This window comes from Podarcis filfolensis, assembly GCF_964270895.1.
Source record: "Podarcis filfolensis genome assembly, chromosome: 4".
Taxonomy (NCBI): domain Eukaryota; kingdom Metazoa; phylum Chordata; class Lepidosauria; order Squamata; family Lacertidae; genus Podarcis; species Podarcis filfolensis.
In genome coordinates this window covers 48395057-48539235 of record NC_139607.1, presented here as the reverse complement: position 1 = coordinate 48539235, position 144179 = coordinate 48395057, and the positions used below count along the sequence as shown (strand labels likewise).

General features: G+C 40.7%; 4 long non-coding RNA genes across 5 annotated transcripts; 2 read left to right on the top strand and 2 right to left on the bottom strand.

The window, feature by feature from the left end:
• Positions 1 to 44164: 44164 nt before the first annotated feature.
• Positions 44165 to 111264, top strand: LOC310762097. 2 transcript variants are annotated; one of them, XR_014547855.1, is made up of 4 exons: positions 44165 to 45068; positions 46625 to 46734; positions 91931 to 92107; positions 110142 to 111264. It is a non-coding gene; the product is annotated as an uncharacterized lncRNA (long non-coding RNA). The 2 variants fall into 2 exon arrangements; XR_014547856.1 differs by lacking the exons at positions 91931 to 92107; positions 110142 to 111264 and adding an exon at positions 58618 to 62300.
• Positions 48053 to 53937, top strand: LOC310762109. Its single transcript, XR_014547869.1, has 2 exons — positions 48053 to 52269; positions 53119 to 53937. It is a non-coding gene; the product is annotated as an uncharacterized lncRNA (long non-coding RNA).
• LOC310762103 lies at positions 53225 to 76276 on the bottom strand. Its single transcript, XR_014547863.1, has 3 exons — positions 76145 to 76276; positions 57338 to 57372; positions 53225 to 56005 (listed from the first exon to the last, which is right to left on the bottom strand). It is a non-coding gene; the product is annotated as an uncharacterized lncRNA (long non-coding RNA).
• On the bottom strand, positions 92119 to 99359 carry LOC310762107. The gene is made up of 3 exons (XR_014547867.1): positions 98968 to 99359; positions 95355 to 95600; positions 92119 to 94401 (listed from the first exon to the last, which is right to left on the bottom strand). It is a non-coding gene; the product is annotated as an uncharacterized lncRNA (long non-coding RNA).
• Positions 111265 to 144179: the final 32915 nt, after the last annotated feature.

Below are 144179 nucleotides of genomic sequence, written 5' to 3'. Positions count from 1 at the left end.
AAGTAAAGGATCTTTCAATTTGTGTTTATTAAGGTTTGAATCTCTCCCCTGCCACCCAGCTACAAGGAATACTACCACCAATAAGAGGACTGTTGACTTTTGGATTTAAGGGGCAGATGTTCAAAAATGCAAAGAAAGACTGGTGGATATTGACAATCACTTAAATGCTGCTCTCTGGAAAAGGGAGAAGCGTTTATTTTTGGACATTTACAAGCTGTCTCTGAGGCATAGCTGTCAACGTTTCCCTTTTTTAAAGGGAAATTCCCTTATTCCAAATAGGATTCCTCTCAAGAAAAGGGAAAAGTTGACAGCTATGATCTGAGGTGGTCTAAAAAAAATGGAAAATGAATGTTGATTCATTCCTTTCAGGAATTCTTAACATCGCTGGAGGGGAACTTCTGGTCCCTGGGCCTTTTTAGGCCCACCAGGCATCAGAGCAGCATTTTGGGCAAACCATACCTGCCCATCTCATATGGGCAAATTCAGAAAGTGTCTAATTCAAGCCAGGGCTGCAAATTAAGAATCTTTCTTTGCGTCTACATTTAGAATATAAACCATCTGACCTCATGTGATACAATTCCTCACCCCTTCTCTACATGCATATCAAAATTTTTGTTTTGTTTTGCAGCACAACTATTAATCTGAGTTTGTCCAAAGTCTTGACAAATTACAGGTGCAGATATTATTATTTGTTCAGTTGTGTCTTATTCCATCAATTTGCAGTGGAATCCTGCCTAAGGAAAGCAGCTGTGGAGAAGAATTGCAGGGGAAACCTGGCAAGAAATAAGACTTGCTCTAGCTGGAATAACAGGCATATAAGTAATATTTCACAAGCTGTGGGGGATCCATAGTAAAGGCAATAGTGTGTCAGGAATCATGTGTCAGAATTTATTTTATCCTTAATGTTTGAAAATAAAAGGGTTGTTTTTTTTAAGTTTAAGATGGCAAGCAACCTAGTGGCTGAAAAGGATAAACAAGGCTGGACAAAACAGTATACTGTATTTTGATTATTTATAATATATTATAATGCTGCTGCTTCATCTTTTTGCTCTGTAAGAGCTTCTGTTACAAGGCACTACAGTGGTACCTCAGGTTACAGATGCTTCAGGTTACAGACACTTCAGGTTACAGACTCCGCTAACCCAGAAATAGTTCCTCGGGTTAAGAACTTTGCTTCAGGATGAGAACAGAAATTGCACGGCGGTGGCACGGTGGCAGCGGGAGGCCCCATTAGTTAAAGTGTTAAGAACAGGTTAAGAACAGATCAGGTTAAGAACAGTTTCAGGTTAAGAACAGACCTCCAGAACAAATTAAGTTCTTAACCTGAGGTACCACTGTATATACATGTAGTAAATTTTTTTTAAAAGGTGCTTCTGAAAGAGCATACGATCCCAGTTAATTACACTGGTGTGACTTCAAGTGTAACCACATTCATTCTGTTTCAGCTGGACCACAGAATTGTCCAGCTTGGAAAGAAGTTATTGAGGCAGCATTCACAGGTGGGGTTTGTTGCATTAGTTTCTGCCCCATTTTCTAATGTTCCTTTCATACTGCACATGCTTGTTTCACCACATCTTAACCGATATACTGCCATGTTCTGGAAAATGTTCCGGAAATCCACCCACCATGTATGCGTATGTGCACTGTTGTTCCCTTTCTGGAATCAAATAACACGGAACTAATCACCAATCGTGTGCTATATTGCATTTGCTTTCTGGAAATGGCTTTTATTTCATGTGAAAGCTCTAATATAATGCACAAAATTAACAGTTAGAGAAACAGAATAAAACGCTGTGTGACTGCAGCCTGAGTTGGTCACAGCAGCAGCTTTGAACAGGCTTAGGCTAACTTCACAATATCTGAGTGTGAAGCTGAGGCTCCAATACTTTGGCCACCTCACAAGAAGAGAAGACCCCCTGGAAAAGACCCTAATGTTGGGAAGGATGGAGGGCACAAGAAGAAGGGGACGACAGAGGACGAGATGGTTGGACAGTGTTCTTGAAACAACCAGCATGAGTTTGACCAAACTGTGGGAGGCAGTGGAAGACAGGAGTGCCTGGCGTGCTCTGGTCCATGGGGTCATGAAGAGTCGGACACGACTAAACGACTAAACAAGAACAACAACAAGCTTCATAGAATTCAGTAGTGTTTACTTCTGAGCAAATAACGTTAGGATTGTGCTGTTTGGGAAATTCAGTCAGTGTTAGCTTTGATAGTGGGTTGCATGTGATGTTAGAAATCATCAGAGCAGACCCCCCAAAATGAATGGATATGACTAACTAAAGTCTACTCTGAGTAGACCGAGTTGGATACCACCTATTATCTCTGTGTGCAGAAGCAGAGCCGCTGTCTATCTTATTCTGGAGACAAACTACATGGAATGTATATCTCCAACATGGAGCTTGCCACAGAAACTAGGTTGGCACCAGTGAAGGTTCTGTGTTGGGCTAGATGGATCTGGAGTCTGACTAAGAGTGGCAATTCTTACATTTTAGAACGGCATCTGATACTTTCTCTTTTGTGAAGACTCATAGAAAACAAAATACATTTTTTGTGGGTTACTGTAACTTTTGGGTGAAAGGAAGTAAAAAATTGAATTCCCTCTGTGCTTTTCACACAGTGCGATTTTTTTGAGTGCAAGCTATTCCATAATTGAAAGAAAGTTTCTAAAGTTGCAATATTTTAAATAATAAAACCTTGATCTGAAGTGCAACTAAGCATACTCAAATTATAGCATGCGAGATCTGGCAAATTGCCAATCTTTTTTACCTCTTTCAGAAAGGTACGCTATGAGACTTCTAACTAACTGGCAATAATTGCTGCTTAACATCTTTGACAATGTGAAAAATGTCTTTCGGTTTTTGCCTTGGGGAAGCTTCTGCTTTCCTGTTTCATCAATTACATGTTTTCACAAAAACACAACACTATTGTAACTGCAAATACAAAATAAATGGGAACACCAAAGGGTTGTTGGAACAAGTTCAGATTGATCTCTATTATTTTCAGTTAGGAAGCTTTGGGATATATATGAGGAAGCAGATGAGACAACAGAGGGGAATTTCCACCTCATTTTCTGTGGAGATTATGTACAGAACAGAGTTTAGACAAGACAAAAAGAGCACATAAGTTATGGCAATGTGGCTGTCTTACTCGCAGTACCACCACATCATCTACTCAGAGCAGCTAAATACATTGTTGCACAATACCCCAATCTCTGAGCAGTGCAACAGGGGTTCCAGATGCTTACCCAGGTCCATGTTTCCTTTTGGAAACAAGGAACAGCATAAACTGCTGTGTATTTATTTACACATATATCCCATCTGAGCTTATGATGAAGGGGGTCACAGCATGAGCACCTCTGAAGTGTCCTGTTTCTCCCATAGCCACAACCTTGGATTCAAATAGACATCAAACATCGTGTTCTGCCTCTCTGGCTTACCAGTATACTGCTTTACTCCTCTAGCATTTAGCTCACACAACTCCTAATTCCTCTAACCTCTCTACTCTAAACTCTGGTTTATCTGTTGCAGAAGTCCTTTGTTCCTTTATTCTGTTAGTGGCTCATCACTCCAGGCGATCACCTCAGCACAGGAAGCTAGCCTAGCTTCATTAGCTTTTAACACTTGCCCGATCTAGGGATTAGAAGTGTCTGGCCCTTCTTGATTAAGCCTCGATTAAATTATAAAACTTATGGATCTATGAAGTTAGAGAGATCTAGCACTCCCAAACTCATAACAATATGTTTGAGGCTGTATTTTAAATTGCTGAGAGAATTAACTTATGTGTGTGATTGTATCAGGGAAATATAATCCATATTCACAAGTAATTAGTGCCTGGTGGAGTTACAGGTTCACGCTCCTCTTCTGAGTTTGATTGTGGGGAAGTAAATTTGTAGAAGCGTTCTGTCCAAATGTTGAAGAGAGATTGTGGAAAGCACAATTTCCAGTCAGGGCTGGCCTTACCAATAGGCAGAGATGACTGTCTGCCTCAAATTTTACTTTGTAGCATGGGAGCATTGTGGTATGTCTCATCCCATGCTGCTTCAGTAATGCTAGTAAAGAAGCACTATCTGGCTGGGTGGGGTGATATACTTTCTTCCCACACCACCATGGCCATTAGTCCCTGGGACAGGCAGAAGTGTTGCAGACACTAGACAGTAACCATCTTTACAGCTGTTACAGGAACCAGGTCACCACACCACAGCTCCCATGGTACAAAAGTAACCTTTGAATCATTCTTTAATTGTTCCTTTACCTTCAATTCCTACTGCTGCTCTATTACTGAAATCAAATCAGCTTTAATGGACTTCACTTTGGCTGGGTTCTGCTCACCTTTGCCTTTTAAGCAGATGTGGCATAAAGGTGTGGAGGTATTCCTTTACTGATCAGTTTCTTCTGTTTTATACCAGTGGAGGTGTCTCTTATGAATGTGTGAATAGGCATCCTGCCGCTGTTGGTTTGTTGGGTTAATGAGAGTGCTCCCTAACTTTGCTTATGGCTTTGTAACCCAATTGTGCTATAAGGAACAGACAAAGCTTTCATTTAAACTGGCCATTAAGCATTAGGTTGCCATAGGAGTGCAGAAGAAATAGTTCATTATCATTCAAAGCAGCGTGAGTAATGCAATGAATAATCCTATTGTCTTCAGAGCATTGCTTCAGGTCTTCATTAGAAAAACTATATAATGTATCTGCATGATTCTGAGTAACAGCCCTTGTTTTTCTTAACTTATGATTAATACTTTTAAATTAATTAATAAATGAAGGAGCAAAGTTAAATGTGGACTCCACACATACAGTAAATGTGCCATTTCCCCCCAGCTGATAGCCCTTAGATTCCTAGAAATGAGTGAAACAGGCAGCCTAATCAAGAGCAGATCAAATTTGTCCAATGTGTTCGGCTCGCGGCACAAACACCTTCAAGGAACTAAAAAAAAAAAAACCAGAAAGTGATCGGTTCTACCGTATTGCTCTTGGGGGCTAAATACTCTCCATGAGTAATGCTTTACAAATTGCACGCACATCAGATGTGTGGTTTTCAGATAATTGCCTCTTCAGTGAAGGGTTTTGGTTTCATTTACAAAAACTGTCTGGGGAAGTTTGCGCCATCAACCTTGAATACTGTTCTGTTGGCACAACATTCTTGATTTGTAGAATAGCAGATCAACTGGGTCCACTTACACCATAACCCTCTTTACCAGCTCAGCGAAGGGAGGGGTGGGATTGCATTCACTCTCAGTGCCACCCACTCTCACCCAACGTACAGCGAAGTGTGCAGCTGTCTGCATGACTAGGGAAACTAGCAAAAGGCATGGTCCTTGGTAACATGGAAAGAGCCTCTCTACATTCATGGCTTCATGTCCACCCATCTGCACATGTGGAATCTGGGGCCTCTCCAGCACAGCTCATATGGATACAGTGCATGTTATGAGCACAGCTCATATGGATACAGTGGAAAGGTCAATGATGGGCCTACAAGTGCTTAACTTGTGCTGGAACTGGCTGTGAGTGACATTGTTTAAAGGATTAGCCGTCGTTGCAGCAAAAATGGTTTCTCCTTTGGCTGCTGTGTATATTTGCCCTATAGGCTATGCTCTACTGCAGCTCTTACAGATAGTGGCAAAAGGTCTGGTGAATCCAGTTCCACCCAGAGGATGAATCATTCTCTTGCTTGCTGTGACAAGTTTGACGTGTTCCTTGATGCTTAGGTTTGTTTGAGGACTCAGTTTGAGGACTGGCATCTTAAATACTGCTTTATTTGGATCAGTTTCTGGTAATAACATTTTGTGTGTCATCTTTGAGAGAGGTGGGTGACCGTGTTTGAACTGAACCCCTGAGTATGCTCCTAGCTGAGGAAGGTAAGCTAGAAGAAATGGGATCCTCTGCTGAAGGTGTGGGAGACCTTTGGCCCTCCAGATGTTGTTCAGTTGCAAGACCCAGCATCTCTGGCTATTGGCCATGCTGTCTGGGGCTGATTGATGCCACAGTAACATCTGGAGACTAAAGGTTCAGCACACCTGCTCTACTGGCTGGGGTATCAATATATCCTCTAATGAAGGCAAAATGCCAGGCAACCTGAACCTCATGGCCATTGAACACCTGCTCAGATGATTACATTTGGAAACAGCTTCAGCACACCTGGATTCTATCGCTTCTGGATCCTGACCAGGATGGTTTTTTTCTGGGTCAGACATGAAAACTGCATTTTGAACTCTGGTAGATGATCTTCACATAGAGATTTATGAGACAATTGCATCTTATTGAACCTATTAGATTTTTCTGTGGCTTTGTATACCATTGACTAGACATCATAGACAGTAGCCATTGATAGCCTTATTCTCCATGAATTTGTCTAAACACCTTTTAAAGCCATTCATGTTGACAGCCATTACCGTAATCGTGTATGAACATTTTACTAGCCATTTGTACACATAGATATGTGGAGGGTAAATGCTTGGTGTGCCCAGGCACACCCTAATGTTTCAAAAACAACAACAAAAAATAGGGCTCAAAGGAAGGAGAGAGAGAGAGAGAGAGAGAGAGAGAGAGAGAGATGCAGGCAGAATGAAAAGGCTAGAATGGAGCTGCTGCTTCTGCCTGTGCCTGTTTTTGGAAGCTGCAAATGCTGCAGATCCATTCCAGCCTTTTTCTGCTGCCTGCACCTGTCTTTGTCTCATGGCTCTGTCTCTATCCAAACTCCTCTGCCACCTTCTGTGGAGAGAGATCTGTGGAGTGAGGAGCTCCTTTTGTGGTGCACAAGTAAGGAGGAGGAGCAGCCATCCCACCCTTGATCCTCCTGCCTCTTGTCTGCTTGGCACAGGTCTTTTTCTCTGCAGGGGCAAAAATTCCCCCTGTTTCTGCTTCTTGACCACTCTTGTTGTGGTTGTTTTGTAAGCTTTTTGCCTATTTACCTATTTCTTGTCCTTATTTGTTTGTCTTGACATTTGCCTCCTCCTTCCTTTCCTGAAATCAACTAACCAACCATCCATCTATCCAACCAACCAACCAACCAACCAACCCCTGGGTGCACACCATAATGGAATGTGCTGGAAAAACATTGCAGTGGCCATGTAGCAAGGATTGCTGGAACTCTGGCACTGATGTGAAGAGCTTCTTCCCAATCAAGCTAGCCCTAATCTAGCAAGTAATTTTGTTCTGATGCTTTCTGCTTTGGTATTTATGCAAAACCCTGCTCTCTTTCTCTGTTTGCATGCATGCATGCACGCACACACGCACGTGCACACACACACACAGAACAAGAGAGAGAGAGAGAGAGAGAGAGAGAGAGAGAGCTTTTTTCTTTTTACACTGCACTTAAGGACAAAACTCACATTAGAGATCATGAAAAGCTGGCAGCTTCTGCAACACACTGCTTCATTTCAGAATGTACAACTACAGCTCTCTCTTTCTCCCACCTCCATAGTTTTTGCTTATTTTCTGTTTCAGTAACATTAACAGAAGAGACATGATTTAGTATTTTCTTCTAAATGCTCTTCAGGCCTCTTGCACCTTCCTTTAAAAGAAATAATCACACTTGATTTTAAAGCAGCATATGTTTTCCAGCACTTGCATTTTCCTGGGATAATAGCTAACACCACTATGTAGTCCATCTTCACTGAAATGTTTTGCTACAGGACATGTGGAGTACATTTTCCAAATGTTCAATACAATCTCTTATTTCTACAGTCTAAAATTTGTTGCCTTTCCTGGGGATAGTACAGTTCACAATTTCTCCAAGAGGCCAACAGCCAAAAGAGAAGGCGGGAGAACTGTCTGCTATTGACTGGTTCTTGCATGCTTTCGTTTTTACACTGTACATTTAATAAGATTCCCTTAATAAGCATATAGCTTACACAGGTCCCATCTGCACTATACATTTAAAGCAGGAGCATACCACTTTAAACAGTCACGGCTTCCCTCCCTCAAAGAATCCTGGGAACTGTAGTTTGTTAAGGGTTCATAGGAGACCCCTATTCCTCTCTCAGAACTACAGTTCCCTGGGCAGATAAGTAGATTGTTAAACCACTCTGGGGATTATAACTGTGAGGGGAATAGGGGTCTCCTAACAATTCTTAGCACCCGTAACAAACAAATGTAAACATGATTTTTTCATACAGGTGCCATCTAGAACTGCTCCCCTCACTCAGTGATTCACTTTAGTTCCTGCTATCTGCCATTATTCCCACACTGCTTATCTAGAAAACAAAATTCCACAGTACTAGTGCACTCTACAGTGGAAGGGTTGGGGAAGCAAAAAAGAACCGTTCTGTGAAGAATTTGAAATATGCTGAAACAGTCATTTGGTTATCACTTGTCCAGCTGGTAACTTAACTCACACTGACTCCATATGTCACAGCTACACAAGCCCACTCTAGCTGATTTCTGGTGGCATGGTAACTGTGGCCTGAGTAATGCGTCATGTGGCTGATGAAACAATCACACATAATTGATTCACCGCATATTGAACTCTGTCGACACCTGTCCAACCCCATTTTCAACATATTATCTGTGGCTACATATCAGCTGGGGCATGTGTGATGGCTTGAAATTGGTGTAATCTTGAAGTGGTAAATTGTTTGAGATAGTTTCACTATATCTGTGGCATAAACAAAAACTTGATTCACAGGGAACAGTGTAGTTAATTATGCACAACTCCTTCTATCAGAATCAACAGAAGCTTTTTTTTTTTTAATTGACTTCAGTCTGTTGCGACAAAAGCCTTATGTTTAGACAAATGTAATTTAGGTATATGTCAGCTTTTACTGTAATTCACAGGGGAAAGAATTGGTAAGTCCCACTGTTTATATGCACCACAAAACGTATTCAGTTTATAGTAAAACACATCCAGACCTGTGGCTTTTGGAACAACTTACTGCAGAAGAATGTGCCACAATCTGTGCTGCATTCTGCGACATATCACTGCAGAATATTCTAATATCTGGGTTTTCTTGCAAGAAAGTGTGTGGTGAATTTAAAATGTAGTCTTCTTCCGCAAATTGGTGAAGTCAGAAGAGTAATATACCATATTTTTTGCACCATAGGGCGCACCGGACCATAGGGCGCACCTAGTTTTGGGAGGCGGAAAACAAGAAAAAATTATTCTGAACCCCAGAAGCCAGAACAGCAAGAGGGATCTGGCTTCTGGGATACCGTGTGGCTGTTCTGGCTTCTGGGGTAACCGCGCCAAGCCTCTTCAGGGCAGCGGGATGAAGGATCCCCCTGCCCAAAGAGGCTGCGCAGGGCTAAAGCAGAAGCCAGGACAGACGCGTCGCTGAAGGGGCACTGCGCCTTCTCTCTCTCTGCGCAGCGCCCCTCCTTCACAGGAGAGGTGCTGCGCAGAGAGGGAGAAGGGGCAGCGCCCTTCAGTGAAGCTGGAGAAGGAACAGAAGAAGACCCTTCTGTTCCTCCTCGGGCTTCGCTGGACAGGCACGTCGCTGCGAAGTGGGAGGAGGAACAGGAGACCCTTCTGTTCCTCCTCCGGCTTTGCTTGATAGGCGCGTTGCTCAAGGGACGCTGCGCCTTCTCTCTCTCTCTGCGCAGCGCCTCTCCTTCACAGGAGAGGCGCTGCGCAGAGAGGGAGAAGGTGCAGCGCCCTTCAGCGAAGCTGGAGAAGGAACAGAAGGAGACCCTTCTGTTCCTCCTCCGGCTTCGCTGGACAGGCGCGTCGCTGTGAAGCGGGAGGAGGAACAGGAGACCCTTCTGTTCCTCCTCCAGCTTCCAGGACAGGCGCATCGCGGCGAAGCCAAGGAGCCTGCATTCGCTCCATAGGATGCACACACATTTCCCCTTCATTTTTGGAGGGGAAAAAGTACGTCCTATAGAGCGAAAAATACGGTAGCTCCACTCTTCTGCCACTGTTTTGCTCATATTCCCTTATAAAGCAAAGGCTCTTTGAAAAGTAATGGTGGATTTTTGCCACTTGGATCCACAGAAGAATAAAATCTGTACTTTGTACAGCAGGGGAAGAAAGGCTTTTTAAATAGTATAACTGTGGATGAAATCAGTGCGACACAGTAACATATCTGAAAGTATGTTCAGTTGTCACTGCATTATATTGTTTACTGCTTCCCACTGCCTGAGATACAGAAAGTTCTGAAGCAGTCATTTGCAGTTTTTAAAGTACTGGGTATGATATGTTTGGGTGGATGGTGATGGTGGAGTAAAACTTATTGCAAGTAGACAAGTGCATACATGGAAGACAAATAAATGTGCAGGCAGATTAGTTCCCAATCAACATCTTTTCAGCTCCTTGATATCCTAGATGTTACCTCTGCCAGCTAGAAACTTCTTGGCAACCTTCTCAGACAGCTGTAAACTGTAAATCCTCTCTACCCAATCTTCTGCTCACATCATGCTTTCAGTTCCCACCTGGGCAGCGCTTCCATTTTTATTTTGTTGTGAATGGAAGGGATTGACCTATAATTAGCTATGTAAGCAGTATTCAGATTTTTATAATCAGATTGTTCTTTTTTCCTGTTCTTAGAATGTAATCAAAACCCTTTCAATATTCTATAGATATCTATGCATCAATAATTATTATAATATTAAAAGTATGTTCCTAATCTTGAGTTTTCTTTCCATATAAAATAATCAGAAAGCTTGTTCACATGACAATAATATGCAACAAGAGCAGCCAATGAATATTCAGATTTATTTATGGAGACTACTTACATCCCAATTTATAGTTCTGAGAGGCTCTCACACCACATTAAGAGAAATACGTATTTATCCACTTTCAGAAAATGTCTCTGTACATGTAAAACTCAGCACCCAATACAGAACCCCTTGGATATGTCTATGTGAGCACCACTTAATTCCTTTAGTAGGTGTGAACTTCTCTCTTTTTAAGCATCTCTTGTTGCCTCCTAATGTTTCTAGCCCCTAAGTGTGTGAGATGTAGGGTTGGTGAGAGCATGCTTTAGCTTTGGAATGCCTTCTTTCATTCCTGTTCCTCTACGCTGTGCTTTTACTGCCTTACATTGTTTGATTGAGAATATATTATATTTTATTGTATACTGGCAGCTTTGAATGCCACATTGCTCAGGCATTCCAATAAAGGGGAAAAAACTGCACAATCTTGAAATCAGTGCAGTTTTGAAAGGGTCATTCTGCCATCTTGATTCAAAATGGGATCCAATTGTATCCAAACATAAACAAAAACTCGCCCTTTTTGGAATAGGTCACTCTATAGCATTCCTGCTAAAAGGGTGGTGTCAGACTTTTGCACAGTCCTTGGGCAGAGTGTAGCCTCCAGAAAAGAGTTGTTTAATTATGGTATGGGGGTAATCAAAGTACTGGCACCTGTTCATATTCATGGATCTCTAAGGGTCACCATTTCCAGGATAGGGTAGCAACAAATGCAAGAAAGAGGCTGCAGCTTTTGGATGCCTGACTTGCCAGAATATTGTGTCATGCTGGCATGACTTGAAGGGTGTTGTGGGAGGCTGTAGCCAGGTGTAGCCAGGTGTGGTTGCTTCATGCCTCCTGTGGAACTCCCGCTGCAGTGTGAACTTGGTACACTGCCCAGTTTCAAGGCTTAGCTTAGTGTTCTGATTTTGCAATGACATACCTGGAATTACAGAAGCCATCACAGTTTCTGATTTGACCCCTATGTCCCACTTGTCCTTTTAGGACATTCCACTTTTCACTGGAGAAATGTTGGAGGGTACGTATGCTGTTGCCCTGTATTTGTGACTGTTGATTAAGAAGACAGATGTGTGAGAGGCTGCTACTGAGTCTTCAAGGCAGATATAGTTTATAGCTTATCAGAGCCCTGAATGGGGCAGCTCTTTTTGGGAAATGCTGGGACAGTAATGGAACCAGTAATGGAATAAACAACCTTGTTATGATTTGATTTGATCTCTCTCCCTCATGTGAATACATGTCAATGGAAAACTTAGGGACAGGGGACATTCCCTGGAGATGCCAGGGATTATACCTGGGACCTTTGGCATTACAAGCATGCACTCTACCACTGAGTCACAGCCTTTTCCTATGTTGTAGTCCAGAACAGCTGGATGTCATCAGGTTGGGGAAGGCTGGTCTATGGACTGTGTTCATTGCCCTGCCTCTGGGCGCTCCGCCCCAGGCACCTAAGTGGCTTCCTCCGCTGCTGGCTTCACCACAACTGTTCTGATCAAATTAGCAGCACCTTCCGGCTACATTTTGTCTTTAAACAAAACACTGAGAGATCTAATCATGGGTTTCCTGTGTATCATATAGTTTGGTCCTCTATGAAGGATGCAGTTAGAGACTCTGAAACGGTGGGTTATCTCATTTCCCATCTTAGGTAGGCAATTTGAAGTTCATTTTGCTTGGCTGATGTACAGCAGATGGCAACCTGGCCTCCTCTGCCTTGTGAACAAAACCTGTAACATCAGGGCAAGAAACCTATAAGTGAAAAAAATAAAGCATAACAGCACTTGGATCTTAGACATTCAGACTATAGGGTAATTGGCTCTTAAATTTTAACTACATTGTTCTGATTCTAGTTTCCCAGGGCAACAGTTTCACTTCAGCTTTAGCAAGTATTTGTTTTAAATTGCCATGTATTTTTGAAAATAATAATCAGATATTCATACTATCTTTTGTCTTGATTCCTAATGGACTGAAGTGCTGGTTCCTAAAGTTAATAGCAATTACGAGATAGCCACCCTAATTCAAGCACGGGAGCCATGTTGGTAGGTGTCTAGGCTAACCTATGTTGGTGTGAGCAGGTGATGTGGGGCAGTGGGCTTATAAGACCCAAAAATGTGTGTTTCGTTATATGGAATATACAGATTTGTTATTGCCCTCCACCCCCATGATGTATAAGCATTTTCTAAGCTTCCTGTCTAGGACACATGGGGCAAATGTAGTCACACACCACAATTCTTATCCCACAATTGGCTTGGGCTCCCAAGGGATCAGTATATGATCAACAAAGTCGTCTTGTAAAGTTGACAGAGCACCAAAGTCACACACTTTTGCTGGTATGGAGCAATCTTACTGCTTCTGCCTTTTCTCTCTCACCCTATCCATGTCCTTGGGAGAGGGCAAATGGACCACCTCAAACCAAATATAAGACATTGTTGGCTTGAACCACTAGACCAGATACCAGTTCCCTGTTTCTTGTGCCAGTCTGCTGATTGGAGGAGGGAACAATAGGCCTGGCAATATATACTGCTAGCCACTAACAGTGCACAGCCCAAGGTTTCCTTTCTTCTTGGCTCCTCTTTTCCCTGTAAAAACTTGCCAAAGCCTTTAGGATGCAGTTAAGTTTTCAGATGCATATTTTAAAGGTTTCTCAGCGTTTGCAAACTCAGAATTTTAATTTTCATAAATCATTTCAGGTTTAGTATTTAATTGTAGGCCCCTAAATGTTGACAGCGCTTCCATTTTTATTTTGTTGTGAATGGAAGGGATTGACCTATAATTAGCTATGTAAGCAGTATTCAGATTTTTATAATCAGATTGTTCTTTTTTCCTGTTCTTAGAATGTAATCAAAACCCTTTCAATATTCTATAGATATCTATGCATCAATAATTATTATAATATTAAAAGTATGTTCCTAATCTTGAGTTTTCTTTCCATATAAAATAATCAGAAAGCTTGTTCACATGACAATAATATGCAACAAGAGCAGCCAATGAATATTCAGATTTATTTATGGAGACTACTTACATCCCAATTTATAGTTCTGAGAGGCTCTCACACCACATTAAGAGAAATACGTATTTATCCACTTTCAGAAAATGTCTCTGTACATGTAAAACTCAGCACCCAATACAGAACCCCTTGGATATGTCTATGTGAGCACCACTTAATTCCTTTAGTAGGTGTGAACTTCTCTCTTTTTAAGCATCTCTTGTTGCCTCCTAATGTTTCTAGCCCCTAAGTGTGTGAGATGTAGGGTTGGTGAGAGCATGCTTTAGCTTTGGAATGCCTTCTTTCATTCCTGTTCCTCTACGCTGTGCTTTTACTGCCTTACATTGTTTGATTGAGAATATATTATATTTTATTGTATACTGGCAGCTTTGAATGCCACATTGCTCAGGCATTCCAATAAAGGGGAAAAAACTGCACAATCTTGAAATCAGTGCAGTTTTGAAAGGGTCATTCTGCCATCTTGATTCAAAATGGGATCCAATTGTATCCAAACATAAACAAAAACTCGCCCTTTTTGGAATAGGTCACTCTATAGCATTCCTGCTAAAAGGGTGGTGTCAGACTTTTGCACAGTCCTTGGGCAGAGTGTAGCCTCCAGAAAAGAGTTGTTTAATTATGGTATGGGGGTAATCAAAGTACTGGCACCTGTTCATATTCATGGATCTCTAAGGGTCACCATTTCCAGGATAGGGTAGCAACAAATGCAAGAAAGAGGCTGCAGCTTTTGGATGCCTGACTTGCCAGAATATTGTGTCATGCTGGCATGACTTGAAGGGTGTTGTGGGAGGCTGTAGCCAGGTGTAGCCAGGTGTGGTTGCTTCATGCCTCCTGTGGAACTCCCGCTGCAGTGTGAACTTGGTACACTGCCCAGTTTCAAGGCTTAGCTTAGTGTTCTGATTTTGCAATGACATACCTGGAATTACAGAAGCCATCACAGTTTCTGATTTGACCCCTATGTCCCACTTGTCCTTTTAGGACATTCCACTTTTCACTGGAGAAATGTTGGAGGGTACGTATGCTGTTGCCCTGTATTTGTGACTGTTGATTAAGAAGACAGATGTGTGAGAGGCTGCTACTGAGTCTTCAAGGCAGATATAGTTTATAGCTTATCAGAGCCCTGAATGGGGCAGCTCTTTTTGGGAAATGCTGGGACAGTAATGGAACCAGTAATGGAATAAACAACCTTGTTATGATTTGATTTGATCTCTCTCCCTCATGTGAATACATGTCAATGGAAAACTTAGGGACAGGGGACATTCCCTGGAGATGCCAGGGATTATACCTGGGACCTTTGGCATTACAAGCATGCACTCTACCACTGAGTCACAGCCTTTTCCTATGTTGTAGTCCAGAACAGCTGGATGTCATCAGGTTGGGGAAGGCTGGTCTATGGACTGTGTTCATTGCCCTGCCTCTGGGCGCTCCGCCCCAGGCACCTAAGTGGCTTCCTCCGCTGCTGGCTTCACCACAACTGTTCTGATCAAATTAGCAGCACCTTCCGGCTACATTTTGTCTTTAAACAAAACACTGAGAGATCTAATCATGGGTTTCCTGTGTATCATATAGTTTGGTCCTCTATGAAGGATGCAGTTAGAGACTCTGAAACGGTGGGTTATCTCATTTCCCATCTTAGGTAGGCAATTTGAAGTTCATTTTGCTTGGCTGATGTACAGCAGATGGCAACCTGGCCTCCTCTGCCTTGTGAACAAAACCTGTAACATCAGGGCAAGAAACCTATAAGTGAAAAAAATAAAGCATAACAGCACTTGGATCTTAGACATTCAGACTATAGGGTAATTGGCTCTTAAATTTTAACTACATTGTTCTGATTCTAGTTTCCCAGGGCAACAGTTTCACTTCAGCTTTAGCAAGTATTTGTTTTAAATTGCCATGTATTTTTGAAAATAATAATCAGATATTCATACTATCTTTTGTCTTGATTCCTAATGGACTGAAGTGCTGGTTCCTAAAGTTAATAGCAATTACGAGATAGCCACCCTAATTCAAGCACGGGAGCCATGTTGGTAGGTGTCTAGGCTAACCTATGTTGGTGTGAGCAGGTGATGTGGGGCAGTGGGCTTATAAGACCCAAAAATGTGTGTTTCGTTATATGGAATATACAGATTTGTTATTGCCCTCCACCCCCATGATGTATAAGCATTTTCTAAGCTTCCTGTCTAGGACACATGGGGCAAATGTAGTCACACACCACAATTCTTATCCCACAATTGGCTTGGGCTCCCAAGGGATCAGTATATGATCAACAAAGTCGTCTTGTAAAGTTGACAGAGCACCAAAGTCACACACTTTTGCTGGTATGGAGCAATCTTACTGCTTCTGCCTTTTCTCTCTCACCCTATCCATGTCCTTGGGAGAGGGCAAATGGACCACCTCAAACCAAATATAAGACATTGTTGGCTTGAACCACTAGACCAGATACCAGTTCCCTGTTTCTTGTGCCAGTCTGCTGATTGGAGGAGGGAACAATAGGCCTGGCAATATATACTGCTAGCCACTAACAGTGCACAGCCCAAGGTTTCCTTTCTTCTTGGCTCCTCTTTTTTTCAACCCCTTATCACCATCTGTGTCGCATTTTCTTTGGCCTCCTGGCTGTTGATCAGCTTACCCAACATTCACATAGCAAGCAAGTCCCCCTGGGTTTAAGTCCTTTGAGATTTCTTCAGGGCCATAATTCTGACCATCCTCTTCTGACTTTAGTTCCCTGATTCCACTGTCCTTCCCATTAAGCCTGATTTTCCACCTATCCCTCCTTGTTCCTCTTTCTCATACCATTGCTTGCTCTATATCGTTCTTTCACTGTCCTTGCCTTTGGGCTCTCTGCAGTTCTTATTCTTCCCCCATGTGATTTTTTAATAGTGGTCAAATGAACACAGAAGCTGGAGTGTAAACCACTGAGGTTCCTGAGCAGCTGAACATTTCATGTCAACACGCCAACCAATCAGTATCATAGGCGTCATCGTGTTGGGCACAATACAATATAGATAATCTAGGCTCACGATTCATGGGATGCACTTGCTTTTTTATTATGTGTAATCACTCTGATGCTAATAGAAATACAACCATGTTCATGTTCAGAATCCCCCCCCCCCAGAGATAGGTTCTGACTTCACAGTTATCCAATTTAAGTTGGATAAATTTTTGTGAGGGGAGATGATTATATGTTCACACTCCCCTGCCAACAAAATTGACAGAGCTGCACCAGATTTTCTCCTCTCCCTCACAGTCACTTTACAAGCCAAAATAATAGATAGCATATTGCTCCCTCACACAAACCATTTGTGATTACCACACCTGCAATAATGGCCAATTCAATTTGGATGCAGAATTTCACCAGAAGGAAATCTTGTCACCCAAAATAAATCACTGATGGTGCAGTCCTTCACACACTTACCAGTGAATTCTATGGGGCATATTTCTGAGTAGATGTGTACAGGATTGTGCCAAAGAAGAGTTATAACCTTTGATTAGGCAAGAAACCTGCAGTCAAACTGTTGGTGTTCTATTGGTTTATATAAAAACGTTTTGACCCCGGGTCATTTCCCCCTGTCATTTTGTTATACAAATTCATGGTGGCACTTCATTATTCAGATTTCTTTTCAGGGTGTTATCAGCAGTGATTCCAAGATGCTGTTTTTGCAGGCCAGCACATACTTTATAAGATAATAAGTACATCAAGACGTGGCACTATTTAGTTCACCTTTCATGTGATAACTCACTAGACTTCCAGTTAACCATTCTGGTAGTTCAAAGATTTGTTTCTTTGAAAAGGGCACTTGTATGTGACCAAATACACCTCCAGACAACCTTTTTATTGAACATTCAACCTGATTTGCCTGCACAAAGCTTACACAGAGGTTAGGCTAAATCTGGCATTTATTGAGCATTTCTCCTGATTTGTTTACAGGGGGGTTATATGGCAATGCACATTCATCCACATTTGCATATTCAGTGTTCACACATTTACTGTTAATCATTAGTTCGTGCCCCACTTTTCAGTAGATTACCCCCCCCATCTCTCACCTGACCACAAAAAGTCTCTAGTTGCATACACACCATACATTTAAAGCACTTCTAAAGCAGATTTAAAGTACATGGCTTCCCCCTCAAAATCCTGGGAATGGTAGTTTGTCCCTCACATAGCTACAATTCAGCACCCTACAGTTCCCAGGATTCTTTTGGGGGAAGTCATGTGGTTTAAATGTGTTCTAAATGGATAGTGTGTCCATAACCTGTGACAGAGAGCTTTAATTCATGTTAACTGTGGAAAATTTGATGTTCCAGTATGCACCTGAAACCCTCTTGCAAAATATTGACAGTCTGCAGGGGGCCCAAGACACTGAGTCAAAACAATGCCTTGTAAGTACTCTAGTTTTACTTAAATGTTATGGCATCCAAAGCAGGGCCATTCACCAAGACTTCTTTCTTGCTTGGACCTGTCTGTGTTTCCTAGAGCTTTCCATGCAGAGCTGACTGTTACCATGGCTGCAGCAAGTGCCCTGAACTTTTTGCACAGCAGAGTTTGAGGTAGGCAATATAATCATGCAATCATTCGAAGTTTCGCTTTAGACAGTGCTAATTTTACTCTTTCATCAGCTGCCTTGATTCTTACTTTCCTGCTGAAAGGCCATTAAGATGTTGAAAACAACTTCTGGAAACTTGTTAACAAAAAACAACAACAACCAGCCTCATGAAGTTCCCAAACATCTACCTCAGAGCTTGGGTTTGGAATTTGGAAAGTGCTGAACTGTTCCAGGCATGATTAAGCAGTGACAGAAATAAACAAGACCCACCACATGCGCTATCAGGCCACAAATCATGCTTGGCTGATCTTGGTGATAGCCAGAGGAATGCCTTCCCACAGGCCATTTCAGACTGGTGATCTATCAGTGCTAGGGTTTCATCCAGTGCTCCTACTGCATCAGTTAAATAGATTTCCATTTGTGCAATGGGATCTCCACTTCTTCTCTTTCCCCCTGCATCCCTGCCCCCTCGCACAGCTTCAAAATTTGATCCAGAGATTCAGGGGCAACAGGAAATTTGTTCTCTTCATGGAAAAGCAGCCTGGGACACGGCTCTGTATGGAGTGTGAGGCTGTGTGTGTACCTCTACCTACATGCTGCACAGGACTGCTGTGGCTTGATCAACAGGACCCAGAAGGAGTCAAGTCCCATGTGCCTCTTCATGTTTTAATACAAGGCTCCTGGAGGGGGGCCTGCCAGATGACCAGAGAGCAAGGGAATTTTTAAAAGAAAAACTAAAACTTGTGAGCATTCTCCAAATATTATTTACTCAGGATGTCTTTTGTTCCCTCTGGGGCCATCCCTACCATTAGGCAGAGTGAAGCAGCCACCTAGACAGCAGGTCTGATGGGTGGGCAGACAGAGTTGTGTGTGCACCATGTACCTTGCCATGCATTCTCTATGCTAGCCTGCTGCCTTCAGGTGATGTGGAGGATGCTGTCCCATTGCCAGTCTTGCAGTAACATGCAGCTGCCAATTCTGGTCAGCTTCTGCTTATGGAATTGGGACAGGGGGCTGCCATATTGTTCTCAGACAACAAGATGTCTTGAACCAGTCCTGGATGACACTTCCTTTTCCCTTCTAGGGACATCCATCTTCCTCTGCCTGACACAACTTTGTCTTCCCACATCCCCCCGATGTGGCTTCTGGAGATCTTCCCCTGCAGCGGCCCTGCCTTTCCCTGTTTACTCTAGAGCAGTGTTGGCCAAACTTAGGTCTCCAGCTGTTTTTTGACTACAATTCCCACCATCCCTGGCTAACAGGACCAGTGGTCAGGGATGATGGCGATTGTAGTCCCAAAACAACTGGAGACCCAAGTTTGGCCAACACTGCTCTAGAGGGACAGGTTCTGCCTATCAAGGTGCATTGATGGGTTCTAAATCACAGTGGGTGCCTACATGACTAAGTAGGTTGAGTGGGGATTTGAATTCAGATCTCCCCAGTCCTAGGCTGGGGATGGTTGGTTCCAGAGGTTGGATGGCCATCTGTCATGGGTGCTTTAGTTGAGATTCCTGCATCACAGAGGTTTGGACTAGATGACCCTTGTGGTCCCTTCCAACTCTATGATTCTATACTTCTAGTCTGTCACTATAACTACTACCCTGTATTGTATCCCATGAATAGCAAATGTGGTATCCTGATGTAGTTGGACTACAACTCCCACCAGCCCTAGCTAGTACAGCCAATGGTCAGGGGTGATGGGAGCTGTAGTTGTACTCCACCCCATTGGCTACTCTTCTTGTGTCCTATATTAGGGAGGACATGATATAATTCAGTACCCATCCAGCCAAAAAGTGAGACTTTGCACTCCTAATAAAAAGTGCCCATGGTAATATTTGCTGCAGTTAGCAACAGACCTATGGAGGAAAGCTGTTGGAGCAGTGAAAAGCGTGTTTCTAACCACAGCAAGCACAGTACTGCCTTGAATCTAATGGGTGGAATGAAGATTATACAATTCTTCAGCTAAGCGTGGGAGGGAAAACTGTCTTTGTTCTATACAAGCTTTGCATTAGTGCTTCCACATTCATGTGAATAGCTCTCAGGAAGGTGTAGAGACCTTAAAAGGAAGGTGAAATAAAACTTGTAGATAAACTTTAAGAAAGCAGTGCAAGCTGAAAAAGAAGGTTTATCCCTCCCTCACAACAGTTTGTGGAATATTCTAATCATATGTTAGTTAGCAGCTCTGCTGTAATTAGGTTAAAACATAATAAATTAAGGATGCAAATTCAGCTTTGATTTCCTCCTTCTGTTTGGTGGTTTGTTTTCCTTGTCACGAGCGTTTAAATGAGTACAAATCTTTAAAGTGTCCTCTTTAAATGCATTTGTTTAAGCTTATGAAAATATGTTTAAATAAACATATAAGGCTGTTAAAGTGTAGGTGGATGCCCCCACCCAAGGAAAGCACTGCTCTAAAGCAGGGGTTTTTCACCAAGAGCTGCAGTGAAGCTTATTCCAAGTCTAGGGCCACAGGTCATTTGCACATATGCATGCACACAAGCATATACACACAACAACACACAATATGCACACACTACCAGCACGCACAAGCGTACACCCCTGTGGGGTGCCACAGGGTTCTGTCTTGGGCCCGGTCTTATCCAACATCTTTATCAACGACTTGGATGATGGACTCAAGGGCATCCTGATCGAATTTGCAGATGACACCAAACTGGGAGGGGTGGCTAACACCCCAGAGGACAGGATCAAAACGACCTTGACAGATTTGAGAACTGGGCAAAAACAAACAAGATGAATTTTAACAGGGAGAAATGTAAAGTATTGCACTTGGGCAAAAAAAATGAGAGGCACAAATACAAGATGGGTGACACCTGGCTTGAGAGCAGTACATGTGAAAAGGATCTAGGAGTCTTGGTTGACCACAAACTTGACATGAGCCAACAGTGTGACGCGGCAGCTAAAAAAGCCAATGCAATTCTGGGCTGCATCAATAGGAGTATAGCATCTAGATCAAGGGAAGTAATAGTGCCACTGTATTCTGCTCTGGTCAGACCTCACCTGGAGTACTGTGTCCAGTTCTGGGCACCACAGTTCAAGAAGGACACTGACAAACTGGAACGTGTCCAGAGGAGGGCAACCAAAATGGTCAAAGGCCTGGAAACGATGCCTTATGAGGAACGGCTAAGGGAGCTGGGCATGTTTAGCCTGGAGAAGAGGAGGTTAAGGGGTGATATGATAGCCATGTTCAAATATATAAAAGGATGTCACATAGAGGAGGGAGAAAGGTTGTTTTCTGCTGCTCCAGAGAAGCAGACACGGAGCAATGGATCCAAACTACAAGAAAGAAGATTCCACCTAAACATTAGGAAGAACTTCCTGACAGTAAGAGCTGTTCGACAGTGGAATTTGCTGCCAAGGAGTGTGGTGGAGTCTCCTTCTTTGGAGGTCTTTAAGCAGAGGCTTGACAACCATATGTCAGGAGTGCTCTGATGGTGTTTCCTGCTTGGCAGGGGGTTGGACTCGATGGCCCTTGTGGTCTCTTCCAACTCTATGATTCTATGATTCTATTCTATGATTCTATGATTCTACATGCAGACACCCACTGACCAACAAACAAACACACAGCCCCTGCTTGTTCGTTTTCTGAATCGGGGTCCGTTGTTGGGTCAGTTCCGTCACAGTACATACACCATGAGGCAACTCCAAAGGAGTGTTCTCAAAGCAACAGAATTTGTGTCTAAGACCTTTGAGTACACATTGCAAGTGGCTGTGCTTCTTCTGGGTCCCAAAGGCCACATTCCTTGACTAGGTGGTCACTTTGCAATGTCGCCACAGCGAACCTCCAGAAAATTTGTATTTCTTCTTTGTCAAGCAATAATTTCTGTACTTCTGGCACCTGTATATATATAGCAGCCTTGTCTCTCCCCCAGCATTGAATTGGTTACATTCAAGGGGCTCGCTGAATCCTTCCTGACAGTAATAGAAAGGTGGCGGAGGGAGGGATGAAACATAAGGCACAATACCTAAACAAATGAATATTGAGGTCTTGCTTGTTAGGTTTCACCCCCCTCCCCTTCTATCATTGCCAGACAGGATTCAGCCAACCCCTAGTACTATGTATTTGGAGGGAGCACTGAGGCAGAGCAGTGTAAGATGGTGGGGGAATGTTATGGGGAAGGAAATGGGAGGGCAGATGGGGCTACACAGGAATAATCATGTCAATGTTTTGTGTTTTGTTGGTATATGACTGAACATTTTAATGAACTGTGAATGCAAGACTTAATTCAATGAAGATGCTCTCCATAGGATATCCTAACTAGTGTGGAGTACCTTCTTTGAGGCAAATGATGAATTGCATCTACCAAATATTAAATAAGTATATGTTTGTTTCCAGGAATGCTTTTTTGTGCATATATATCTATAAATATGAATAAGGAATCAATGATGTATGTTCCTTGGAGATAAAAACCCCTAGTAAGGGATTTTCCCCATCATAAAATGATATATTATACACAAACAAGGATTCACTAAGATTGTAAAGAGTAAAATAACTCCCCAGTTGTATAGCAATTATATCAAATTACTTTCTGGGTTCCCATTCAATGAAAGTCGTTATCTCCCCATTTGCCTTTATTCCAAAAGTATTCCATGTGCACTGCTCTGAATTTTGTTGGAAATATCTCATAAGGACTATAGGAAATAAGTGATTAGCAAAATCAACCTGTAGCTCTCAGCAGGGGGCTTAGAGTGGGATGCTGCTCAATTGCATTATTAGTAATCAGTTATTTTCAGTCAAATAAGTTATGTAAATAAATGCGAGTTTAAGAGGGTTTTTCATTGAGCTGTTACTACTGTATAACTTACAACTCTGCCTAAGATCAGCATGAGTCTTGACAGGTCTCAAATACACCCTGGACAAATGACTTTTCATTTCCATTCTATGGTCATAGCTGAAGGGGTGGAGCACAGCACCCCTACATAAAGGGCAACAAGAGGCTGTTTGCACAGAATAATTAGGAAGCATGACTCTGCATGCATGAGATTTAAATGATGCCTTAGTGAAAACAGAGACGTGGCTATAAAAGTGCAGCTGGGGTCTTTGGGCACTTCTAGACTACAGCATTTTTGTGCAACTGAATCATCATGCTTTGGAGCAAAAGGTGGGATTGCAACAAGGTTGCTACATTGCACCTCATATAGCTATCATAGATCCAATATTGCAATACTCGGTTTCAAAGTAAGCAAAATGATACATATTACTATCTAAATCCACCCCCTCCAATAAGACCATTAAATCCAGAGTCTAAAATTACCTAACTGCACCACTGAACATATTACAAGCAATTTGCTCCCATATATACACAAGACACAATATCTGATCCAAATGCTATGTTAGATATAGACAATTGTTTTGTACATCTGGAGTTTCTGAGGTATGGGAGATTGGGGTTGCTCTGGGCCTGGTCCAGCTTTCATATCTTCTATTGCAGGCATAGGCAAACTTGGTCCTTCAGATGTTTTGAGACTACAATTCCCATCATCCCTGAGCACTGGTCCTGTTAGCTAGGGATGATGGGAGTTGTAGTCCCAAAACATCTGGAGGGCTGAGTTTGTCTATGCCTGTTCTATTGTTTACAAACTGGATTATGCCATGCTTAATCTTGGGCATATCACAATGGTAAATCAATGTATTCTGTCAGGCATTACAAAGAATGAAGCAATTGGTGTTCAAGGGAATAAAATAGTAAGACTGGCTAAAAAATGATAGACACTTTAGAAAGAAAACTAGAAAACCCCCGGAGTAATTCCATTTGTTTCTACAATCAATTGTTGTTGGAAAAATAAATTAATTGAAAAGCTGCCTTTCATTAAGAAAGTACTGTACCTATGACACAACTACGGTATGTTTTTTCTTCACTTGAATGAAAAAGGAAAGTAACAGTGCTTTGCAGTCCTATGTTCAATGGGGCTTAGTCCCCTAGTGTGTTTAGAATTGTGGTCTTAACATGTTACCAGATCTTTCAATAGTGAAATAGTTCACACATAATTCAAAGACAAACCATGGTTTAGCAGCACGAACACATGAGCATGCAGACTCCCAGAAAAGATAGCAGTGTCGCGGTCTTCTTTTCTTAGTTTACAGCTCCTAGTTAGCCTGTCTGGAAGACACAAACCATGAGCCCAGATTTGGATGACATTCTAAGGCAAACCACGGTTTAGATTACAGCAGCACAGCAGCAGCAGGACTAGGGGAGGAGCCAAGCAACCACAGTTTCCTGTCTGGGAGCCTGCACACTTGCATATTCATGCTAAACCATCAGCCCCTTGTCAACATGTGCTGGCTACGGCTCATGGGAGTTGTAGGCCCAAATGTCTGGAAGGCACCTGGATGGTGAAGGCTGTTGTAATCACATTTCTTTGATGTCATGGTCACCTATGGCCAAACAAGATTTTCAGGTTTTTGAAACAACAGAAAACCTGAAATACTATTGTCTGCCTCAGTTTATGTACTGCTTTCTCAGATTCCATAAAACATTGAACTTTGCCATGAAATATTGACCATTCACATAAACCTATTCAGGAGTGTTTCTGTAAAACATTTTTTAAAAAAGGAATCCATGTGGCAAGTACTACTGGGAACGAGGAATCTTGTTTTCCTGGAACAATTAAGCTTAATAATTAAGGAATGTGTAGTCTTGCTTTCCTCCTTGGCTAAGATTCTGATAAGGATGATTCACTTAATTGGGGAGGGGGAAATGTTGATAACTAGGGACTTATCCATACTTGTCCTGTGTAATGGAAAAGTTTGTTTTTCTGCCTAGACCAGGTTAATCTGAACTGATCTCTAAAACAGCATAGGCATGATACATTAAAAAAATAGACTTGTGGTCATCATCATTATTAAAAAAATCTTGCAAAAAGTGTTGAATGAAGTAAGAGTTAAGTAAACTGAGCAATAACTTTCTTTCTTCTTTCCATCATACACTTTTCCACAGGAAAGGAAATCAGTAATATTCCTGATAAAAAGCCGTTTCTTTAGAAACAATGAATGGTAGGTGGAGAATATTTCCTGATGTTTTGTGGTTTGTCTAAGCTCACCACAAAGACCAAATGAAAATGTTGCATAGTGTGTAATTCTAGATTCATAAGCCCATGGGGTATTAGATTCCCTTTAAGCTGCCATTTGAACATTCCTGGAAAGGAATTACACAGAAGCCGTCATTTGCGTAGAACCATGATAAGTGACACTGTGGGGAGATGTTTTAAAAACGTGTTCTTTAATGTGCTACTTCAACAGAAGAAGGTAGTATGAGAACAGTACATCTGAGGTTAAAGCTAATAAAAATATAGTAAGTCCTAGTCCAAGAAGACCCATCGAAATTAGTGGGGATGACTGATTTAGGTCTAATAATTTCAGTGGATCTACTCCAAGCAGAATTTCTTTGAATATAACCCATAGTATTTAAGGAGTTTGCAGATGAGAATGACTACTTTTGTTCTGAAGCAATGCACATGATGCATCAGTGGCAAGTTAATGTTTAAACATAGTTGTTTTTTTTCTCTCTCTCTCAAACAAACAGACAAACAAACATTAGCAGACCACTCATGCCTATTTTCTCCAAAGTAAAATCTACCTTATTCTAAGTCTCAAGCAGAGGTCCTCTTGGGTGTGTTCACCTCCTAGGCATGTGAGATGGCCAACCACAAGAGAGAGGGTTTTTTCTGTGGTGCCTCCACACTTTTGGAACTCCCTCCCAGTACAGCTGTGGTGGATGGCTTTTCAGAAGGCCTTGCATGCTGTTACATTCCACCCACAATCTCCAAGCACAGCACCATCATTGCTCTGTGCCCTGCAGCTTGCCTTGCTTTGCAGGTCACATTCCAGTTTATGCCCCTTGCTAACCTAAGCGTTGGCCTCTTTTAACACAGGCAGGCGCCCCACACTATTTGACCCTCTTGTTGTGAAATGACCCCTCACCCCAGGCTAACACCTCCAAGGGAAAATAGTCTGACGCAATTGCTTTCTAACACATGTTAATTTCAAGGGATTAGCAAAGTGTCTAATACACAGTTTAGGAACTTAATTAGTCTTTCAAACATGCTAATTAAAGGATTAGAAACATCTAGTATACAGCTCAAATGCACACATTGATCTATCCTAAATGCACATGAATCTAGCTATTTCCTGGTTTTAAAATTCCAAGCCTTAATTAAATTCTAGAACCCACAAACCTATAACAATACTTACTTGTTTGTGTTGGCCTTTCCTGTAAAAATTTATTGCTCATATTCACTAGATAGAGGCTGGAATATTATTATGTTGGTGGCGGTCTGGATATGTTTTATCATTGTCAATCTGTATTTTTTCTGTTTTTAGTAATATTTTTTCCCATTATTGTTGTTGTTGTTGTTGTAAGAGGCTTTGGAAAGACTTTGCCCAGAAAAATAGCATAGCAATATTTTAAAATAATGAAAGCAAAATAATAATATTAAGTGGTGTGCTGGAAATGCCCATCCATGACCTCCAAAGGTGGAAGAACTCCAAGGAGAGCATCAGAAGAAGACCTCAGGTGTAGGGCCAGCATGCCCTGTTTTGCCTGCTCTGCCACCTCCACCGCATTGTGCTGCGAGGCATGCTGGTGCCATGCATTCATGCCACGGGGAATGCACACACGACGTGGTGATGTTGCACAGTCCTGGGGCCCCTCAGTCGTGGGGGCAAGGCAGCCACCCTGTGGGTGGGCCAGGCCTACTCAGGAGATGGGCAGGTTCATGTGGGAGAAGGCAGTCCTTTTGATACCATGGGTCCAAGCTGTTTATACCTTTATAGGTAAAAGCAAAACAAAGCAGCACTTTGAATTGCGCCCAGAAACAAATCAGTACTCACTGACAACTCAAGTATGCAAATGAAGGGTGTAACATTGCAGCAGACTCTCTTTCTCTCTCACACACAACTTCTGCCAACCCTTTTATTTTCCTTATGAGAGAAACTTTCAAAATGGTTAGCAGCAGGTGGAAATTGTTTTGTATGCTGAATCACCTACAGACCACCAGTTTTTAGCCATGATTCACAGCTCCATAGCATGCTTTGAGATCAGCTTGATGGGAATAAGCTCCCTATGTGAATTTTTTGAAAGGGGCAATAGTGCAATAATGAAGCGGGGGGGAGGTGGGGGAGGGGAGGGTCCATCAACATAGCTCAAGCTCGGCTGCCTTTGCAGAGTGGTTGCCTAGCACCATCTATTTCAGCTGCAATGCAAGAGAACGACAGTGGAGGTTCGTAGGGCTGGGCTACATGGTGGTATAAAAAGGTAAAGGGACCCCTGACCATTAGGTCCAGTCGTGACCAACTCTGGGGTTGCGGTGCTCATCTCGCTTTATTGGCTGAGGGAGCTGGCATACAGCTTCCGGGTCATGTGGCCAGCATGACTAAGCCGCTTCTGGCAAACCAGAGCAGTGCACGGAAACGCTGTTTACCTTCCTGCAGGAGCAGTACCTATTTATCTACTTGCACTTAGACGTGCTTTTGAACTGCCAGGTTGGCAGGAGCTGGGACTCAGCAATGGGAGCTCACCCCTTCACGGGGATTCAAACCGCCGACCTTCTGATCGGCAATTCCTAGGCTCTGTGGTTTAACCCACAGTGCCACCCGCCATCCCCAAATACCATCTTCTGCTCTTGGTTTCCTTGCCCCCAGGAATTACTAAACTAACTTTGGCTGGTAAGCCTGTATTGAAAGCTCTATGAAATTAATGAGATGACCTCCAGCCAATCACTGTCTCTCAGCTTAACCTACCTCATCAATTGTTGTGGGTGCAGTACGGAGAGGGCAGTTGTCGATTCACAGAGACATGTGTGTGTTTCAATTTATGTGCTTTCTTTTCATTGATTTGAAGAATGCAACATACATATGCACTGCAGATACAACACACAGCACTGCACTACCAAATAACAGTCTTCCTGCCTGAATAGGGCTCCCTCAGCTTAATACTTAATTACAGAGCCGGTAAACCTGGGAAGACTGAAGGCGGGTGGAACATAAGCCTCAGAACATCAGGGGCTGGTAGGCCTCTGTTGAGAGCATTGTGCTGAGGTGTGCAATGTGGGTGGGTTCCTGTGGGAAGCTGACAGTTTGTGGGAAATACAAGTGGGAGGAACTGGGTTAGTAAGACCAGACTTTATAAGCATACATATGTATAATACTCGTTTTGAACTCGCATTTCCCTCTCCATTTTCAAAAAGCAGTTAGTTTAAGGAAAGTATTAAAGGCAAGTCATATTTAGTTTTGCAAGATTACATATTAACTTTGAACAATTATTTTTGAAAGAATGTCATGGGCAAGAGGGGCTTAGCTCTGAAGGTATGTTGAAGTGTCCAAACACTACAAAGAGAATATTCCTCTTATTTATTGTACCGAAGAATGGTTTTTGCAACATTTTAGTGCAGAAAGTACTTCAGATTTCTCCAGGAAGACTCAGCAAAGTACAATAGACCATAGCTGAGTGAAGTGAGCTGGCCAAGGCCGCTCTTTAAAGTTTTCTCTGTTATAAGAAACATGCTTGTTATGTTAAGAAAATAAGTTCTCACAGGAAATGGAGACTAGAAAAGGAACATGGAGTTGCATATTTGCACACAATCAACAGACACATGGGGCTAGTGCTACTGTTAGGTAAAGTGAGGCAGCTACCTTGGGTGACAGATAACTGGGTGTCCAGTTTCATGGGCCCTTCAGGCTTGCAAGCAAAGCAGGCAGTGCCAAGTTGCAAATTCAAGTTGAGCAGAGTGTACAGAACCTTGGACAGCTCCAAGGTGCCCTGTGAAGGCAATAAGAAGAGAAGTTGTCTCTGCAGGGAGCGAGAGCCAACTGACCAAACTTGAAGTGTGGTGCACACACCAGCTGCTTCCATTCTCCTGAGTTGCATACACCAGTTGCCTTTGCCCAATAGATCACAGATAATGCCAATGGGAAATACTTCTTTCAGAGAGAGGTTGTAGAATAGCACTCAGCCCAAGGCATGTACTTTAGCAGACATAGCGTGTGTACATGTGTTTCTCAGCATCTACAGCCTCCACCGCTATAGGTAGAACAAAGTCATTGTGGCTACTAACCTTGATACCCTTATCTTTCAGGATCCTATTTTGAAGCTATCCAAGTTGGTGGCCGTCACTACCCCTTGTGGGGTGAATTCCATAGTTTAACTATGTAGTGTGTGAAAAATAACCTTCTTTTAGCTGTCCCGAATCTTCCAAAATTTAGTTCAATTGGATGTCTCTGAGTTCTAGTGTTATGAGAGAGGGAGAATGTTTTCTCTCTACCCAATTTCTCCACTCCATGCACGATCTTATATACTGTAGCTCTATCACGTCTCCTCTTGTGCACCTTTTCCTCTAAACTAAAAAGCTCCAAACGTTGCAGCCTTTTCTCACTGGGGATTTCCTCCGCCCCCTTGATTATTTTGGGTGCCCCTTTCCAAACCTTTCCCCAGCTGTCTTATATCCTTTTTGCTTCACCCCAGTCAAGTTGTACAGTACCCAAGACCGGCTATGTTATTAGGGCACCTGAGGCATTGTCTCCCTGGGACGAAAACACCATATGAATAAATTAAATTGCTTAACAATTTACTGCCTTTTCACAAAATCCCAAATGAGCTACCTGAGGCAACTGCCTCATTCTGCCTAATAGCAGAGCTATCCCTGCCTAAGGTCATCCTATGACCTTGAAATTTTTAACCCAGTTTTCCAGCCAAAGTCCAACATTCAGCCAGCTGCATTGCACACCCTACAATGTCATATTTTGTGCTCGGAATATACTTTCCTTTAACGTCTTTAAGTTCCTATTGTTGCAGATTTTTAAAAAGCCACCACAATCTCTTCTTTTGTTTTACCCCTCTCTGCTGGTTGCTTGCTGTTTCTTTTGGGTGCTTAATATCAGTATAGACCACTGGTCCATCTAGCCCAGTATTGTTCGTTTCCTTGGCAGCAAGCAACTCTCCAAGGTCTGAGGTAGAGGTCATTTCCAGCCAGTGCTGCCCAAGATCCCCTTAACTGGAGATATCAGTGACTGAACCTGGGATATTCAGCATGCAAAGCATGTGCTCTACCTTATGCTGATGCTACTTCTATTTTTAACATTCTTATTACCAACTCCAAGCCAGTTGCAGATTAGAAATCTAAATAAAAAAGTAGGACCTGCAACAAAATGTTGACAAGCATCCTCCCTCTAGCCAGCCACTCCTTCTGAGCATCTTATTCCACACACTCCATTCACTTTCTCTTTCCTAATTTCTGAAGCTACTGCTCGGTTCTTACTGGGTTAAAAAAAAACTACAAACCTAGATTTTCTCCTAAGCATGCGGGAACCTATCTCTTGTTTCCCTGTGGTCTCATCTTGGCTACGATTCTGGCAGCCCTCACCACCTGAGTTTGGTGTTAGGAGGAGTGGGGCATCCTTCAATATTACACTTTTTAAAACAACAACAACAGGTATGTGATATTCCCATGTACAGTTTGACATTTGAGCAGCATACACAGAATGCCCTCTGCGGTTGCATTAAATTTTTATTAACACATATTCGGAAAGCCCTGCCTAACAGGCCATGCATAGCTTCATCTAATAAAAACTGCATATAGAGCAACTATCTTTGTCCTAATTGCTTGGAAGACATTCAGACTGATTAGCAAAATGGAAATATAGAAAAACAGAAGGATTGTTGTGCTGAAGTTCAAAAGTGGCTTAGTGGGTGGAGTGGAGCTGCTTGCCATGGAGAAAGAGGTGAAGGAACAAGGTGGCATGGAGGTCTGCGCTGTGCAAACACACCAGTTTGGCTCTGCTAATGCGTTTGCACTGTGCCAACTCTCCCTCCACCTCTCCCCATCTCTTCTGTCTCCTGGTAAATGTGTAGTTAGCTCCATTCCACTCAGGAAGCCATTTCTACCTTCTGTTGCCTCAGGCAGCAGATGATGGAGTAGCTGCAATAGCAGCCCCACAGCTATTTCTCCAAGGACCCCCTACCACCATTCCCCTCCATTGGAGGACACAGCTCTGCCCACTACACTGTGTGTCCTGGACCCCCTAATCTGGCCTGGTGCCTCAGGTGCATTCGAGGATGCTATGCCATTGTCAGTGTCAAAATAAGATTCCACTGCTGGTCCAGTCGGCTTTTGTACATGGAATGTACAAAATGGGAGGGAGCAGCATATTGTCCTTTACCTCGAGCAGCAAAATGTCTTGGGCTAGCCCTAGTGTTAATGACAGGGCACTGAAGAAAACAGGTGGGAGGAGTTGTGGAGGAACTCTTGACACCTCTCCTCACCACCACCTCTAATGTCAAAGGTATATTTATACAGCAACATCCAGGGTGGTAGTCAAAGCAAATTTTAGTCAGAGTAGACCCATCAAAATGAATGAACATGGCTGAGTTAGAGCCATTAATTTCAATAGGTCTATTTTCAGTAATTGACTACCACCCAGAGTGGGATGGGGTAGGGAGTAAATTCTACCCATATATCTGAGACGAAATGCTCCTAGAGTACAGGCTTTCATGTTAGCTATTAGAAAAATTGCAAATGCGTGGATACAGTGAATTGCTGGCTGTTCCTTCAGTATTTGATTTTAATACATATGTGCTTATTGGTTCTTACACAATATTTCCCACCATCTGGGCAGCATCTGGAAAATCCCCAAAGAGGTAACAAATATTTATTTATCCTCATTTGGAAGTTATTTGCTTGGATTGCTACTCATTTAACCTGGGCTGTTTCAAAGATTCTGTAAATTATTTGTGATTTCTAATTAGCAGATTGCTGTAAAAAGACAGCCCTTGAGCCATATAAATAAAATATCAAACATGAACCACTCTAGTGTAAATGAAAGCTGAATTCTGAACTGAACTTCAAGATATTTGCTACTCATTGTGTTTTATATGCTTAGCAAGAGGGCGTCCTTTGGTTTGTTGTATTACTGAAGAGCCATAGCTTCCATGGTAATGGCAAGTCTTTGCTCCAGGAGCTGCTTAGATCCTTCCCTGATCTACAAAGCTATCTAATTTTAGATATCTTTTAAAATCTATCTAATTTTAGATGGATGTCCAGTGCTTAATTTGTAAAGTGAAAAGTGTCATGGTCCAGATAATGTTTTGGCAAACTAGCTATGTTTATAGACTAATTTTGGCGCTGAAGTTCAACTAGCTTCCACCACCCTTGTTCCATAATGAAGTAGAGAGGGTCCCCCCCCCCTTATAAAATGCCAGGATGACATTTAGGGCTCCCTTTGGGGAAAGGGTGGTATATAAAATGAAATAAACACAACTGTTCTGTGGCCAAAAAATGCAAAACGTCTGTTGGGGTGTGTGGCAGGTTTGGAATGGAGGCATGGCTGTCTGACTGTCTGGAACACCAAACAGAAACATTCCATGCTACAACATTTAACAGATCTCACTTGTACTGGTAAAATTTGGTGACAACACCAGTTCCCTGGCTTTCCCACACATCTAAAGTGGAGGCTGGGAATGTGCATTAGACCATAGCCTGGACTTAATTAACAGCCAAGAGTAGAATTTTTTAAATTCCTTGGATTTCAAGATAAAGACGGAAGGTGCTCCTAGCAGTGCCAGAACACAGTGCCAAATAAATCACGAGAACTTTTATTTTTCCCATTTGTTAGGATGTAGAGAGAGGTCAAAGGCATCTTTTGGAATTGGAAGTAGGGAGTGATCAATTTCAGAAGCAGAGGTTTAAACACAGCAAATGATAAATCTGTTCCTTTTCGATGAAGCTCATCTTTCTCAGTGTCAGTCTAAAAGGATGACTGAGTAGATAGGACTTCCGGGGCAGCGGAGTCTTTCTGACCTGGGAATTAAATTATTGCATTTTAAAACAGCCAGCTATTCTCTTGCTTATGACTGGGAAAAGTTCCCTTGTTCAGTGCTGTGAGAGTGGCTAGACTGCTCCTTGCCATCTTCCAGCCCAATGCATTTGCTGCCACAACAGGTACTGGATGTGAAGCCGTGCTGCTTCTGCTGGTGAACAAAAAGAGTCGGTGGCACAGTCTAATCACAGGGCTCTTCCAGGTTGCCTGTTTATTGAGCATTCATCTTGATTTAATTGCAGAGAAGATATACATCTTGCTGTCAAACGATAGTGCTTTTTTGAAACAACAACACATCACACAGAAACACAAAATTTTGCTTTTCGTGTGATCTCAGTGACTCCCACCTGAATGTGGGAACAGCCACCATTGAAAAGCATTGTGTAGGTATAGTGAAAAGGTATGTGAATGATATAAAATCTCTTGCCCATTCTGTGTCATATGCAATAGCCGCTTGAAACATGCAAGACATCATTTGATGTTGCTTTCCTCGAGTAACAAACGTGTACGAATTTCTCTAGAGCCCTAGAAGAAACCTTGGCACCTTGAAGGAATGGTACTTAACTTATTCAATTTTTTTACTGCCCTTCATCCAAGGATCGCAGGGCGGTTTCATAGGGCCACCTATGAAAATTCTGTGATTCTTTCTTCCTTATTACCACCTTCAGTAGGCCTAGATAATGACATCTGAAAAGCTTTTTACTTCATAGGACCAAACGGGAAATCTGTCAATATAATAAAGAATGAAATGTTCTGAATTGAGAGGCCAACCACCTGACTGTTCTTCTTACAAATCAAAGGATAATGTGAGAGAGTGGCAAAATTATGAATACTCCAGATGGCCTTTTTAAAACCCAGATAAGGAGGTTTGCCTGGAACTTCTCCATGCTCAGAGAAGTCAATGGGTGAATGTGTGTGAGTGTGTACACATGCACACATTCCTCATAAATTGTTTTTTACAACATGACATGAATTTATTTTTAAATAACACATAGTCATATCAATCAGTCAATGCAAAGGGCAAAAAGAAGAAGGAATCTACTTGGTCCTTTAAAGAGGCAGGATCTTATGGATCATTCCTGCCCTGGAATTATGGCTGCAGGGAGGAATACACTCCCTCAAGTCTGCTCATGTCAGGAGAGTTTTGGCACTCTAGCAAAGGAGAGGAAGGTTGGTTCTTGGAAACCAAATGTCCTCCAGCCTTTCTTCAGGTGTGATAACAAAGGAAATGGTCAGGCTACCTTGGAGCAGAGATTGAGAACCAGGTGCACTAGGTATATAACCAAGAGATGCAGGCAGCTGTTCAACCCTGACTGCTAATTAAGATTGGCAACAAACTATGTTTTGCAAGGCCTCTGAGGGTTACTAGCATATTCTGTACTGTATTTATATTTTATATTTGTTGTCAAGCCACTTTTTGGAGAAAGTTCTCCAAACACAGAATATAAATCCCAAAAGTAAATATGAAAAAAATGATGCTGTATTATTAATTTAAAAAATCACAACCAGCATTGTTAATATTTGGGAAAATAAAATATTCTGTGGAAAGCTAGATTCCCCCTTATCACATTTCAGCAAGTGGCTGAAAACATGGCTCCAAATTAGCTGTTGCTGAATAAGTCTCTAGCCTCCATGTCCTTCCTTGGTTGTTAGCACTATTAGGATCACCACCACCCCAACCCACTGTGGGTTAAATCACAGAGCCTAGGACTTGCCGATCAGAAGGTTGGCAGTTCAAATCCCTGTGACGGGATGAGCTCCTGTTGCTCGGTCCCTGTTCCTGCCAACCTAGCAGTTCGAAAGCACGTCAAAGTGCAAGTAGATAAATAGGTACCGCTCCGGCGGGAAGGTAAACGGCGTTTCCGTGCGCTGCTCTGGTTCGCCAGAAGCAGCTTAGTCATGCTGGCCACCTGACCCGGAAGCTGTACGCCGGTTCCCTTGGCCAATAAAGCGAGATGAGTGCCGCAACCCCAGAGTCGGCCATGACTGGACCTAATGGTCAGGGGTCCCTTTTCCTTTACCTAAAATCCAGCATTTATTGTCATGAAATCTTTAGGAGTTTTTGCCTCTTATATTCTGGTTCTTCCCTCACCCCCCTGAAGCAACTGTGTACATTTGAAAACGAAGAAAAGACCTACTTCTGAGAATAATTGGTACACATCTACCTTCCCCTCAGAACTTTCTGACGAATTTCCAGAGAGCTGGACAAATCTGCGCCTTTCCCTGCCATGAAAAGTTAATCACACTTGTTCAAATTGTTAGGGAAGTTCCTGCTCTTGGGATCATGGTGGTCTGGCTTGCATAGCTCAACTAGGGGTGTGGAATAAGGGATGGAGGCTCCTGCCTTTTGCCTCTTGAATCCCAAACTTTTTTTTGTTTGGAGTTACAGAAGGACTACTGATGCCCTTAGATGTAGAAACCCAGCCCAGTGACAGCCAAATAAACGTATCTCTTTGAAATCCATGGGCTTTAGGCATTAACTGAGTACATCGTTTCTGTTGATTTCAGTAAGATTTAATGACAGCTAATTTCAACTGGGTTGTACCCTGGATGTTTTAGCATTTTCTTTGATTGTGTTGGACTTACATTGCAGTTCTACACATGTATGTTCAGAAGTAAGTCCCGTTGGGTTCACATATACTTCTAAGTAAACGTTTATATGACTGCAAGATTAGTTTCTAAAATTTTAAAGGATCAGACAAGAAGTCTCACTTGATGAGTGGTTAAAATGTAAATTATTTTAATGCTTTGAATCATTTTGAAAGGAACTTAATTATTCCAGGCAAATTATTCCAAGTTTTAAACTTAATTTGGGGCACTGTTCTAGTTCATGTAGAACAAAAACCCAATATCTAAGTCTAACAAATGAATAGCATCAGCTGACAAAATATTTTCTGTGCCCACAGTTACCAAATTTCATATCATTTTCAAAATGCTTTCATAGATCAAGCAAAAGGAAGGATGCAGCAGAATATCTCACAGAGTGTTAATTAGGTTCTTATTAGTGAAAAACCCATCCTGCTCTTAAACCACAATTACTCTGAAGTAACCTACATCCACGTACATATGTTGAGGATTGCATAGCTAGTAAAACCATTTCCCCAATTAGCAAGATTTGTATCTTGAGTGTGGATACTCATGGCAGCCAAATGTAGCAGAATGAGTAAAATTGTAATTGGCAGGTAGCAACATAGTTGCCAGGGACTCTGTGGGAGCTGCTAGCATTGTTGCTATGTTGGCTCTTTTTCTGCTGCTATTATTTGTGCTTTTGATTTCTGACGCCGAGGAGCACAGAATCCTAACTACATTTCACCAGCATTAGCCCTGGCATAGGGGCGGCTATCTTAGCTGCACCATAGGAACAACCTGACTTTATCCCGAGGCATGAAAAGATAGTGGCAAGTTACATCGTTGTAGAACACTGCATATAATTGCATCACAATAGAGCAAATGTATTATATGGATCCTATTCCCCTGGAATTTGTCATTCCAGAATGTAATCAGCAATGTTCCTCATTCTTAGAATCTATTTCTTTCTTCATTAGCTGCTCTTCCGCAGTGCATTAGGTTAGTCACTGTTAACATATCCCATATTTCTTCAAACCGTCTGAGACTAGGAGTGCTGCCTTCCCCACGCCCATACTTTAGCTATGTTTGCTTTTGCAGTGGAAAGGATCAATCGTCTTTTTTCATGGCTTCTTGTCCCAGTTCAAAATTCTGCCCTGATCTAATTTTAATTTTAAACCAGCATTTCTGGAAAAGCACCTACGGGAACTTTCAGGATCTTCTTGAGCAGTACCAGGAAACCAAATCAGGCAAACTTTCTCTATTCTATTCCAACAGCCAGAAAAAAAGATGAGTTTTGACTGGAGGGAAAGTGGTGGTCTTTACGGAAATCTCTGTGTGTAGGGAGTTGTGTGATTAGCCATAGATCTGTGTTTCAGTAGACTTTCAGTGAATGAAAGAAGGTTCAGATGCAGCATGAGAAAATGTCACAGCTAGTCCAAAGATCTGTGCTGAGTGAGGCTGTAGGGAAATAAAGGATGCCAGCAGAGCATGCTGGTCACAGGAGGATGACATTCCTCCATACTTTGAGGTCCTAGACAAGCAGCCAAGTCTTTGAAGAATCTGAAGCATTCCTACCACCAGGAAGAATGACAAGAAAATATACACCACTTGGCCCAAGTCAACGTGGACACACTGGCTCCACCTGCCACTTCCACACTTAACTTAAGCTGTGAAAGAAAGGCTAAAGAAGGAAAGGAAAATCTGTACACTACAAACATGAAACATAAGTGACACCGGACAAACTTAAGATGTTGTTGTTGTTGTTGTATAGTCGTTTAGTCGTGTCCGACTCTTCGTGACCCCATTGACCAGAGCACGCCAGGCACTCCTGTTTTCCACTGCCTCCCGCAGTTTAGTAAAACTCTTGCTGGTTGCTTCGAGAACACTATCCAACCATCTCGTCTTCTGTCATCCCCTTCTCCTTGTGCCCTCCATCTTTCCCAACATCAGGGTCTTTTCCAGGGAGTCTTCTCTTCTCATGAGGTGGCCAAAGTATTGGAGCCTCAGCTTCAGGATCTGTCCTTCCAGTGAGCACTCAGGGCTGATTTCCTTAAGAATGGATAGGTTTGATCTTCTTGCAGTCTATGGGACTCTCAAGAGTCTCCTCCAGCACCATAATTCAAAAGCATCAATTCTATTAGTTGTATTTAATTTTGGGTTGTTTACTTCCTCTGATCACTAGTCATGAGGTTCCCACATCTCCTGACTTCTACAAAAAGAAAAAGAAAAAAAGAGTAATGTCTGTACTCAACACAAGGAAACTAACATCAAATCAACTGGGGGCTTTTTTGCATGCTGTTTATAGTCTGTTTTGTTTAGTTTTCTATGAGCACTTATTTATCCATATATTAATGAGTGTTTGTCTTTAAAGATGATGCTGTAATTGAAGTGCGCCATAAAGCTATGCAGCAGAACTTCATTATGTCTAGTGTGATCTATTATTAAGCAGTAAAATAAAACTAATCAGTAAATGGGTGTTTACACAACTCCTCACTTAAACTCACAATGGAAAATAATGTAAATAAAAATGCTTCTGACAGTAAATAGGTGCCTTGGGGACAAATACTGGTTATGTTTGTTAATGTTTTTAGTGCCTAAGACTGTGAACTATATATTCTAGTGGACTGAAGTAAGTGTGACTATTCTGGAGACAAAGGGATGAAGATTACTGTTTAATTATAATGTACAATATTTTAGTGATAGCAATGAAGATACAAACTTCTAGAACATTTCCTGGGAATTAATTAATGACCTAAGAGATGTTAATGGCTGAAAGTAAAACTGAGGGGCATTAACTTCAACTAGGCCATTAAGTCCCCAGAAAATACTTTGTGCAATTTGGAATTTCTTGTCACAGTCTTGCTATTAATGGTATACATCACAATTAAAGTAGTGAGAGCAATTTCCATGGGCTTTCTGAGAAGCAAGATTGTACTCTGAGATGTTAACTGTTTCCCACCTATGTTAGTATTTCTGGAAATATTGCAGCTTGCAAGTGTCTTGGAGGCCACAATGCATCAGGGTGTTGGTAATAAAAAGAGAAGTAGATAATAAATCTGAACCTCATCTAAGGGGATCAATAATTGAGAAATTATCTGAGAAACTGACATATTAGCTCAGTTTTCACAATCTACAAAGCTAGGACCTACCTTTAATCAAAAGCTTTTTATATGCTAGTTTTTTCTGTTTTCTCTTTAGGGTGACCCAAATTAGGGTGAAAAGGAAGCCACTGGGTTGGGGTTTTGTTTATATAGTTGCGGGGGAGAAAAACCACACTTATCAATGGTGTATCTGCGGTACCTTCAGCATCATTCTTAAAGGTAAAGGAATTCTGTCCTCATTTCCCTATGATCACTCTTTGATCTGTCTCTGATTCTCTTCTTTTCTTTGAGCCCCTCCAGATTGGCATTGTATTGTGAGAGTATTCTGCAACATTTTTTGTCACAAAAATAGTGTGTTACTGGTGAATTGGTTCTGCTTTGCTTTGTTCAGCTATGCTTCCCTAATGATACCACATTATTGCTGGGCTTATAGTGCAACAAATTCAAAAGAAAACAAATCACAACATTAATGTTATGAAAAGTTATGGGCTTTCAGCAGGAAGTTACAGGATATGCACTGAATGGAAATAAAGCAGTATAATCACCCCACATGTTCTGGAGGTGCAAGTAGTATTGAAAGCATCATGAGCACAAATTAGCATGAATGTGAAATAACACAACTGGGAGAGCCCATTAAGAACAAGCCCAAACATTCAAACAAAAAGTAATGGCAATGCTGGTGCAATCCACATTAGGCCAGTGCAAGTCCAACTGCCAAGTAGGTGTCAGCCTACCAGCTAAAGACCAATGGCCCTACTAATGAGAGGGCTGTGCAGCCAAGACGGAAAAACGTATGAGGAAGAGATGTTCATTTCTATATGGGCTGGATCTTTAAACAAAATTAAGACATTAAGTTCTACACCAGTTTGAGGAAGGTGGAACACTTCTAGGAGTATGAACTATGAAGCCAGTCTAAATAAATATTAGGAAAGAGAGTCCAGCTACATAAGTCTGGTCTTGGACAGTGTGTGGGAAAGGGTTATTCATCAAGATGAGTAAACAGCGCTCCTTGTACCAGACTGATCTCCTTCCTAGATTTCTTGGAAAATCACACATTATGTGTTGTCCACACTGCAGCTTGCCAGAGCTGATCTGTTTAATGTTAACTTGTAGAGCTTCCCCCAATTTGGCATCAGATGTTCACTTTGGTCAAATGAGAAGTGAACCCCATTTTTGCACAGCTGTAGATTTATCACCTGCCTAAATGGCTGACATTACTTCCTCCATGCTCTTTACAGTGCCTTTGCTGCTCATACAGCTTTCTCGGATTTAAGAAAATGTAGGATAATTTTTAATGTCATAGAGGACCGAACTGTCACAAATGCACAGAGGTTTTGTTGCAGGTAATATGCACAATTGTGCCAAGAACATGCACTAAGCAAGGTAACTTCAGAGCTAAACAAGTTAAATGGATACCCGATCAACCATTGTGTCAAGTGGAATGGACAAAGCCAAGCAGGAAGCAAAAACAGCCTGGGCTGTACAATGGCAACCACAGTAGCTGGATGACAATCTGCCTTCATCCCCACATAATCTTGTATCACATCACATTTTAGTGCAGGGGTGGATAGGGCTGCTTTCCCTTATGGGGCTGCAGGTGTAGTCAGAGGCAAAGTTGTGTGGAGTAATGGGTGTCAGTGTTTTCTTCGTCCAGTACGCTACATACCAGCTTACACAAAACCCAAAGGTTTACACATGCACATCTCTCCTTCAAGGCAAGCAAGAAGCATTTCCTCAGCTCAAGGAAACATTTGCGCCAGGCAGAAGCACTCAAGGATGGCACAGACTGGGGCCAGTGAGGGGAATGGCCTGGAGAAGTGTACTAAGGGCTGGATATGGACTCTCAGGTGTTTTTCAGTTCAGCTGCTGCACATCAGCTGTGGCATGAATAAACTCCCAAAGTACCTGTTCCCATGGTGAATCTATAGCATAGATAGTTCTGAAAAAGAGCTGTTGTTGTTTTTCCAAAAAGCTGAATTATGTGGAAGACCAAACAAGCACTTGAAGAGTCCGCCAATTCATTATCTGGAAATATGAAAATTCTCAATGGCAGAGAAACTGAACAGTATCAATACAAGTTCTGATGACACAGATAGAGGCACCAGACATACACAAAGTGTTTGTCTCCTTTTGAGCGTTTCTTACCCACTTTCCCCTAGACTTAATGGGGTTTGGGGACATCTTTCTGAAACTTTGTTATGAATCGCGAACAGGCTTCATTTGTTTAAATAGGGTAAAAAGAAATGGCTCATTGTGTGTTCAGAGGTAATTTCTCCCCAGACATATACAACAGCTTTTGTATTCTGATATTCTTTTATTTTGACAGCCACAATTAAAATGAAACAAACTGAAATTGCTTGGAAAGAAGGTGTAATCTTTGGCACTGGACACAGTTCCTCCAAACACAACAATATCTATCTATCATCTATCTATCTATCGATCTATCTATCATCTATCTATCATCTATCTATCATCTATCTATCATCATCTATCTGCACATACATCTTTGGTAATATTTGCAAAAACCAAGGTTGCTTCAGACTTCTTGAAAAAAAGGAAGGGTAGCATTTCTAGAACATTAGTAATATTTTCATACTTCGAGTTTTATTTAAAAAAAAAGGTTAAAGAAAAATATATATTTAGGAATGTCAGTAAATTGTCTATATTAATTCATGTATGAAATATTCTAACAGGAGCTACTAGTTTTTAATAATTTGCAGCTAAAGTCCCCCTCAAATAAGTAACATTTTAATATTGGAATCTAAAGCATGTTTACACAATTATTGTCATTTATGTTGGTGATGTATGTTATATGTACAAGAATATGGGGGAAATGTACCCAGTGGGCTGCTAGTGAATTGTGTAGCTTATTTTCTAGTGTAGACTTTGAAGCCTTGACTGCAAGACTTTCTGGCTACACAAAGTGATGTGATAAAATTAGCTGAAGGATAACCATAATGCTCACAAGAAACTGAGTTTGAACAGCAGAGTTGGGAGTTATTCAGATATGCTGAAAGCAAAGATGCAATGAAAATGATGTTACAGGATGCCATTGTATGCTATTATTTTACATGTTTTACACAGATGAAATTTAACCTGGAGAAACAAAGACCAGTCCCTTTTATTTCCTATGTTCAGGTTGTGAGGCTGTGTACTTATGGTACATTTAAAGTGCCCCCACCCAAGAATCCTGGGAAATGTAATTTTTAAAGTGTGTTGGGAACTGTAGTTCTGTGAAGGGTAAACTACAGTTCTCAGGAGTTTTTCAGGGAAATCATGTACTTGATTGTGCTTTAAATGTATGGCATGTATGCAGCCAAGGGATGTGGGTGGTGCTGTGGGTTAAACCAAAGAGCCTAGGACTCGCCCATCAGAAGGTCGGCGGTTTGAATCCCCACGATGGGGTGAGCTCCCGTTGCTCGGTCCCTGCTCCTGCCAACCTAGCAGTTCAAAAGCATGTAAAAGTGCAAGTAGATAAATAGGTACTGCTCCGGCAGGAAGGTAAACGGCGTTTCTGTGCGCTGCTCTGGTTCGCCAGAAGTGGCTTAGTCATGCTGGCTACATGACCCGGAAGCTGTATGCCGGCTCCTTCGGCCAATAAAGCGAGATGAGAGCTGCAACCCCAGAGTTGGTCACGACTGGACCTAATGGTCAGGGGTCCCCTTTACTTGCTTTTATGTATGCAGACACAGAGTTCCTGCTTAATGTAGCATGAATGATGTCATCTACACAAAGGAGGGATGTATCAGCAAGCATAAGGAAACTGCAAGGTGCAGAAGTACAGAAACTAGGGGAAATTCTCCAAAGTATGTGTGCAGAGGGGGACTGTCAAAGCAAACCAAGGAGGACTGAGCATGTTCGGTGACCAAAAAATACTCACTGAACATTGGGGGCAAGACAGAAAAAAGAGTGAAGGAAAATGGAATGGAGTGGCTGAAATTCTCAACAGCAGCAGGTCTTGCTTCGTAAAGAGACATTCTATTGAGGGCCCATTTGTTTGTTTCTTTAAAAAAGGTTATAAACAGAATTTCTTTTTGTCAATTGAAATTTACTTTACCAGATATGGATTGCACACTTTAGTGCAAAATACTAGAGGAAAACACCAGAGTCCCAACAATACAGTATTTTTTCTCTATATGTGTGTGTTTATAGTTTTTACCTAGTCAAGGCAAGCAGGAATACCTTGCCTATTTTTATGCTGTGAGAAGCTTCATACTTTGAGGTTTTTAAAAAATCACAAGTTAGCTAGATCTGATTTCCTCTCCTCCTCCACTGTGTAAAAGCTACTGTCCCCAAACTGTGTAGCCTCAGTGATGTGCTGTAGAATAGTTTGTAGCCTCAACAGAAAACTTTGGTTTCACCAAAATTAATAGCCCAAATGACCAGTTGTTGTTGTTTTTATGCCAGCCTGGATTTAATTCATTTGATGTTCCTAAAATTCAAATATGCATTCTCAGATCAAGCATCCTCTATAAGCACAATTAATTTCACTGTGGACTAAGTTTTGTGTATCTCCAAGACTGGAAAGATTAGATGAACAATTAGCGGAACTTGCTTAAAAGAGCCCTTTTGCCTGCTGCACCAGTAACCAGGATGTATAGTTACAGATAGGTAGCCGTGTTGGTCTGCCATAGTCAAAACAAAAAATTTTTTTCCCTTCCAGTAGCACCTTAAAGACCAACTAAGTTAGTTCTTGGTATGAGCTTTCGTGTGCATGCACACTTCTTCAGATACACATTGAGATGTGTATTCTTCAGATACACATTCAGATACACTTCTTTAGTCCTATACATTCTTCAGGATGTATAGGACTTCAATGGAGAAGCTAGGTACTTCTTTTTAGAGTTAGCCCTATTCAAGGCTATATTTCTAACCACACTTGTTAGGACTCAAGGCAGCAATTCTGTGCACACTTACTGGGGATGGGGGTGGGGAGGGGCGGAGAAGACCCCACTGCGCACAGCGCAGACATTACTTCTCTCAGTAGATGTGCATCAGATTGTGCTGCAAATCCACTGAAATCACTGGAATTCACTTCGGTGTACCCATGCTCTGAGCAGAACGCCGGCGCCAGTTCCTTCAGCGGACTAAAACACAACCCTTCTGTCGTGGGCGGCCAGGTGTTGAGATTTACTACCACCAGGTGGGGGGAGTGATGGTCATTTTATCCGCACCCTGATCCTGTGCTACGTGAGACAAAAGGGACACCTTTCAAGGTAAGCAAGTTTCGATTCTGACGTAGGCAGACAAAACTATTTAAAATCCAAGCACTTCCGCTCACTGCACTCCTCCATGTAGACCTAGATGCGCCTGGCTCGGCTGTGCAACGGATTTGTGACCGCAGCAAAGGAGAGCGTGCGCTCTTATCTCCTAGCGCGCGGCTCGACTTCCCGTCGCCTCCTCTCTCCTTTCTTCCACGGTGGGGGCAAGCTTGAAGTTTACCCGCCGGCGGCCCTTTCGGGGGCGGCGGGAAAGTGTGCAGGCGCGTGTGCGCGTCCGCAGTGCGCGCGCGCCGTGGAAGGCGAGGGGGCTCCGCGTGGCCTCTCTCTCTCTCTGTGTGTGTGTGTGTCTTTCTCCCCCTCACCCCGGCCCGCCCGCCTCCCCCGCTTCCTCTCTCCGAGAGGCCGCGTGGGTGGGTGGTTAGCTGGCAGGGAGAGCTGGGTGGGTGGCTGCGCGGCTGCTTGGGAGGGGGCGCAGACAGGTGGGCTGGCCCAGTGTTTCAGGCGGTCGTGGTCGGCGACGGGAGGAAAAGGAAGGGGGCGGCCGGGAGAGCAGCGGAGTCAGGTGACTTGACTGACGGACTGACTCTCTCCGCGTGTGTGTGTGTGCGCGCGCTGTGCGCCTCAGTCAGGTTGTGGTGCAGGCGGGCGGAGGGGGCGGCCTGGCTGTGTGTAGGCAGCAGGCAGGCTGGCGAGAGAGCTGCGCGCACCGAGCGGCGCCAGAGGCGCCTGGAGACTCGGGCATGTGATAAAAAGCAAAGAGGGAGGAGGAGGAGGGCGAGGAAAGAGGGGAGGGCGCCGGCTATAGATGCGCCGGGACTTCGCAAGCGAGGGCAGCCGGCGGGAGAAACGTGCCTGGGAGAGAGCACGCGCTCGCGCGCTCCTCCTTCCCTCACGCGCTCCCTCCCGGGGAGGGAGTAGCGGCTCGTGGACCTACGAGGCGAGGCGGGGAGCTCGCTCTCTCCCTCCCTCCCTAGGAATCCCAAGCGGCGAAGGAGCGGCACCCGCAGTGCGAGGCTCCCCCTGGCTGTTTGGAGCGGGCTGAGCGAGCAGGGGCGGGCGAAGGGGGAAGCCCAGGGAGCTGCAAGGAGCCGCCGTCGCCGCCGCCACTTCATCCTGCGGCACCAGGAGGCAGCGAGCGCGAGAGGAGAAGCAGCCCATGTGCGCAGGTGGGCAACACCCGTTTCCACCGCATTGTCAGCCCCGGGTGGCTGCAGCCATGCGGGCGGCGGCGAAGAAGGGGGGCGAGTAGGGCACGAGCCAATCGGGAGACCGGCTGCTGCCTCGGTGGGGTCTGTTTGTGTGTCTGAGGGAGAGATGTAGCGCACAACTTGCTGCCTTGCTTTTGCTGGATGGAGGTGCAGGGCTGCAAGAGTGAGTGGTTATTCGCGGTGGTGGTGGGGGGTGGCAATCGGTTGTTTTGCTCCTCACCCCCCCTTCCATTGGCTGTCTAAAAATACATATGCATGTAACTGCACCTATAGCTCTGTGTGCGTGTTGTGTGGCTAATGGCAACGGAGAGGGTCCCCCCCCCCTTTTAGCGTGGCTTGCTTATGTTTTGTTTTTTTACTTGGGGTTTTGGACCGAAGAAGTACCGAAGCGAGGGGCAAGAGAGTAAGAGCAGCGTGTGTGCCTCTTGACAAGTGGCTCGGCGTCGTCGAGCGGGCAGGGAGCCTGGCATGTGCAGAACACAGCAGTTCTAGAGTAGTAATTTCCAGGGAGAGGGAGACGAGTCCGCTGCTGTATGTGCTGTGCAAGATATACAGTGAAGCAGTACAGTCTGGTGTTAGATAAAATTGCTGCTGTCCATGCGTGTTCAGATTTTGGGTTAAACGCATCTAACACAACAATTCTGATGACTGGCAGGAAAGTCGTGCATGTGGGGAAAACAAAACCTCTTATAGGAGACAGCTTGTCTCGCTTTTCTGACTAGCAGAGTATGAGAATAATATTACCATGGCAGGGGAATCAGGGCTGAGGGTATTTGTTGGAGAGCAATGTGTTAAATTGGTTGCATGAAACACTCTTGATTCTAACACAGAAGTACTCTTTAGAAAATGGACAATGCGGCAACATGTACGTTGCAACTTAAATAGAATGGAGAAAACTTCTATCACAGAAGTACGCTAGGCTTCCGCTGCAATCTTGTATGCCCTTGGAATTAACGTGGCTTACTTTTGAGTAGGCACCGATAGGGTTGCGGTGGAAACCTCTGTTTACATTTTTAGCATACGTGGTTTGTGTACTAGCTTCTGATATGTATATGGGTTGTCTTTATAGAATAACCATAACGTTTAAATAGTTGCTTATTGCACATTTGTGTGTGTGTGTGTATTTCATACAAAGCTAATCAGGGATGTTTTAATGTTGCTATATATGTTATTGTAACCCCCCCTGAAAGCTGTAAAGTATTAAATATTAAGACAATGAATGCATCTTATTTTTCCTAACCTTTACATGGTCTTGAGTTAATATAGAAGAAATACTTCAAGGATGCAATCCTGTACTTAAATTGCCTGGGATTAAGCCCTACTGAATGCACTGGGACTTTCTTTTGAGTAGACGTGCATAGAATTGTGCTGCAAAAGAAACTGTAGCTATCTTTATGCCTATATTATTAGTGGGAATGATTGAGTCTCTTTAACACAATCTAGGCTAGAGTTTGGATGTGACATGAGACTACCAAGAGATTTAATAGATGTCTAATTTCTTCTGTTGACTATAGATGGCAGTGTGGAAGCCAAATACAAACATTGGCAGAAGTTATTTTCTCTCTACCTGAGAAAATGAAGAGAGTGTACACATGACTAGGCTTGGGAACTTGAGAAACCACAGGTATGTAAATTGATTAATCTAACTGCCTATAGTGCTCCTAGTATTTACCAAATTTTGACAGTTTCAAAAGCCAAAAGGTACAGAAAAAACATAGCAGCTTGAAAGTAGAATACTAGTTTGAAAGAATCAAGGAGGGCTGGTATGCATGGACGAGATCCCTTGAAAGCTATGCTCTAAGGTTTTTCTTCAATATCATGCTCAGTAAGTCCAATGTCGTCTTCTGCTACTACTGCTAAAATCATACGTTTCAGTTCCGCAAAACAATGATTTCTGGCACAAATAAGCTAATTAAGGCTGGCATTTCCCTTTTAAAGCTGCCTAATTTACTTATTTCCTGAGCCTCAGTGCATTCAAAAGCAAGTTAAATTAAAATCAATGTGATTTTAATTTATATAAAAGTGTTTAGAAGAGGGGTGCCAGCCAATGGCGGTTTCAGAATTACTGTGGAATCCTATCTCTGTAGAGATAAGGAAAGTCAAGATGTTTTACTGAAAATATGTGGACAAGAAATATATTTTCTGGGGATCCGCAATGCACTGAACAGTGATGAGCATGTCTTTTAGACAAGCAAGAAACAGGTGGTGTCTCTGATCTCCGGTTTTTGGAGATCGGAGTCATAGGCTTTTGGAAAAACGAGTGCTTATAAAAGCCATAATGACATCAGGAATGAGCTGCCACCCTTCTGCTGGCTCAGAAGAAAAGAGGATCCTCTGAATCTCAGCATGAGGTATGGTGGAGCCCAAACCCTTATTTGAGGCTGTTGCTGCTTTGAAATGCCTCTGAAGCTCAGCATGACATCAGAGGGAAGGTCTCAACCTACTCTAAGCTCAGGCGAAGGGTGAGCACACACACACTGATGTTTCGGTGGGATTTGGAAGCAGCACGTTTGAATGCTTCCAATGTTCAGTTTGATGCAATGGCTGAGAACTCACTACTCTCCTGATCCAGGACAGGGGCAGGGTTGGTAGTTCCCATAAATTTTGGCTGGCTGCCAAGGCTAGCAAAAGTTTTCAGCTGCTGATTGTAGTCTGCAGATTACACTGTCGTAGGAGAGAGGCTGTGTTTGGTTAAATCTCACATTTGATATTCTTATGTCTGCTGATCATAAACTGATTTGCTTGTTGTATCGTACCAGTGTGTTTAACCATGGCAACTGCATGCACTGAAATGGATTTTTACAGTGTGAATGTACTGATTATTCTATATAAAACTCTGGTAATTTACAGTCTTTTTAAATAAATATATAAACAGCAAACACTGTTTAATGTGTTTATATATATATATATATACACACATATACATACAGTATGAGAGAATAATGAACATGTGGATGCAGAATTAAAGTAATTAACAATGTATTTTCATTAGCTGATAAAATTTCAATTAGCTATATAGAGATGTCTTTAAAAATGAATATAGACATTTCCAAGAGCTTTCAAAGAATATAATTCAGAGGCATTTACAGCAAATAAGTTGCAAAAACCAGGACTTTGAATGTTACTTCAATATAAGTGCCTTTACAGTATTGGCTAATGCCAATATATATCTATTTTGCTTTATTCCTTTTCCATGTGTCAAAAGGAGTTTTTAAACCAATCTCTCCTTAGAGAGAGAACTGAACTAAGTAAAGTAAAAATAAACATTTTTGCCCTGTTTCTTTAAATACCTTGCAGTATTCAAACACATGCATACTTGTACCTCTATCCTTAAAGTACTCATTGGGAGATCTGAGATCGATAGGATTTATAACATGTGGCATAATTGATATATAAAGGTAAACAGAACTTGCCTGCTATGCAGCATTTGGGCTTATGAACATATGAATTTGAAAGCTTATTGGATTAATTGTATTACTGGCAGGTGTACATCAGAATGAAAGCATAAATTCATAGCCATACATATAAAAATGTGGTAGTATGTCGTCGTATTACAGTAAGCAGTCATAAAATATTAACAGTAATGTCTAATGTAAGTGAAGCAGTAGGCAGAGTGCTCTACTGAGGGTTCTTATTACAGAGACTTCACTAGTCTACAAGTACCATTACTGTACATTGTGATGAATTGCCATAAATAATTGAAATAAACTGTCATCGCATTCAGAGTGCCTGATCTGTTTTTTTGGCGTGTTCACAAAGTAATTGGGAGAAAAACTCTTCCATTCAGAGAGATTCCACAGCTGCTTTCTGTAAGTTGATGAGGGTATACTATACGAGCGTCAAATTGCGTGTATTCATTATCAAAAATCTCGGGGGAAAGTTTCTGTTGCAGACAGGTTTCTTCTTTTCCCCGGTTCTCTTTGGGGCTCCACTTTCCGCAGTTCAGCCATCTCGGCAGCTTGCATTCCTGCTGTTTTGAGTGCTACACAACATGGATCCTTGCATTCTTTTTTGTGTGAGTCAAACCACGCAGATAATGATCAAACACTGGATTCCAGCCAAAAGGCAGATGCTGATGGTTCTTCTTCCAGACAAACTCCAAGGATGGAGAGCCTGTGAGCACAGATAGCATCCTGAAGCACTTACCTGCGTTGGAAGAATTCATTGTAACAGCAAATCCTTTCAAGCTCCAGCTGATCTCCCGAGGACAGTATTAACAGAGCATGGGAAGCCTCTGTAGCCCAAAGCTAGAGCAGCTGCTTTGCAGAAGGTCCCAGGTTCAGTCCCTGGGCCATTTCCAAGTAGAAATGGAAAAAGGTTTCCTGCTTGAAACCTTGGAGAGCCACTGCCAGTCAGTGGAGGCAGTACTGAACTGGGTGGCCAATGGACTGACTCAATATAAGGCAGCTTCCCATGTTTCTAGGAAAGTGGAAAGCATAGGACAGAGTTTACTCCCCATTTGTAAACCAGAAAAAGTCCTGTTATGAGAGGAAAGGCAATGGATATTTTTGCCTAAATGGATTTGCTACGGTGGGGCTCAAGTCCTGGAACCTTTATGCAGGTGCAAAGAGTTGAGGAATTGTGTGTTTATAGCAGGGTACTAGTTTCAATGCAAAGGTCAGTAAATAATATGGAGGAAAGCTGAAATATAAATAACACCCCTGATTTACCTGAAATCCTTGTGTCCATTGTAAGAATAGTCGTAGCTTACTAGTATGGGGATGGAGTAACCTTTGTTTCCTTTGCTGTGCAACACACATAAATCTTCCTAAAGGCTTAATCAGGTGGTAGAAACTTTGGTGTCTTTTTCATTCTATGCTAGTTCCAGATCCAAGCTATATTTTATTACTGGGGGGAGCAGGGCAAATAGTTGTTCTTCGAAGCAACCATGTGGGGAATCTGAGGTTTGCAGATGGGGCTCTCCTATCCTTGCATAGCTGTCAACTTTTCCTTTTTCTTGCAAGGAATCCCATTTGGAATAAGGGAATTTCCCTTAAAAAAAGGGAAACGTTGACAGCTATGTATCATTGCAGCACAGCTTGTAAGGAAGGAGGTGGTTACAGGCTTGAAGGACAGCTTTGACCTTGTAAAAAGCATGAGTGCAGGGCAAGAAGTTTGGGATGTGGATTGAGAATGTGAGATCTCACAGGAGCTGAGTGGTGAGAAGAATCCTATATATGACATTTCTTATGTCTTATGTCTTGGGGTATAGGCACATAGTGCAGGGATGACAATAGCAACATTCATGATTGCTCATGGTGGGAACAAGCCCCCAAAGTCTTGCACATGGTTTAACAAACCATAGTTATGTTTTACGACAGTAAAGGGTTTGGGTTTTCTTTAATAAAAATTATTATTATTGAATTGCTTCCTATGAAACATCTCAAAGTGATTTTACAATATCAGAAATACATACATATAAAGCAATTCCAAATATAAACACAGTGCTACTTAATGCTACGCTATGGCTAATCTACAGTGAAAGCTTCCCATCTCTTTGCAGCAGTACTAGAGAAGGAGAGTGATAAGGGAGCATGTGATCTTAGGGGGAAGCAGTCACTGAGGCCTGGTGCATCAGTATCACCAGGCATGTGTTTCCAGGAGACCATTGTGCTTGGGTAGAAATTCTGCCCAGTGGCCATAGAAGAAGCATGGAGGAAAGTTGTTCTGGAGCTTGGTAAGGTTTTCGGTCTGCAGAGGGGAATAGTTGTATATCAGCTAGGCACCTATCAGGTGATGATATGTATATGGAAGATTCCATGTACCTTTCAAATTCTTTTCTTGGCAATTTGAGGAATGGTATTGGAGTGTTTGTGAATAAGCTTGTGGGGCAGTGAAGGGTGTGGACACAGGTGGCTGCTTCTCATGGCAGCAGACCATGGAGAAAGGGTCCCCTAGTCTGAAGAGCATTGGAGCAGGTGAATGCAAAGTTTTATCCCTACAAAGCAGCTGAGCAGGTCATTTACAGGGTTGAAGGAACTTGCTAGCTGGTGAAGTAGGCAGCTCTCAGCAGCACCTTGCCGCTGATGGCTGTTAAATGATTTTTGTTAAGGAGCTTACAAGGATTCCCTTGTGTTCGTTTTTGTATCTGTTGGGAACTTGGTTGTGCCAGGAGATTGGGTGAGTGGACTTTGCATCATACAGTTTTTTTTCTTCTGGGATGGTCTTGAGTTAAACGTTTCCTGTGTTTAAGAACTCTGGTAAATGTGTGGCCTTGTTAAATCCCAAACTGGTGTCTCCTTAAACAGGTGATCCCTGCTTGCTTTGATCTAAAATCAGTCCCATTTGATTCCAGTATCTTTTTCTTTGGTTTCCTGCATTAGATCAGGCATGTACATGCCTATGAAAGTTTTCTACTTGGCATCATTCCAGAAAACAGTACTCTGTCTCCGTCTTTGGCATTGTTTGTGGTGAGTTGTGGCATTCATGCAATGTTCCCACAGCTAGTGGCTAGCTGGTAAAATGCTGTTGCTGGAAGTCATGTTGGGCAGAAAAGGAATTTGGCAAGAAAATGTTGCCTTTTAAAATTTAGTAAAAGGGCTAGAAGCCAGAAGGAATATTAGATAAGAGAATCATAGACCCTTCTGCTTCATTTTTCTCTGGTCACAGAGCATTGGGAGTAGGTTTTTGATATATAGATATATAGTGTATATACTGAAATTGGCTGTTGGTAGCATATAAGGCACTTAAGTAAGGCACTGGATACAGAAGAAGAGTTTTGAGCGTGCCTTTATCTCATTCACATGATGGTTTGTACTTGGTTAACCTAGTTAAGTAGCCATACCCAGTATACTTGGTAGTGTTTTGGCTGGTAACTTATGAATTATGAATGGGAAGTTGAGTGTGTCCAGGAAAATAGACGCAGCATTAGTGGCATGTCTGGCAACCTGCAAACAAGGGGAAGGGTTCAAGAGAGCAGGACTTACCAGCACCCCTTCCCCTGCTCTCCCTCATGCAGTTATAAACATGTGCAGACAGAGAACACCTGACAGCGCTGGATGGAGTGGGCACTCTCTCCCCCGCAGGGCGCCTTGCTGAGGGGGTGCAAAACTGAGAAGATCCATAATTGACAAGATCCATTTGGGCATGCCAAATTTTGCTCTAGCACAGGGCACCATATTACAAAAGATTACAAAAATCAGCCTCTGCATCTGAATAGGTTTACCTTCAAAAGAGCAATTTTGGTTCAATACGGCTCAGCAACACGGCTCAGGACAGCAATACCTCAAGGACTGCCTCTTTCCATATGAACCTATCCGGACCCTGAGACCATCTTCTGAGGCTTTTCTTTGTGTGCCTCTTCCTCCAGAGGTTCGGAGGGTGGAGGGTGGCAACACGAGAATGGGCCTTCTCTGCAGTGGCTCCCCATCTGTGGAATGCTCTCCCCAAGGAAGTTTGCCTGGCGCCTTCATTATACACCTTTAGGCGCCAGGCAAAAATGTTCCTTTTTAACCTTAAGGGTGCATCTTTTCATATGTTTTCCTGGACAATATTTACCAATATAATAGCATACTTTTATTTTGCAATATTGGGGAAATTCCAGTGGGTCACTTGGTATAATATTTTTTAAATATGGGGAACAGTATAATATAACTTGCTTATATATCCAAAAGCAAGTCTTTTCTGTTCAACAAGACCTTTCTAACAACATGTATTAGTCTGGTCCTCTCAGTTTTAAAATTTGTGTTTTAACCTTGGAGGTTATTATGCGTCTTCTAGCTGCATTTATCTTGCTTTTGATTTTATTTTTATATGTCCTATTTGCATTTGTGTTGTTTTTGTGTTTATTATTGTAAACCTTCCAGAGAATTTTAGGTTATTGGACAGCATACAACTGTTAATAAATTAGAGAAATACATTGTGGTGTGATTTCCCCCCCATACAGAAATAAAGGAAATGCTATGTCCTCTTAAGGATTTGGGGGGAGGGGGAAATACTTGGGAATCTTACTAATGAACTGTCACAGAGGTTTTTTTGTTTTTGTTTTGAAAGAGAATTTCCTTTTCAGTTAAGGAGAAGTTGTGAGATTACGCAGGTTGCATAAAATCCATAAATTTCAGCAGAAATCCCAGATCTAGAATATGATCATATAAATACTGTATATACAAACTATAAAAATACATAAAGTGGGGGGGGTGGCATGTAAGAAAAACAATGGGTAACAAAGACACTAACTGATTTGTGTGTGTGTGTCCATTTGTCTATCAAACAGTTGATATTTAATTGAGTAATTGGCCAAGGTGATTTGATAATCAAATGTCAACCTAGAACTACATGCAGTAATTAATGAGAGTTGCAGAATGTTGTCAAGCAGTGAAGACAAATATGTATGCAGGTGCTTATCCTGCTGTGAGTGAAGGAGTACCTTTTTATGAAACTTGTAAGTACTTTCTTAAACTGGGACAATTAAGGTTGTGAGGTGTATTATGGCATATGGAATATTTCATAAAATGGGGCAACTGGCATTCTACAAATGGGATCTGTCCCCTGAGGCAATTTTATCTGCATGTGTTTAAATTTGCAGTTTTTGTTTATGCAAAATGCATGCATCTATAGATGTGAATGAGATCTTTCTCTTTCCCTGGTTTCCATTTATCTGTAGTCTTAGATAAAAACGTCAGTTTATATACATATAAGCTGTTTATAGTGTTCTTGTGCACATGTATTTTGAAAGATGTGATTGCCGAGTATGAAATGGAATGTGTGACACATACATGTATGGCATGTTGCAGCAAAATTAGGCTATTGGATGTGTAACAGTAGATAAACAGCTTGTTACTTTGAAAGTTGTATTTTATCCAATGGATTAAAGAAAACCATGTCTATATCTTTTAAAGACTCTATTATCTGATCCTTTAATGATTCCTTTCCACTTCCATCTTTGTATTCAGCTTTAATCTTTGTATTTGTTCATACATCAAAAGTCTGAAGTGTAATTAAAATGTGGCAAAAGTCCCACGCTAATCAGGTACTCTTCCTCAATTACTTTGGCAGTATCCAAAATAAAGAGAAGGTGGGCAATATATATGCTTTCACAATCCTCCGTTTCATATCTTGTGAGGTAGTTTAGGAGTAACACCTCAAAATTAACAGCCTTGATGTCTCTTGGCTTGTAAAAGTCAATATTTAGTGAAGTGCCAAGCAACTAGAACCCCCCCCCCCTTTTAGAATAAAATGTTTAGCAATTCAACTCTGAAGGAAACATGTCCAGAATTGCACTGTAAGATGATTACTTGGGCTAGTATTTTTTTTACTCTTGCATAAGACTCATTGAAGTAAATGGGGCACACTCATGAATAATTTCAGGTGAATAATATAGGTATCTTTCTAATGCAACATACGAAGGAATCCACTGAGCAGGCTCAGAGCAGTGACGTTCCTTCTGCCAATTATATATGGAACTAAGACAAGTTTATATCTAAAGATTAATGGTAAAGGTAAAGAACCCCTGACTCTTAGGTCCAGTCGCGAACGACTCTGGGGTTGCAGTGCTCATCTTGCTTTACTGGCCAAGGGAGCCAACGTTTGTCCACAGACAGTTTTTCCGAGTCATGTGGCCAGCATGACTAAGCCACTTCTCCTGAAACCAGAGCCGCACATGGAAACGCCGTTTGCCTTCCCGCTCAAGCAGTACCTATTTATCTACTTGCACTTTGACGTGCTTTTGAACTGCTAGGTTGGCAGGAGCTGGGACTGAGCAATGGGAACTCACCCAGATTCGAACCACCGACCTTCCGATCAGCAAGCCCTAGGCTCAGTGGTTTAGACCACAGCGCCACCCGCGTCCCCATCTAAAGATTAAACACTCATCAAAAGACCCTGCTCTTGTAGTTAAGATGCTGCTTCAGATAAGGGAAAGACCAGTCAAATGACATGCACTTGGTGGGATCTTTCAAAAGGGGGCAAGTGGAAGCTTAGCCTTGAAAAAGGATTCAGACAAATATTCATAGCATTTTATGAGGGCCCTAGGACATAACGGATGCCATTGCCTACAGGTTGGGCATCACTGCTTTATGCTGTTCCACGAAGTGGGACTGAACCTCAACAGGAAGAACAAAGTAAGTTGAGGTTTTGGCGTTTTCTGTCTCCAAGTTGCAGGGGCAGCTACGCAACCTGCTCAGAGACCACTTCATATGATGCTTATGGTAAGAACAGCTATTCCTTCCCTTAGCTTCCCTCGCATTAAAGTGTTTGCCAGCAAGACTATCTAAGTTGTTGGAGCTCATGGCTGGATTCCTGTTTTTGCACTTCTGGATCTCTGTTTTCCCCCAGTAGCTTCCAAGAATCCTAAATTCTGCTGTGTGTGCTTATGTACCAAGTTATGCAAATGCTGCAAAGCCAATGGAAACTTCCACTGGCTCCATTGCCATTACACACATCACACATTCACACTTCTTTGACCACATTGTCTTAAAGCAAAACAACCATTGAAAGAAAAGGAGGGGAAGGAATCAAGCTTCGGAGTGAAATTTTAATGACTTGGGTTGTCTCAGAAACTTCTCCCTTTGGTTCATTTCTCTTTGTTAATTTAATTAGCATCTTGGCAGATTGTGAAAAAATGTGCCAGGTAAAGAGCCAGGAGGGATGTTAAACATTAGGGAAGCTAGAAATTACAATATGATTATGATACTTTGAACAAATTCTCTAAATTCAAGAGTAAGAAATTCCTTAAACAGAAGCATAAGGTTGTTCATGAGGGGAGTAATCAGATTAACATAAACGCTCAGTAATTGGCAAAGTGTTATTCCTGCGGATTTAAAACTACAGGCTAAACTGTGTACGGGATAAGCAGCAAATATGTTTTGAACTGTAATTTACCTTTTCTTGTGATCATTGCTCTATCATAATACCCTTTGTTTAAGATTCAAGACTTGGAAGACTGTTTTCTGTCCATACTGCAGAGAGGATATGAAGATAGTCAGTGGGAGAGGGGGAAAAAGACAGCAGAACCAAAATTATTCAAAATTATTTTTCTTATGAGACCCTTAGCTTCAAGGGACTAATGATGCGTTACATTGTGGGAAGCCATGAAAGGGTTTACCAGGGTTCCACCAACATGACCCAAGGCTTAGATAAAACTACACTCTGTGTAGAAGCATAGCAAAGTAAACATCAGATTAAAAACTTGTGTTTACATTCTTCCCAAATTTCACTCTTGATCACTGGCTCCATTTGACTGAAATGGAAGCTTGCTAATAAAGAACAGTATGTCAGCACATATGTGTTCTCCTCCTTAGTGAATGTTACATGAGGTGTAGCCTCTCCTATTAAAGGCATTCTGGAAAAGAAACTGTCAGAATATAATTTTTCACTCTCATCAGTTATTAAACTTCACTAATTCCTTTGGGTTGTAAAGGACACAGAACGTGTAGCTTACCTTTTTATTCCAAAACTAACTGAATCTGTGTCCCACTCTGTTAGCTGGTACTTCTGATTTTGTATTATTATTATTATTATTATTATTATTATTATTATTATTATGGACAATGTAACTTGTTTTAGAAAAAAAAAGTACTGAAATCTTACAAATATTGTGCTTCATTTTTGAAGTGCACAGCTATGTAACTTCTAAACTGCAGAATTGCATCAAAAGCATAATCCACTTTGCTATGGCCCATTGCTCTGCTTGGCTAAGCCCTTCCTGGGCATACTGAACCCCCTTGGAAACCAGCTGACTGCTGAATGAGACACTGGTCAGCTACATTCATCACAACAGGAATGGAAGGTGGAAGAGCTTTGCACCTTGGGAGGCGTATACATTGGTAATTCCATTTGTACAAGGGGAGTGGAAAAAACTAGACAGACATGCTTTCTTTATTATTTTCACAATGCAGCACTTTATGGTTAAAAACACTGGCAATTGTCTTTGTGAAAAGAACTAGTATTTCTTACTACTTGTCACATTTCTAGATTTTAATATTCCTTATGATAATCTTACTAACATGAGTTTGACCAAACTGCGGGAGGCTGTGGAGGACAGGAGTACCTGGCGTGCTCTGGTCCATGGGGTCACAAAGAGTCGGACACGACTAAACAACAACAACAATGATAATCTTGCATCCTTCAAACTTTATTTACCAGAAAACATATTAGGTGAGTTCGAAACCCAGCTACAGCAACACTTGTTTCCAGTAATTCATATTTTAACATCTCACAATTGACTAATAGTATCAAAGGGGAAATCCAGTGTGTAGATAAGCAGTAAGGATAGTTAGTGAGAGACTTACCAGTTGAAATGGGGCTTTGTTTGAAAACTGGTAACCTGGAATTTGTAGAATAAAATACAGTAGTTAATAGGTTTTGAAGGCTGTGTATTTGTGAGAAGAAAAGAGTTAGCTCGTGTATCCGTAAAAGGATTCTTGATCTGTGAACAGCTAATTCCCCAGCTAACCATTCTTAGCCTAGATATGGTTTTTTTCTGCAAAGGGGCCTGCTGTGAAGCGAGAGAAGCAGTATAACTGCTTTAACATCCCCTTTTAAGTTTGGGCAGGAGACGAATGGAGGAATTCTGGGTTCCGTTATTGCCTCCTTTGTTGCCTCAACAGCCTAGTGACCAATGAGAATTCTCAGGAAGTTTCAGAGCCAGTCATAAGAAAAGAAGTGACAGCACATCTACATGCTTACTTTTTTGAAAAAAGTACAATTATGTACCACATTTTCCTTCATGGGGCTCAATGTGATGTGTGTGGTTCTTTGCTCCTCTTTTAATCCCCACAACAACCCTGTAAGGTAGATTAGCCTGAGAGAGCATGGCTGGCCCAAAGTGGCTCACCGGGTGCAGTGTGCTTCATGCCTGAGTGGGGATTTGAACTACTCCAACACCCTAATCATTACTCTCAGTTTCCTTGAAGAAGGACCAGTTGGGTCCAAAACACCCTCCAATAAAAACATCTCTTTTGGCCATTGATTTTTTTGCTCCTACTTCCAGTGCCCTTTGGGTGGGGGGGTTCCCATTTTTGTTGCAAATATGTAAGTTGACCAGAATGCTCACCCACATTACAAATGCTTCCCCTCCACTTCTTCATCTGTGTGAATCATGATCAGATGCATAAATAGCACAAGAGAGGTTCAAAGGGAATTTTAACCTTGTATAAAAAAGTCCTAAATGCAAAACAATTTCTGATGTTCTTTAAACAGTTCCACCCACCACCCCTCTGTCTGTTCCAGGAATTACATTTTACAGGTTGTGTTTTAACTTGTAACTTTCAAGTTGTAAGTTAATTATTCTCCATAACTATATCTGCAACATTTTAAAACGTCCACATTACATTTTCATCAGTGGTAAAGGCCCATTTTAATAAGGTGATTTGTTTTCCCCTGCTCCTCCAAAACCAAGTGTTTGGAACCTCTAGATTGGTGTGTGGAATTTCACTAAACTAAAATATGTGTAATAAATTCTATTGTCGCATGTGTGGGGATTTCTGCATCTTCCTGAAATGACTTTCTTTCTTTCTTTCTTTCTTTCTTTCTTTCTTTCTTTCTTTCTTTCTTTTTTAAATTTTTACAGATTTTGGCTCACATAGTAATGATTACATGAAGTAATTTACCATGGGGATTTTACCTACCCAACCACAGGCTACTGGTAATCTTTGCAATCTGAAATGAGAACTTGTTTCTTGATGGGAATGTGAAGGGATTTTTTGTATATATGATCATGTATATATGATCATATTAACATTTTACATAAAATTCTCTAAATATAGAATCAATGCAAATGATTTCATGTAATATGAAGGAGGGGGATATGTTTAGCTTATGATTCTGTATTTTTCCTTTGCTCAGTTCTAAAAAACACCTTTTAATTTCCCCACTTATGTTAAGTGAGCAATGAAACTGAAGTTCTCGGCAACCTTTTGACTTGTATAAATGATTTTATGAGCATAAAAAGATGGAAAAATCAGGCTGGTGTGTTGTTTGTATTAAAATTTTATATCAAACGTGTATAGTGCATTCAAATGTCTGAATAATAAGAACTACAGTCTTCTTTCTACATTTTAAAATAATCAAATCCTGCAAGCTTTCTACACATTACACATAAGCTAATCAGTTGATGAAGTTTCTCAGTACCATCCCATGCAGCATGGCAAATAATTTTTGAAACCTAGTTGCAATCTTACCGGTTCTGTTATAATGAAATGTATTTTCTGCAACTTTGAATATTTCCCAGAAACTATCTTATGGATGTAAATATATATTATGTGCAAGCCGAAGCACGTTTACTCAGAAGTAAGCCCTACTGAGCCCAGTTGAGCTTACTCACTAGTAGACATACTAAATATTGAGACATTAGCTGATTTGGGTTTTTTAAATTTGGAACTGAAAATAAAAATGACATCTACAAGAAATGGAATGATGGACAGCTTGCCAAGGTCTAATAGCCCAGATTTGTAGGGGTAGTGTCAAGAAAAAGGCTTCAGGAGAAAGCTTTAGCCATAGGAAAGTTAAAGCCTGGAATAAGTTCAGGTTGGTGAGGGAAGTTATGAGCAAGAAAAGGGAATTACTCAGGTATGTTCAAAGGAAGGAAGAGGAAATGATAGCCACACTGCCTAGCAAGGGGGGTAAGGAAGAACTATTCACTTCCTATTTTGCCTCCTCTTTTGATTCACCTCACATAAGCTGCATAACTAGCGAAGGATGAGGATTGCAGTTCAAGACTGATATAGAATTGGATATGCAAAATGGACAACCACCTGTTATATGTTCTAGCTCTGGATATCTTGCATTGAACAAGGAGTTAGACAGGACTTCTTCCAACTCTGTGATTCTAAGGTTCATGGTGGATTTTCCTAATATTAATACTACTTCATACATAAAGGGAGAAGAGCTTGGCTTAAAATGCTCTTAACCTATGGTTTTCATTTACTGCTTTTTAAAAAAAGTCTGGAGTAAATAATACGAAAGAATTAAGAAGTCACTAGGAGAAGTGGCTATATGACAGGACATAATGGCAGAATTTTAGGCATTTTGTCCCATATTTCTGTTTTTAAAATCCTGCTTTTTCTGCCTAGTTGTCTTTTTGGGCTAGTTTTTCTCCTCCCACAAGGAAAGTCTGGCTTCGACAGCAATCCTAGACTTCAGCTGTAAGGTCATGTGCAATACTATCATCACACAAAGCCGATCATGGCTGCTGCAGAGGAAACTGCTGCAGTTCTAACTACAAAGAACTTTCCAGGAACTCGACTGCTGTTTGCGGAAATCTGTTCTGGATATCTACAGGTCAGATGTAAATTACTACAGCCTGTTAAAAACTAGAAGAAAAAGCGATTGCATGAATTCCATCGGTGGAGAAAAGGGAACTTCTCTGTACAGGCCTTTCAGTAAAGAATAAGTGAGCTGCAAAGAAAAGAAAAATTAGTCATATTAAAGTCATGTAGGACAAAGTGAAGTAAGCATATGTCAGCCCTTCAGTTGAAATTCCCCAGAGAGGAATGGAAAATCTTGCTTGGTTATGCTCATGAGCAGGACAAAGCATATGGAAATCAGGTTCCTAAGTGGCAGCTGTTGATCAACTCATTCCCCACCTAAGCAATTCCTCAGGATATGCAGGCGGGATGTTGTAAGTATTTTGCATTTGGAAAATTTGGAAAATGATAATCGATAGATCATATTCCATTGGTATGGATGCCTGGACTAAAATGTTTATTAAATTAAGCACTATAGAACTGGGAAATTAACAAATTAATGAAAATGGGAAACAGACAAATGTAATACTGAAACTGGCAATAAAACTCACAAAGTAAGCTTGATTGTTGTGTAAAAATAATAGAGAATTGATGATAGCAAAAACATAATTTATGAAATGGTATATCGAGTGTATGAGAACAGCCTTATACTGATTCAAACCATTCATAGTTCTGGCTACTCAATGTAGTTGCGTGTTGGCATCTGTCTGTCTCAGGAGTTAAAGGAAAAGAGTGCCTTCGGGGGGGGGGGTGGGTAATGTCAACCATTGGAGAATTACAGCAACTGCTGTGGCTGTAGTGACCGATATGGGACAGACATGTTTTGTTGCCCCTGGGGCAGATGAAGGCATCCAGTTTTGCTGCTGCAGGTGCACCATGACGTTCCTTCTCTCTGTGCTCCTCCCAGCGGTCATTCCTCCTCTGGTCACTGCTGTGGGTACACAACCTGGCTGTCTCCAGGCACTGTGATCATCTGCAAGGGGTTCCCAGACTGATGGGTTAATGTTGCCAGCCTTCATGCCACATTTGCAGACATCTTTGTAACACAGAGGTGGTCTGCCAAATTGACCTAGTGTCTGAAGCTGGCTCCCTGTAGAGCATGTCCTTGGGGCTCCTGCCGCTTTCCATTCTGTGTACATGACCAAACCAGCATAGATGTTGCTGAGACAGGAGTGTGAACATGCCAGGAATGTGGGCTTTGGAGAGCACATCTTTGTCTAAGACTCCAAACAAAGTCTCAAAATGTGATGCCCAAAATCTTCCTGATGCAGCTCTTATGGAAGGCATTGAGGCATCACTCCTGGTGAATGTAAGTTGCCCATGGCTCACTTCTATAAAGCGGCATGTGCTTCTAATGTAAATAGAAAGTATAAAAAGCAAATTGATTTGAACTTGTAGACCCTCCTGTAACAGAGCATGAATGCTGTTTCATTAGCATCCATGCTAAGGTTTTAATTTGCTTCTCGTGGATCAGCTATTCTCTCTTCTCCCCATCCCAGAATAGAGACTTTAGAGGTTCAACTGTAGATAATTATGAGACATTTATAAAGGAAATAAAGAAGTATTTCACTAGCATTCTCAGGCAAATAAAAAGCTCTTACGTGTTTGCAAAGTTCAATTTCTGCAAATCTTTAATAAAATGAAAGAAAAATGAGTAGCTTTTGAGGAAAATTCTACATTAGTTAAGAGCATTGGGGGATAGAGTTTGTGGATTTTATTTCCTGTGTTGCATTCAGCTAAATTTATGAATGCTGTTGTTAGTAGCTGAAGGAAAATGTTCCCTAAACTTATTTTTGAGATTATATGGCATCTAACCTTCCCCTTTCTTTTCTCCTCTCCTCTCTAATGCATCCTCACATTATATCCTCACATTATAAACCTGGAGATAGGGCCGGTGTAGTTCCTAAAAATTAATAATGAATGTTGACTTGTGAATAGTCAAAAAGCGTTTGCTGGAGTGGAATGTTTCCTTCTAAAACTGTTTTTAAATAAATTCCTTGCATTTAGTATTAGCATACATAACAAGGGTGCATTTGTTCAATAATGTGTATGATATCTAACAGACTAAAGTGTATAATATAATACAGTTACTGTTATATATGGATTTTATAGGAAACTATTAAAATGTGTGCACAATCCCAGAAAGCCTGGTTGCAGCTGGATTTATACAGCAGATTTAAGTAGTACAAATAGCTTGAACTGTCGTATTTTAGACGAGAGGCGAGTGATTCTGATTTTTGGCTAAACTCTGTAGAACAGGGAGAGAGATGGGCAAGAATATTTGCCTTCAGGGTGTCCCCTCCCCAAAGATTTCTAGAATGCTTTGTGTTATAGCATAGTGGGACTAGCGATCTCCTACTTTCTCCTCTGTATGTTAAAGTGTCCTTCAGTTTCTCAGATCACTTGTCTAAGGCTGAAGTTGTCTGCCTCCCAACTTTTTTTTTAAAACAGAACAACAGCAGTAGAAACTGCAAATCCAGCCAGAAAGGGAAAGAAGGTGCTTAAGCCTTTCCCCCATGGGACATTTCCGCAGTCAATATTGCATTATCCCACCTTCTTCTCCATTTATAGAGGAAAATATATGGAGCTCTTGTCTCTTATCCTTGTGGCTGAAATGCTGCTTGAGAAGGGAAACTTTGCATTACAGACTTGGGGGCCTTTAGATAAATTCAGAGGAGCAGGTGGTTTGTGGAATGTGGGTTGTTTTGCAGCTGAAAACAGTGAACTATCTGGCGGTGAAAAGTGTTGATAGTTCTCAGGGCATGATGGTGCTGGAAAATCTGGGCTACTAAAAATATTTATTCCATTTGTGGTGCTGGGTTAGACTGAACTTGAAATTCTAAGTTCTTGGAATCCTGAACAAGGCAAGAGTGAGAGAGGAAATGACATTAAATGCACTGTAAACTTTTGGACCCTCTTAAATAAGTGTGATGATAATGTATTGATCTACAAATCTCAGTATTCGGAATCCATCACCTTTAACAAAATATGGGATGGAGTCTTGTAGGAAGCCACATGGATATGAAAAAGATAAAAACAGGTGTAACATATTTTTTTGAAACATCACATTTTATAATATAAATGCTGAATTCATTCTCGATATAGGTTGCTTATTAGATTTGTTTGAAAGCATAAAGCTGGGAATGCGGTGTTTAGAGATAAGAATTATTTTGTTAAAGAGCTTCTAAATGTTGGAGATATTAGCAGTTTAGAACAAGGGCTGCTGTGGTTGCTAAGTGCAAAAATCTAGCACAAGCAGTGGGAAATAATATTAGGGTGGGGAAATATTGCTATGGTTACAAAATACTTTCTTTTGAAGGAGAGAGTGATAACACAGCAAGGATCATTGAAAAATACCTAGTGGTGGATTTTGCAGAAACCAATGATGACTAAGGGCAGTAGTATACATTATGAGTGCTGTAGGAAATGTTGCATGAATGCTGTGGAAATCACTGGTATAAAGTGTGAAAGTTAAATATGCATCTGGGGAACCTGACAGTTAGAGCATAACTCTCGGCGGCAGCATGTTTGCTTTTACTTATTACACAAAAACAATGTCAAAAGGTTTTCTAATTTTAATTGAGAAATGGGAGTGCATTCTGTTTCCAAGAACTATGATCATATCTAAATTTCTTTGTTGTTATTATTAAAATTATTGTCATTAAAAACTACAGACATTACTTGTATGATGAGTTTTGTCTATAGGGGACTGCTCAGGGGCTATCCCTCTCGTGATACGAGAGGAAGGCAGTGGCTTTCAGAGTAACTAATTCTGTGCTTCTCACACTAATGCAGCATCTAGGAGGTTGCCAACTTTTGCCCTTGCCTTCGTGTTGGGTAGTTACATTTGTTTTCTGATATCGAGGGAACATTGTCCTTAAGATGTAATGATGTAAGGCTATGAAGGACTTGGTCACAAATTTATTGACAGCTGCATGAGTTATGATAGCTAGGAACTGGGAGGGGCAAGGTGAATATAAAATGGAAGAGTGGTATAAAGAGGTGTGGGATATAGCTATTAATGATAAATTAACACGTACTATTATAATAAGGTGGGGAATATGCAGGAGAAATGATTTTGAGAAGATATGGAAGGTGTTTGTAGAATTTATACAGTACTGTCAAAACAGAAAGGGGTCAAACCATTGCAAGAGGCGTGGAAATTTTGGGAGGTTGGATAGTTACAATGGACTGGTCTTGGGGGTGGGGTGCACATTTATATTTATATTTTTTATTATTACAAAAAAGATGAAGTGATAGCCATCCACTAGGATGGCTTTATAAGGCGGTTAGACAAATTTATGTGGAATTACACAGTGAATGGTTACTACCTAGGATGGCTATATTATCTCCAGGACCAGAGACAGGATGCCTATGAATACCAATTACAGTGGTAACTCGGGTTAAGAACTTAATTTGTTCTGGAGGTCCGTTCTTAACCTGAAACTGTTCTTAACCTCAGGTACTACTTTAGCTAATGGGGCCTCCCGCTGCTGCCGTGCCGCCGCTGTGTGATTTCTCTTCTCATCCTGAAGCAAAGTTCTTAACCTGAAGCACTATTTCTGCGTTAGCGGAGTCTGTAACCTGAAGCGTATGTAACCTGAGGTACCACTGTACTGGGGAGCACAGGTAGGGAGAGTATTGTTAGTTTCATGTCATACTCCTGGGCAGAAGTGACTCACCTAGAATTTTTGTTTAGATGAAATTCAGAACAGGGAGTCATTGTAATCAATCAAGGTATTCTAAGAAAACAAAAGCAAATGTTTAAAAAGCCCAGTAACATTTTAGCGGAAGGGGGGTTTCACTTCATCTGGTGTTTCCCTCTGGTGGGCAAAACAAATAGAAATGGTGTCACCTGAACCTGAACAACTTGAAAAATGCAGTTCTAAAAGCTGAAAGGTAGATGGGATATAATAGTGCAAGTCTGATTTACACTGGTGTCACAATCAGATGAAATCCTGACAGGTAGTTAGTTAGTAGTGTGAAAGTTCACACTGCTTTTAAATAAAGAGCGTGGACAGAGCTCAACTGAGCCAATATGGTTTGCTCTTAGAGAAGGTGCTGAAAATTATCATTCCAAAGAAATTATAGGAAGTTGGGGATCTCTCATGTGGAAGTTGTTGACTCCCCACTCCCCAAAAAATGTCTGGAGTTTTTATTATTATCTGACATATTGCTATTCAGTATTTAGGTCACATTAGACCATGCACACTTTGACAAGAAACATTTGTCTAAGGGAGGCAAATACCCTGCATTTTCTGTATTAAAGAGAAGTAGTAGTACTTTGCTTCTCTGCCATCTGCTCTTAAGAATTTATTTGATCTATAGAGCTTGGGTGGTTTTTACAGTTTACTCTCAATTGTCTCTAGCCCAGCAGCAGATACTTGGAAGCTGAATGGGTTTCACATTCCTGTTCAGGTAGTGTTGGTCAACACAGCTACTAAAGCTCTCAAATTTAAGATTGAAGACTAACCTTAGGCCATAGATCTGGGAAGATAACTGTAGGCATTTATAACATTGAAGGGTGAAGAGATGAATGAGTTGATCCCTGATGTTGTGAATGATATTTTTTAGCTCCTATAATGGTGCTTCCGGAGTAGAAATGGAACACAGTTGGCATCTCAGTCTGTCACAGGATGAGTCCTATGTCTGTATATCTATTATGTAGCCTAATAGCTGTTTTATATTGTGTGCATTCTTCCTATTTCAGTTTAGATGAGCAAAGCATTGTACTGGTTAGGGATTCCATGTATGGGGCCTTGGCCATGGCAACTGCAGTTCCTGTCTTCTACTTTTACTTCCCATTCTTTCAAATATTACTCAAAGAATGCTAGCATCATACAAAATGATCCAAAATGTTTTCCCATCGTACTCAGTCTGCATGACTTCAGTGTTCCACTTAAATATTTAGTGGAATTGGGGAGTGAAAGATCTGTTTTATCTGTTGCCATTTAATGCTAGGGTACTTCCTTGCTCCATGAATTATTCATCAGGCTGCTTTTATTATAATGCTGACATTATTCAGTACCAGAGCTGCTTCTGCAATAGCTTTCCTTTGCTAAAAAGCTACATAGCAGCAGCTACTACTGGTTTTGGAAGTAAATAAAGATGCTAGTTTTTCATGATTGCTGGAGAATAACACTATTCTAACCCCCTCTCCTTGATTCTTTGTTAGGAAAATAAATTAGCAAAACAAAGAGTTATTGCTATGATCGGCCAAATGAGTAGCTTTAGACTGCAATCCTATATCCATTTACCTGGCACTAAATCCCATTGAACTTAGTAGATCTTACTTCAAAGTAGACGTGTACATGATTTCACCCTGTCATCGCTTTACTTCTCCAGGGTACATTTAAGAAAACCAGTTTCTGTCTTTTGCCAGTTGTGAGTGCTTACATTATCAAGGCACCGGTGTATGAAACTATGTGATACAGAAATGTGGAAAATATTTATATTCATATCTCATATGCTTTTTCCATTTTTAAAAAATTTGCTTGCAGAACCCTTACCTGTTGTAAGCATGCAGAAATGAGAAAAAAAGTTTCTTTCTTATGCTTGGTTTCAAGTTTTCAGTCCTAAAAACCTGTGCTTTCTTAAGAAAAGAAAAGAAAAATCCTAGTGCAAATGGTACTTTCCTCCTCCTCCTCATTTTTAAAAAGCCATTGACAGTAACTGAGTCCACTAGGGACAGTCCCTGTGCAGAACGGGGATGCCAAGTCTGGGCTATGTGCAAGTATTTCTCTAACAGACAACTGTATGTGCTTGGTTTTCTCCCCAAGAGTGTGATTTTCAAAGTGGCATTTGATTTCCTTCTGAACTGGTATGCATAGCGCTAACTTGCCTTCAGGCAACAGATAAGGGGAAGCAAGAGGAGGGGGGCAAAGCAGAGAGCAGATGGATGAACGATTAGATCATTTGGATCAGGAATGTTGCATTTTCTTTTCATTTTTCTGCTTTATACTGAAGTCTCTCTTCTGGTCAGAGTTTCTGAAGGGGTGGGGAGGGAACTTGTCTCAGAAATCCCAGAAAACATCATAAATGTTTTTAGATGTGCGCGCATATATATATATATATATATATATATATAGTGTTATGGATACAAGTTAACAAGGCAAAGAATAGGACTGAAAATATATGTGGTTTCGGAAAATCTGAACCACGTAGCATTACTTCCACTTTTGTTTCCTCGGCTTCCTAAAGTACGAAACATCGGGGAGATAGGAGTTCTGATTTAGATAATGTCTTGCAGTCTTCGGAACAATACATTCTGCTTGTTGGGGGGGGGTGTTTACGTAAAGGACGTGACATCTGAATAGGGCGGCTGAGACGTCTCAACATTAAGCAGATGCGTTTACAGTGGACTCCAGCTGTTGGCTTTTTCTGCTGAATGTCTTTTTCCTAAACAGGGAAATGTAGGTAAAATGACAAGGGCACAGGAAGCTGCTCCCCCCTCTACCCCCCCCGATAGCTTAGCTCAGACCACTCTCTGAGCGCATGGTAGTGGTACAAAGTGTGTGGTCTTTCAGCTCTGACTAATGCATTTTGTACTGTGTGACTGAAAATGCCTCATAGCTTGCCAGGGCTGACTGAGAGTTGTGGAATGTGGTGCCTTTTCTCCTTTTCTCTGATTTCCTGGTGGCGGTGGTGGTGCTGCTGGTGGTGTGTGTGTGTGTAGAAACCTGAAGATGCAGAGAAATGCTTGCATGTTGTGGAATTCGGCTGAGAGAGAGAGAGAGAGAGAGAGAGACCCCAGCCATGCAAGCGGCGAACGAGCGAAAAGTTGGAGAGCGAAAAGTTGGAAGAATGGATCAGGGAATGAGGATGGGGGCGGGGTAAGAGAAAGAGAGAAGGAGGAGGAAGAGGGTGGGAACAGAGGGGCCCATTTCCCCCCCCCTCCCCCCCCCAAGCAGTGACAGCTGGTTCTGTCCTGACTCACATGACAAAGTACTATGAAGTATTAAAGCTTAAGACAGCCTGAAAAGATGGTCAGCTGACTTCCTTCTCTCAAACTACAGTCAGGTGATCAACTGATATCATCCAGCTCATGGGAGGAAAATACCTTAGATCACAGGTAAGTGAAATTACCTTCCTTTACAGTATGTTGCATGAAAGACTTTCATCAGTGATTTAAGAAATTATTATTATTATTATTATTATTATTATTATTATTATTATTATTAATAATAATCTGTAGTCGTTGCCATGTGACAACTGTATGAAGCATCTTCTTCAAACACTGTTGCATGTTCCACTTGTATCTTGTTTTGGTAGACTATAAAACACCTTGGATTTTTCCAAATCTGTTTTGTCTGTTGTGTTTGTAAATGATTTATTGGAAGAGTTCTGTTTATAAATATAGGTTTGAGGTTTTCATGGGTGGTATTGAATGCTTCTTTCGTTTGTCATAAAATTATTTGTCGTACTGCAACTGTTTCAAAAATTAATGTTTGAAGGGGGATTCCCAGGAATGAAAGTATGAGTCAAAGAAATAGGACACCTTAAAAAAAAAAATCCCAAGCCAGAGCTGTGACTCATTTTAACAAGATGCTTTTATCAATTGTGTTTTCAGGGCCAGTTGCCTATGCTGAGGATGAAAATATTCCAAACTGGAAAATTAAAAACTTGTAACAATGCTATTTATTTATTCTAATTTTTCTTACCCCTTTTTAAAATAGAAGTTGGGTGGTGAAGTAGGTTATCTTGTCACTTACTACTATGTTTATTTTAAGTTTGAGAATAAAGTAATAAATGCAGGTGCCCACTGTACTTTGGTTTTGTCACATCAAAAGATGAACATACAAAGTGATTTTCCTTGCTGCAGCACAGTGCTGAATATTCTTCAGGGATTACTCCCTGGATTTACTCAGCAGAGCTCTTCCTCACCCTTCTGCAACTCCACTCTGTGTGGAGACACTAAGTGCAAGGTGATGAAGCTTGCCCTATGTTCATGAACCTCAGAGGGCTATTATTTAGGTAGAAAAAATGAAATAAGCTTTTGCTGTAGAATCTGCCTCAAAAACAAGTGAGGTGCCAGATTAAGTACCCATATTTTGATAAAAGTGTCATGAGTGTCAGCACAAAATGGTTGCCATGGGCAGTGTAAGGAGGGGAGAAATAAAGAGGGTAAATAGGAATGTGCAGTTAGTTCAGCCATGTGTAATTAAGTTTATATTCGGCAGGGGTTGAGTACTGGAAGATTGCACCAAAGGCTTAATGTAGAAGATGGGTTTTGAGGAACAATCTCAAGGCAAGATTCCACACAGATGTTCTACAAGAATTTTCTAACCATAAAGAGGCATCTAATCTATTTTCTTAAAAGTGTTATGCATTTTGGCCTATTTTGAAAGGTGTTCCTAAAAAACAAAGGACAACATTAGGAGTTCTCTGAGAGCCTGAGTTTTAGTCTATAAACTTCATTCATTTGCCATCTTGCTTTGTTTAATTTATATTGAGGGTAAGGAATCATTTCCATCCTAGTGGCCACATTCCCTTCTGAGCAACTTTGGAAGGGTCACATGACAGTGTGTGGAGTGAAATGAAAAAGTGGGTGGAGGAACAAACACAAATTTTGCCTTCATACAGTAGGCTAGTTTGTACATCCCCCCTCTCTATCCTCTCCAGACAAGCAAGCATCATTATTATCAGAGTGGAAATACACATTCCAGCCACACTTAATGAGGCTGCTGAACAAGGGCAGAGGAAGAGGCTTGGAGGGCCACATTCAGTGCCCAGAAACGAGGTTTCCTAGCCTAATCTGTGTAAGAACTGTTGAGGCATTTGGTATATTGATTCTACTGCACACTGTAGTCACGTGATACTTCATGCCTTTTAAAATTGATTGTTATGGTGGCTGCAAAGATCAGTGCAGGGGCCCATGCCCCCCTCCACGTTTTCCCAAGGTCTTGTTCCATATAGTCACCTGTCATAGGAAGAAAGCTGTTTGAAGGGGAAAGTGAGGCGTGTTTCAGGGAAGTTGTCTGCCTCTATCAAGAAATGGTTGTAGCTGTTTTAATGATGTGGTGGTGATTTCCCAAATGGTAAGTCAACATCCTCTCATGAGTCAATCACCAGACTTCCAGCAGTGGATGCTGGAGACAAAGAACACCATCTGAGTCAGAGGGTGGGACCAGGACAGAGGATTGGCCCTCAACAAAGATTACATTCTGTTTGTGGATTTCCACAGTAAAAGCTTGGGGAGCCACTGTCATGTAGTCCAGTGTGGCATAGGAAGTGAAAAAAGGGATTTGCAACTTGAGGTTACAGGTTTTGCTACTGGAGGTTATGTATTTTACAAGTTCATCTGAGCCTGACCTATTCTAAGGTATGTCTACATGATTCATGTTTTAGTAATCAACGTTCAAAGTATGTTGAATTGTAAGGTGCGGGTATTCTGCACTGGGAAACTAGATGCAAACTAGTTAGAATACTCAAGTATTTTGTATGGTACATGTCATTTTCAAGTGGTGGTTCAATTTGAATGGTAGCTGTGATTTCCTCTAAATTATCTCCATGGACCCATTGATTATGTTGGGTGTTTTGCCTAAGGAATAGTTCATCAGAGGAATCAGAAAGTGTAGCTCAGCTTTGAGGGACAGGGTTATCTTCTGCTTCTGTAGTTGAAGAGAAGGAAGAGGAAACAAGCTGCTGTTTATAGGGCTCTGGGTCTGGAAGAATGTTTGACTCCACCACATATGCAATACATAGAACATGTTGCTACCTATGGGAATATATTGCCCGTACTATCTTTTAGGTCACCATCTGCTGGTGGCAATGACAAAGACTAGCACCCACAAAGATGGACATTGGGTAAGTGCATGCTAAAGGTATAATTTAAAAATAGATGCTGTTACACAGCTTCAGTTCATTTGGAACTTCCCAATGTATTGTGCCTTGTTTTATCTATATTAAATACCAAGGAAGGGAATGAAAAGCATGTGTGTGTTTATGTGTGCATCCGTGTAAACCACGATTGCTTCCCTAATTAAGAGGTTCTGCTACCTCAAAGCAGTGATTAAGGCCTTTTGAAAAAGCGTTTGAGGATTGGGGGGGAAATGTTATAAATTTTGAAACCATAACACATGTTTGGGAGCAAGTAAAGTTCAGGTGGTTGATTTTATGTAAGAGAGCAAAAAATTGGTCTTCTGTCAAACACAGTAAGTTTCTCTCTGTTTGCCCCCTCCCTGCCTCACTTTATGCCTTTTTAGGGAAAATTCCTGGCAGGTTGGTGCATATCAGGTATATCTGCAGGATTTATTCAGTTATAGCACAAGTATAAACAGGAAATTTCATGTTTATGTACTTGAGCTGTGCTAGTAATAGGTGAGAGGGGGACAGAAATCTAACAATGATAGGAGATGATTAAGCCTTTTCTACTTGGCTAACAAACTTGTTGCAGCAACAATGTTTTACCTTCAGAATCTATACAAATGTGTGCACACACTTTAATCTCTGAGGTTCTGTTTCTATAGGAATGATACAATATATATGGAGGTTTGGGGAGTAATTTATAGTTACACTAAATATATTGCTTATATTCACAATTTTGTACCAAAGGTTAGAAAGTAATAGTGTAGTGACTAGTAAAATTAAATATATGCTGTTTAGGTTAAGCTGCTTTGCAGTTCCAGCAAAGCCTGGTAGGGGATTTTTTTTTTTTTAATACTAGTGGTGAATATTCAAGCATGAGAGTGAAAGTTAGACAAATGTCATTTAAAAGGAGATTGCAGTACAGTAGTTAACTATATTTTGGTGTTGATAAATTGAGTAGAAATATGAGTTTGACACCTTCTTATCAAGTTATTTGAAAGCACAGCATATCTTCAAGCAGGTGGATATAAATAATTGATTTAAATAATTAAATTGTGTTAACCAAAGAACCTGTATAAACTCATGTGAATTCAACATTGGTATATTTATATAAATCAGAATAGTTCTGCCTCTTTCATGCTGCTATGCAATGTCCTGTTTTAAACAGATGTCGTAAGAGTTGCTTGATACAAAAGAAAACCAATTTATGTATTTAGTGATAATTTGATGTGGCTGCATTATGTGTGGTGCCATCTAGTGGTGTACTTGGTGTACTGTAAGGTTTTGGTATTTAATAAACATTGATTAAGATTTGCCGTTTCACTGTTTATATGGGAAGCTTTTAAAACACTTAAAACATTTTTTTCAACCGAAAGCATTGTACATAACATAATTTATACATGCTAATTGAAAGTGTGAAAGTGTTCATTTTTAAAGCATGAGTAGTGTGCTTTTAACTGTGAAAAAAGACAGAATTTAAAACAGGCATTTACGTCAGCTTTAGTGAGGAGAGGGGTAAACAGTAGAAAAGGGGAAGAATATGGGGAGGAAGAGCATAAACAAAACATTTAAGATTCCATTAATGCTGCTTTGGGGCTTGAAAAGTGCCACATAGTTCTATGCAAACTGGAATCATAGAATCATAGAGCTGGAAGAGACCACAAGGGCCATCGAGTCCAACCCCCTGCCAAGCAGGAAACACCATCAGAGCACTCCTGACATATGGTTGTCAAGCCTCTGCTTAAAGACCTCCAAAGAAGGAGACTCCACCACACTCCTTGGCAGCAAATTCCACTGTCGAACAGCTCTTACTGTCAGGAAGTTCTTCCTAATGTTTAGGTGGAATCTACTTTCTTGCAGTTTGGATCCATTGGAAGGTAGAATATGAAAGAGATTGTTGAAAAGGAACTGCTCAGGGATTCCTACCATATTCTTTTTGGAAAACAAATGTACACACCTATGTATTAAGATGTAGATGTTATAAGTGTAAGACACTCATGCTATCCTGACTTTATGGGATGTTTTAAGGCATTCACTTACAGCAGAGTAAAATTTCATACATTGCTTAGAACTTTCTACACCTCTCAGAAATGCTAATCTTTCCAGGATCTCCTTAGGATTTGATTGTGTGTTTCTGTGCCTTCTGGAGTTAATGTGGGAAGTGCTTATACATTCTTTGGTAGCAAATCATGAGCCAAGGGAACAACTAATATGTGTCTTTACTTACTGATGTTGGAGACTTCTTCCTTCTGTTTAAAAAGCTCTTGGGGAACGTACAGGAATAGTATGCATGTATAACATCCTGAATAGTTGCAAGCTGATGTTTATTACCACCTTTTCAGGAATGATTCCAAGCTCCATATGAAGAAAGGAAATATGGTTACCTAAGATGCAAAATATTTGTGCAATTAATAGCCAAAGAATAGCCAAACTAACAAAAGAACCCCAAGAAAACCACAGGGCAGAGCCTGCCATATATTATACTAGACTCTCAGACAAGCTAGTGAACTAGTGATGTTTTCTTGCATTAAATCATTGCCTGTGACAACCAGGTATTCAGAATCAAAAGTCTGGTTCCTGCCACAACAGGCATCATATTGTAACACACAATCTGCCCAGCAGTTACATAATCTGAATGCATGTGTATAGGAATGTGGAGAGAGGTTTAATTTACTGTTCCTTCCTCTAAATTGTTGCCGCTGGATTACTCCAGACAAGAAAGGTTTTCTATATAGTGTCCTTATTTATAACACAAACTGAAGCAGTCTGCTATTTGGCACAGGTTACAGTGGTTGAAATGCTTTAAAACAGTGCTACATAACAGCATTCCTTAAAGTGCAATACGGCCTAATCTTACATGCATCATATATATACTGTGTGTGTGTGTGTGTGTGTGTGTGTATGATGCATGTAAGATTATATATATAATGTGTTGAGTTGTTGGTAACAGTGTGCTCTGGCTTCTCTCACAGTGTCTCATTGCGCCAGAAGTGGTTTAGTCATGCTGGCCACATGACCTGGAAAGCAGGTTCTGTGTACCAATTGGGAGCATAAGCACACAGATACTTATTTATTTATTAAATTTCTATAACACCCTCCCTCTGAGGAATAAAGGGCGGTTCACAATATAGAAACACAAAAATACGTAACAAAGTAACTAGCCTTGCGAGAAGAGAAATATTTTTGACTCACGCCTAAGCATCTAGTCTCATTGATTTCACTGAGACTATATTTTAGCCCAGGAATTGGGAACCTGCTCCCCTCCAGATGTTGAAGAAGAAGAGTTTGGATTTGATATCCCGCTTTATCACTACCCGAAGGAGTCTCAAAGTGGCTAACATTCTCCTTTCCTTTCCTCCCCCACAACAAACACTCTGTTGAGGTGTGTGGGGCTGAGAGACTTCAAAGAAGTGTGACTAGCCCAAGGTCACCCAGCAGCTGCATGTGGAGGAGCAGAGATGCGAACCCGGTTCACCAGATTACGAGTCTACCGCTCTTAACCACTGCACCACACTACACCCATCAACCCTAGCCAGCCGGGCCAATGGTCAGGGATGACAGCAGTTGTTGTCCAACAGGCCACAGGTTCCCTGTTCCCGTTTCAATCTCCAATAACAAATATGTCCAAGACTTCATATTGCAAAAAAGAAACGTGCATTTACGATAAAAAAATAAGTAAATGATAGTGTGTGCTTAGAGTAAAAGCTGGAGTAATTCTTAACGGACCTGATATATGGTCATATTACCTGAATTATAAACAGATGCCTGGTCTACTCAAGCAACTAAATTAGGTGGTAGAATCCTGTGTTTTTAAGCCTGGACCATACTGCTTCAGACTTATAGGTAATATATTACTTTTTAAAAATGATCCCAAGGATAAACATTCCTTTCAAACAAAAACAAAAAGCCTAGTACATCAGAGAGAAACAGGTTCTAGCCCAGTGTGTTCCCTGCTGAGCTAGTTTTCTACCTCCATGAAGTATTTTATTTGAACAAAGCGTTCAAAAATGTGTTTTCCCAACCTATAGTGGGAATCTGAAGTCATTCAACGTATTAAGGACTTCAGTACCACATTCTGCTGCCTATGCCGACCTGCTCAAAGTGAATTTTAATAGACTCTAGGAAGACAGAATGTTGGGGTTGGTGAGTTTATAGCAGAACTGAAATTTGAACCTGATTGGCCTTGTTGACGTGTTGCTAGCGTTCAGCCTCAGTTCCTATTCTACAAAAGAGACACCGCAATGCTTCGCCTCACTGTGTTAACTTAAGGGGGTAAGCATCTCATTCAGCACTTGAAGACCACACAGAGATGCTATTGACATCCTATAGTCAGCTTGGCCTTTTGTAGCTATCAGGGTAAGAAGTTTTCATTCTAACAGATGGATAGATGAATAGATAGATAGATAGATAGATAGATAGATATCTCGCTGCCTGGTACATTAACACGAGAATGATAAGTCACTGAGTTTACAGAGTAATACAAGTTGTTGGATGGAATATAAATATGAAGAGGGAATATAAATATGAAGGAGGGGAAACTTTACTTCTGAGTTTTATTTTTCATTGTGGCTGGAGTTGTTGCCCAGGCTGTTTTAGGCACTGTAATTTTAATACTGTAATTATAATATAGTGGTGTGTCATCTACATTGTAGAACTGGTAAACCATAATAGATCCAATGGACTTTGCCACATGACATATTAGTGGCTTTGTTTACTGATTTGTACTCATACCCCTGATCTCTCTTACAAATGGGAAAACTTTAAAACAAAAACCTATGACTTGAAACCTTTGCAAAATGGGTCGCTGTTTACCAGCATGAATGGGGGCAGATCCACACAATACATTTGAAGCACATTAAATACACATTTAAAGCACATTAATTCCCCCAAAGAATCTTGGGAAGTGTTGTTTATTGAGAGTGCTGGGATATATAGCCCTGTGAGGGGGAAAGTGCAGTTCCAAGGGTTCTTTGAGGCGCTCATGTGCATTGAATGTGCTTCAATTGTATTGTGTGGATCTGCCATTAACATATGAGAAACTGTTACCTCCTGCTGAAGTGTCATTTTCTTTCTTATTGGTACTCCTTTGGGAATATCCCAATAGTCATTTGATGCCATGAAACTCTACTGGTATTAGTCTGAAAACAGTAGTGCAGGGAAAGCCTTGCTGAATTTTATTTTCTGTAAAAATGTTACAAAACCATTATTTTTATTGTTTTACATACAATTTAAATAACACAAGGAATAATACAATAACAAGGGGGTTTAAAATGAGGGGAAGGAGAAGCAAGGGAAGTAATGATAAATATAGCAAGGGGCTAACAGTAGTCTAATCAGTCACCATTGCACACTTACCTAATCATTATTACTGGTAAGTGTATTAATTCTTTAACAGAGAACTTCAGGGGTATAAGTAAAATATGTTTTCTATGGCTGCAGTTCAGAACTGAGAAGGTGTAAAGAACTACTTGAGACCCCAAGCATACAGTTTTAAAAGCACTAAATAGCTAAAGAAAGGTGTCAGGAGTTGGGAGCGTGGTATTGAAAGACCTGGTGTTTGGAAGGGAAGGGGAGCAGGAAACATTGTTGGTGTTAGAGAAGAATGGAATGTTTAAAAGACCAGGGCTTGTTATTTCCAGGAGAAGGGCGGCTGCTGCAGTCTGCAAGAGCTGTGGGAAGCACTGACTCGATTAGACAGCCCACTCACAGGATATAAGAGGGAAGCATGATCAAGTGGGCAGAGGTCACAAAAATGCCGTGTGTTAGCCTTTCTAGAGATGACTTAGGAGGTACTGCGGTTGCATATCCTGAATTTCCATCACCTAATGCACTGGTTTTATAAAGGAGGGTGGGTTTCAGGATGCAGGGTGTGTGGTGTGTGTAGGCAGCCGTTTTTATACGACAGTGGGTGGAGATTGTAGCATTTCTTGTGCTTTTCCTGTGACACTTTTCCTTAAAGAAACAGGCTGCATTTTATTAGGGCCAGTTAGCTTCTGTTTCCCACCCCTCCCTTCCCCTGCTCTAGTATAGAGGGTGTTGAGGTTATATTTAAAGCCCCAGTATTAAATACCAGTTAGAAAAAGCATTCCTCACACAGTAGTTGTGAAGATGGCAGGTTATAAATTAGCTTGCAGGGAGTTTTAGAGAGATTGTAGTAAGTTTAAATCTATAGCAAGCCAGACATTGTAACAGTACATACATGTGCGTGCACACAACACAGAAATAAATGATTGGTGTTGTGTGTTTTAGGTTTCGTCTCCAGAAATACAAAAGCAATCATCCATTTTGCTCCAAGCTCTTCATATTTGCAAATGAATACTTTTTGCAAACCAATATTTCAAATGCATTTCCTCCCCTTTGGATGGTATGACATTAATTTTTCTCTTTAAAAAAGGCTTTCAAAATGTATTTTGTTGTTGTAACTCTTAAGTCTGGTGTAGCTTTGAATGGGTAATCTGTGTCATATATAATTCCCAAATTTTTGGCTCTAAAATACTGAACAGCTTGTCTGTACTAGTTCTTCTCCCCCTCCTAAGCACATAACATTTCTCCATTTAAAGGCATAATAAGACTGTCAAGAGTTTGATTTTCTTATATGTTTCAGTCTGTAGACTGATCTTTGCTAACTCTCTAAACTTTTCTGTCTTGTGTGAATCTTTTCAGGTCTATGGGTGTCCCAACACTCCTTTTAACTCAATTTATATAATTAAGTCTTCCTCATGCACTTCTTTCCAATTTCCTTACACTTATATCACCCCTATTCTTAGAATATGCCCTACCATAATTGTTCACTCTTTTACATTTGGCTCTGCCCAGTCACACCCAGTATTTCTTATCAGCTTGCCACTCAATATTAGGATATTAGCTCTCACTTTTGAGCTTCATAGGAAAATAATTTCCCTTAAGCTATATGGTTACCAGACAGTGAGTTGTGGGTTTTTGTGGGGGTTTGGAGCTCTAAATTCATATGTCAGAGTTCCTGTTAAAAATTCAAGCAGTTGAATATTCTATTCATACTAACTTGGAAGTAATGGAACCCAAATTTAGACATTCTTGTGTTAAAGAAATATCTAAAAGGTTCAGGAAAGGGGGAGGAAATGGATGGCAAATGTTGATGACCTAGGTACTAATCAGACCATGTGGATGCCTCTCCCCTCACATATTAACTGATCATAACTATCCAGCAATATGCAGTAGTAGATAAAGTCATGCTCTTTCATCTTTGTTCAAAGTATGCATTAGCTTGACTTTTAAATTTGTAAGCTTCCGTCATGGTTTAGGTGCTAATCTAAATAATGGTTAGAGGAGAGCCTAGTGTGGATCTGGTATCTGAATTTAATGTAAGTATATACATGAAGATTGTTGTGTGGGAAAGGCAGGAAAGCTGTTATATTCTCTAACCTTTCCTTCTATTTTTGCATTTTTCTGCAATGTAACAGTTGTCACAGGACTTAAATACCTGTGCAATTTTGTTGTTGTTGCATAAATTATTTTTTCTTGGGTCCTGAATGATACAATCTCATATTCTTGATAATAACAAATGTTAAAATTCTAAGCCAGGTGGGATTCTTTTTCAAGTCTGAAAGAAATGAAAGTATGTCATAATTCACACTGTTACTATTTGCTTATATTGGTTACAGAAAATCTGCACATTTGACATGTCGGTATATTGTTTTTGTGAATGTTTTAGATACCAAATGAGAGTTTAGTGCCATGTTACACACATTCTACAACATTTCTGTTTTTCTCGCATGTAAAATAAATGTACTATTAAACGGTGTGAGCATACTCGTGTAGCATAAGGCAGCAGTGTACAGTGCACTTAAATTCCTGTAACTGGCATCTCAGACAGTTTATAGTCTTTTTAGCCTCAGTAACTCTTGCAGTGCCATCTTCTTTCTCTTTCTCTATGGCCCATATGCTACTTCAGCACTGCATGAAGTGATAACTTTCCCATCCATCCCCAGCTGTATTATGAAGCACAGCTCATTGCATTACTTGGCACCATCATGTGGTGCGTATCCCTGCGTCTGAGCAACATCACTGGCAACTGGAGGCAAGGGAACTTACCTGTGCAGAGCATCCTCTGAGGAAAGAAGGGGAGAGGAAGTGAATCTTGCCCCATGACTCACTGTGCGGCAGTGCTGGGATCAGTTCCCGCACTTTTTAATAACATTTAAAAGCAGAAATTGAGCAGGTGAAGACTTCTCCATAATATTATCTTCATGCCATAAAAAAGCATCACCTGTGTCATTTCTGTTGTCAGGCCCCACTTGGGGAAAAGTTGGTGATCTTAGGTATATCTGCTACACAAAATACATGGAAATGCTAGCCCATCAGCCTGATGTAGTGTAAGGCAACATGTGTCAGTTATAGTTCAGTGTGGGGGTCCAAACTAGACATGACCACAGTTATGTAAATCTTTATCCTGTGTTCATTAAAAAACAAACAAAGGCAGAATACAGAGTGCTTAAGAAGAGGGATAGAGGGGAATGGTAGAGTAACTTCATCAGTCTTTCTCCTCAAAATTGCCTCCCCCAGCTGCTGTTTTTTCACTGTAGATGAAAAGATGTCTTATTTTCATACAGGTGGAAAAGCGTAAGAGGTAGTGTGTGACTTCAGTTTTAAAGGGTGTCTGGAGGATCACCGGTTACTGGTGTAGACCAAGCCAGACCATGAGTCCATCAGCTCTGCTGTGTTGTCACTGTCAGCACCTCTCCAGGGTTTCAGAAAGGGGTCCTTCCTAGGCCTCCCTGGAAGGATTGAATCTGGGCCCTTTTTGAACGCAAAGTACATGCTTTACCACTGAGTCATGGTTTTTCCCCATAAACAGAAAGATACACATGACTGCATGCCACATATAGTTTAGGTCTGAGTTGATCTCCAAAATATGCAATGAAAATAAGTTCCTGCAGTACAATAGAAAGTTGGCAGTCCTACAGTTTCATCTAGTGGCATCTAGAGCACTATCGTCAATACTGTCGTCTGAATATTTTCACTTCTTTGAAAAAGAATCATCTCATTGCTGTACAAGACAGTTCTGTACAATTCTGTTTAGAACCTGCTTATAGAGGCTGCACAGATGATTCAGATCCCTGATTACGTATAGCTTTATGTTGAGTGGGAAGCTTTCACATGTACCCTATTGCAGGCATGAGCCCTGTAAGATGTCGGAAGCAGCAGAGATGGGACAGGGGCACTGCAGAGGTGGCAGGGCTAGCCAAGGTTGCTGCTCTCCCTCACATGATTTTAATCACATCGAGGAACTGAACTCCCAAATAGGGCTTGTGGTGTTCATGTGTGTCCCACAGAGCTTTCCTTGAATGAAGTACGTACACACACACACACACACACACACACACACGTGTACATAGGATTAATAGCTGTAAACTGTGTTTATTTTTCTAAGAGATATTCTTTTAAAGTGATAACTGATTAACTAGTTCAAGAAATATAGACTTTTTTTAGTTTTAGTTTTAATATCCTTGCTAAAAGCTTTGTGATGGTTAGCACACTACATAAACAAAATACAAACATTATCTTTTTTTCTCTCTACTCACAGTGGTACTGCATACTTGTGGTCTGACTTTTGCCCAATGCCTCCATGCAAAGCCACAGATTCAAACTGGGTGGCATAAACAAAAATAAGGGTTTTCTGTTTCTGTGTTGACTTGTTTTATAAACTGAGGGCATTACTTTTAAGTAGAGCTGTTGTGTGAGGTGTATGCCTTTCTGTAAGTAAATGTCCTCTGTAACCACTCAAGAATATAAAGTGCATCACATCAGCATGCAGAAAAAGTCATGTGAGTATTGAACTCGCCCATATTACTAGAGACGGGAAGACAGGCAAGGAAAAGAGTTCTCTTTCTTTCATCACTAACTGGATTAGGCTCTCCACCTATAAACATGTTTTTGAAGGGTGAAAACATATTCTCTACCCTTCCTTAACTTACGTTTGCAAAAGACCACTCAATGTAAGAAGTCATATACTCACTCTGTTCCTTCTCCCCCACCTCAAGAGAGAGATGAATCTGGAAAATCCTATATATTGTCCCTCACTGGGATACTGAAGGCTGTCTGATTGCATTCACTCTCCTTCTCTTTCTAGCTGGAGGTGGGGTGGGGGGCAGGGGAGAGTGGATGGGTTGGGGGTGGAGGACAGAATTTGAGTTCATTAAACCCTACTTCATTCACCCACCTAAGTAAATACAGAAAGGATTGCTGGCTGCGCTTTTTTTTTTTTTTTGCCTCTCTGTCTCTTTCTCTCTATCAAGGAGAGCTAGGTGGGGAGGGCAGGGGGAAAGCAAGCCATCACAGACACCATGGCACCACTATGTCCATGACCTGTCTACCAGGTACAATTCCATTATGAAAAGTGTGTCTGGCAATTCTTAGTTAGGTACCTAATAATTTATTCTATGTTGGGGGGGGCTGTTCTTAGTACACATTGTGAATAAGTAGTTTCTAGTGCCAAGAGATGCCCCTGCGCTGCAATTCTACATCCAGTGATGGTGGCTGTTGCTGGCATAGCACTGCCAGTCTATAAGGCCAGTGGTAAAGTATCTGCTTCACCTGCAAATCCCTGGCATCTCAAATTGGGCAGGGGAAAAGCTTGTCTGAAATCCTGGAGAGTTTCTGCCAGTCAGTGTAGACAGTACTGAGCTAGATCTTACTCCATATAAGGCAGCTTCTGCTGTTTCTGTGTTTATCTGCTTCTGTGTGAACTCTTTGGGTTTGTTTTTGATGCTTGCAGATTACCATATTGTTCATTACTGATGTCTAAATTTCTGTTTTATCGTGTGTGTGTTTTTATCCTGCCCTTCCTCATATGGTTTCCCCTCATAACAAACCTATGGGGTCAGTTAGACTGACAGATTAGGACCAACCCAAGTGGAGCTTCGCATTTGGGGGTGGGATGGATTTGGGCATTGCTGCCATTTCTCCTCTCTCCCTCTGTATGTTTGCTATTCCAGTGTCTCATTTGGTCTGAGCACATTCCAACCGGTATTTCGGGACTTTTTCACCCCAGTGGGAGAGATTTTAAGCATGGGCTCAGCCATCCCAGTAAAATCAAGGAAACATCAATATACTGAACTTGGGTTGGATTGTGCCAAGTATTATTTTGGCAAGATCCCCTCTTCCTGCACTATTTGTTGTATTGGTTCTATTCAGTGTAATTTACTGTGGTTTGGATTCTGGAAGTTTGTCTGTGAGGTGCAGATGTGAGGTGACCCTGTGCTTTCGCAGGTCTTTCAGTTTCGGTGAGTTTTATGAGAATGAGTTCCCCACTGCTACTAAAGAAATAATTATTTCTCCTTTTGAAGCATACAATTTTAATTGCATTACAAATGAAAAACAAGTTGTTATCCTTTCAGACTATTAAAAGCTGTTTTATAACAAACTGCAAAAGTCCCAAGAATCAACTGGGGGGGGGGGGACAAGTCAAAGTCAAAGTGAACATTTTATTTTTTGTGTATGTCATTTTAAAAGATCATTGATAGAATGATAATTTCATTCCTCTAAGCATTGCAAAATCTGTACTTGCCGTAGTTTGACTTTAAAATCCATTTCAGAGCTGGACAAATTTCAAACTGCTGTTCATTACCACAGCGACCAGGCAGAAGGGCATCCCAATACAGTAAGATATTCTGGAAGCTAAAATGCATTAGTGATAACATTCAATAAGAGGAGGAGGAGAATATAAAAGGGGTGGGCAAACTTCAGTCTTGATAGATCTACCAACGAGAGTCAGGTGCAAAAGGTATACAGTTAGAATTAAAAAACAAGAGTGCCTCTGAGCATGTTCTGTTTTCAGTAGGGGGCCTAAACTTAGCTCACAGTTCTTCACACAAAAGTCAATTCCTGAAAAGTCAATTCATTTCAGCAGTCTGATTTAGGTGGGAAAAGTCATATTGTTGTTGTTTTGGTTGAACAGCTGGAAGCCAGAGAACCTTGTCAATCTGCTACAAATCAACCAGAGACCAGTATATTCTACCTTCTGTCCATTCCTGTTATAGGGAATCTTGGAAACTGAAAACTATCATTTCTGTTGATAAGCAAAATTCTGACTTCTTAGGATAGGCAGTTTGAGACGAAAGGCAGCAACTATAATTGAGCTGTCTTTGCCACATATTTGATCATCTTTCTGATTCATAGTATTATATTCTCCTTTCCTTCACCCACAGCAAAACAAACTTAACTTGATTCATATCCTTAAAAAAAGGGGGGGGAGACCATCCCCAAACATGAATTACTCACGTGGTTATGATTAAGTTATTGGCACAGAACCTTGCCCCCTTCAGCTCCTCCTCCTTATACCCTGATGACTCCCTGTCTCAGTCATTGAATATTTACACAACTTCATTTCAAAACTCTCATTGAGTAGCTTTTTAAAATGGAGGATTAAAAAACAACAGTGTTCCCAAGGAGTTATGATACTTAAGTCTACAGACGTTAAAAAGTGTTAAACACACAGTATAATGATACAAAAAAAAATCAGTGAGATGAAAGAAGGAATATTTGTATTTCTCAAGTAATGCAATTCTTCAGTGAATAATCTAATGGTTCTTTCATAATGAAAATCCGTGTGTGTGTGTGTGTGTAAAAACATTTTGTGGAGGAAGAAAAACTTTACATCCCATAATGGAAATTTCAAGGTTCCTAACAACATGCATGAAAACAGAAATCTCAGTGAAATAGCATAAAAAACAATAAACAAGAATCTATTTGTTACAGTAAGTAAATCACATAGATAAAAAGGATGCAAGTCAGATGTGGACTTGCTTGCGCAAATCTGGGTGGGTGGGGAAGAGAAAACAAATTCAATTCTTACTGCTTTCATTGGGTTTCCTGTGGGTGGTAGTGGTGGGGTTATTGGTTTGGTTTGTTCTTGTTTTTATTATGTATTTTGTGTTTTTATCTTGTATTTTTATGCTGTGAACTGCCCTGAGATCTATGGCTGAAGGGTGGAATACAAATATTAAAAATGAAATAACATAAAATAATATTTGAAGTGTTAAAATTTTGTTTAAAAGTTTTGAAAGTTGTGTTTTGTTTATATTATCCTTTCTGAGCCACTTGGGGGGGGGGCTCCTCTGGCTGAAAGGCAGCATAAAAATAAACTTACATGTATATACAGTCATACCTCCGGTTGCGAACATGATCTGTGTGGGAGGCATGTTCGCAACCCACAGCGTTTGTAGCCTGAAGCGCCGCTTCTGTGCATGATGTCATTTTGTGCTTCTGCACATGCGCAAGCGCCGAAACCCGGAAGTAACCCGTTCCGGCACTTCCAGGTTCGGCATGGTCCACAACCCGAAAACGCGCAACCTGTAGCATTCATAACCCGAGGTATGACTGTAACATAATATGAAAGACTAGATAACTCTATAACTACAGCTGCCTGACATGTTGTTCAAAAGCTGCCTATTACTATTGGAAATCCTACTTGGCTTTTGGAAAAGTTCACTATGTGTCTGTTGTCAGCATTGTCTTTTTAAGGTGCATTTTCACAGAAACCTGTTTGGTTTTAGGATGAATGTTGAGATTCTTTGCTTGGTGCAGCCCAGCTGGTGCTGCCCTGTGATGGGGGCTTCTTCGTAGCAGTGCCCAGCTTATGGAGTCCCCTCCTCTCTGGTGAACTGCATCTGTCCCCCTTATTATTAGCATTGAGGCAAAAGGTTAAAACGTTCCTGTTTACCCAAGCATTGTCAAAAGACATTGCTTCTAGCAACTTTGGAATTTTTAGTTATGTAGATATTTGGTTTGCCTGAAACATTTTTCAAAATTTTGGATTGTTTTTATTGCCTCGTTCCTTGCTGCCTATGGCTCATTTGGTAGGAAGGATAATCATCATCGTCATCATCTGTTCCTGGTGCTAAATGTGGTGTTTTTGTATTTTTTGTAAAAATACAGTAAATAAATATATGAAGATACAAATATGCATAGCCCCTACTATAGTCACCCTAATAATGAACCTTAAATAACTTAGTGCTACATTCAGAATATATCAGTTTATCATTTTAGATTTCTGACCTTTTAAATCCAATTCAGTTCATGTGAGGAGTTACAGGTATGTAATACCTATTGATTTGCCGAATGCAGGTTATTAGAATTTGGATCGCCTTTTTTTTTTTTAAAGTAAAGCCACAGTATTCACAGTAAAGCCACAATGGACAAGCCCTCCCAGAGGGGTCCCATCAGCCACACAACCTGAAATGTACTGGATGCAAGATGCAGAAAATAGAGGAGGTAGCTTCTCTTTGCAGTTCCTTTACAAAGATATGAAGGAAGAAGAGACTGAGGGAAGAAGTAAAGAAGGCACTTGCTTTTTCTTCTCCCACCCTCCTCACCTTGCAGGTGTTGGGTTCTCCAGAGATGAAAGACAGGTACCAGGTTGTTGTTTTTTAATGGTTCCTAATTGGGTAGGGCTAAGAATTCATAATCGCTACAAGAGACAGGAATGTGATACATATTAAGAAACATCTCTCTTAGTACTTTTAAGAGAACACGGAAGGAGCCAAACACCTGCAAGGAGTGAGGGAAGCAAAGCGCCTTGGGGTTGCATGCAGGCATTTTATATACAAATTTAGGCAAATATCAACTTCTCTTCTATCTTCCGTATATTCGTTGGATCCTGGTCTCTACTTGCAGAGCCCCAGCCCCAGAATGTTATTGAAAATGTAATTCACCTAGGAGGGGACGTACGTTGTGAATGTTATACTTCTTTGCTTGCATAGAGTAAGTCTGTTGTGGCATAAGCTTCCATGGGTCAGATGCATCAAGGAGCCCGACAAATGCATTTTACCCCATGAAAGCTAATGTCACAGTAAATATGTTAAGTCTTTCTGACCAAAAGTTGGCAAAGCCTTGACATGATAATAGAAATGGAAAGCATTTAGTGCAACATGTTTTAGCAAGACGCCTTCTTCAGAGGCGCTACAAGATAACAAATTATATTTCAGGATACTTAATATAAAAGTACCCACTAACTCAATTTGAACAAAGCACCCACAAGCATAACATGAAAAAATGGAAGTATTTAAAATCAATGTAATTGCATAATATAATCCTTGAAATGTTTTTGAAAGTTTAAAATATGTTAATAAAAATTACTGGTGACTAATAACCAGAGCATGAATCATATAAAATATTTACAAGTTATTCAGCACCAAAAAGGTATATAAAACAGAATGTGTGTTTGTAGTGTGTAAATATTTGGTTTATATATTTACATAAAAAGACAGTCTGTAACCCTGTGCTCACTTAGCTGAATTCAGTGGGGCTCAACTTTGAATAGACCAGTTTTTGCCATCCTGGTACCCTCCAGATGTCTTGGGCTGCAAATCCCCTCGGCCCAGTCAGGATTTGTGGTCCAAAACATCTAGAGTACTTCATTTATAAGATTGCACTGTAGGAGTAAATAAAAGGAGGGGGGAAGAACAAATAAACGAACAAAATTGTCTGCTCTACCTTGTCGCTACTTGATTAGTAATTTAGTCTATAATCTTAACTCCACTTACTGGGAGAAAGCCCTATTGAATTCAGTAAGACTTCTGAGTTAATATGGTTAGGATTGCATTGTTAATGTTTTGAGCAATGTCCTTGTTTAATGGGGAAACACTTCATGGAGGGGTGGTGACAGGTGCTTCCGCCTGATACTTCTTCCCATTGAGCTCACTCCTATGCGTGGTACTAATGGATGCTCTGCCACTGTTCCTAACTGTCTGGTGGTTCTATTGCTAAATGACAGTTCAGTCTGTAATAAAACCATGCTGATCCATGATGTGATTGTTGATGAGCATGAAGATCTGATCTGTATCACCAAGACCTGGGTGAGGGAGCTGGGTGGACCAGATCTGACTCAGCTCTGCCTACCCTGGTACTCCATATGACATCAGCCCAGACGGGAGTGGTGGAGGAAAGTGTGAATGTAGTCCATAGTAGTTCACTTCTCATCACCAGGAAACCCATCTCTCTTTGAGCAGGGCTGTAGGGCCTGCATCTGGTGCTGAGCCAAAGAGACAGGTTAGGGATGCTGTTGATGCACAACCCACCCTGCTGCTCATCCCTGAGTAAACTAGCTGAGGTTGTCTCGGGTGTGGTGTTGGAGGAGCACATAACTGTGGTTTTGGGTGACTTCAACATTCATTCTGAAAATGTCTACGGTTCTACTCAATAGTTCATGGCCTCCATGCCAACCATGGACCAGGCATGGGCTAGAGTGTAAGTGGCATAAATCGTGCTCAGAAGCAGACCAGTCATGTGTTTGGGCTCATAATTGGTCTTACCACATGACGGTGAGAGCAGTGCTTGAGGAGTTGTCCAGCAGAGTTGTTCCATATGGTCTGAAGGCTGCTTACTCCTGACCAGGGGCAAATCAGGAGAGACTGTGAAAGTTCTGGATTGGTGTCTGAGCACAGCGATGGTCTGGATGAAGGTCAATAAACTACATGAATCCTGGGGGAATTGAGCTGCTTCAGGTGGATTCCTGTTTCTAGGAGATAGGTAGATTGCCTGTTCTGGATGGCGTTGCACACCTTCTGAAGGAACAAGTCTGTAGTTTGGGGGTACTCCTTGCTACATTTGCCACTAGAGACCCAAGTGTCCTCTGTGGCTACAAGTGCCTCTTACCAGCTTTGTCTGGTTTGCCAGCTATAGCTATTCTTGGACAGGGGTACCCTGATCATTGTAGCCCAGGTGTTAGTAACCTTGAGGTTGGGTTACTGTAGAACACTCTTCCGATAGAGATTCAGCAGAAGTCTTCTGTTTCAGCTTTTAAACGCCTGTTGAAAAGTTTTATATTCCATCACGTTAACACAGGCAATTAAGAATGCATCTTCCCACAGTAGTTAACTGATTTCTGATTTTAAATTTTTATATGATTTTTACTGAATGGCTGTATAGATAATATTTTTAATGAATCAGTGGTGTATAAATGTTTTTTTATAAATAGCTAAATGCCCATCCAACCTCTTTCTTCCTGATACGTGTACCAAAACGTTATGTATCATGCGGGAAATGGTTGAGGTTGAGAATGGGCAAGTGTGCAAGTTAAAGAAACCTAGTTTCTCAAAGCACTGGAGATAAAACATTCTGACGGCTTATCTTGTGCATGTCTATTCAAAGGGAAGACACTTTGCTTACTAGTGTTTTTGTCGAAGTAGATGTACACAGAGTTGGAGCCAGAGTTACCTAAATATTGTGAAGAAAGGAGCTAGGAAAGGGATGGACAAATCTTAATTCTGAGAAAGTCAGATGGGTGGGATGGTGTACTGCACAATGTGATCTTGCTCTTCTGCTCCCTTGACTGTATAACAAGATACAGAGTTTTCTTGGAGCAGGGTGCACACGTAGACATGGTTCTTCCTTGGTTGTAAGATAACAATGTACTTGGATCTGAAATATTGATGCGTTGAGTCAGATTTTTATCACAACCAAATCTTCGTTTATAACAGTATGTTATGTCATGCAGCAAATTGCTGATCCCCCTAGCTTTGCAACCAATTCTCTCTGTGACATAGAATCACAGCTGCTGGCTGAGGAGCACTGAAGTTGCAGTGAAATGCAGTTCCTTGTTATAGCTGGTGCACAATCCTTATATTTCTGTATTTGGGCCACTAGAGTGTTAATATAGATGGGCTTCAAGATACTCATCTGGAGTGTGATTTATAGAATTCTATTAACACATTAGTTAAGAACATCATATAATTTGTATCATTCTTTTGAAGCAAGAGAAGGCTTTAGGTTGCAAAATTCTAATTTGGTTTAGTGTTCCCAAAGAATCTTACTTGGTTGGAAATTCTGTAAAAAGGAGACACGTTTTATAAAAGCAGCACTCCATTAAATAATCTATGTCCTTTTTCTTTGGGATTGTCCACATTTGAGAATTATTTCACCATTAATCCACTCCCACCCACCCCATTCAAATTAGACCATAGTAGTCCATACCTGCATGTATTAAAATTTATATATGAGGAGAAACTTCGGTCTTTCTTTGCATGTTTAATAAATTATTCTTGCAAATGCTACTTAGTGTAAAAAGGGGGGCATCCTATTTACTGGATTCTAGCAATCTTGAGACCAAAATTGCACTGTAATCTCTAAATTTCTTGTGTGCCTTGGACACCTGCCTAATTGTTGTGTTTGTTGCTGTTTACAATTTGCTGGATGAAGTGCTCTTTCCTGTGATAGAGGTTATATGGGTGCAAGACGAAGATGGTTGTTTACATCATTATATATTTATTAAAATGTATAGACTAATGTAAAGTCTAGCGAGGTTAATTTAAGGGGGATTTGTTTGTATTTCTTTGCTTCTTGTTTTACCTTTTCATTTTGATGTGTTAAGAATTTACCTGGAGTAGTTATTGTAGATGGATTTCTGTATGTGTGTAGAATCTCAGTAAGAAAGTGAGAGCAATGTGTCTTACAAGACAATAGCTTTTTTATTGTGCATATGTTTTAAATAAATACACACTCCTCAGAACTTGTAAGCAGATATTGTTAAAAGTTGATGTGAGTTCAGTTTCATACAGATTATCCTTAGAATTGTAAGAAAACACTATTCAAATTTAAATTACCTTGAATTTCTTCTTAAGTGTAATGAATAAGATTTAAAAGAAGCTTTAAAATAACTTTCGAAGCTTTTGTTTGATTTAAAGACGTAGCTTGATATTTTTATATATGCTATACTGTGGGTATTACCAAGAACCACCAAGTACTAACATGCCTTAACTCAATTCCATATCATCATTTATGAAAGGCATTTGCTGGTTTTAATATGAAATGTATTTATTATAAGGTGTTTATAGAAAAACTTAAAGTTAAATGCCTGTATTTCCAGAAATTATTTTCCCCCAAAGCAATAAAAAATAAACTGGAAAGGGTAGCCTATAAAAGGGTGATGTGTTAAAATATTTTTACAAACAAACAAACATACATTTTCTTGGCTGTAAAGTATGCCTTGTATATTTCATTCTACTGCAGCCATGTGACACAACTAAGTAGTAATGCATCTGTGACATGTCATGGTTGCAGCAAAGTGAAATCACAGATAATATATTTGGAATTTGACAGTCCAGAGTTGGTTGATTGGAAATATATCCTGAAATATATAAATAGGTGTTTCTCTCGGGGCATTATAATTTTTTCATGTAATTTGTATAAAGCTGAGTTTCAATAGGATCTACAACTAGGTTATTAGATTGGTTCATATGTATGCATTAATTTATTTGCCTTCTAAGTCTGGCTCTTGCTCTAGTCAGGCAGGTACCAACATGGCTGTCTAGAGTGATCCAAGATTGTAATGCAATGTTTGAACATATTATAGCTTATTCAAACAGAATATTTTTCTCTGTGGCATGTTGTGCTCTGGAGATAATTCTGGTGTAAAAAGAAGTTACTCCAGGACAAGCTGTTCTGATTTAGTCTGGGATATCAAATTCCTGCATTGCTATCCCAGGATATGAAAGCACTCCAGAGTAATTTTAATGCATTTTCTGAATATAGCATAAGGCTTTTTGAGTCATACCTATAAGGGGTTATTCTTTCCCCTGCTAAAGAGGGCTGTTGTTTTGTGGGGGCGAGGCAACTTGAGTCATCTCTTATGGTTTGTCCTGGCATATGGTTCGTGCCCATAAATTGGGATTGGCCAACTATAACAGGAGGACGAAACATTACAAGGTACTCCAGTTTTTACAGCAGCTGCGGTAGCCATATGATGCTTTTAACCACATGCAAATCTTCAGGTTCAGAACTAAATTACATATCTTATATATTTTGACTTTATTAGAGCAATACTGAAATAGCTATTTTACCGCATCAATGTTTTGTGAAAATTTGGAGTAGCAGTACTGAAAAAGTGATTTCATTCTATTATTGTTTGAGGCTAGTAAATAATAGAATTAAATGCATGGAATGAAATTCAGAGTATCATGAATTAAGAGTAACTGTTTTTCTAAACATGAGAATATACTTGACTGTCACCAATCTGCATATAAAATAATTGTTCAAGTTGCTATTCAGGCTAATATGCACACACATCTAATTACGTTCATGAAGAATAAATAATGTGGTTTGTGGTGGTGCAAGTTTCTTTCCTTAAGATCATAATGTTGTTAATCGTACCTGATTGCTTGTTTCTATGAAATGGATCAGTTTTAAGTGATCGCTAATTAAGTGAAAGCAGGAAAATTGGCAGGGCAGTGGGCAGCATAAATAGGTGTAATGTATTTATAAAACAGGATTTTAGGGCTCCTGACTAATTTTCATGTGTAGTAGACATTGTTCTGAATTTGTGTGTCTGCATGAAGCGAGGGAGTTTCCTGCTTTAAAGCACTTAACAGCAGTCAGCCTGGGCGTTTTCATTTTGTACTCACTGCTTCCCCCTCCCAATGAGTGTCCTTTGTGTAACCCCAACTAATTCAGAAATCTCTCTGCTGTAGTGAGGACTGCCCTGTCATGTGACTGAGGCAACTAGTTGCAGCCTGTGATTGGGCAAGAGCTAATTGGCGGCTGTGTATAAGAACTCCCTGCCTTCGAGTTAGTAGAAGCTTTCCTCGCTCGCATTGCTTAGTTACATGTAGTTTGCAATGATGAGGCTAGGCGGTGATTCAGCAACATGTGATAAAGTTTAACACTCATGTGGGCTTGACCAAGCCAAATGGTAGACAATAAAGCCAGCTGCAGCCAATTTGGATTAATGAGCGTCACCTTGGAGTTTGGTAACTGTCACTTTAAGATTGCTTACTATTTTCAGAAGACTGCAGTTAAGAATCTTTGACAGGAACTTGTCTGAGCCTCTTTTCCTTTGTCGTTACCTTGTTTTTATCACAGGAATGGAGTGCTGATGGCTCTTTACTCTGGAACATAACTGTAGGGGGAGAAACTTTCACGCTGCCTTCTGACAAAAGCATTTTGTAATCTGTCTTGTCTAGCTGTAGTGCTGAACGCTTTTTAGTTAACGGAAGCTGTAAAATCCTTTCACCAGGAAGTATTATTTGCTCGGAATGGGTAAGTGAGAAGTGGTGCTACCTACTGCAAAAGATAGTCTGTTGTTTTGTGTTTAAAATTACGTCCAGATTTTCAGGTTTCTAACTAATAACTGAATTGAAATGGAGAATAGAAATGATTTGTTTAATCTGTTTTGGGGTAGCATGTTTAAAAAAACGTTGAGATGTTTCTGTGGTGATGTTTTAGGGAAGAGGCATGCAACTGATTGAAAAGGTAAATGTTTTCAGGATTTTTTGTGGGGAGGCAGGAAATTGTTAATTGGAAATTGAATAGTATGTTCTCCCTCCAATGCAGAACTATTTTGTACTGTCTAAATTCATAATAAGCTGTCTTTAGAAATGAAAGAGACTCTAGTTAAACTGCTAGTTTTTCTTTCCACTGACGACTTGCAACATACTTACTGACAGGAAGACATCCTGAAATATCAGTCTGTCATGTTCTAATACAAAAAAGTTAGCACAAATTGGCACCCCATTTCAATAACAATTATTTTATTTTATTTTTTTATAAAGTGGAACTTGTTGAATATGTTGACACTAATAATGCAGAGAAAAGCAAGTACATAGTACAGGACATAAGAAACCTGAAAGAGTGTTCATAAGTTTTGAATGAAGTTTCCAGTATAATAAAAATGTCATGAGCTAACAGAAAAATATTTTTCTCTGTTAGTCATACTTCCTTCAATTAGCTCATTTTCAGATTTTTCTTAGAACATGTTGTGTTGAAACAAATAGAGGAAACAATTACCTTTTAGTCAATAACATTAAGTTTACTTAAATTGCGGGGTAGACTTCTGTGTAGTAATGTCTCACCTTTATTTTTCAGTTTATTTTAATTATACTTTTGAAGGAAATGACTTAATTGAGGCTGGTCTAGGTAAAGACTGTGTAAAATGTTCTGTCTCTAGTCTTAATCAGTTCTTTTCTCTCTCCCCCCCCCCCTTGTTTGTATAGCCAGGGTTAATTGTTTTAGTGATGTTTTCAGTACTCCATTGTTTGAGACATATGGCAAAAGGTAGAAAGGACCTGCTTTTGTTCTGTATTTTTCTAACACTTTTCAGAATAGTTCCTTCTTTTTTCCTACTAAATGCTCACAGATAAAGAGTCCTTTCAGTAAAAATATAGATTGCTGTCTAAAAGGTAAAAAATAAGCAGGAAATTCTTAATAAGGGGAGCAATAAAAAAAAGGACTTTCAGATAAGCATGTATTTTAACAGCCTTGTTCCCTAGTAAATCAGGAAGAATGAGAACCCCACCTTGGCAATCATTCTTGTTCTAGTTAAGGTGTGTCCAATGAACACCTGGAAAAGGCTGCTTGCTAGTCTTAAGCAAACTGTTTGGAAGGCTTCACAATGTATTTGCCACTCATAAAAGATAGCATTATAAGTGAAAACTTCCTATGTTAGCAGTCTAAGAAACAGGTAATTTTATCCATGCTCCTTCCACATTCTTGCACTTAAAGGAAGCAAGACATGTTGTCACTCAAAATTACCTTATCTTGTTTGATCACTGCACTTTGAAAAGTCTCTCCGTGTGATGTACCTGTTCTGAAGTATTAAAAGTGAAGACAGAGTTAAATGCTCTCCAAAGTGGCCTTCTCTGATCCCTAATTTTTCTTTGAAGCATTGTATTTCTGTGGCGAATTTCAAATCCCACTTTGACCTCTGATGTAGTTGACAATGAGGAAGACTTAAAATGTGATTTTAATTAATGAACAGCAGTGCTTTCATATTCCACTTGCCAGGAAGACCCTCTGAAAATCTGGATGCTGGAGAGAATGAGTGAAAAGGAACTTATAAAAGAGCCATTCTTTTAAAAATTGACTGGTTGGTGGTTGCTAGAAAAAGTGCCGCTAGAATTACAGTAATTGTAGTCATAAATAGATTGCCCAGTTTATTTGACCCACATATGTGTGTTCTGGGAACAGCTGAGAATCTATTATGTGAACAAAGTCAGATAACATTATTTGAGTACCTCTGTGGAAGTTCTGAACTCAAATGTTGTTTGAACCTGTCCTCATTCACAAGAGCAATTAACTCACCCCTCCCTCCCTAATAATAATATGAATGTTTCAAGCAATATAGATTCTTCTCTTGCATCTTTTCACTGCTGGGGAAACCAGTGCAATATAACTTGAAAGAATCTCTTTAGAAAATGAATATAGTTGGTGTATGGTGCTCATCTTCTACCAATGTCCTTACCATGAGTACCTTCATGTGCATTTGGTGCCACTGGGTTGCCAGTTGATTTTGAAAGATTCCTTGGAAATTCAAATTACCTGATCTGCATTTACACCTATATGAATGAAATAGCATAACAATTTTTCATAATATTTGGATCAGGATTTTAGAATATCACTTCAAAATATCACATTCTTTTTATATCTGCTTTACAACACACAAAATACACTATACTGTGTAGGACTGTATAGTAAGACAAAGTTGGTGGCTCATTTGTAATCACCAAAGGATCATAAGAACCAATTTAGTGTCAATAAATTAACAGGGCAGGCCAAAGTGAGTCATGGCCTTAGCTGTACTAGGATAGGTGATGGTTGTCTTATCAGTAGGCAAAATCTGTCTTATAACAATCAATAAATAGATATAGAGCTCAGAGGTCTACCAGCAATGTGCCTACTTTTCACCCATTCCTTACTGGGCAATTTTGTATGCAATGACAAAAATTAAATGTTTCTGGCTGTCATCTTCCATAATTCCACGTGCCATTCCAATTAATATACCATATCTATTTTCTGCCCATAAACGTCCCTCCTCCCAACTGTTGGCCATGACTACTATGAGCAAGTTTCCATTTCTTCCTACTGCAGGAGAAATGTAGACCCTATTTAATGTAGACCTCACCTCTGCACTATGATGTACAAAATTAATGGAGCACCAAGCACCCTTGGGAATGCATTCATCTAACATGGTATGGCGGTAGCATACAAAGCAGGTGGAGCAAGCTGTTAGAAGTGGCTACAGACTTGCTGATTCTGTAAGCAAGTCATGTATTCCTAAAGTTGTAAAGTTACTGGTTTAGCAATATATTTTTCATTTTCTGTAAGCTGCCTTAAAGATTTTATTTTTATACAACCTAGTGGTGTATAAATTTTTTGAAACAAAGTATTATAGAACACATATTGCAGTAGGGGAAAATGGCTAATGGTTTTGCTCTTCTGAGTTGCGTGACATTTGCAAATTTTGAAACAAGCCACACATTAATCACACATTTATCTTCTTCTTAACTACCTGAGCAGACAGGATCCATCTTCCTTAAGCTTTCTGGGATAATTCTTTGAAAAGTGATAAATATATAAGTATTGTGGTTGTAGTAGTTCAGCAATTGTCCTTCCTGATTAAATTCTAATAGGTAAAGACTTCACAGTAGTTAAGCATTTCTAATATGGTGCTGGTTGTTCCTTTTTAAAGAATGAGTTATTCTCAAGTGCTGACATAGTCCAAGATAGTTCACTTTCAGCCTGTTGGTTGATTGAACTGAAATAAAAATAGATGCCATCAGCTGTAAACTAGGCTACAGTCCTATTTACAATTATCTGCCTTGTACCTTATACAGAATGGGCCTTACTTCTGAGTAAATCCAAGCCTAAGATTAGTCATAAACATGTATCCCTGTAAGTTCTATCAGAATACTCTTATTCTATTTTGGTTTAACAGGGTTAAAAACCTGGTTGGTTAAAAACAGGGTTTTTAAGGCTTAGTGTTACAATTTCCCAAGTAATTCAGATAATCTTCAAATATGTTAAGGTGGAGTTCTCCATATGGCAAGACCCTCAGATGTACAGTCCTGGCACGGCTGCAGGAACCATTGTGCCCACATGCATTTTTTAGAAGTCGGCCGGCAAAATAACGTTCCTTTAAGCACTTTCTGCACTAACCTTGTCCCCTCTCTCTCAAAAGCATTCGCTAAGATTTAGACCCAACAACATGTGCAAGGCTAAATATCTTTTTTTTTAAAATATTTTTTTATTAATCAGTTTTTATAACCACATAAACATAACATAACATAACATAAATACAACAAATACTTAAACAAACAAAGGCAAAAACAAGACAAAAAAGAAAAAGAAAAACAAATACCATTTCATATCTTAATTTCTTAAACCTTTCTTCCCCGACTTCCTCGTGCCTCCCTTTTCTGTATTCCAGATTCTAATCAATTATTCAGCAAATCTTCCCTTATTTTAATTTAGATTTAATCTAATCTTGCTTATTCTCCTTGTCTTAACCGTTACTAATAGTAACCATTTACTTTCCAGTCCAACATCATTCTAATTTTCATTAATTTTATAATATTTCTTTAGATAATCTTTGAACTTTTTCCATTCCTCTTCCGCTGCTTCTCTTCCCTGGTTTCGGATTCTGCTCGTCATTTCTGCCAAGCCCATGTAGTCTATCACCTTCATCTGCCATTCTTCCAGTGTGGGTAGATCTTGTGTCTTCCAGTACTTTGCAATGAGTATTCTAGCTGCTGTTGTAGCATACAACATGTGCAAGGCTAAATATCTTGTGCCCCAATTAAATCAAGTTACCGTACGTCAACTAGATTAATGTTTCTATTTGCTTCTTAAAATTATTTCATTTATGAATCACTTCCTGTGAAGCATCTCATAGTGACCCCCCCCATTCCCTTATAGTCTGAAATGCTTAACCACTTTCCATTATGACATTGCATTTCCCCACGATGAATGGAACACCATATGCATTATCTTGCCTTTTGCTTTTTACAAGTTTAAAGACAGACAGAGGCTAAGTGATGTGAGGAAATGCATCCCTACTACAAGATTCCCCTTCCCTGCTTTAGTCTGAGTGGTAGCAAGGGCATTCATGCCCTCGGCCTTTCCAAAGTTAGGTTAGTGACCTGGCATGACAGAAGTGATAATGCCAAAGTTCCACATTAAAAGGAGGGGAATTTTGAGAGAGGCATTGGTGCTGCTGTTTGTCTGTGGGTGGGTGGAAAAACACCAGGGACTACCTATGTGCTTTCTCTTGAAGTTAGGAGTGCCCAAGCTCATTGATTTTACTGGGCTTGCATGTTGATAATTGTGTATTGGTTTTGACCATTAAGTATCCTATATCTTAGGATGAGTTCACATATTGTTACATATTTAGGTCCTGATCCATAGCTTTGTTGTGCTGCACAAGATGTCTCTGTGCTGGTACACTTGTAGACCCAGCAAATATCAGTTATGTGTGGATTCTAGGGATCACAGAGTTGTGTAGCAGTAATGCTGCTGTGGCTCGAATAATTCATTTATAGCTCTTGCAGGAAATGCAGATCATAGCACCTTATTTTATCCAGCTAGGAATTGAGAAGCTCTGGTTCTGTGGTGGCAGATTTAGCTCTTAGGTATGCTAGCAGGGGTAAGATGTATGGCAGCATGGAAAAATCGTTTTACTTATATTGGTATGTTTCTCTCTTTTTATGTCCAGTAAAAGTAACTATACTTGTCTGCAATAACTTTTTGCATAATATGAATCTCTGTTTAAAGAATTCATAATGCATCTGTAACAAGTATCTGCAAAAAGTGTAGTGTTTGCCCCTTAAATTTAGGTGCTGTACAAAGGTATTAAGTAGCAATTCTATTAAAAATATTTGGAATAACTGACTAAACAAATAAACTATCCAGTAAATATAATTTATCAAAACTTACCTGAGCTAGACCTTCCCTAGCCCAGATGTACTTGTGTTGTATTCATTAGAGATGTATTAGATATGAGAAAGTTACTGTAATAGCCCATAGGATTCAATGCTAAAGATGTTTATTAAGAATTAAGACACACTGGAGTAAGTAAGAATTACTTCTGAGTAAGCACACATTCAGTTGGCATGCTAAAATAACTGTATTACTAGTATTCGCTGCAAGTGAAATGGAATCCATGCTGATGATCCTTTTTAAATGCCAGTTATTTGCTGTACTGTATATTTTATAATCTTCTCCTGTGGGAAATACAACAATAATTCAGTGTGTTTCTGGGATCTTTTATTGCCAGAATACATTTTGTACAGTGACAATTATTCTGTATTCCTAATGCCAGTCTCAGTAGCCCCAGGCAAGTGCTAGTCACATATTAAGTTTGACAAGCAAGTTGTGTTGCTTTTAATTTCCTCTGGTTTTCATGTCATTTTTCCTGAACTGTAATCAGGACAAATTCATCTCAGGATATGTAGCTCTTTGATATGGGGCTATCATACTTTGAAGATGCCTACTAAAGAAGGGGAAAAGAACATTCAATGGGCATTGGTTGTCACTGTGTTTTTAAAACAAAAGCAATTTAAAGCTGTGTTTCCGCTGGCTTCAAACACAGCCAGGATCTCATTTCTAGCATAGATGTGTGTATAGCTCCACTTTAGAACACTGTTTGAGTTTTAAAGATATTATAGTAGTCTGGCTGTTTATGACAGTCACCATTGTCTATCACTTATAGCTGAGTTTTTCAGAAGCTCTTGCACTGCCTGGAAAATTTAAAAAATAATAATTCTTAAGGATGCACAAAACACATTATGTTCTAGTGAACACGAAAAAATATTGGTTCAATGGGCTTGACAAACAGCACACTTACTGTATAGTGGTGATTTTTTCAGAGGAATTATTCAGTATAGCTAATACCAAACACGACAGTTGTAAATTGATGCTCAATTAAGACATGACGAGTGAAGTCAAAAGCTTCACATAAGAAATGAGTTTTTAAGGAAGGTTTACAGAGATGGCACAACATGGGTATTCTGGGAGGACAGTGCAGGTGTGAGGTGCATCAAGGATGAATTCATTTTTAACAGTCCTACATTTATCATCTTACTTTCTAATATTGCTGCTTATATTTGGAATCCAAGATGCTTTACCTTGGGAATGGTTACAGTATAGGTGTCCCCAGCAGCTTAGTGCTTTTTCATTTTCTGAATCCTCCAAAAAATGTTGATTCTATCAACATTTCCTCAGATTTGTTCCCATTTTCCTTTCAGGTCTGCCCATCCACTTGTACATAAGCAATGAACTTTCTCCTGATTTTGAGATTCCCTTTCTGTGTGGCATTCCTGTGAAGACGTCCTTCTTAATGAACAAGAGACAGGAAGCTGTTGACTCCTTAGCTTCTAGTTCCGAATATACTTGCTGTTCTCTCTTTCTTTGGAATGCTCAGATCTGCTTGCCTGGAGGTTCTTGGTGGTCTCTACCATAGAAAGGTGGAGCAGACTTCTGTCTTCTTTCTCACATGGGCTGTAATGTAGGCTCTACCCTGAATTTCTCTCTCTCTCTACTTCTTTTGAACATGGTGAATGTGAGGACTGGTAGTTTGAAAGGATCCCCACATGATGACCTGTCTATGTGTGCAAAGCTACCACATTGAAGAGGACTACACCACATGCCTGTTTTCTGTGTTTTGACTCTTTACCCTTTCCATTTTTTGAGTCTATAGGCCATGTGCTTGTAATTTCTACCACTTGTGCCTTCAAATAGTGATGTGTTTTTCCTTCTGCATCCTTTTCTGTTATTTCTTTATTATTAGGTGATGTAGCATTTAGGAGTGGTTTATCAGTGTTTGTGTGTTGTGTATTAGAAGGTACACGGGCAGTTAACTGTGTAATGATAAATCTGGGGTGGCTTGTGTGCAGTTTGGTTTTGCACCGCTTTCGGCCATCTTTCTTGCACTTAAATTTCAGTGGTATGTGTGCCAGTTTTAAGTGGTAAGTGGGTCTCCTACTTTGACTCCTCACGATTCCTGTCTGTAACTTTGGCCAAAAATCTCTAAACTGATTACATGTTGAACAGGCATTGTAAAATGAGTCAGTTCCTGTTCTTTTGGCTGGAGCTTCGTTGGGAGTTCTCAAAAATGGTATTTCAGAATGTGGATGTGGTCAGCCGAGTCACTTTCAAAGCATCTTAAAGGAAACCAACATCAACTGTGAAAAGTGAACTTTGTAACGGTACTGGTATACTCTAGAATGCCTTCTCAATCACAAGGTGCACTGCAAGTCTGTCTTGCTTGGGCTAAGCCTTCCATAGTATGAAACAGGTTGCTTCTCAGTCCTAATCATTTCAAAGTTGTTGGCAAAAACAGATAAGAATAAGATAAGAGCCAATGTGGTGTAGTAGTTAGAATGTTGGAGTCGGAGCAGGGAGACAAGGGTTCAAATCCCCTAATCAGGGCTGCCAGGCATCCCCATTTGGCTCACCATGCCATTCTTGCCAAACCACAGCCACCTGCCCAGACCCTTTTACAGTAGGGGTTGGATTGTATGTACACCTGCAGAAGGTACGTTTCTTGCACATAACTAAGAAGTTTTTTCTAGTTCCCGGAAAGGAGTCTGTCTACTAAGTGAAAGCAAAGAATTATATGTCAAAGCATACAGCAAATGTACAAGTACATTCCTGTAAGAATGTAAACAGATGTACATTACTCATGAAGAAGTAAAACTTCCTAAGCAGATGGCAGGAAGTAGTTATGATGGCAAAGTTCTTTCTTGGTAAAGTGAATGCTTAGATCCACCAGTGGAAACTACTGCACTCATTCATTGAAGAAAACATGTTCAAATGTAAGTGGAGGTGCCAGCAACAATGACCAAAATGTGATCCCTCAAAACAAGTTCTTATTTGCCCTTTCTGGGCTAGCTCTAGTACATTTGAAGAGCCCATTTAATTGCAGCACAGGAGAAGTAGAAGATTTCCTGCATACTGTGAAGTAGTCTCCCTTAAAAGGGAGCACAAGACACCTGAACAAAAACCACCAGATTCCATAGAGAGAGAAGTTCCTGTAGCAGGTAAAGCCACTGTATACTGAGCAGAAAAAGTTTTGTGCTGCAGCTACCAAAACTTACACTAACTGTGGAGATTGCAGAAGCAGAAGCCATTTGGGTCCTTCTGACCACAGCAGTTCCTTCTCTCCCTTGTCTCTTCCTTTTGTGAGCTATCTTTATAGGGAGGCTGAGATGTAGTGCTGTCTTCTAATGCCAAGGTTAGAGAGGTGTCCCAGATCCTAACACTAATCTGTGCGCTCACCTGCCAAAGGATGGCTACTGGTGGATTTGAAGGCAGAGTAAGTTAAGGAGGCCCAGTTTGAAAAGTTTTGAGTACACTGATAATATCCCTTTAGACAAAGCATGCTAAGTTTTACTACAGTTTTACATAAGAGGAATCCAGAGTGCTTTGATTTCCAATATAATCTATGCTGGTTGCTATAGCCCACTCTCTTGCAGGCTGCTATTAGAGTGTGGACTGCTCTTGTGTTCCTATTGGTCAGTGTGTTTGTTAGTGGAGAGCTCGGGAAAATACTAATTCCACACATTGATTCTAACCTCTTTATTACTGCAACTGTGCTGCTGAGCTTGGCTTGAGGAAAGGTTGAAATTGGGACATCACCATTGCCTATGAATTCATGTTCTCAAGCCTCTTTGATGCTGCAGCCAACTGTCAACTCAATGTTTTTGCTTCTCCCCTTTATCATCTCCTACCTTTTATTATACCTATTCTTGGGTTAGTCTTCTTCCTTCTGCTTCATTCACTTCAAATGCCATTTTCCCAGTAATTTCTTTGTAGCTGTTTTTTTAATCACTGTTTTTTCAGTCCTTGCAATGCTCCATCTCTAGGCATCTTCTTCCCTCCTCCATCCCCATACTGTGTGGGCTTGCTGAAATTTCTTACATCTTTCAGCAAATACTGTTTCTACCATCTTTGAAAATTATTCTTAACAGTGTTAGGAAAATTTCACTCCTCGTGCCAAAAGCCTCAACATTGTCTTCTAAATTCAACCCACATATTGAACTTATCCCGTGATACATTCTGCCTCTGTCAATATCTCTACACCTTTCCACATGCCTCCCCCCATGTGTTCTGCTTATGTGGTGAATCTATTTGGGCTTTCTGTCCTCCATTGTTCCTGTCTTCAGGATTTCTCATTGGCTTGAGCTCCTTTTGTTTTCTATGACTATAGAGAGCAAGCATACAGATTGTAATGGCTATTGGAAATGTTATTCTCCTGTTTCTGCATCCCCATATAATTACATGAATTATTATTTTTTCCTTTCATCAATAATTTCCTAGCCATAGAATAATGAGAAGTTAATGGGAATAAGTCTAAACTTTTTTACCATCCGCCTGAGAGGGAAACATTCAATAGGCAGCGAGTGTTTTGTATATTTCAATAAAATACAAAATGTGCATGACTTTTCATCATTTGAGTTTGCTTTGCTTAGTGGCTGCTAATTTGGGGGCTTGGCATTAATATTGCCTTGCTACTGTACACTACTTCTTTACTATATCTCTGGAGACTTTATTGATAGTTTCATGGTAGCAGCCACCAAAATTGATATAGACTCAGTGCTGTGCAGGATGCAGTTGTTGGTCATCTTTAGAAATGAAGTTAGCCCTTTTCAGATAACAAATTGAGGATATCCATTCACATAGATGGAAGGGAGTGGGATCACAAGTTTTGTCCCTGACCCTGTTCATTCAAGATCATCATTTATTTATATGCTGTCTTTCCACAGTAAACCATGCTCAAGGTGTCTCACAGCATCAAAATGTTTCGCATAAATCAGTAGCTTTTACAGTACATAAAAATCAAATAGTCATATAAGCAATGAACTAATGAAAACATTTCATATTAACAAATATACAATAAAATCAAACAATTCAAGAGTAACCCAGATTAGCAGCAAAAACAAACCAATCTTTTGCTGACTCTTCTTTCCTGTGGCTATCTCTTACGGCTTTGATTGGTTACTGTTTATGAAAATTAATAAAAAATATTTAGAAAAACCAGAATGAAATCCAAAATGAAAACTTGCCCTAGCAAGAATTCTAGAGCAGTAGCCCATCCCAATGGTCTGTAGATATCATGAACAACAGAAGCAGACCTTGTAACTGGAGGCAGTCAAAGCCCCACGTGGAGATGGGCCAGAGGAGCAAGGAGCCAGTCTTGCAGGACTCACAGTGAGGTATCTCCTATGCATGTACCAGAATGCATGTATGGTCTCCAGATGATTGGGAATGCTGAAAAACAGAATCTAATCAGAACTTGAACAAATGTGCATAGGTCATGGTTGGAGCCTACCACCATTATGCTGCTCTCAGCATTCTCTTTCCACCTGTGTATGATCATATCTCTAGCTTGTTGTTAGAAAAGGGCTCCTGTATCACACTAATGAACAGCTTTTATTGACCCCTCCTGCTGGAAAACCTAAACAGTTAAAAACCCTCAGGTCTCTGGTTCATCCTTGTATTTATTTGACTCTAGTTTTATTAATCATAGCTGGAAACCAGTCTCTAGTAATACACAAAGAAGGTCTCCTAGGCAAGCTTTGAGATAAAACTATCTACCTCAAACCTGCACTTTTCCCACAGTTGCATCAAATTTACAGATTTCCTTTTAGCAGTGAGAGACATTTAGATATTGCTATTGCTGTATACGCTAGTCAGCTTTTAAAATGCCTGCAGCAAATGAGGATTACCTTGTCAATATACGTATTCTGTTGCCATTGGAAAATTGATAGGCTGAGAGCTAAATATTTATTTAGGTAACCTTAACAAGATTAGAATATTTATCAACAATCTTCTTAAAAACTGACAGTCTTTATTTATCTAGCTTACAAAATTTTTGGAACCTGTCGCTTACTGCCTTTATGCATTGGGGTTATTAAGAAATAAACTATTACACAACTTTCCAAAGACATCTGAAGGCTGTCCTATATCAGAAAGTTTTTTTAATGTATGATGTTTGCTGTGTTATGTTGGAAACTACCCAGAGCGGCTGGGGCAACCCAGTCAGATGAGTGGGGTATAAGTAATAAATTATTATATTACTATTATTCTGAACCCAGGAAGCAGAATGCTAACGGGAAAAAGGCAGGTGAGGTTTAAGAGGAGGGTAGGGAAGTGGAGTTTTTGATGATACCATGTCTGCCAAATTCTGCAAGGGGGGAAATTTAGCTTACAGTAAACTGAAAGCTAAGGAGCATCCCAAGGAAATTTCTCAAGTTTTTAGAAGTGAGAAGTGGACTGTACTCACAAGATGCTTTAGGAATTCTCAAAGTACTCCCTGATCTGTTGTAATGATAAATTACTGTGCTTGCTAATGTTATTAAACTGGGTGCATCTTGGAATGAGCCTGACTCTGAGATGGCTTCTAGGAGGATTGTGGTTGGTTGCTTAACCTTTTCAAGCTACCCATCAATTGCAAGTATTGGATAAATCTGTGGGAATGTTAGCTCCTCTCCCACAAGGAATCTTGATGTGACTCTAAGATCCTGTGAAGGAAACGTTACCCTGGTTGGTAAGTTTGGCAGAGATGTTAAAGGGTTGCCTGGGGCTCACAAAGTCATTGGCAATTGCGATTTGGAGTTACTGCTGCTCAACCATGTTCTCACACTGGACCACACCTTTATGTCATCACTCCTGTTTTATTTACTATGTTTTATTTACTGTTGTAATCTTTTCTGGAGTCAGCACCTTTCTCTCGTCTATCAAGAAGCTTTCACCAGCTTAAAAAGCAAGATTTTTTTTTTTTTGGCAGAATACTAGATTAAGTTCCTCAGTGACATTCCTATCTATTCAGCTCACAGAGTTTTAAATGAACCCATAGTTTCAGAGGATAAAGCATATAATGCCCTTACTTGGCTTATCTTTGCATGTTAGCAATGTACTCTGGGTGGAGGAGCAGTAGTAAAATGATGAATGACTTGCCCCCCCCCTCTCTCTCTCTCCCTCCCTCCCTCTCTCTCTCTGCTTCTTTACCATATAACACAGAAAGTTGCACACCTACTCCAAGAGAAGATACCTGTGTCCCAGATGTGGGGAGCAGGGGTACCAACTTGGATAGCCCCATCCCGCATAAGCACAAGACACAGCATATGCATACCATTGGAATGGCAATGCCCCTCAACTTGGGGGGGGGGGGTGAAGGGACCTTGGTCCCTAGAAGTTGGCACCTATAGTGGGGACAGTTCACACAAATGTCCATTCTGATTAAGGTTGGCTGCATACATTACAGCCTGGAGGAGAATGGAGGAACAGGGCATATGAGCACCTTCTGTTTCTTGCATTTTCAGCAGAAATACAATGTGCAGAAGAGCTATGGAGAGACTTGGGATGTAAGCCATTTTTTTGTAAACAGCTTTGTGCTTTTTTTTTGTTCTACAATCAAGCAGTATATAAATATTATGAAATTATATCTTACCTGATAGGCTGTGGTACTGAAGTCTTGAAAATCTTGTCTATGGAATGGACTCATAAGATGTAGGGTGATTTTTATGAAATTGGTCATCTTTCAGAAATGCTCAGTGCCTCGAGCTCTTACAGTCTAATGCATACTTTCCAAACTAGGCAAGCAGCTGCTTCTGGTACATGCTTTATATATTTTCAGCCACCCATAGCCAATGAGCTGCAAGGATGCGTTGGAAAAATAAGTATCCAAATTTGCCGCCTTCATCTTTTCTGCAGCTCTCACAGCAACATACCTGGCTCTTAGAGAGCCTTATAAATGTAGTGCTGATATCTAGCATTAAAGCAGCAATGTCACACATATATTAATAGAAAATGGAAATACGTTGAGACAGAAAGTTTTGTCTTTCCCTAGACTGTGGCCCATGGATTTTCAGGATATTGGATATATTGGGGGTGGGCAGTGGTGAGCCACAGCATGTTGTACCACATCTATATATTATATATTGTATTTACAGTGTTCAACTGATGTAATAGGTCATATTGGTTAAGGCTGCTGCTGTTTGTCCACTACTGCCAGACAAAATGAGTTTTCATCAACAGAAAAAAGTAGCATGCTGCACGGTCTTGACGTATTTGTGATCTGTAGTGGAGTTGGAAGAAGCCCAGATACCTGATGCCCAGGAATTTGATGCCATGTTGAGTTCTCTGTAAAGTTAATTCCTAAAATTTTTATGTTGGTGCCTAAGGAATCTGAAATATTTTGTCAAGCTTGCTTGCAAGTATCGTTTACAAACCTCCAGGGAACCTCCTATTGATAACCAAGGATAAAGCTAGCTACTTAATTACGTTTATCAGCAATTAAAACTAGTTTGAGTCTGTCTTTATGGGCATGCCAGTGGTTTTGCCTTTGGGAACTCGCTCTAGAGCGTTGTGCCAGCCACCCACCTCTTCAGGCCTGCTCATACTAGTATTATCTGGCAGAGTGATTAAAAGTGCCTTGGACAGGAATTTCCCTGGCTACATTTAGTTCAATCTGAAACTTATTTTATGGAGCACTTTATTAATTAGTGTGAGTCAAGTGACCATCAGCTGTTAGGAGTGTGTATGACCAATACAGTCACAGGGTTTCAGGTATTCAAGAGCTGGAATCATTACAAAAATCATAGATCCTTTCTTAAGGTATGCAGGCTCTTAGTTCAGTATGTAACAGTAGCAAATCAAGTTTGCAAGAATGTGCTTTAATTAGGCACCCAGGTTTCAACTGGTAGCTCACATCTGTGATAACACAAAGTTGTACAAAAATGTCGTCTTGTTTTGGAGGGGGGGGAAGCTACATCTATGATTCATGCGATCTGCACCCTCCTACTGGTCTAGATGAGTGTTGTGTTGTGCATTTTCCACACAGTAATCTGTTTAGCTGAATTCCTGAACTAAGAAACAAAATTTCCTAAATATTGCATAATGCAAGTATAAAAGGAGTTAATGCTTCATGTGTGCTTCATCTAAGTAACATACCCTTACTCTTGCCAAGTGCATGTAGAGGAACAAGGTGTGGAGTTTGCACATGTGCCTGGCTGTGCACACTGAAAGCCAAGAGTGGGTGGGTTCATGTCCCCCTCCCTCAGCTGCAGGGTAAGCACGTAGCTGCAATACCTGGCGTAGGAAGGGAGAAACCTCCATGTCCCCAGTCGGCAGCAGGATCCCAGGGTTTACTGGCCACTGTGGATGTTGCAGCCTTCCATTTATAAGCTCCCCCGTCAACATTACCTTCTTCCTTACAACAATAAAATCATTACTGAAGCCAAGATGACGAATAAACAAAGAATAGAGAGGTGGGCAGAATCTCAGAGATTTGATACATTTCTTGCCTTTAGCATATCTCTGGTACATTGTGAATCCAGCTCTCTTTCAGGGAAGAGAAAAAAGCCACAGTTTATTTGTATATATACCTTTTTAATGTTTGCAAAACCTAATATTTACCCTTTGCTTCACACACTTGAGGCTGAATTACAAATAAAATCTGGGTGGCAGCTTGTTTGAAATCTGGCAGGTGGCAACCGTATACTCTTGCTTAGCTGACCTACGTAATGAAAGCTCGTGTAAGGTAGTGGCTAAGGGCACAGCTAGATATAATACTGGGAGTGCAGTAATAACCAGGGTCATATCTAGTTGGGACTAGAGGGTAATGGGGGTGCTAATCATTTCTTCCTAGGGGAGATTATGTGGCAAAACATACAGGTGCCCTTGGGACAAATAGCAGCTTGAGAACCGGTGGGGAATAAATGTCCCCCATCCACCCAGCACTGTAGTTCCCCTGGATGCTGTTCAACTTACTTTCTTAAAAAATGGGTGACTTAATTATCACTTGCTCAATGCCACATTTAGCTCCAGATGTGAGCTGAGAGGTTCCCATTTCAAATGTTACCCCAGCCACAAACTCACTAACTGCCCTTGAGCTCACTGTTATTTTTGCCTCTGGTCCCAGTCTATATAATATACGGGCATTAAGTGACCTGCTTCACAGGGTTGTTGTAATGTATGTGAAGTTCTGTAAGACTTCTAAGGTGTTTGCCATTCAAAGTGATCGCAAGCTTTGCTAGAGGTCCAAAGTATATAAGTACAGCTCATATACAAGCAGTGGCTTGTCCACTTCATAGTTTGGGGGGGGGAGCTTTGCTCATACAATAGGGTTGCATAGAGAGCTGGCAGTGAGAAGTGGTAGGAATCTGGTGGGTTGGCAGACGCTTCGGGTGCAACAGTTTTATTCATTCAAGAAGCCAGTACTGTAAAGTAGTTTTTGGAGCCATCATAATTACAATTAATTGCAGCAGATTGCCCTTCCAAATGAACTTAAATTTTAATTCCAAAGTTTAAGTGTGTCTGTTTGCTGTATTTACTTAAGGCAGTTCAAGCAGGAAACTGTGTTCTCCCTGTTTTTCTTTATGTGTGTGTACATAATTCATACATTTTAATTGTTTCCACCACCACCCCAGATTTATTAAAAAAAAACACCTAATGTGTGCATCAGTCTAATGTACATTTGATTGATCAGTTTTAAGAACGTTAAATCATACCAGGCAAACTTGTGCTTTGATTCAGGCTAGAACAGGCCTGAGTGTGTTGGGATATGACTCACAAGCCCTTGAGTCAGCTGCCTTTGTGTTGTTGCACAATAATGATGTTGTATTTTGCTTAATATTTATTTGACCTTCTCTTGGGTACAGTCTCCTTCTTCTGTTTGTTAATTAGACATCTTATTAGCTTAAAAAGGAGCCTATCAAGGGGTGCTCTGGATTTGATTCCCCCCCTCATTTAAGCTATGCACATGTTCTCCGACTTTGAATAGTGTTTTTCAGCTCTTGTTAGAATAGCAGCAGGAAATATTTGCTTGAATCTCAACTATTTAGCCAGGTTTGAGGATTTTGTGTATCATGATGTAGTGAATCTTAAACACTTGCTCTGTTAGGCCTGACCAGGCACACAGCCATGTTCATTTATTACAGTGGAGACTTATATACAGGAAAACGAGTACGTGTGTGTGTGTGTGTGTGTGTGTGTGTGTGGAGTGTCTCTTAAAATAATTTTATTTGCTGACCTATTTTTTATTCCATTGGATGCTCTTATTGGTTCAACAAAATGCATTACCCTATGGCTATAGCTTTGCTAAGTAACTACTTAGTGAATCTGACTAGCTTCACCAAGTAACTCCTCAAATCTGACCAGTGCAAATTATAATGTAGACCCAAAGCATTGTAAAGCCATTGTGAGGACAAGCTGCTGGACTAGTTGTTGGTAGGTTCCTCTTACGCAGAGATTAGACATTAAGGGTTTCAGAACAAACACATTATGGGCACAATCCAGTCAAACTTAGGCACTTGCAAAACTCCCCATCTTAAACCAGTGAATGAAACAGAGAATGAGTATCCACTCTTTAGTTGTCTTGTTTTTAATTTAGCTGGTTCATCAGTTGCTAAAAGTTAGAACAGTAGCAACATCCATTATAAAAACAAATACTGCCACATTCAGTCTTATATTTGTGAATCTGAAAATGTGGAAGCAGCAAATGATAGGAAAGAAATCTGGAAGATTAGAATTTGTTAGTTTGTGTAGGGAATCCCCTTGGGTGAATAATCGTAGGTTAGATTATAGGATATAGATAATATTTCTAATCTCTTAAAATTATTACTGATTTTGAAAGCTTTCTACAACACAAGTAATTGCAAGTGCTAAATTGCAGAACTTTATTGAATATCTTTTAAAAACTAAGTACGATCTGCCTTAGCAAGTGCTTGGAAATTACTTCAGGTGATGTGTACGCAATTGATTACTATGCAATATATTCAATGAGCGGTTTGTTTAAAAAGAAATGTACCTTAATCTTAAAGTACTTGCCCCTCTTTCACCCCTTCCCTTTCCACTGCCTTGTTTATATTATATTGATATTTTGGTCTAATATGGTGCCATGTTGAGATTACCCTTGAACAATTGTAAGAACGAGTACTAGGATTTGTATCTTGCGAAACAGGTAACAGTTATATATATATCTGGCTGGTGGGTTTTGGATGACATTTCCTTTCTATACATCACTGAAACATGATAATTTGGTATAAGAACTATTTCTTACTATGACGTGTTATGGATTTCCTTATATGGAGGAGATGTTAAGACATCCAAATGTGCTTCCTAAAGGATCTAGTCAAAGTTACCTAACTTAGCAAGCCTTATTGCAATGCCTGAGTGTGAGGGAATGTGTAATTCTTTAAAAACGTGTGGAGTGGTGGGTTTGAGGTTTGTGTTTAGTTTTTGTTTCTTTTACAAAGATACAAAATCTAGATAATTCCTTCTTATTCTTTTTCCACAGGTTTGGCGTAATGGTGGAGGTGCTGTTGGTCCAGAAATTTTAGTTGCTCATCAGTCGCTCAGTAGTCAGTGTAGATTCTGTTTTCTCAGTCAGCAGCTACATCTGGCTACTGGGTCTCTGAAGACATCTTGTGGCATCTCCTCACTGATGACTATTTGGATACCGTGAACTGCTGTTACTTTTCCATGATACAAAATAAAATTATTCAGTAATGTCCAGAGCTATGTCTAGAAATGATTTTCAATAAAATGATCCCACTTTCCAGTGAAAGGCTTTTATGTTTCTGATTGGATTTAAGGAGGCCTTTCATGTAGAGGCCTATAATTTTATTATAGAAATGATCACGATTTACAATAAACAGTAGCTAATTCTAGGCAAAATGCACAGCAACCAGCTGCTGTCTCTAACAATAATCGCAGTCTGTTGTTCAGATCTCATACAGTCAAGCAGGAATTCTTTGTAACAATATGTTTCCCCAAATGAACTTCGATAAGACTTTGCAACTGTGTTCTTTTTATTCAGTTCAGAAGCAGAATGTATATTTGTTTGAGACATGTAATAATGTAATCTGGCTCACACTTATATTGGGCACACTTGCTAAAATGTGACATTTGTGCCTGTGCACAGCAGCTTCTGGGGGTTTCCAGCAGGGCTCTGTTAAAGGAAAGCTGGGGGGCATTGAATGGGAAACCACAGTAGACTGGATTGTGAGCATAGTGATCTCCACTATTTTTAGTAGTAGTTCACTGATCCCCTTCATATGCTATTTGGATGGGCACCATCAATTTTAGTATTGATTTAGTAACATATCAAAGAAGAGCAGCCAGTCTTGGGGCCTGAACCTGGCATACAATGTAGAATTCTGTGTTTGTTAATCAACAGCTACATTGTCTGCTGGGTTTCAGGCTGCTTGGAAATTGCAAAGCAAATTTGTACCTGACACCTTCATTCTGCATCCTTCTGCCTATTTTTCATTGTGAAATAAAGTTGAGTTGTATGTGAAAAATGTCATGTTGCGATTACTTCTCCTGTGAAATGGTTTAAAGCCTTTCTTTCATTCATTGGTGTTCTTTTAATCTTAGTAACTTTCTCTTTTGAAGAATAAATTGAACGTTTCAAGCTATGTAGTGTATTTTAAAAGATAATTTTTTTGAGTTAGTGTTGTTACATTTTCTGGATAAAAAGAAGAGCAAACTATAAAGGGGCATTTAACATACTTAGTCCAGTGAGATCAGTTTTTTTATACTAAGAACATATCAAAATGCCCTTTAACTCTACACATGTAGGACACTGTTATAACACAGTCTTCCATGATTTCTTTTATTGCTTTAGAGTGCAAGTGGAACAGCTTCATAACTCAATGCTTTTCTGCATCAGAACTAATGCATCAGCAAGGAGGCAAAGTTAGAATGCAAGGCTACATTTCTTAAGAAAGGGAGTCTTTTGCATGGAGAAATACTCAGTAAAGTCGTTTCCCCCACCTGCATTCTGAAGTGGTGCAGTCTGTCTAGGGCTGTACCTCATGATTCTTATGAATGTGTAGGTCTGCTCTTGGAATCAAATTTCAGAATCAATATAAAACTCTTGTGCTCCACTGTGTTCCCAAGACCTATATTCTAACAGTATATCATTGTGTGTAGTGGATTTCTGTTTTGACATTTTGCTTCTTGCCCTTCAGAAAGTGTAAGCTAAAAATCCACGATTATATGACAAGCAATAGCTTGATTCTGTGAGCCACAAATGTGTTCCAAGTGGGGATCTCAAGAAGTGTGGAGGGCAAACAGTCACAGAAACATGAATTGTTGTTAGGCTGATGATAGACACAATAGTTTGATGATGCTGTGCAGTTATGCTATATAATCACCCAGATGATCATGGTAGGGGTGGTGAAACTTGGGTAATCTCAGAGAGATTGCAGAGTGGCATCTAACATGCCACAGAATTGACTTACCATCACATAACTTCATATGCCTCATATTCATAGCAGCCTGTTAATAAAAGAATAATGAATATGCAACATGACAGCAAAACATTCTCAATTGGCCAAGCACAAAATCTTGCAGTAGTTACCTGGGTGGAAGCCATGCAGCATGCCATCTCAGCAGACCATATTGATAGAACCTAGGTGTAAACATATTTAGGTAGTTATTATTTGTGCATTTTGTTATTGGAAAACTGCATTGCAAAATTCAGAGAAGCACAGGATTTGAAGGAGGGTTGTGTTTCAGTCTGTGTATTGATTAACATATGAACTGAACAAATCTCTCCATCCCTAAATTTTGCATTATACTGTAGCCATGTGTAACATTCCTGCAACCACCCTTCACTGTTGCAAAGTGCCCAAAATCAGTGAAGAAAGGCTACTACATTGCTTTCTGTAGTAGCTACTTTCCAACAGAAGCTTCCCTAGCTGCAATCCTCCTACCAATGTTCTGGAGATTGGTGTATTTAGCAGATCTAGAACCCTGCTTTGGTTCTATGGCTTGCCGTATGGTTTGCCATAGAGCAAAGACAATTAGACTAACAGCTGAGAATTAGAGAGGGTTGGTGATCATGGGCCCTTGGGAGCAGCTACTGTCCAGCAACCCTACTTTGCCCCATTCATAGTGATGAACACTACATAAACTCATGTCAGTGCTACTGTTAGCAATTAGTCACCTCCCTCAGCAGTTTCACTTCCCCACCACATTTCAGTTGCACAAATGGTGTTGAAATATCCATTGTTGGCATGCGGTTCAGGTTCCTGAATTGTCTTTAAATCATGCTGCTTGAGTTTGTCAAGGAGAATGCTATAAGAGTTGCTACTGCTAATTGTTCTTCGGGTGATAGGTTTTGTCAGCCAGTGGCAAAGAGATTCCTGGGTGATGGGAAGTCACCACTTAATTTATTATACACAACACACTGTCGTGCCCTGCTGGTGGTGTTTCTAGGGCAACCGGCTTGTCACTATTGAATACAGTGCAGGCCAATGGCCCATCTAGTCCAGTATCCTGTTCTCATAGTAGGCAACCAAATGCTTACAAGCAACCTGCACACAGGACCAAAGCGCAAGAGCACTCTCTCTCTCCTGTAGTTTTCAGCAACTGGTATTCAGAAGCATGCTGCCTCCAACTGTAAAGGCAGAGCATAGCCATTGATAGATGAATTCATGGATCCAAAGACTAATTCTTTTAAAGCCACCCAAGTTTGTGGCAATCACTGTGGAGCCAATTCCATAGTTTAATTATGCATTGCATGAAGAAGTCCTTTATTTTGCTCATCCTGAATCCTCTGACGTTCAGCTTCATTGGACGTCAATGAGTTCTAGTGTTATGCACAATTTTATACACTTCTATCACGTCACCTTTTACTCACCTTTTCTCTGAACCCCAAAAGTTCCAAATGCTGCAACCTTTCCTCACAGAGGAATTGCTCCTTAATTATTCCCTTTGCCCTTTTCTGAACCCTTTCCAACTCTACAATATCCCTTTTGAAGTGAGGCTACCAAAACTCTAAAAAAGTATTCCAAATGCTGTCACACTGTAGCTTAGTGTAATGGCACTATGATATTGGCAGTTTTATTTTCAACTCCTTTCCAAATTATCCCTAGCACGGATCATTTGCCTTTCTCACAGCTCCCACACATTAGGTCGGCATATTATTTCAGCTATCCACTATGACATCAAGGTCTTGATCCTGGTCAGTTATCACCAGTTCAGACCCCATGAGCATATATGTGAAGAAAGTGTATCATCTGGCATTTTACTGCCCATTCACTCAGTTTGGAGAGGTCCTTTTGGAGCTCTTCACAATCTCTTTGTTTTAATGACCCTGAGCAAACTTGGCCTCGTCACTGCTCACCCCTAGCTCCAGATAATTTATAAACAAGTTAAAAAACACAGCGCACCAATACTGATCCTTGGGTGTCTTCACTTTCTACATCTGTCCATTAGGAGAACTGTCCCTTTACTCCCATCCTCTGCTTTCTATTACATAACCAGTTCCTGATTCACAAGAGGACCTCTCTTCTTATCTCATGACTGCTTAGTTTACTCATGACTCTGGTGAGGTAGTTACAGGTAGGTAGCCATGTTGGTCTGCCGTAGTCGAAACAAAATAAAAAATAAAAAAATTCCTTCCAGTAGCACCTTAGAGACCAGCTAAGTTTGTTATTGGTATGAGCTTTCGTGTGCATGCACACTTTTAAAGTTCAAGTATACAATGCCAACCAGATCATCTTGCATCTATAGTGGTACCTTGGGTTACAGATGCTTCAGAAATAGTAACCCTAACCCAGAAATAGTACCTTGGGTTAATAACTTTGCTTCAGGATGAGAACAGAAATCATGTGGCGGTGGCGCAGCAGCAGCGGGACACCACATTAGCTAAAGTGGTACCTCAGGTTAAGAACAGTTTCAGGTTAAGAACGGACCTCCAGAATGAATTAAGTTCTTAACCCGAGGTACCACTGTATATGCTTGCTGACACTTGTAAAGAATTTTAGTGGGTTAGTGAAGCAGGGATTGCATTTGCTGGTTCTGCTTCAGGAAGACTTGGCCTTTTAAAAAAATCTTGAACAATTCTTTCCACCAGCTTTCCTCAGACAGATTTCTGTATTTCATTGATGCATGCCACAAAGGGAAGAGAAGGGCACAGTAAGTGGGCAAAAGGTTCATGCATATTGCTGCTTATAAAACCATTTGCCAATAGTTGCATGGTCATGATTCAGTTTTAATACAGAAATAAAGATTTTAATTTATATCAAATATGGGTTTCTTTTTAAATCAGATTATTTTAAAAGAAATGCTTATTATGAATGAATTGGGTTTTTAAATTTACATTTTCAGATTAAAATATTAAAAAGGGTTAATTTATAATTCTTTTTTATCCACCCTGGTTAGGTGTCTGATATCATGCTCCATTGAATTAGAGTACTTTAAGACTATAGGATGACTTAAGGTAAAGGTAAAGGTACCCCTGACCGTTAGGTCCAGCTGCGGACAACACTGGGGTTGTGCGCTCATCTCACTCTGTAGCCTGAGGGATCCGGCATTTGTCCACAGACAGCTTCCATGTCATGTGGCCAGCATGACTAAGGTGCTTCTGGCAAAACCAGAGCAGCGCACAGAAACGCCGTTTACCTTCCCGCCAGAGCAGTACCTATTTATCTACTTGCACTTGACATGCTTTCAAACTGCTAGGTGGGCAGGAGCTGGGACCGAACAACGGGAGCTCACCCCGTTGCGGGGATTCGAACCGCCAACCTTCCAATTGGCAAGCCCTAGGCTCAGTGGTTTAGACCACAGTGCCACCCGTGGCCTATAGGATGACTTAGCATTGGTTTTTTTAAAAAATTGCTATGTTTCATAGCCTATTTTATCAAAATCTAGGCAGGGCATCTTGGTTTACCAGTTTTAGCTTGTGAGTTTACATATAAAGGCATAGTGAAGGCAATTTCTCTCACTTGGGGAAAGAGAAACACATGCATGAGTAATACAATTAGAACAAGTATTTTATCTTCACTAAATAGAAAGTTTTATGTAGAATCATGTATCCTTTGTTCTTTCTGTTGCTTAGTAACACTTGCAAATGCCAGGCTCTTCTCAGTCAAGGCAAAAAGGAGTTTGGCTGTTAGCTCCAGTCATCAATTGAAAGTACTGTTCTAGAATTAAGGTCTGTCAAGGTAATGTTGTTACTTTTCAGATCAATCACTTTGCATATGACGACTATGCGTTCCCACATGGAATAACAAATTTTGTTTGTTTGTTTTTGCTGTTCTTCATTTATGGATTCCACATTTAATCATGCACTGGACTTAATGGATCATTTGCTTCATATAGCAGAGATTGCTATAGCTTAAAAAAAAAGTTCCTTTAAATAGGAAAACTAACCATATGCACATTTTCCTCCTACGTTTCCATAGTCCAGCCTGCTCAGCTATAACTGTTACCAATGCAGCATCAGCAGCTGTAAAGGGTATCGTCTGTGCTGAGACCAGGAAATATGAGCTGCTGTTCCCTTAAGTGCACCTTCTCTGTTGCCTGAAATTCTCTTAAGCAATCTGTGTTTGAGTCCTTCTTTTGGTTTGGTTTTCTTCTTGAATCATACAGGAAGACAACTCTATTTACAGCATGATCCACACTCACAAATGTAACCCTGTGCACATAGCTTATAGCCGATTTTTAGTCCCATTAGTTTAAATGCAAGAACACCAGCTCAATTGTCTAGTGGATCACAGTCTTCATTGTGATTTTGCCAAGTGTCCTCTGAATTATGGCTTGTTTACATAGACATAGTGACTCTACTTGCCAATAGTTGTCTGACGCTAAGAAGCCAGTTTCATTTTGTAAGGGCGTGAATACTGAACACAGCTAGGTCAAAAGGCAAATGACACTAAAATGATTTAAACTGCCCACAGCATCACTAGTTTTACCAAAATGACTAGCCAGTGGAAACCCTGTGATCTAACTCCGCAGCTGTAAAATTCTTATTGAACCATAAGCAGCTTTATCTACAACCTATAGGCAAAGATCAAAGTGAAATGATTTCTTGGTGGGGTTGAGCATGGCTAGAAAAAAGGACCAAGTACTTTAAGTAAACTTCTCACTAATAAGCGTAACTAATTGCCCCCCCCCCCCAGGGGAGGACTAGCAATTGCAACCCTGTTTTAAGAAATTGGACACTTTACTTAACTCCTGGCTTGCTTGCTTTTCTTTTTATTTAAATAGCCATTGGATTTTGGTTGTGTTTTTAAAGTCAAGCCATCTTTATATTGGTACGATCATGCTGCTCTTTGGCACAATTAACATTCATGAGATAATTAAGTCCTCATGCATTTTCACTGAAGGGCCACCTGCCTGGACTCACCAACTTTACGGTTTCCTGCACTGCCAAAAGTTGGGTTAAATGACCTTGAGGTTCCTTCCAACTCAGTGTTTCCGCATGGGCAGATTACTGGTACAGTGGTATCTTGGTTCTCGGACTTAATCTGTACCAGGAGTCCATTTGACTCCTGAAACGGTTTGAAAACCAAGGCACGGCTTCCGATTGGCTGCAGGAGCTTCCTGCACTCAAGCGGAAGCAGCGTCGGACGTTCGGCTTCTGAAAAACTGTTTGTGGCATTCAGGAGCCGATTTGTTTGGCAACTAAGTCGTTTGAGGACCAAGGTACCACTCTATTCTGTTTTGAATCTTGGCTTCCCCAACACAAAAGAAGCATACACAGTACTTTGTTTTATTATCTTCCCAATTCTGCTCACCGCCATATAAACATTCAACACTCTCTTGACTTTGTGAACAGGTTCAGAAGTGATAAATGGGGTGGGGGGAGAGAGAAGTAGGAGATGGTTGTTTCCATTAAAAGATGTTCCCTACCTTTGCCAAAAATGCTGAAAGGTGGAAGGGATTGCTTTGGTTGACAGCTCAACCTGAGGAGCCATTGGGCAGCAACTGAGCCACGGGGACTAACCTCAAGAGCTGTCTCTATGGGTTCATCCAGATTTACTTTTAGGCACAGGTCCATGCTTTAAAGCTCTGTGTCTGAGTGGCAAAAATTTGAATGCCATTTGTTTCACTTCAGTGGTAGAACATGGGTTTTCCTGGGGAAAGCGCTGGGAAAAGAAAAATGCTCTGACACAGAGTTTTAAAGCCCAGACCTGTGCCTAGAACACAACACAAAAGGAAATCTAGATGAGCCCTCTATGTGGCATGTGTTGGAAGTGTTGGGATGCCACATAGCTTGTATTGAAGTATGAGAGAGGGGAGTAGAGAGAGGAGAAACACTCTTGATTCCTAGTCTTCCTGCTTCCTTCTCTTCTTCATGCCTCATTGGGAGAGGCTATATCTTTCCTTCGTCTCTCTCCTGCAGAGATGAAAGAGCAAGCATGGCTCTTTGCATCTCCACCTTAGTTACCTAGATGTAGGATATATTCAATATGTATATCCTATTATCAACTTAGATTTCTTATTTCCCATACTCAGAAGTCTCAGTGTGATTGCATAAAAAGTAAAGCATGCTCCTCCAAGCAGGTATTCTAGTGCACAGTTCAATTTCTGCTGATGCACTTAAACTAGAGATACCAGCAGCATCTCCAAAGTCCCTTTCTACCCCACCTCAAAGTTGAGGAAAATTAATTTCACTTCTCTCTCTTCCATACCTCTTTCCCTCCCCATCTGAAGTCCTCATAGGTTTGCCACTTTCTAATACCCAACACCATTCCTTTCCTTTTCCTTTTTCTCCTTTACAACAGATATAATGCCCATGCAATTCAAGGACCTCATAGTCAACCTGCTTTATTCTTTTCCATCAAATATTAAGCTGCCTGATTTGCAGATCTGGTGCAAACACAGCTCTGTCACTTTACTTACCTTCATTCCCCTTTCCTCTGCAGCCTTGCCTCTTAATGTATTTGAAAATGGATGTGTCCTCAAATAAGAGCTATTGGCCTTGTTAGAGAAGCTGAGGCTAACACATCTAAGTGTATAAGGATATCATGATGGTGATGGTGATGTTCAGATGCAAAACTGGAATGCATGTCTTCCTTCTGCTTTAGCTCATCATCTGTTATTTTGACTTATGGAGATGGATCCACAGAGACTACATACCCTGTGATGTGAAAACTTAAGAGTTGAGGAGAGCGTATCACAGGACTTCCTTGCAGTGCACCTGCTGCACCTGAAATGTTTGGATGTTCTTGTTAAGTACACAGAGTTCTCAACTGGATACTCTGTAAACAAGAGCAGGTGGAAGGTTTTCACCAGTTTCTGCATTTTTCCTGTTCTAAGCAAATCATTTGGAGGGGGAGGAGACGCATTTTGTGTATACTTGTGAAAGCTGTAATTTTCCAAGATGAATTGGAGGAGGGTGCTGGAAACAATAATTTCATTCTGTGCCCCTACATAAAATATGGTGTGCCTACCCAAAAAGAAGGAATGAATTAAGAAGCCTCTTTGCTTTTGTGCATCTCAAAGCAGACTTAAAGCAAGACTGCTTGGGGAATCTTTGTGCCTCCAGAAGTTGTTAGACTTAAACTCCCGTTGTTTTCAATGTGCATGGCTGATGGTCAGGGGTGATTTAGCTGGAGATCCAAGGGGCGGGGGGCAAGGTGAAGAACATAAGAGTAGAATTTCAATGTATTTTTTAATAAAACAATATATGAGTTTTATACTTTTAAAAAGCCAGGAAAATAAAAAAGCTTAAAATAAATACCAGGAGCATTTTAACTTTATGGTGGATTGTGACCAAGAGAGGCAGCTAAAAATGTAAGCAGCTATTTTAACATAAAAGTCTAATTCTGCTTATTAAATAAGATGATCTGGCAACTTCATGAAGCAGGCTTTATGCTTTAGTACTGGCACCACTTAATTTACAGCCTGTCTCATCCTGCATATCTGTTCTCTTCCATCTGTTAATGTTCTGCAGCTTTCCTTATGATAAATACTTGCCTATTAACACCCGTTCCCTCCTCCTAGCTTCCTTCAATTCTTTTCTGAATGCCCTTTGACCTACCTGCAATTTCCCCTCTTCCACAACCAAGCTGCTTCTCTGAAGAAAGCTGTCTAGGTGTGAAGAGAAGGCCATGGGAAGGGACAAAGCTGGCATGAGTAAGAATAACTGGGCTGGAGCCAGAATCAAACTGCTTCAATAACGTGGTTGCACAAATGACAATCACATCACTAACAACAGTTGTACGAGTTGTTGTGCTACCGTGCGCTCATAAACTGCATACAAGTTGCTATATGTGATCTATTTTTACATCTTACTTACTTTTGACATAAAGCTTGCTTCATATGGTAAAAATAGATAAAAAGTAGACAGGGGTGGCTCCAACAGAGTCTGCCTGTACTGCAGTATATATTGTTTGCACACACAAAGTGAGACTGGCATTATAAAATCAATTATTTAACAAGCTGGAGTTAACATGAAAACAATAGGATGGAGCAATTAGAGCTACATGTTGCCTGTAAGAACTGAAGCAGGAACCATTAGTATCCACTTGCTCATTAAAGATCAGTTGTGTCGTAAATGCTGCTTAATAAGCAAAACAAAGTAGCCAAGAGTTGTATTCATAGCATTTTGAACAAGCCACATATATAAACAATTTCAAGAGGCTCTAAAAGTGAAATCCCTTGAGACCAGCATTCCGTGGGCTGATTTTCACATGTAAGATTCAGGTTCAAATCTCTGCTTATTCACTGAACTCACAGTCTGGGTCAAATTGTGTCGTGTCCCAGGGTTCTTCCGGATAAGTGCTTATTATGAGATTGCTGCTCCTCATTCATGCAAATGTTTTGCTGCAGCCACATGACATGGTTGGCATCAAAATGCCAGCCTCTATTTCTCTTCCCCATTTATTCTCCATTTATACCTTCAGGAGGAAATCCAGGAAATAGTAACTAAAAATGCCATCTACCTCTTTGTGATATCTCAACTACCCATTTACAAATTAAGACCCTATATGGAAGCACCCATACCCTAACTTTCATGTCTTTAAACTCTGAGATTAGAATGGTATTTCTGTATTGACCAGAAAAGTGTGAAATTAACAGGAAGCATATTCACCACTGTTGTATGACTGCATGGGTGATTCCAGTGTCTGAGCTTTCTCTGCAAGTTAGGAAAATGCACTGGAGCAGAGGAGTACAAGATAAAAACTAGCATCATATATTGGGATGTTGGGTAAAAAACAAGCAACTGTTGAAAAATAGCTGATACAGTTTTTTGAAGACTTTCTGTAAAGAGGTATCATCTGCACAACTAATTAAAATTTTAAGAAGCAAAAATATAGCAGATTTGATAAGCCAAACACTTCAAGCAGTGGTAGACCTTGCGGTTTCAAATTTCAGTACAGTAGTGCCCTGTGCAACACCAAAATTTGGTACTCCCCCCACCTCTTGCACGCCATTCTAAGTAATAGTTGTGGCACCCTCAATGTTCCACAACCAGTACGACCGAACCAGTCACACTCCCCTAAATCTGCCTCTGCTTCAAGCATTTTGCCTTGGGTAATAACAGAAATTAATCCCACAAAAGCAGACCAGAAGAGGGGCTCTGGATACATTACAAATAAAACATTACACGGTTTTATGATACGGAGATCAGAGATGCTGGCAAACATGTATTCTAAATGGAAAGATGGGGAAACTTCACACAACAGGCATTAAACAGAAGATAATTGTCTCCAAGCACAGTATACATGGGCCAGAAATACATAGCCAGTCATGGCTGCCTAGAACATGTTCTCTAAAGCTTGGAGATGCATAGATCCCTTTCACAGTTCGTGCATTTAACACAGAAAACAACACTGTAGTTGCAGCAAAGATGGTTGCTGCTCAATTGGATTAAGGGTTTGGCTCCTTTATCCTAGCTGCATTATACTGATATTGATGAATTGTTGTGTTTGATTGAGGTTTAGCATTAGAACTTTTAGGTCTCACACTGAAACCTGGTAATTATTTTCCTGGTAATGATTTTCCGTATACAGTATATGTCTCTTAAGTTCAGAACATACTGTGTCTCTGTTTAACCTATAAACCTCATTTAAACAGTGTGTGTTTACAGTTATTTATAAACACTGTATCATGTGAGCTGTCATAAAGCACAAACGCGTTCCTGAGCTGGGCCTCTTGCTGAATCAGGTCACTGACTTAATATTGAGTGTTGCCATCTCAAAGAGTAGAATCTGAACTCATTCGACTAGTGTTGATCAGAATTCTTTCTCTAAATTCACATGCAACACCTTAAGAGAACAGCGAAACATTGTTAGCCAAGGGCTATCATTGCATGATGAAAGATCTGACTATATCCAAGACTAGTGATGCTCCTGGCTTACCTGATCAAGATGTGTAGTTCTAAATTGTTAGGTTTGTGCACTTTGCTTCAGAGATTAACAAATCCAAATAAAGCTGTACATGGTGCACATTGTTTTAATGTGCAAATAAAGCTGTACATTGCTTTAATGATGATCTTTTCAAACCATATTCTGAAAATCAAGCTGGAGGGCCCTGTTGTTAGCCAGGGTGAAGCAATCACCTTGGGCAGCAGTGTTTGGGTATCACGAAAGGACAGCAACTTGTGGTGTAGTGGTTAAGAGCAGTGGACTCGTAATCTGGTGAACCGGGTTCGATTCCTCGCTCCTCCACATGCAGCTTCTGGGTGACCTTGGGCTAGTCACACTTCTCTGAAGTCTCTCAGCCTCACTCACCTCACAGAGTGTTTGTTGTGGAGGAGGAAGGGAAAGGAGAATGTTAGCTGCTTTGAGACTCCTTCAGGTAGTGATAAAGCGGGATATCAAATCCAAACTCCTCCTCCTCCTCCTCTTCTTCTTCATGATCTAATTCATTACGGTTGTGTTTTTATTGCCAGAAACAGGTGCCTGTGGGATTTAGGGAAGAAATGTAGCTCTCTGGCAGAGCATCTGTTTTGCATGCAGAAGATTTAGGACCAGTCCCTGGCATCTCCAGGTAGGACTGAGCATGTCCTCTGTCTGAAATCTTGGTGAGCCATTGCCAGTCAGTGTAGATGGTACTAAGGAAAATTGTAAGGCAGCATCCTGTGTTCCGTCTCAGAAATAAAATAACTTGACCAGCCTTATACGTGATGCATCATGATCTGTGGACACTGCGGGTGGAATGCATTATTTGCTGCACCACCTCAGGGAACAAAGTGTCTGGTGCTCACCCTATTTAAAGAAAGGGGGAGAAGTGACAAGAAGGAACCACATAATGAACCAATCCGGGACATTTGAGTGCTTAACCTCCACCAGTGAATATGGGTAAGTAGGGAAAAACATTTAATCACACATCGGGGGTGGGGGGGACTCCATCCTAGTAAGCCCATGGGTTTTCATAGCACAAATTGGTTAATATTGTTTGCATTTAGCAGTCAGGAGAGTATGCCAACTTGGAAGGAGCTGTCTCAGGGTGTCTGAATACAATAATCCCATTAGGTTTTTTTAAAAAAAAAAATTCTGATGTTCCTGTTATTTTAAAAAACAACAAATCAAAGTGGCATCTTTTTACAAGAAACTCAATACGTTGAAGAAATGCAGCATCTCTGCTTCCAGACTCTCATCTGTATCTTGTGTGAAATGATCAATAGGGAACTTTAGCTTCAGGAAATTATTTCAAAAGGGGGAGGGGGAGAGACTGAACGCTTATATTTAACAGCTTGCTTATTACCACAAAACCCCAAATGATTTTATTTATTTGTAGAAGATCTAGAATATGCTAGAGTCCCTATGACTAAGGGATTTTTCCTCCAGTGTAATTAAGACTTCCTTGCTCACTCGTAACCATAACCACAAGGTTAAACTGTCCCCTCTGTTCTTGAGAATTTCATCTTTGAAAAATGCACTGAACTTCAGCCGCTGCCAAAATGCAGGGATGTGTCCTCCACAGGCATTTTCAGTCCAATGCAGAGCCACAGCCCAGGTATGTGACTAAGCCTTAGTCATATAAACAGAAAGTGCTCATGTTATATTAGTAATTGTCATCCCTTCTCAAGCTGGCACTATATAGTTTCCTTTTTTAATGAGCACCCACAGTGTTTCATAGCTGGTACACAAACCCGCAGACTATGAGTGCTAAAGACTCAAAGTACAGAAGCTCTTGGTGCAGAAGCATGTGGTTCTGAAACCCACAAGACCCCAGGAAGGCATTATTGGAGAGGGGATACAAATTTCAGGGGGCAGGGAAATGCTAATTGTCCTTACAGAAATGTATCCTCAAGAAATATATCCTCTCAGCCATCTGAGAGTTTTATCTTAATTTGCACCAAGCAGTAATGGGTAATAGCATTGTGTGAAATTTGGAAACAGGTGAAAAAAGTGTAGGGGGGATTGTTTTGTGATTTCCATTTAACAATGGAAAAGCCTACTGCTTTTTTAAAAAATGTCATTTCTCACTGTCACTCAGCTGTATCTTATGAAGAAGTTTGCTGCCTACAAAAATAAGCTCACACTAGAGTAAACCCACTTCTGCTACAGGCTTACTATTTTCATTCTTCCAGAATTTGCTTCCAACAGATTCCATATATGTTTGTGTGTGTGTGTGTGTGGCCAACAATTATATCTGATGGGCCATTTGGAAGAGGGAGTGGGAAACTGGCTAAAACCTAATTCCATCACACACCTGCACATTTTTCACAGTACCCTAATGGAAAAATCCCACCCCCCCTCACCATCCCTGCATATTCCCCTCCTTATTCCATATAGTTTGGGATGCAGTAAGATAATGCGAAAGGCTGTTGCCCAGCAACAGTCCCACATTTCTGGAGTTCTACTTCTGTCCTTGCTTGCCAAAAATGGTAAAAGACGTGCAACATTTTAAGTGTGTTGGAAATGGTTTGAACACACATTCACCTACCTACTCATTTTGGCACTTTCTTCCCTCCTCCACCCTCCTCCTTCACCCAGCCCATGGATATCTCTTAAGCACTTACATTTTCCCAGCTGCCTCTTGAAACAAGAACTGAGATGTGGTGAACATCACTCCTCTTCTTGCCTATTTAAAGAATAATTTATATTAACCTGACTGGTACGAGATCCAGCCGCACAGAACTAGTTCCCATGCTCCTCAGGTAATGTTAGAGGGTTGAATTCAACATTAATAGGGCATATGACACCTGTCAAAGGGTCAAATATACCCAGGAAGTTATCAGCTGTGACTCATTGTGCTTACATGTAATGTAGATGGATGCTTGCTGTAAAAGAAAACGAGTTGAGTATTTTGTATATGTGGAAACTCAACCCTACCCTGAAGAGAGAAGCCCTGAATTTGAACAAACTCTACTACAAGGAGTGTATATTTTGGGTGAAAAGTGAGTATAAAAGAAATGCCTGTTTCAGTTTGAAAGAAACCTAAAATGATAGGGTTCTCTTAGAAAGCAGAACCCAACATTTTTAGTTTACATTTCCTAGAAATTTGTAAGGAGAAACTTAGTAAAAGTCCTTATGAACTTGGAACATTCCAGTTCCGGCATTGAGAGAAGCTATTAACTAAGAGCATCACAGAAAAAGCTACTTCCAGTCTGATTTTCATATTAGCTAAGGCACATTTAACAGTAAGAAAGGGTCTCTTAATGCATTTCCTTTGCAGAATAGGCCAAAAGACTCTGGAATTAGACAGGGAGAAGTTATGTTCACTGCAGTGAGCTGCTTCTGTTAAAAGTATATTTTTTTCCCTCAAACGAAAAGAAAACAAACAAGTGTGTGTTTGGGTTTATGAAGCTGAGCTCATCACCAGAAAATACACTCCCTCCACCACATGATGGAGCAGAAGGAACATGTCTAGACATGAAGCCTGTGTAATACCTGGGGCAATAGGTGTCTTTGCCAGAATTAACCAAGGTACTGAAGGAAGATGGCCAAGAAAGAGGAAAGGAAAGGTTTGGAATCCTTGACACTGAATCAAAACTAAATATTTTTGTGGGGAACAGACTGCCTCAGCATTGCACACATGTGCTTATAGTTGCCAGAAGCAAAATATTTAAGACTCTTTACATCAGTTACCTTCAATATTCTTAAGATCTGTCTAGTTGTAATCTCTGTCTCTCTCTCTCTCCTTCTCTCTCTCTACATTCACCCATCTACACTTCTCTGAATAGACTGACAGACATAAATCGAAGCCCAAGCAAAATGTCGCAGTCATGTAATCTCCCCCCACCCCTGGCTAAGATGTGGAGAAATGAACAGTTTCCCAAGCCTCAACATGGTTGGTGCCAGCACATGACAGGATCAGGCAGGTGCTTAGGGACCAGAATCGCCTCTTCTAACAGTGAACTCAAATGGTGAGTGCTGAAACAAAACAAAAAGAAAGAAAGAACACTTTTTTAAAAAATGAAAGAGGCAAAAAAAGTGGAGAATGGGGTGAAAACAGCCCACCAATGCTTATGTATCCACCATGACGGTTCATTTATTTCTTGAAATTTATACACCACTTGATTGTAAAAAGAAAACCCTCAAAGCAGTTTTAAAAAAGATAAAAGAATAAGACTGAGAAAAAAATTGCAACCATACTTTAAAAACATACAAAAGTTAAATCTGCTCATGGGATAATGGCCGTCTGGATTCACACAATGGTCATAGATTTTTGTATCCCTGTTTTCTATTGCATACGAAATTTATTTCCCTGGCAAATAAGTTAGAGCTGGTGTATAGCTTTCCTGAATCCTAAGAGAGCACAGACTGAAAGATGAGAGTGGTCATTTTGGAGGAAACCTTGCACAGATTCCCTCCCTCCCTCATTTTCTATTATGGCTGCTAAGTTGCCAGACAATACCTGGCCTAACTCACTCTAGTGCTTTTAAAAGCTGGTTGATATGCAGAACTCCATGGGTGAAGCTTATCAGGCCTAGCAATAATTGCTGCAGGACAAGTGGCTGTTAAAGGCACAGTTGGAGGGCCCAATTCAACATTTGTCAACCTTTTTTCATGTAAATTTATTTGAGGCCTTGAAGTAATTTTTCTTTTCTTTTTTGCCTTGAAGTAATTTTAAGATAAATTTGTCAGCTTGCATTTTCATCCTAATCAAAAAAGAAAATCTAATTCAGTAATTATTAGTAGCAGATTCTGACAAATAAATTAAAGCTGCACTGATCCCTATGTTTCGTTAATACAGTGGTACCTCGGGTTAAGAACTTAATTCGTTCTGGAGGTCCGTTCTTAATCTGAAACTGTTCTTAACCTGAGGTACCACTTTAGTTAATGGGGCCTCCTGCTGCCACTTCACCGCCACTGTATGATTTCTGTTCTCATCCTGAAGCAAACTTCTTAACCCGAGGTATTATTTCTGGGTTAGCGGAGTGTGTAACCTGAAGCATCTTTAACCTGAAGCGTCTGTAACCCGAGGTACCACTGTAGTCATTTTATGAACAAGACCTGCGTTGAAAAAAAAATTCTGGTTCATTTTAGCATATATTTGCTATGGGCTCTTGGGTAAAGGGGGGGAAATCAATATATTGTTGTGTGCTACCTCAGTCTCCCAGCAGTGTAAGGTTCTAGGGATTTCAGGCCCTTAATCAGGGTTCGGTTTTCTTGGAATGAGGGACAGCAGAGACTGTGGCGTCTTTAGCATACTGTATATGGTTTATTTACATGTACAACCTGAGCCTGCAGTGGAGGTGCTCACAGCATTAACACCCCAATAAGTTCTTGCTTCTCTCATGTCCACAGCCTTGGATTCCAGTAGAAATCAAGGATGGCTCTGTCTCTCAACTGCCCAGCCAGCTGCCTGCTTCTATCTCATACACACAACTCTGACCTTTTGTGTTTTGTCCTTCACACTAACAGCCCAGTGAGGAGAGGGACCTACCCATTTGTTTTTTGCCACATTACCACTTCCTTTGTTACCTTAATGACCATTAAGGGCCATTAGCAAGAAACTTGCCTGGCTATACAAGCAACTGAATCCTTGTTGAATCCTGGAATTAGAAGAGACTCAGGCATACAGCCTACCCTCCCAAACTCTAGTGTTTAGCAAGTCCTATGAGCTAGAAGGCCAATAAGGAAAACAAATCCAGCTTCCTATTTAAAAGGAGAAGAGACTAGCAGTATGTCTGTTGCTAAACCTTGTTTCCATAGTGATTGCTAATAGATCCAAATTGTGTAACATGTTGCATTGTGTGAACTGTGTTGATGTTCGGTGTTCATGGTCACAAGCATTCTGATTTTGCTAAAAATGGGCATCTGAATCTGGTCCCAAGTTTGCCTTTCTGAAGCTGATACAGGATGAACCAGTTAAAGGTTAAAGAGGAGTAGAATCTGCAGTGCATCACAAAAATATGCTACCACATCGCCTAAAAGGGATAATGTGAGCAACCCTGAGAAAGTGTTAAGACTGTGCCATTGTTTTTTCTTCTTCTTTCTTGCTCGTTTTTAGCTCTCTGATAAAGTCTGATTCAGACAGTATAACCTGTCAGTTTAGGAAGCAACACTTGTTTCACAACAATACACAGGTCAATGCATTTGTGAAGCATTGCCAGATCTTATGCATGCAACAGAAACACCCAATTATTTTTCTGTTTTTCTGCGGTGAATGAGATCAGTAGTAGTCTGGTTGTGAGCTAACAAACTGAGACTTTACATGCCAAACTGCAGTCTTGTAACATCTACTCAGAAGTGGGGCGAGCTGAGCTCAATGGGGCTTACCCCAGGATGGTGGATATATTAGACAGTATCCTTAGGCTGTTCCTATGGTAGCTGTTTAGCCCAGAATTACCATTCTTTCTTTGTTCACTTCTTATGGAACAGCCATACGACAGGTGCTTGCAGATGTGTGTTTATTGTGGGATTGGTGTTCTCCATGCATACAAGTCCCCCTCCCCAACCTACCTAATTGGCATAAAAATGTGAACCCACATTCCCCACCTCAGTTTAATCTGGATTTACCCTTTCTAGGGAAAACTGAATAAGTTAAAAAACAACAACACAACACAACCGACTGTCCGTGACCCATTTGCCATATCTCAAAGATCCATTTCCATATTAAACCCCCATCTAGAGATTTATAGGCACCCCACATCAGCAAACTGGTTTGTTTGGTTCCCCCAACTTTTCCTGTGTTCTTTATTCCCTTTGGGGAGCTAATTTGATCTGACTCTTCTTTTGCTTTACACAGTAGAAGAGCAGTACGATCCTATCAAGGTGTACCTGGAAGCTGACAGCAGCCAATGAAGCTTATTCTGAATCTTGTGTCTAATAAAAAGGTTCAATCTCCCATACGTGTGTTCTTCAGTTTGCATTTATGAGTGCAGCTAAAGGATGATGATATTTCAACACCTATGATTCACAATGATGGCTGATAAAAATTAAAGGAGGAGTCTTTTTCATGAGACTGTTAGCTGCCTTAAATACAAATGAACTGCAGTTCAGCACAGGTCTTGGTGCAATACTTTGATTTCAGGTGACAGTGAGATGCCATATTGTTTCTAGAGTAGTCTAATCATGCTGTAGGTGAGCTAACAGTTTACTACGAATTTTGTTTTACCATCCTTTGTCCTTAAAGGAAACCATCTAATTCAGCTTTCCAAGGTACGTAGAAGAACTGACTGAAAGTAACTGCTGTGGCTAATTATTAACCTCAGAGCCACCACAACTATAGGACTAAGAGTGCTGCTGTGCCCCTTTGCCTTTTCTTTTTAAAGAAATCCTTCTTATTAGTTGGGTTCCAGGCAGTGACTGTGGTTTGGGTAGTGCTGCCATGCACCCTGATTTTCCAGGACATGTCCTGGAATTTGCCTCCCTGGATTATTTTTTGGAAATCGGACAAATGTCCTGGAAAACCCTCAACAACTGTGGGGTCTCAAGAACTTTCAGGGTGTCCTGGTTTTTATTTTTTGAAATATGGCAACCCTAGGTTTGGATACTGCTCAGAAGCTGTTTTGTAGTATTGTGAACAGAAAATAAAAGCACTAAACTTTAAATTGCAAAAGGATGCAGATCCTCATTGAGGGAAACCTGAAAAATAATGTCCAAACTGTTCTTTGCAATTGCATCTTTCTATCCCGCTTCTACTGGTGAGACTTTACTGCTGAACCAGTTCAGATGTTCTAAATCTATCGTGACGGTGATGGTTGCCAAGGACAATACAGTTTTTATTTGCATTTTCCTGCCTTTTTATATTTAAATTGCTCGTACTGTATGTCTTACCTTTGTACTTACAGACTCTCTAGTAGCATATTGATGATAAAAATTAGAATAATTTGACAGAGTGTTTGTGAACAATGAAGGTGATGAGGTGAAGTTAGAATGGTTCGTAGGGTCTAGGAGAATAAAGAGTTCCAGACCATAATAGCGACAGAGCAATTTCACATCAGTGATTCAGTAAAAACTTGTTTACATTTATGCTTCCTTCCAGAAGGATTAAAAGACAAAATCTTCAGAGAAGGGTATTTCATGATTTATGTGTATTTAAATCTCTAGCATGAAAGACATAGAATATCTCTGTGTATTGGAGAAGTGGGAGTCCATTGCTACAGCAGTGAAAGAGTTAAAAAATTCTGCACACTTACACAGACAAAAAGCTACTTGAAATTCCCATATGATGTAAATGATTATTTCCCATATGGTTAGATATTTATCCCAAATACCTGATGTTCAGTAAATGGCATGGCAATTAACAAAGGAAAACGTGTCGCAAATAGCAAAATATGTCCATGCATTGCTGCTGTTGCAAATTACTATGGAACACTTTGTATAATTTTCTTTTTTGCACTGCTGTCCCCTAATAAATATAATATTTCTGTAGAAAAATAACAGATGCTGGTCTCTCTCCTTAAAACGATCTCTCATTTTTATAAATAATATACAGTAAGAAACTGACAACTCACCTTCATTAAAAAAAATAATGTATTTGAACCTTCATTCTGTTTGGACCATTTATCTAGAGACAATCCAGTTCCATAAGGGATAAGAAACCTGAAACATTTTTTTCATCATCTATTTTGTACACTGCAACTGCTTTGGTAATTCAGTGACACAATAGTAATAAGCAAAAGGAATATATGCGCTGAGAAGCAGTGTGGTGCAGTGGCTAGAGTGTCAGACTAGGCTTACATACACACATTTGCCTGGGAGTTAGTCCTACTGAACTCTGTCGGGCTTCTGATTAGACATATATAAGATTGCACTGTCATGTTCAAATTCCACCCTTGCTTGGACTAATCACTATCCCTCAGCCTAATCTACCTCACAAGGGTGTTGTAAAAATAAAATGGTGAACTGTGTGCATTAGCTTGAACTTCCTGGAGGAATAATAATAATAACAATAATAATTTTATTATTTATACCTCCCCCACCTGCCTAGGTTTCTCCAGTCACTCTGGGCAGCTTCCAGCACATATAAAAACATAATAAAACATCAAATATTTAAAAATTCCCGATATGTCTGCCTTCAGATGTCTTCTAAAAGTTGTGTAGTTCTTTATCTCCTTGACATCCACAGGAAGGATGCCACTGCTGAGAAGGCCGTCTATAGGGTTAGTTGTAAATGAAATAACTAAATGGTCACTGTCAGGGAACTGCCATCGGGACTAGAGGAGGAGGCGAGGCTCCACAGCGATGCTGGAGAGGGGCCAAGCAGGGAGAGAGGCAGGTCTCTGGCTGGGGAAGAAAATCAGCACAACACCAGGGATAGAGGGGGGCCAATGGGGGAAGCAGAGAGGAGGCTCCAGGACTCTTCGCAGGAGACCAGCGAGGAGAGCACAGGTCCTCCGCTGCCCACACCCACCCTGCGCAGAAGACTTCCGCGCAGGGAAAGTAGGCAGCGACTTGGCGTCAAAGAACTTCTTTGCTGGAAGAGGTTCAAGAAACGCCCACTGACGGATTCTGCCAGCGACTGAACGGCCACAGAGGGGATGGCTGTCCAGAGAGAAACGGTTTAACCAGGCAACCTAGCCCAGAGCAGCGGTAGCTTACGCACAAGCAACCCCTAAAGCCATTACAGTCACCAATGCCACTATTTTTAGCTCAGAAAATGCTCTCTGGAACAGCTCTCTCTCTCTCTCTCTCTCTCTCTCTCTCTCTCTCTCTCTGTCCTCGGAGCTGACCAATGAGGCATTTATCCAAAATACACACTTACTTTCCACCTCAAGAGGGCTTTAGGTAATTGTTGTTTGTCATTTAGCTCTGCGCCTGGTACTAATTTTCAGCTTGTCATCCTTTGACTCACAGGAGCTCTTTCCTCTCTGAAAAGGATGTATCTCCCAGCTGACCATGGAAAAAATGTAACATGCAATTCATTCTTTTTCCTGATAGCTACCAAAGATGAGAAGCAAGTTAGAACAACTTGATGAGGAAGTCCTGTCATTTCCAAAAGGAAGTGTGATTCACTATGCAGGACATTTTTGGGAGCCTGAATCAGAGCTGTCGAGGAAGTGAGTTCTTGGACAGCTTAGCCTGAAACATCACATGGCTTAGGGTTAACTGTGACTTCTCCAGCAAGCATTCATGACTTCCTTCTGTAACCAGCAGAAGATCAGATTACAAGGCAGGGTGAAGAATTGGAGGATGGGACAGAAACGTTTCAGACTAAGCAGTGCTAACGTTAACTGTTGAAAAACAGTTTATCACTCATTTTTGCAATACAAATAGACCAGGGAAAAACATGTTCCATAAGTCTGAAACATAAAGTCAGGAGGTGAATTAGAAAGGCTATTACTTTAAAATGATGCGATCCTGAAATAAATGCTAAGTAAATTGCTAAATAGCTCTACAGCACAGACTCCAAAAGGCAATATACTAGACCAGGGGTGGTCAACCTTTTTATACCTACCGCCCACTAATGCATCTTTCTTGATGGTAAAATTTCCTTACCGCCCACCAGTGCTCGATGGAAGGATGATTCAGCTTGTGCCATAGAACCCCTTACCGCCCACCTAGAATCCTGAAACGCCCACTAGTGGGCTATAGGGACCAGGGTGACAACCCCTGGACTCGACAGTGGAGACCTTCTGAATGGGTAATCAAATGTATGGCGTACTGCATAGCTTTCTTCACTCTGTCCTAACTTATTTTTATTTTTAGCTGCAAAACATCATTTAAGAGCTGTAGATTACTGTGGCAGAGTTTGGGCTTGTGACATGAGCACTGGGCCGTCTTCTTTTTGGCCAGCAAATTCTGCCTCCCTGATTACTGTGGTGCTTGTTCCTTCTTTGTGCTGCCAGTCAGCTACCTCTCTCTGTTCATTCCTCCTGCTTATGCACAAGAAATGCTAGTAGGCACTATGGAACTCTGAGGCTTACAGGTCTTGAGAGAGAGTGGTCATAAAGGGACGATAGCCTGGGCCAGCAGCTCACTGTTCTGATTGGCTCCAGCAAACATCACAAGATTTTACAGGATCCGGATTTCCCATATAGGCATAGGAATCTTTCACAAAATACATACGCATGATCTACACTTCTCCTCATGGTAACGGGCTTGATGACTAGACCCTGGTAAAGTAGACTCATTACACACATACACACACATGTCCTTGGGCCCTTCATGAGCAAAATATATAGCCATGTGAATTGGTCCTTATACATTGATGTATATACAGTGGTACCTCGGGTTAAGTACTTAATTCGTTCCAGAGGTCCATTCTTAACCTGAAACTGTTCTTAACCTGAAGCACCACTTTAGCTAATGGGGCCTCCTGCTGCTGCTGCACCACCGGAGCACGATTTATGTTCTCATCCTGAAGCAAAGTTCTTAACCCAAGGTACCGCTGTATTTTTTTCAAGGATAAACTATCAAGTCTTCTATACAGAGAGGGCACAAATAAGCAGGATATTGTCTTATGCAAGCTCCTTTCAAATAGGCTAGCATGGAAGACCTTACTGGTGTGCTATGTCCAGAAAAAACTGTGAATGCCCAAGTATGAACTATATTCTCTGAGTTCAGGGTGTCTACTAAGCTTTTTTTAAAGATGTTGATTGGTATATAGCCACTGAGCTACAAACCTTGCATTTGATGAACGTGAACTTTCATGTTACATCGATTTACCTGACATTCAGTAGTAAATCTCCCAAGCTGTAATATGTCAACAACTAGAGGTCTGATACCCACAAAAATAACTAAGGTCTTAAATGCTGGCAATAAGATTAATTTCCTTCAGGTTTTTTTCCTCAAGGTAGTCTGGGGGACAGGTGGATGATCATGACAAAATCTTTCTGGACCTTTTCAGACAGTCTTTTTCTAAGTCCACCCATGATGCTGTCTAGCCAAAAGATTGCATCTTAAAACCAACTTACTTAAATTCCTCTTAATATTTATACACCACCTTTTCCCATAGGAAACTGCATATAAGCTATGCTGCCCACCTGCCTCAGATACCCCTGGTACTGAATTTAGACTAGTGTGACTACTAAGGGGAAAGCAAAATCGTTTTTATTTATTTATTGTTTGAATAGCTCCGGCTCTCAGAGTTTAGCTGATGTACTATCTAGCCCTGCAGAAGCTCAATTAACACTACATTATTAGTTTGCATATTTTGCAGAGGATGGGCTAAATAAGGGTAGTTAAGTTGCTGCCAAGGAAACTAAGGAGCATTTCAGACAAGATCTTCTCTCTCATTCATTGCTGCAGCCCAAGGGAGTTGCAGATAAAAAGGGGAAAGAGGCAAGTTGAGCTCAGGTTCAGATGCTTCAGGCATGGCTGCTTACTCATTAGTAGGGACGAGGAGATATTCAATTCAATTTGCATTTAAATCTAAGAAATTGTCCCCTTCTGAAACAATATATGAACAGAAATACAGCTACCATTTGGAATTTGCATCAACCCAAATATGGTGATGCAGTTCTGCAACCAATATTTTCAAAAATGCAAGTTGGGCATGCAAATAAATATATTAGTGAAAACAGCATACAAACATGCACTATATTAGTGGAAACTGCTTGCATAAATGTGTACATTAGTAACAAAAATGCATACAGAAATGCATTCACACTAAAATGCTGGTGAATTTTCATGATTTTTTTTGAATTGCAAATTGCTGTAGAAATGTGAAGAACTGAATTGAAGATTGGAAAAATTAAACCGGCAAGGCTAAAAGAAAAAGCTTACTGTGACTACACCCAGATTATGCCACTTTCCATTAGTTATAGAAAAACATTCCTGTTCTGGCAAGCTTTAGTTGTGTCAGGCAGAAAGATTTTACATGGTGAGCCCAGTATAGGACTGTCTTTTTTAAAAAATATTGTTCAGGTTTTATATTGTCGTTTTATTAGGGGTTGCAGTATTTTGATCGTTTATAAACCATGCTGATTAATATACATGCACTAGAAGGTGGAATATAAAACTTTGAATAAATAAATATTTCCGTGGACATGGGAGTTCAAGCGTTAAAAATCTGCTTTCAGCTCTGGTTCATGTTCATTGCTATTATGTTTTTTAAACACCAACTTTTTAAATAAAAGGTTCTGTAGCTGGTTCAGCAACTTTGGTCTGTTTCAGATATTGTCAATTAATATTAATGTCATAAAATGTTTCTAATGCAACGTAAATCCTTTAAAATGAAGAGAAAGGTGATTATTTAATAGAATCGTAGAATCGTAGAATTGGAAGGGACCCCAAGGGTCACCCAGCCCCCTGCAATGCAGGAATCTTAGCCAAAGCATCCGTGACACATGGCCATCCAACCTCTGCTTAAAAGCATCCAAGGAAGGAGAGTCCACGACCTCCTGAGGGAGACCTGTTCCACTGCCAAACAGCTCTTCCTGTCAGAAAGTTTTCCCGTATGTTTAGCCTGAATCTCCTTTCTTGTAACTTGAAGCCATTGGTTTGAGTCCTGCCCTCCAGAGCAGGAGAAAACAAGTTTGCTCCCTTTTCCATGTGATAGCCCTTGACATATTTGAAGATGGCTATCATTTCTTCTCTCTGTCTCCTCTTTTCCAGGCTAAACATACCCAGCTCCTTCATCATCTTGGTTGCTCTCCTCTGCACACGTTCTAGCTTGTCAACATCCTTCTTAAAATGTGGCACCCAGAATTGGACACAGTCTTCTAGTATGGTCTGACCAAGGCAGAACAGTGTGGTACTATTACTTCCCTTGATCTGGACACTATATGTCTGTTAATGCAGCCTAGAATAGCATTAGCTTTTTGTCGTTGCATCACACTGTTGACTCATGTTAAGTTTGTGGTCCACCAAGACCCCTAGATCCTTTTCACATGTAAGCCAGGTGTCCCCTATCTTATATTTGTGCATCTGGTTTTTCCTGCCTAAGTGCGGAACCTTATATTTGTCCCTACTGAAATTCATTTTGTTAGCTTGGGCCCAGTTCTCCAATTTATTAAGGACATTTTGAATTCTGATTCTGCCTTCTGCAGCATTAACTATCTGCAAATGTGATGTGCATCCCCTCAATTGTCCTCCAGTACAAGCAATATTGGCCAGGTGAACATACTACTTTTTTGTAGAGGAAAAAAGGTTTTAAAATGAAATAACAGAATGAATGCAAGCGTAGGACAGGGCACTGTCTTGGCACTGCTTATTTTTGATAGCTGTGGAGCAGAGCATGTTCTTCTAGCCTTTCCTTTCAATCGACTTCGTCAGGAGGGAGCCAAAATCTGTGGCCATTTGTGTGGGAAACTTGGCAGGACTGAAATGCAGAAGCCAAGCTATGGAATGTGTTTTTCCAACAGCAGCATCTGGGCCCCCGGTTAACTTCCTGATTGATCTCTTGCCTGAGACAAGAAGCCAACCACAATAAATGCAGAAAGTAGTGGGAAAGAGGTTTGGACATCGCACATATCTTTAAAAATAGCAATGCAAATCCAAAGCATATTGCGAAATAGCATGCAACTTCAAAACTGTTCGGAAATGCATCCTCCTGCAGATTGCCATGTGTAATATTCCCTGGTTCATTTCTGTATCAGCTCCAGCAATAAAGCCATAGACTATAGCTTCATTCAGAAAAACAATCCAGCAACTTCAAAATATCGTTTCAGATGCTTGGATTTTATGCAACTCAGTTTTTGTTGTCTAGTAGCAGTTGTTGGTGGCTGGGTATGACTTCCAGGCTAATTTTCTGAAGCACCCATGTCATAAGCATTAGGATATTGAATAATCCATTTTTGGAGGGGAGTGTTTTTTCCCACCAAATTATATTATTTCTTTGGAAGCCTTTTTGTACTGGATATCTACTGACGCTTTTAAAGTATGTGTTATGATACAGAACATTCTGTATTAAATAGTTCCTGTAGCAACATTACAATGTCTACACTCTCTTTACAAGTAAAAACAATTTCCCCCCTCACTATCCTTTATGTTTCCTAACAAGTTATCTACATCTGTTAGTTCCACAAGGCCCCTAGTGTGCAACTATAGTTTGCTTTTTTGTTCTGTACTGGGGTCAAGATTTAAAGGAATGACGTATATGTGATTCCATGTGTATATATGGTCGTACCTGGCAACAGAAGGGAGTTGGTGTTGGAGTGGTAGATTACTTGATCATTGCACAGAATAGATTTCCAATGGGAAGTGTTTATCACATCACATCCAGAACCAACTTTTAGCAAGGCTGAGACAGCCTCTTTTTAAGCCCTGTATAATAGCCACTCCACCACTTCTTGTGGAAAACATGGAATTCTGTTGACATTTTGCTGGTTGGTGTGAAGGAAAATATGGTGATATGGTTTGTATGCTACTAAAGCTGAGAACTGAAAGAGGAAGGGGATTGCCTGGCTACTCAAAATTGCTTTCTCTTCGATATATGTGGGGGTGGGATAAAGAGGTAGGGAGATGGATCCCTGTACTTTTCCTTCACCCACAAAAAGAAAAAAACTGCTGTTTGAGCAGATAATTGACCAGAAGGAAGAGCATTAAGCAACCCCCCTGCCTTTCCTCCTGTCAGATAACCACCTTTGTGAAGGCTGCTTCTGGTGAAATCAACAACAAAAATGTGAAAGTAAATGGTGGAGGAAATAGTTTGGCCCTTGTGGGCCCTCTCACTCTTACTCCAGTCCAGTGTGGTGTAGTGGTTAAGAGTGATAGACTCATAATCTGGGGAACCGGGTTCGCATCTCTGCTCCTCCACATGCAGCTGCTGGGTGACCTTGGGCCAGTCACACTTCTTTGAAGTCTCTCAGCCCCACTCACCTCACAGAGTGTTTATTGTGGGGGAGGAAGGGAAAGGAGAATGTTAGCCGCTTTGAGACTCCTTCGGGTAGTGATAAAGCGGGATATCAAATCCAAACTCTTCTTCTTGTTTTGGAGGGGTGTGTGTGTGTGTGTGTGTGTGAGAGAGAGAGAGAGAGAGAGAGAGAGAGAGAGAGAGAGAGAGAGAGAGAGAATGAATGTGGCTTGGAGGTTGTCATAGGCAGAGGGAAGCATCTGGTAATTCTTCCTTTCTAGACCCCCTTAGACACCTGCTGTGACAGGTTTGCAGGGCACTCTGAGGGTAAAGTTGCTTGCATTTGAACCACTCTTGATACAGTTCCTAGGGAGATGTCCTGTGTACCATCTGGCTAGAAATTGTTGGCCTAGTTTCAGCTTGGGCAAACTTGGTTGCAGACACCGTGCTTGAATCATGTTCCTTCCTCTTCACGGCTGATATAGTCTAGCTGGAAAGGGTTAACTGAGTGGGCCCAGCATACGGTAAATGAAGCTTTATTTATTTATTCATTCATTCCATTCCAGTTATGAATCACTTCCCATAAAACATCACAAAGCGATTTAACAATAAAAACATCAACAATACAAAGTTGCATCAGGTTCATATGTAAAACAATTAAAACCATTTCATATATGAAATCAATTGCAGATCCAAGGCAGACACAGACTGGGGTAAAAACCTCCACTTTGCTTGAGTGAGTGGAGACTGCCATCCTTAAAGAAGCGGTAGTGCAGACTCGTTCCTTGAGAAGTTGTCTCTGGACCCAGAGGTCTATGACAACTACCACCTGGTTGAAATATCCATTTCTCGGGGAAGTGCTTGAGAGGAAAATATCCATTCAAATTCAGATGCTCTTGGAGGATATAGATTATATTGACCCATTTCAGTCTGGGTTCAGTCTGGGTTTCAGACTGAACCTTGGTTGCCCTCATGGATGACCTTTCTTGAGAGAGGAACAGAGGAGTATGACCCTGTTGCTTCTCCTCGATCTATCAGTGGTATTTGATACTATCAACCATCCTACTGAACCAACTCTGAGGAATGGGAGTCAGAGGCATGGTGATTCAGTTCTGTTCCTACTGGCAGGGTGATATTAGGGGACTGCAGCTCAGTTCATTTTGTCCTCCATGCTGTATAACATGGACAAAGAATTAGCTGCACGATCTTATACATGTCTACTGAGCAGTAAATTACTCCCAGGTGTGTGGGTGTAGGTTTGCTGCCTGTCTTGGAGGAACCTGTTTGGAACAAAAGGGGGCTTATTTCAGGGGGGGGGCGGGAATGCATAGGACATGATTTCAGCTTGAACACCTAGTAACTTAAGTGAGTCATGGGAAACCAGAAATTCCATGCTAACACAAATGTCATGCACTGCCCCACATTTTGCAGTCTGATTTCTGAGTTTCCTATATACATATCTTGTATTTTAAGAATTTAAGTATAATTCAATTGAAAAATGTTCATAATGCCCACTGAAATACAACAACAACAACAACAACAACAACAACAACAACAACTTATTATTTATACCCCACCCCCCATCTGGCTGAGTTCCATGGGAAGACTTCAGATGTTCACAAATGGATTACTGAAGCTGTACTGATTATTTTTCACTCTTCCCTGAGAGGAGGACTAAATTTGTTCCTCTCTTCCCTTATACACTTTTCAGCATCAATGTATTCCTAAAAAACCCCAAAAGTATAGGAGAGATTTAGAGCCATTTGCTCCTAGTCTGACAACACAAAGACCAACAGTAAAAATGAAGGAAACACCTCCATAAAATCCCTTATTGTAATGACTGCTGAAATGCAATACCACCCGACAATTAGACACAGGTGTCTGTGATGTAAACAACACGACACAGAAACATTTTCCCATGAAGGGCAGTCTGGGTGAGGGTAAATAATAATAAAAAAAGCTGGGACTGTTGAGGAAAATTAAAGAGGGTATATAATAAGAGCAATCATATCAGGTCATGCCAAACTACACATGATATAACTGAGTTAACAGAACCCTAAAAGGGCGCATTGCAAGTCATATGCAAGATCTTAGAAATTGGGTCCACTTCTGGGTGGGGCCGGGTTGCGGTCGGGCCACCTAGCCTCCTCCTGCCTCGGCATGGGGGCAGGATGGTGTCCCGTGTCCTGCTGGGAGAGACCCCGGCCACGTCAAGCTGCCCGGCGGCCAATCAGGTCGCTTGGGGATGTGGCCGGGGCCAATTTACGCTGCGGCACGACTGTGAGGCTCCTCTTTCAGCCTCACACACAACACCTCAAAGAGTTTGGCATAACATGTTTGCAGATTTAGTTCTACTTTTTGCCTAATGTCTGGCATATCTGTGTTTCTGCAGGAAAGACTCATAACTGGCATGATCAGGAGAAAGAGTCTGGAAAGCTCAGTGTCTGCATAAGCTGGTATATTACAGAATCATGGTGGTTGTGCAGGCCAGGTGCTGAGATAACAAAAATTCTTTTCTTGACTTTTTGACCATAAAAATGCAAGGGCAATTTCTTCATCTTTCAGAGGATATCAAGATTCTATTTGGTCTCAAATCCTGGTTTTAAAAGGTAACTGAGGTTTGGCACAGAAAAACCTCTATAAAAGCTTTATTGGAGGTAAGCAGGGTGTCAAGGACAGAAATATTGTTATAATTTCGCTGTGCAGGAGATGAGGCTTTCCTTAGTCAATTAAGCTTGTACTTAACTGTATGAATAAAAGCATTCTAACCAGAACTGTGAGCTTTATTTAGGTTAATTGCTAGAGTAATAAACCAATTTGCAGTTGATAAATTGGGGCAATTTTAATAGGTGCAGCTGAAACATAAAGGGCTGGCTTGTTTATTTTCTGTGTTGTTGTTTTTAAATTCTGTTGTTACTGGAATAGCAGATGAAAAAGCCAACGATGGCTTTTCTTCCTAACACTGAGCTGCAGCATTTGTTTCCTGAATTGTGAATTCTGACTTTTCCTTCAGCATCTGAGAAAGGCACCTGTCCTGTGGTAATATGCACCTGTGGTAATATGCAAATATATTTAATAAATCAATCATTTAGGTGAGATGCTTTAATAAACTAAATGCTCTTTTAAAAGTTTGAAAAATGTTTCAGGTGGAAACCTTGAAAGCTAAAGTTTTCAGTGTGCAGAATGATAATTTTATTATTTATACCCTGCCCATTCCCCGAAAGCAGAGTTGGTCAAAATTAATCAAACTTTTTGAGCTCTGCCCTGTTTCCTATTATTCCAGCTGTTTCACACCTTTTTGAGAACAGTAGCAAGGGAAGACTGTAGTTCTTCAGCATTTAAATCCCATGAGGATACCGTGTACCAGAAGTATGGCTGGCCTGACCCTTGTGCCTTTGCAGCCATGATGGGCTCCTAAACTCGTCTTCTAGAAACTGTTGTCTCCATGCTGAAAGTGGATCGAGTGCTGGCACAATAAACTTTGTTCAGACTGCAAGCTGGGCAATCAGTAAAGTATTTCTACAAGACTCTGCCTGCACAGATCCACTCAAACTGTATTCTCAGCTTCCCTGTTTGTTCCTGTAAACTGTTCCAAAGTTAAATTCAGTTGAAAACGATACCTGTTCCCCACAGACACTGTGGGCTATGAGCACAAAGGCCTAAGTGCTGCCTGCAGTGTCATCCTAGAAGTCCCTGATGTCAGCTGTAATGGCTGGGGCCTTGGTGTCCAATTGCATGGGAGGTCTGGAAAAGTTTGGGGCAGCCTCTTGTAGAACAGCCTCTTGCCACAGAGCATTTCACATATTTTAGTAGGTGAAACAATTGCCTTTAAATCTTTGCAGAGGGAGCTGTGTCTGTCTGTCTGTCTCTCTCTCTCTGTCTGTGTGTGTTCTGGTATCCGAGTTCAAGACTTTCACAGTTCACGCAAGCCCTCTTTGGACATTCTTCTCTGGAGTTCAGTAAACATTTGAGAGGGTTGGATTCAGGTGGCAGTGGAGATGATAGTGCTTGTTCCACCTGCCTCACTATTCCAGTTGCCTCGATCTGTTGAAGGGGAAACTTCTGAATTGGGAAACACCTGTACTTGCGGGTGCTTCCTGCATGTTTTTTGGATTCAAGAAAATCAGGCTCAATTTGATTTAACTGCTAGATAAGTCAACTAAATTTGTAGTCTAAAATGCATGGGGAAATATTGAAGAAGGCTCTCAGATTCAGGTGTTCATTCTCCAGCTCAGGGGGGGCAAATGGAACTGTGACAGGGCTATCATACTTGTTTCTGTTGCTCCCTTCCCCTGTGTTTACTTAACTTCAAAGAAGAATGCCCTTGTCTTGGATAAAAATCTGTTAAGTTGTTTTTTAAATTTGAATCAAAACCAGTCACCTCCTCTCTATAGAAATTTGAACACATTCAATGAGTTTTATAAATAGTAGAACTTGTGAATGGCAAGACAGAAATCCCATATGCATTTAACCCACTTTTCAAAGACTTTTCAGAACATTTCCCTAACTTATGAGTCTACTTCCCCCTGTGGAAATCCATTTAAAAACTGAGCTTGTTTTGACTAGTTCAGTAATGATGGTTGTGTGAATTATCTCATCCCATGCTGGTTGCACTGGCTGCTCAAATATAAGATCAAAACTTAGAAAAAATAAGTCATTGTTTTCATACTGGCTAATAAAGTGTGGCTGGGTTGTTGTTTTTTCCCCCTGTAAGTAGCTTTTAAAAGAAATGTAAATTTAGGGAAAAAGAAACCGTGGTCTTAGTTTAGTCCCACAAAAATATTCGTAGTAACTTCTGTTCCCTTAACTTAAAATAGCTTCTGTCTCTGATTCTAACCACATAAAGGCAGAGTTCCGGGCACTCGTCTTCCTTTGCCTTCATGATAATGACAATAAGAACATTTCTGCCCACTGATGTGGCAACGAAGGGATGTGTGTTTCCTGCTGGCAGTTTTTCCATTAATATGAAATCTTTCTCTTTTTTTAGCTTTTCATTTTGTTTGTCCTAAATCTCTTGCTCTTAGAATCATAGAAACTGTGGAGTTGGAAGGGACCATGAGGGCCATCTAGTCCAACCTCCTGCAATGCAGGAATATTTTTGCCCAATGTGGGACTCAAACCCACGACCCTGAAAGAGTCTCGTGCTCTACAGACTGAGCTATCTGAAATCTTGCTAAGGTCTCTTCAACCATCTTAAGTTCAAATGAAGTATCAATCATCTCACCTTGGTTCTAGGTGGAACATAATGTCAAATGTATCAATGGCACTATGGATTATTCATAGCTTTGGTACCCTGTACTCTACTAGGAGCTGTTAGGGCTGGCACAGAACACCTCTGTGTTGCTGCTGCACACAGGAAGCCCGTTCCCTGGACTGTGAGGTGTTCTTTGGTTCCAGGATGACTCCAACCGTATAGGTGCTGCATTGGCTTACCTAACTGGCTTAGAAGGACTATAAAGATTTTCAGTCAGTTTGGGACTTTGCTTTGACTCCATAGGCCAAATCTAAGTGACAATATTTCACACTTTGATAGTGTCTCCCCCTTAGTCAGGGTTTTTTTCCCCCAGCCAGAAGTCGCTGGAACTCTGTTCCGGCACCTCTCAGGCGAGTGCCATTGCCGTTATAAGAGAACAAGGGAGGTGTTCGTGGTAAGTTCCAGCATCACTATTTTTTAGAAAGATAGCACTGCCCTTAATAGTGTGTGTGTGTGTGTGTGTGAGAGAGAGAGAGAGAGAGAGAGAGAGAGAGAGAGAGAGAGGGGGGGAGGTAACTAGAGCACCATGCTTTCTGTCATACAGCTGAAAATCTACCTACTCTTCAGTTGTTTGTGTCCTTCTGCCTCCACGTTCCCAAAACTTAAGCATTTCAATGTTTTTTTTTTCTTTCCTTTTATAAGGCATTGTGGTCACACTAGTGTACACCTTTTTATTTTTAAAAAACTTGTACTTTTTGCTGACAAGATGTGAAATTGACAACAATGCTGACTTTGTATACAACACAATAGCTTTGCACTGCTTGGGGCAGAAAAGCAGGTAATACAGAAAGGCAGACACAATATTTTAAGGGATTGTACCTGAGACTAGTTTGCAGAACACTATCAGCCAACACCTGGCTCTGAATAGCACAGTGCCCTCCTACATTATCTGGAGGGGTGTAAGGAATAAGGTTTAAACCAGAAAAAGCATAACTTGTGAATGATTGTAATGTACATTAATAGAAATAAAGAACATTCCCAAGTGATAATTAAAGTGATTTGAAATGTTCATGTGATTTCGGCTTAAATCGAGAAAATCTACCTCCAGCTCATGTTGGCATTCACCTGCTCCTCTTATCTTCTGAAGAATTCTAATGTATTCATATTAGGCCTCACCTGAGCACCTAGGTACATTATGACAGAGCTGCAGCTGAAACAAGTCTCTTAGCAAAGACTTTCCCTTTCAGAGACATAGAATTACTCCATAACCACCTTGTCAGAACAAGATAATTTCAACATTTTTGTTTTATTAAATTC